This window comes from Dromiciops gliroides, chromosome 3 (assembly GCF_019393635.1).
Source record: "Dromiciops gliroides isolate mDroGli1 chromosome 3, mDroGli1.pri, whole genome shotgun sequence".
Taxonomy (NCBI): Eukaryota; Metazoa; Chordata; class Mammalia; order Microbiotheria; family Microbiotheriidae; genus Dromiciops; species Dromiciops gliroides.
The window spans coordinates 275,224,107-275,368,285 of NC_057863.1; the positions used below are offsets into that span (position 1 = coordinate 275,224,107).

Genomic DNA, 144,179 nt, shown 5'->3' on the forward strand with positions numbered 1-144,179 from the left:
TTCTTTCCCTTCTTGTGAGACTACATATTGGATTTAATTTTTCTAAACCATTGAGTCTTAAAATCTTTATGTCAAAAGTTCTAAATTCTGACTTATAGACATTTCAATCTTTCCTTTTTAAAAATAGATTTTGTTTTTTGAACTGTTTTTGAGTTGTTCCATGCTCTCTTTGGATTTCATTAAGCATAGGTTCATTTTCCTTTGCCTTATATTTTTTGAGAGCTTTGCGTTCTCTCTCTCTCTCTCTCTCTCTCTGAGGCAATTGGAGTTAAGTGACTTGCCCAGGGTCACATAGCTAGTGTCAAGTGTCTGAGGTCGCATTTGAACTTAGGTCCTCCTGATTCCAGGGCTGGTGCTTTATCCACTGCACCACCTAGCTGCTCTACTTTGCATTCTCTTTGGGTATTTAATGTCCATTCTTCTTTTTGGTTTTAGGATCCTCTTTGTTAATTTGTTTGATTGCACACTAGGTTTTAATTCAGAAATTTTCCACTTAAAATCTTTGGTATTTCACTTTAAAAAAAAAAAATCTCTTTAACTTTTCAACTCCTTCCCCTTTTCTGGTATGTATACCCATGGAAGGCTACCTCAGCCATTCAAGTTGGGAGAATATGGGGTTCAGCAGATTTAGGAATCTTTTCTACATATGGGTTAAGGGAAGAGTAAGGATAGCCCTGAGGCTGAAATCTGGGTAATTAGAAAAATAGGAAGGAAATAGGAAGGAGATGATTTGGATGATTTGGGGAGGAGAGATGGTTTGTTTTGGATAAGTTGAACTTGAGGAACAGGACATCCAGTTCTAAATTTCCAATAGATAGTTGTTGGTTTTTGTTTTTGTTTTGTTTTGTTTTTTATTTGTCTTTGTGGGGCATTGAGGGTCACACAGTAAGTGTCAAGTGTCTGGGGTCAAATTTGAACTCAGGTCCTTTTGAATCCAGGGCCGGTGCTTTATCTATTGCGCCACCTAGCTGCCCTAGTTCTTTTGTTTTTGTGAGGCAATTGGGGTTAAGTGACTTGCCCAGGGTCATATAGCTAGTAAGTGTTAAGTGTCTGGGGCTGGATTTGAACTCAGGTCCTCCTGAATTCAGGGCTGGTGCTTTTATCCACTGCACCACCTAGCTGCCCTATTTTTTTTTTAAAAGAGGCAATGAGGGTTAAGTGACTTGCCCAGGGTCACACTGCTAGTAAGTGTCAAGTGTCTGAGGCCAGATTTGAACTCAGGTCCTCCTGAATCCAGGACCAGTGCTCTATCCACTGCACCACCTAGCTGCCCCACTGCCCTAGTTTTTGATGTGGGACATACCTTATTTCTGCATCTGAATCTTTAATCACATCACATCCTCTGCCACCTCTTTTCCTGGCTCTTCCTGTCTATACAAATCTTAGCTACTCTTCAAGGCTCACCTCAAGTCCTATCTACTCAATGAAGCCCCCAGCTGACTTCTCCAAACTTTCACACCACGTGTATATGTATGTTAGTTTTCTTTCTTCAAAAAGGGTCCACCCTTTTTTGCATTGTATTTGCCCTATGGGCTTATTTTGGGGGAAGGCGTTACTGAACTATGATTTGGATGACTTCAAGTTCTGACTCTTCCCCTAACTTATTATCTTTGAGTTTGGGCGAGTCCACTCTCCTTGGACCTCTATTTTCTCATCTCTAAAATGATTTTGAGTTAAGTGTTTTCTAGGGTTCTTTTTAAGATTTGTATACCAGGAAATATTTAGAAATATAATCTAAAAAGGGTTTGGATGACCTAATAAGTCTGTGAATATTGTCAGATTCTCCCTCAGGTTAATAAGTCAAGTCTGTCCGTGCCTGCCTGTCACCTTTTTAATGCACAGGTCTGTTCATGCCATTCTGCTATTCAAAAATCTTCAGCAGCTCTCAGGTGCCTAATATATAGTCATGCTTCTTAATATTTAAAGACTTTCACAAACTGAATCCATCCTGCCTTTCTAGCTTTATCTCATACCACTCCCAAAAAGTAATTCAGTGTTCCAGGCAGACTAGACCAGCCCACTCCCAATTCTCATTTTTATGTTAATGTCTGGAATGGGTCTCATCCCTTTGCTGTGTTCTTCTCATACTTCATTTTATATCTATTTGTGTACATGTGATTCCCATTCATGTCTCCATACCCATCCTCCAACCATGGCAATCTCTTTAAAAGCAAAGTTTCATATTTTTGTATCTCTACAAACTAGCAAGTACCTTCTATATATTTGACACAATGCATATTTGTTCAAATGAGTTGGTATCTCTCAGGTTGGAAGTATTATACTTTTTATAGAGTAAGTCAAAGCACAGAAATACAAAGCAATCTGTCCATTGTCAAATATGTAGAATAAAGGGAATTTAAGTATCACAGATAGGGCCAGAGGATGTCGAAGATGGAAAGGACCTTAGTGATTATCCATCTGAAACTTTTCCTTTTATAGGTGTGGAAACCAAGTATCAGATTATAGTGATTTGACCAGTCATAGTGCCTAATCTAGAATTAAAATGTGGGTCTTCTGACTCCCAATTCAGTGTTTCTAACTCCTTTATTATACTGGAATCTCTCTTACAGTTAACTCAGACCATTTTAGTAACAGATGAGTGTCTATGACTTCAATAGGAGACAGACCATTGAGCTGGCGCTTATGAGCATATGTAGTACCCTGATCCAACAACCAACCCACCTCCCCTACATGGAAGATACCAGGGAGCCGCCTTCTTCTGAAAAAAATAATAATGTTATGTGATGGTAAATAGCTAGGAGAGATTTAGAGGATGTGCAGACATTCTGTAAGTGGTTCACCTCTGCTAACTAACCATGTGGTGAGGATAAGCCTCTGACTGGCTATGGCTGTATAACTGGGAGCAGGATCAGAGGACATTAACCTTGGCTCCCTCTTCAGCTGACTTCTTCCTGCTTTAGAAAGACAATGCCATGAAAGACATATGAAGCCAACATGTAGCCTGTGAATATGGGCTTCAGTTTTTTTGCCTCAGTGTTTCTTCTTTCATTTTAGGTGAAATTGGAGCTATGACTTTTTTAAGTTTCAGAGGGTCAGGTCCGAGGCACCTGATGTTCAGGAGGTCAAAGTCGTGCCAGGTTTTACAGCCAGCCTGGTCTCCACTCTAAGGAGTGACTTTCAAGAGCCAACTGGAGGGAACTGAGATGATCTGGCAGAGCTGCATATGGAAGCCCATTCTCCCCAGAAACCAATATAGTATAGGGTAAAGTGTGCTCTTGAGGCGATGGAAGGGAGATATTTATACTTTTGTGCTTTATATCTTCAGTGTCTCTGAAGTAAGTAACCCTTTGAAAAAAATTAACATTAGTTAAATGAAATGCAGACACTAGTTACCGGTTGGTTAAGAATAGGGGGTTCAGGGGGCAGCTAGGTGGTGTAGTGGATAAAGCACTGGCCCTGGATTCAGGAGGCCCTGAGTTCAAATCCGGCCTCAGACACTTGACACTTACTAGCTGTGTGACCCTGGGCAAGTAACTTAACCCTCATTGCCCTGCAAAAAAACCAACAAAAACCCAAAAATCCAAAACAAAACCAAAAAAAAAAAGAATAGGGGGTTCACACTGAAAGGGGGATTTCAATCCAGTGGCATTAGACAGACAATCCAATCCCTCAGAAGTATCCCTAAATCCCTAAGAGAAATAGTGGGCTGTGCTCTCTCACTATATCAGTTTTTCCAATCAGATTTTATGAATCCACATATGGAGTTCAAACCAAGTAACTCTAGGGTTTAATGCTAATTCCAGTCATATACTTGTGGCTTATGCTTTACTGTTGGCCTCCTGCCATAAAAAGTCTTACAGAGCTCTGTCCACAAATCCAAATATATGTTCTAAGAAAGGAAGCAAGATTAACTCAGAAGTGATATTCATTCTACTTTATTAACAAACAAAACAGTAAAGGCAAAAATCTTACTTTATAGCCAAAGAACATACACATACTTCCACAGATGCAGCTTTGAGGCAAACTTGAGGCACAAAACATCAGACACTAAACTGACAAATTGAACACATTCCCCAATCCTTCAAAGTTTTCCCATAATACAGTATGTTAAAATTTTTCATAACACAGTTAAAAACCACCAAGGGTTAACTGCTATCCCTTTCTAGGGATCTTACCATGGGACTCCTATTTTAATCTGAAATTCTAAAGTAGATGGCCTAATAAGCCTATACCCTATCAGATTTCACAAAGTGACTTCATTCATTTGGTTCAAAAAAGATTATTACAGTCTCTGTTCAGCCAGGCAACATGATCTATAAATCCTAGCTGATTCCATGAAAATGTCTGGATTGGCACTTATTTTGTGATTGATTTAATTTCTAGTTTAAGACAACTGGACTGACTAGAACAGATTGGCTAAGAACAAGAGGGAATAAGGTTTCTCTTGTTTTTTCAGAGGAGGAAACTGAGGCCCCAGGGAGGGCAAGTGACTTGTTCAAAGTCACTGAACTCATCAGTCTTCTGAATCCTGGTCAAAGCTATTTCCATCCTCTATACCACAGATGCATATAAACCTTGGGAGTCAGATGCTAATAACACCCCTTAGCTATTATTAAATCTGACCCTCATGCCATATCCAAAGAAACCTAAATCAATGGTTCTCCACTGAAGAGCTAGGGCTGATGTGACTGACTAGATTACAGCAATCTCATCTACCCAGGGAATAGAGCAGAAAACCTGAAAGCAACCAGCCAAGGGTTTAAAGCTACAAGGTATACAGGTATGCAAGGTATGTCTCAAAGGCTACTTTTCATTGAGAAGTCTTCCAGGCTTCCTGCTACCTCAGAGCAGTGCTCTTTAAGAAGGTGGGGATTTGATAAATCAACTTTATCTAGTTTCCTTTGGCAACCAATAGTTCTTAAGAGTCTATAAGCAGTGGTAGACTGAGAAAGAAGGGCAAAGCTGGCCCTGACAAATGACAATAGTAGTGAAGGAGGATCCAGGAGAGGCTGAAGAATCACTTAATGTAAGTTTCTGGATGGGAAAAGTAGCTTCTGAGGGCACTGAGCAGGTGTATAATTGGTGTTTACAATGAGAGCCCTGAGAAATCAAGAAAAAGCTAAATTTTTGTTTAATAAGAATATGAAAGTAGATGGCCTAATACACCTTAAGAGAGCTCAATAAAAAGTTAACATTTTTAAAGTTTTGGCACCTGAAGGGTTAAGCTTCAGTTATCTGGAAAATTCATTTAAGCGAAACACCCTGGTCCCTGGACTGATATTGGACAAATTATTACACGCAGATACTCAATGCATTGCCAAGATTGACTTTGCCAGATCTTCTAAATTACTTTCTATTATTATTATCTGAATGGGCTGTCTCTTCTTCTTCTTCTTCTTCTTTTTTTTTTTTTTTTTTGCTATCTCACATTACCATTAACAAGACATTCCTTCTGTTTGTTTAGAAGTGCTACCTTGGATTTAATAAAGTTTTCAAAAGTGTGACAGCAAAATGGCATCATGAGAAAGAAACATGTACATGTACTGACCAATATGTCTTCTAGAATAAAGGACATTTATAATCCACTTGGTTTCCTGCCTTTTATTTAAAGCAAAATAAATGTAAAAGGTCAGATCATTTTCACTGATTTCTACTTTCTTTTTGATGAGTGATTTATAAGATTACATTTGATATCCTTCAGAATTATTTTTCAAAATATATAGTAGTCTGAAATCTAAAAATTTGTTACTGTATTTGAGTACAATTTCAATCTTTAGCAACAATATTTCATCAAAATATTTGGTCTGATTGCCATCTAATCATAATACAGAAAAAAGTGGTGCTAGGAAAACAGAAGTAGCATCAAAGTTGTAGACCCTCTTGTCTAAGTGTAAAACAGCCACAATCAGAAAACGAAAGAAGCTTCTGAGAGCCTCCCCCACCCCCAGCTTAGATTCTGGCCCCAAACTCACATTTCAGGTTTTACTGATGATGATTAAATTGATTTTCTCCCCAATGTCACAGAGTAACTAGAGGTGGGGGTGGGGGTGGGGGTGGAGGGGGAAGGCATACTGGTTTTATCTGTAAGAATACAGTAATTATAATCCTTTAGAAAAACGCTTTGTTTGGATTAATATAAGATTCTATTTATAGACTTTATCCTAACCAACTGGCACAACACTTTAAGCTGTATACATCAGTAAATACATTCTCCTCAGGTTTAGAATACATCTATAGCAGCAAAGGAAAACACACACAGACATACGCATGTACATACACATGTATGTACACACACGCACACGTGCACACACACGCACACACACGGCAACAGAAAAGACCAGATCATAAGACAATTCGTGGAAATCAGAAATGAAACGCATTCTCCACAGCAGATGTACACAAGATATGCTTCTAAACACTCACTGCAATCCAATGTTTTTATTTCTAGTACCACATTAAAACGATTTAGAGAAAGGCCCACTCACCCCAGGAAACTCTGTGAACAGTGGGCCCTTTATAAACACCCCCATCCCCAAGGGTGGAAAGAGGGCCCCAAGAATATACTTTAGTCACCACTACCATGTGGCCCTCAGGCTGGCCTCCTTGCTGTGATGATTATTTCATGGGATTGATGCTTAACTTATGGAGCCACTATGGAGAGGTTAAAAAGAAATTTATTTATGAAATCATAAGGTGTTCCCATTTTTAAAGGAGGAAATCAGGATATAGAAGTGATTGTTTCTTATGAGCATCTGACCTTTAAATGCTTTCCCTTGAGAGTTTTAATTTCCTGAAATTTAAAATCTGACAATATGGTTTTATTCTATCAATGAACACAAGTTAATTTGCACATACAAGTGATGGGATAAACCTTGCTCTTATTGAAACTGATTGAGTGGGATTTGCTTTGTTTTGTTTTGTTTTGGGGGGATGACTTTAACACTGACAGGGAAAAGAATTGGCTTGTAAAATCCAGTGCACAAAAATAGGGTCCAACGTTACCGCATTTAATTTTTCCAGATTTTCCTTTTGATGCTGCTGGGAAGGAAGAAGCAGAAAGCATGAAAATGAAATTTTAGAATCTATCGTATGAAGCTCCTGCATTTGCAAATCATCACACAGAGGGCAATTATAGAAGAGGACATTCCGAGAGCCATCAGCAGGCCTGGGACTGACGGTAAGTTTCTCTCCCAGAAGGTGGTGGTGATTGTCAGGGCTGGAACTTCCTGGGTGAAGGAACACAAGAGTATACCTGTCAGGCTGTCGCAAGAAGAAGCTGGGCTAGGCTTATATATCCAAGAAAGAGGAGGCATTAAACTATCCCACTGATGTACAATTAACCCAGAGGCTCAGAGGGAAATTACGTATGGATAGAGAAATGAAAAAAGAAATTGAAGAAAAAAAAGAAACTTACCTTTGACTCTGGTTCTGGTACCCAAATGTCTTTTTTTGCCACCTTCCCCAAGGCATTCAACACCTGAAAGGAAATATTATTATTACTGAATTTATTCATTCATGATAAAAAAAGAGGCTAGACATCATATTTCAAGAAATTAATAAGGGACATTGTCCTGATATCCTAGAACCAGAGGGTAAAATAGAAAGTGAAAGAGATCGCATAATGATAACTTCCAAGAATGTTACAGCCAGATTCCTGAGCTCCCAGGTCCAGGAGAAAATACTGCAATTAGCCAGAAAGAAATAATTCAAATATCATGGCCACAGTCAGGACAAAACAAGATTTAGCAGTTTCTATATTGTAAGATCAGAGAGCTTGGAATATGATATTCCAGAGGAAGTAGGATTATAACCAAGAATTACCTACGCAGCAAAACTAAGTATAATCCTTCAGGGGAAAATGGATTTTTAATGAAACAGAAGACTTTCAAGCACTCCTGATGAAAAAATCAGAGCTGAATAGAAAATCTGATTTTCAAATATAAGACTTGAAAAGCATAAAAAGGTAAACAGGAAATCATAAGGGTATTTAATAAAGTTAAAATGTTTCCATTCTCGGGGCAGCTAGATGGCGCAGTAGATAAATAAAGCACTGGCCCTGGATTCAAGAGGATCTGTGTTCAAATGTGGCCTCGGACACTTGACACTCATTAGCTGTGTGACCCTAGGCAAGTCATTTAACCCTCATTGCCCTGCAAAAGAAAAAAAAAAGTGTCTACATTCTACATGGATATGTATAACTCCTAAGAACCTTATCATTATTTAGGACAGTTAAAAGTATACATAGAGAATACAGGTGTGAGTTAATTGTAATGAAATGATATTTTAAAAAAACAAATAAAATTAAGGGTAATAATAAAGAGGGATGCACTGGGAGAAAGGGGAAGAGAAAGGTAGAATGGGATAAATTATCTCACAAAAAAGTGGTACAAAACAGTTTTTACAATTGAGAAGAAGATGGGCAGTGACATGCAATCCTTGAACTTTACTTTCATCAGAACTGGTTATAAGAAGAAATACCATACACAATTGGTTGGGTTCAGAAATCTATTGTATCCTGAAGGGGAAAAGGTGGGCTGAGAGACTGATAGGAGGGAGGGCAAACTGAGGGAGGTGGTAGTCAGAAGCAAAACACTGTTGAGGAATATTTTGGAGTATTTCAGGGAGAGAGAGAGAGAAGAGAAACAAGGGAAAAATGGGATGGAGAAAAATACACAGTGATTGTAACTGTGAATGAGAATGGGATGAACTCACCCATAAAACAGAAGCAGTAGAACCCAGAATTCTACAATATGTTATTTACAGGAAACATATTTGAAGCAGAGACACACACACACAGAGTTAAGTTAAGGGGCTGAAGCATGAAGGAGGGATAGAGCAATTATGATATCAGACAAAGCAAAAGCAAAAATGGATCTGGTTAAAAAAGATAAGGAAGGAAACTACATCTTATTAAAGGATACTTTAATATGAAGTAATATGAATACTAAATACATAGGCACCAAATGGGTACGGTATCCAAATTCTTAAAGGAAAAGTTAAATGAGAATAAAAGAAACTGAAGGAATTAGACTAGCAACAAGGAAACAAAACTATCACTCTTGGCAGATGATATGATGGTATACATAAAGAATCCTATAGAATCAGCTAAAAATCTAGTTGGAATAATGAACAACTATAGCAAAATTGCAGAATATAAACTAAACCCACATAAATCATCAGCATTTCTATATATTATCAACAAAGTACAGCAACAGAAATTTCAGAAACAAAAATTCTATTTTAAGTAATAGTAGACAATATAAAATACTTGGGAGTCTACCTGCCAAGACAATTCCAGGAACTATATGAACACGATTACAAAATGCTTTTCAAATAAATAAAGTCCTATCTAAACAAATGGAAAAATATTAATTATTCATGGGTAGGCAAAGCCAATATAATAAAATTTCAATTCTATCTAAATTAATTTGCTTATTCAGTTCCATCCCAAATTATCAAAAATATTTTATAGAGCTAAAAAAATCATAACAAAATTAATCTGGAAGAACAAAAGGTCAAGAATGTCAAGGGAATCAAAGAAAAAATGTGAAGGAAGGTAGTTTAAGTAGAACCAGACCTCAAACTGTATATAAAGTGGTAATTGTCAAAATAATCTGGTACTGGCTAAGCAATAGAGTGGTGGATCAGTGGAAAAGTTTAGGTATATAATACATAGTAGTAAATGCTCACAGTAATCTTGTGCTTATATGTGCAAAGATCCAAGCTTTGGGGATAAGAACTGTGAGTGAGATTTTCCCCATCCCTTAGATATATGTGATTTAACTATGATAGTAATCAGTATAATAGACTACAAATTGTGATTTCTTAATTTTAAGTGTTTTCTAGTCTCTTGGAACTTAATAATCTAGCACAGAGCATAGATATTGTGTAACTTGTTCTTTTTTTTTTTTTTTTTTAGTGAGGCAATTGGGATTAAGTGACTTGCCCAGGGTCACACATCTAGTAAGTGTTAAGTGTCTGAGGCCAGATTTGAACTCAGGTACTCCTGACTCCAGGGCCGGTGCTCTATCCATTGCGCCACCTAGCTGCCCCAACCTGTTCTTAATGTATTATGAATATTCTCTAGTGGCTCAAGCCAATGCAGTACTTGTAAACTTGTAAACTCATGACCATTGTCCTTCTTCATTTTGTGGTTACATATTCAGTTAAGGACCATCTATCAGCTTTGTAGTGATGTCCCTTTTCAAAAGGTGCATTGTGGTTAACCACAACACTGAAAATAGTATCTATTAAGCTGAAGGAACCAATCAGAATCGAGATTTATGACCTGTTGCTTTAGATGTTTGCTTCAGGATGAAAGACCTAACCATGTTGCTTTAGAAATATCCTTCAAGACTGACTGTTTCCCTCTTGTGATTAGTTGGCTAGATGGCCTTTGTCACTAAAGATAACGTTCAAGTTTCAATGTATCCTTTTCTGTACCATTTGCAATTCTCTGAGGGTGAAATAGGAGGAGTCTATGGGGTATAAATACCATCTCCTTGTACTGCTCGGGGTCTTTGGGTCCCAGACCTAAGACCCGCTTTATTGAGAGACAGGTACCCTCTCTCAAAAAATCTATTTTCTAAGGCTTGGAGACTTCATTGTTTCTTGTTCTTCATCTGCCTTAGAAATTTTCATGAAAGAACTCACTATTTATAGCTCTTTTTGTGGTGGCTAAGAATTGGAAATCAAAGGGATGCCCAACAATTGGGGAATGGCTAAATAAATTGTGGTATATTATGGTGATAGAATATTATTGTGTTATAAGAAATAACAAGCAGGATGACTTCAGAAAGGCCTGGAAAGACATGTATGAAATGATGTATAGTGAAGTAAGCAGAACCAAGAGAACATTGTACAGAGATAGCAATACTGTTTGATGAAGAACTGTGAAAGACTTGACTATTCTCAACAATACAATGATCCAAGACAATCCCAAAGGACTACTGATGAAGCATACTGTCTACCTCTAAAGAAAGAACTGATATTGATGGAAGAGACTGAAGCATGCTATTTTTCATTTTCTTTCATTTTTTTCTTTTAATCATTAAGTTTTCTTGTACAAAATGACAAATACAGTGATATTTTACATAATCATACATGCATAACCCATATCTGAATGTTTGCTGCCTCAGTAAGTGGGGAGAGAGGGTGGGAAAGAGGAATAAAAATTGGAACCCCAAACTATAAATAAAAATGTTTATTCTTTAAAAAAAAGAACTCATTATTTGACAAAACTGTCACGAAAACGTGAAAGCAGTGTGGCAGAAACTAGGTATAGAACAACATCTCATACCATATAGCAAGATAAGGTCAAAATGGGTACATGACTTAGACATCAAGGGTGATACCATAAGCAAATGAGAGAAGTATGGAATACTTTACTTGTCAGATTTATGGATAAGGGAAGAATTTCTTACCAAACAAGAAATAGAGGACATTACAACATTTAAAATAGATAATTTTGATCACATTAAACTAAAAAGTTTTTGCACAAACAAAACCAATGCAGCCAAGAAAGCAGAGAACATGGGAAAAAATTTTACAGCAAGTTTCTCTGATAAAGTTTGCATTTTTCTAACATATAGAGAACATATAAGAATAAGTCATTCCCCAACTGATTAATCATCAAAGGATATGAATAGGCTATTTTCAGATGAAGAAATCAAACCTATCTATAGTCATATGAAAAAATGCTCTAAATCACTACTGATGACAGAAATGCAAATTAAAACAACTCTGAGGTACCACCTCACAAATATCAGATTGGCTAATATGATGTGTGGGAAAATTGGAACATTAATGCACTGTTGGTGGAGTTGTGAACTGATCCTGGAGAGCAATTTGGAACTATGCCCAAAAGGTTATAAAACTGTGCATACCTTTTGACCCAGCAATTCCACCACTAGGTCTGTATCCCAAAGAGACTTAAAAAAGGAAAAGGATAATATATAAAAAATATAGCAGTGCTTTCTTTTGGTGGCAAAGAATTGGAAATTGAGGGGATGCTTATCAATTGGGGAATGGCTGAACAAACTGTGGTATATGATTGTGATGGAATACAATTGTACTTACTATAAGAAATGATGAGCAAGGATGCTTTCAGAAAAAACTGGAAAGACTTACATGAACTGATGCAAAGTGAAGTGAGCAGAACCAGGAGGACATTGTACATAGTAACAGTAATATTAAATGATGATCAACTGTGAATGACTTAGCTTTTCTAAGCAATTCAGTGATCCAAGTCAATTCCAAAGGACTTGTGATGAAAAATGCTATGTTCCTCCAGAGAAAGAACTGATGGGGTCTGACTGTAGATTGGAGCATACTTTTCTACTTTATTTTAGGTCTGTGTTTTCTTTCACAACATGGCTAATATGGAAATATGTTTTGTATGAGTGCATATGCATAACCTATATCAAATTGCCTGTCTTCTCAAGGAACAGGGGAAGAGAAGGAAAAAAGAGAGAATTTGTAATGCAAAAAAAAATAAATGAATGTTAAACAATATTTTTACATGTAAATGGAAAAAAAACAAAATATTTTTAAAAATTTACTGCCTTGAAGACTAATCTTCTGGTGGTGAATCTCTTTAATTAGACTGAACCTTGGATGCCATTATATTGTCCATGGCCAGCCACAGCCAGCTACTAACTTGAAATCTTGATTTCTAGCTTGTTAGGACTTGTCAGAATATGTTCCCCCAGCATATATCTCTCAAAAACCCAGGGTTGCCTCCAAACACCACATATGAAGCAGTAGCATATGCCAGGTTTATTAATATAAACTAGACAAATAACTATAGTAGATAAAGCAACATCATCTTAATATACCATCATACATTACTGATATTGCATTGCAACCATATATTAATGCAGTCTACTTTGTTTAGCCATTCTGCTAAGTTTGGACACCTGGGATGATTCTGATTTTATGTTTTAAAAATAACAGAAGTTCTTAACCTGAGATCCTGAGATGCATGAACTTTTTTTTTTAAGTGTTAATAACAATTTTGATATCACTGGTTTCTTTTATAATTCTACATATTTATTTTATGCATCTAAAATATTCTGAGAGTAAACCCATTATATATCATCAGTTCTTAATATGTGTATGTTTTAAATTTCTATTGCAGATGTTCTAAAAATTTTACATCTCTCTCAAATCAACATCCACATTTTAAATCCACTCCGTTTCAGTAGGTAGCTTTTATCTCCTACTTCACTGGGAAGATTGAGGCCATGCAACAGAAAGCTTTCACTCTCAACTACTTCCTCTCTGTGCTATAACCCATCTCCCTTTCCCTTTTGGGCTCTGGAAAAAAGAGGTTCCTCTTTCTTTCCAATGATAATTCACCCCACCCATGTCCTTTCCTTACTCATAAAACACATATGTGTAATGTGGTATAGTGAAATGCAGAAATGGGGACCTGAGTTTGAATCTCATTTCTTTGACTTAAGTATTTCTGAGACTTTGGGCTAGTCACAAACTCTCTGTGCCTCAGTTTCCTCATTTGGAAAATAGAGATAATACAACCTGCTCTTACAGACTGTTGTAAGGAAAGCATCTTGTAAATGATTGAGTGCTATAGAAATCTAAACTAAGATCAGAATTATTTATAGTGTATTATTCTACTTTCTCCTGTACATACCTCTCTAGCTGCTCTTTCTCCAGCTTCCACTGCTCCCTCCATGTATCCACTCCAATAGGTTGCTGTCTCTGTCCCAGCAAAATAAACCTTGTCAACCGGCTGGCGGATAACCCTTCAAAGTGAATATGAGAAGTCAGAACAGAGTTCCTGGGAAGATGACAAGAGCTAAATAATGCATTCACAATGGAGAGAGGGGGACATGCTCAATTATTTAAAAAACAAACCACCTTCCCTGGTTTTCAGCTAAAGATGAAAGCACCACATCAAGCACAAAATCAAATACTTAAGTAGCTGGAAACAAACCTCACTCTACCATAGTCAGAAATGCATTACAGGAATCTTAAAAAAGGAACTAATTTATTTTCAAACAAACATCATTATTTTAGTGAAATGAATTTCCTGTTAACTCTCTCATTCCTTAGGCTATATCATGGATGTTTATGCCAATAATGAACTGCTAATAACAATCAAGTAGGATTTCCCCCCTCTTTAATGTGATAGCCTCTTTAAAATGCCTCCTTGTCAAGGTTTGGGGTAAGGAGGGGAAGAGCAATAAGCACGATGGGGAGAATATAGCACAGAAGTGGGAGAGGGAAGACAAGATGACCCTTTTGGCAAAGGAGGGGCCTGCTGGTGTTCTATTGAGTTAAAGGCCATCACAGGGTAACTGAAGGCAGGGGGAATATTTCACATAGGAAAAAGTTTCTTGGCAAAGAGAATAAGGAAGAAGGATGTGCAAAGTAGGAATCTAATTACTTTCTTTTCATCTTTAAGTAGCTATTCATATTATGCTACAACTCTGAAAAATACTTTGATTCTAGCAGCTTTCCCTTTTTCCTTTAAGAAAATTTCTCTTTTCCTAAGGCTATCCATCCACTTTCCTGTTTTATAACCTTGTATTCCTTGGCTTCAATTGTGTCTCACCCAGTTCTTTTGCTGGCTGGTTGCCCTTGCTGAAGATAATATATCCTATCATCTTGAGTTATTTCTTTTGTTGTCTAGGTCCTGTTAACAACAGCTATTTCATTGAATTTGATTTTATTTTTAAGGAAAAAAAACACCCTAGTTTCATCTTCAAATACCAAGGCCTCCCATTAGTTAGTTACCTACTTCCCAATAAAAAACAAGCAAACTACTGTTAGACTGTTCTTTCACTGTTTTACAATACCAGACAAAAACTGAAATCCACGCTCCTACAGATTTACATATTGTACAGATTTACTAAAACCCATAAGATCTTTGATTACCTTTCTACTTTTATTTGTCTTTTGCTTATCTTCTCAGCCCTTAACCCTATTGCTTTTTTTAAAAGAAATAGTAGTTTACTTGTACCTTCCATACTGAGTCATGGTCCCTGGAGGGAAGTAGGCCGTGTAGCAGCCTCCAGAGTACTGATCTTCACACCAGTTCTTCTCCTCATAATGGACTGGCTACAACATTCATAGGAAATGATACAAAGAGAAAACAAAACTGAAATGCTGAAATGAAGGAAAACAAAGAATCTATTCCCAATACTAAGAATAACAAAACCCATTACAATGCTCCATAGAATCCAACGATAAGGGTCTGGACCTACTTTACACCAAAAGATGGAATGATGAATGTTCAAGTTTTACCCATACTCTGGCCTTAAGGGAGTAGCTGGGTGGTATTAAAAGAGCTGTGGACTCAGTGTTGGAAAACCTGGCTTTATATACAGATGCCGATCAATTTAATCTTATAGGTATTTCTGAGTGTGTGTGTGTGTGTGTGTGTGTGTGTGTGTGTGTGTTAGGAATGACTAGAAGAATACTGTCTAGAAGGGCATACGTTATTCAAAAGGAATAACAGGTAAAAGCCATGTGTGTGGGAGGGACAGGGGATTGGAGTACAGGATTAAGATTTCATGACATGGGGAAATCAAAGCAAGCATGCATCTGGAGGGGGGAATAGTTGGGTCAACAGACTTGATAGTGTCATTGTAATATAGACCACAAAAAAATCTAGGCAGAAGGACTGAACAGCTTAGGAGTTCCAGAAACAAATCAAAATACTGACAACACAGAAATATGATTATAGTAGTGAGAAGGGATTTTAATTATCTGGGCATCTCTCTGCCAAAAGTAGAAAAGCTAATGATTTTTTGGCTTGCCTTAATGATAATTTCATCTTTCAAACAGCAGAGGAAACAATAAAGGAAATTGCTATTCTGGATCTGCTTCTCACTATTAAAGGAGGAACTGATTGCTAGGGTAGTCATGAATGGAATTTTGGAGGGGAGTAATCATCCCATATTTAAATTGGTGATAAAAGAAAGTCAGGGATTATCTGGTGTATTTTTTAGATTGTTGGAGGTCAGGATTTTATAAGGATTTAATGAAAGAATGGTAGGTAAGATCCTGTAAATTTCTATAGGGAAAATCATGTGAAGAGGGATGGGGAGCTCTGAAGAACTCAATTACAAAGACATAGAAAGAATCAGTATGAGGAAGGATAAAAGGGGAAGAAAGCACTATGTGAATAGTCAGGGAATGAATAAACCGATTTTTAAAAATACAAAGAAGAGGGGACAGTTAGGTGGTGCATTGGACAAAGCACCAGTCCTGGATTCAGGAGGACCTGAGTTCAAATCTGGCCTCAGACACTTGACACTAGCTGTGTGAGCCTGGGCAAGTCACTTAACCCTCATTGCCCCGCAAAATATAAATAAATAAATAGAATTTTTTAAAAGATGCAAAGAAGATAGAAGCAAGGGCAGGAAGGAAAGGATGAATAATAACATCAATAGTTAACTGTGATCTTCACAACTCATCCCAGTTTTATAGATGAGGAAATCAAGGCTGAGAGAGGTTAATTACTTGCCTAGACTCAGCAGTTAGTAAGTGCATGAGATGGGATTCAAACTTGGGTATTCTGAACACCAAATTCTTTAAGCATTATGTTACATGGAAGATGTAGTATACCCTAAAGAAGAGCGTCAGGAGAACCATAGCTCAGAATGAGCTGGCTAAAAAACAAAAACTTATTTTAAGAAAGCTATATTGGGGAGAAGCTAGGTGGTGCAGTAGATAGAGTACCTGTCCTGGAGTCAGGAAGACTTGAGTTCAAATCTGGCCTCAGACACTTGAAACTTACCAGCTGTGTGTTCCTGGACAACTCACTTAAGCCTGACTGGGGGTGAGGGGGGAGGAGGAGAGAGAGAGAGAAAGAGAGAGAGGGAAAGGGAGAGAGGGAGGGAGGGAGGGGAAAAGGGAGGGAGGGAGAACATGAATGAGCTATATTGGAAAAAAAGAAAGGGTAAGGGCAATAGTCTGAGATGAATGCAATGATGATAACTGACAATGGAAAAACATAGCTGATTCTTTTTGTTTTGTTGTTTTCTCTGGTAAGAATAATGATCTTTAGAACATAAAGGATAAATGCTGGCTAATAAAAACTGAAAACCAAGATAAATAAGGAATTTTTTTTTTTGTGGGGCAATGGGGGTTAAGTGACTTGCCCAGGGTGACACACCTAGTAAGTGTCAAGTGTCTGAGGCTGGATTTGAACTCAGGTACTCCTGAATCCAGGGCCAGTGCTTTATTCACTGCACCACCTAGCCGCCCTGATAAATAAGGAAATATTAAGAAGGTCTGGATGACATTCTCCAATGAACTAGGAGATATAATTACTGGATCATAGTCAATGGTCTTGGACAGGAGAGGTGATGAAGAACTAAAGAAGGACAAATGTTTTCCTATTCTTCAAAAAAAGATAAACAAATAGACTCTTCAACCTATACAGCAATGATTTTGACTTAGATTGCTAGCAAAATTCTAAAGTGATGGTGAGTGAACATCTGTAAAATAAAAGTTAATAACAACAGACTCCATATCAAGAATAGGTCATACAATTCCAAGGGACTTATGATGAAAGATGCTGTCCACCTCCAGAGAAGGAACTGATGGGGTCTGAATGCAGATTGAAGTATACTATTTTTCACTTGATTTTTTCATTTTTTTTTATTTGTGTTTTCTTTCACAACATTAGTAAGAAGGAAATATGTTCTTCATGACTGCATATGTACAACTTAAAAGAAATTGCGCTCTCAGGGAAGGAGGAAGAGAATTTGGAACTAAAACTTTATAAAAAAAAGAATGCAAAAATTGTTTTTACACATAAGTGGGAAAAATAAATTATTATTTAAAAAAAAGAACAGGTCATGACAGACTAACATCATTTTTTTTGATAGAGGGTTATTCGATTGGAGTATTCTATAGATAGAGATTATCTAAATTTCAGCAAAGTACTACCCTCTGTGTGATATTAATATTAAATTTTTCAGAAATTACATCCCATATTTTGAAACCAAATAACATTAGTAGAAGACAGGTATGAAAAAGATGAGTCTGTGTTTCTATTTGAAATTTCAGGTCATTAAAGGTGCTCTGCAATATTCTGAAAGCAATTCAGTCTGCTCCCCTCTTCCTTTTCTGTTCTGGGCCTAATTCATTATCTATTCTTACTGTCTATTCCAGATATGCATATTGATTGTCAATCTCTATGGATAGTCCATCTAAATGCGCATAATAATCTGAGCAAATCAAGTCAGGAAACATTTATTAAGTATTATGGGCCAGGCTCGGTTACAAAGAAAGGAAAAAGCAGTCCTGCCCTTAAGCAGCTCACATTCAAATGTGGTAGACAACTTGCAAGCAACTGCAAACAAACTAGAAGTACATAAGAGATCATTTGTGGGTGATCCTGGAGGGAAGGCATTATTGGCAATTAAGAGGAAGCAGGGTTTCTTGCAGAAGGTGGGATTTTAGTTGAGATGTGAAGGAAACCAGAGGGTGAGCAGGAAGAAACTTCCAGGCATAAGAGACAGGCAGTATAAATGCTGAGTTAGGAGATGAGGGTCCTGTGGGAGGGAGGAGAATATGGAGGCCAGAGTTACTGATCAGAGTAGGTGGAGTAGAGCAAGGTGTAAGAAGACTGAAAACGTAGGAAAGAGACAAAGTTATCAAGAGCTTTAAAATCTCAACAAAAGACTGTAATGGAGTTTACTAAATATGGGAGTGACGTGGTCAGGCCCAATCTGACAGCTAAGTAGATGAGGGGCTGGAGTAGGGAGAGACTTGATGCAGAGAGACCAACCAGAAGCCTATAAAAGGCTACAGGTGTGAGGTGACAAGGAGCACACCAGGGTGGTGGCAGTGTCATAGGATAGGACAGGGCATATATGAGAGATGTTGCAAAGGTAGAATCAAGTAGACTTGACAACAGATTAGACATGGAGGTGACAGAGTTCGAGTTGAGGATGACACCTGGGCTATAAGTCTGGGTAAGTGGGAAAACAACAGTGCCATTTCCAGTAACCAGAAAGTCAGGAAGAGAAGAAGGTTTGAAGGAGGAAATAAGGAAGAAAGGTAGAGTCCAGTCTAAGATAAGGAGTTTAAGATATCTACAGGAAATACAGAGTTCATGATTTCTAATGGGCAGTTGAAATGTGAGACTGGAGGTCAGCAGCAAGTTTAGGGCTGGATAAACAGACCTAAGAATTATCTTCATGGAGATGATAACCCAATGAGATGGTATAGAGGGAGAAGGGAGGAGGGCCCGGGACAGAGCCTTGAAGAATCTTCAGTGATTAGCAGGATCAACCTGAATGAATATCCAGCAAACGAGACTTTGCAACTGGACCTGAAGGAGCGGTCTGATGGGTAAGAGGAAAACCAGGAGAGGAAAAATACCAAGGAGAAGAGGGTGACCAGTGGGGTTAAAGGCAGCAGAGAAGGAGGTAAGCACTTATAAGACACCCGCTATGTGCCAGGCACTGTGTGAAGCACTTTTTACAAACATTACCTCATGTGAGCCTCACAACAACCCCATCAGGTTATCATTACCGCTATCTTACAGCTGATGAAACTGGGGCAAAGAGAGGTTTAAATAACTTACTCAGGGGCATACAGATAGTAAGAGTCTGAAGCTGAATTTGAACTTAGGTCTTCCTTTCTATCCAATGAGCCACCTAGCTGCCTATACAGGATGAAAACTGGGAAAAGTCCAGTGAATACAGATGGGACTACTGAAATCTTTTCTAACTGAGACTCTGGGAGAGGGGTTTCACCTTTGCAAGCTGCACTTCCCTATCTGTAAAATGGTGCTAACATTAGGAGTATTTTTGTGGGGAAAGTGCTTTGCAAAACTCAAAATGCTTTATAAATATGAGTTATTATTATTCATGCTTAGCATAATGGTAGGAAGAAAGGAATGTGAGATAAGTAGGGAAATCTGAAAAAGATTAACTTCAGAAAAGCTGTTCTAAGTTTGAGGACATGTTGGGCAGAATCCTAGTTGAATGAGGGCAGTTATGATTGAAAACGCTTGCTGAAGATGACAGGGCTTTCCCTTCTAGTTTCTCCAATGCTTATTGAAAAATGTGTGTCATTGGAATGGTAGAAGACATGCTCCTAAAGTAAAGCTTTCTTTTTTAACTTAATGAATAATTTTGTTCTTTAGATTCATGTTCTTGTTGGACAGAGGCTGTAGGACGTAGAAGCTAGTTATTAACTCCTTAAAAAGAAGTTAACCTGTAAGGACAAGATCCAAGTTTGCACGGCACAACAGTGCTTCATATTGGCTGGAAACTGCTGTTGTTGTTTAGTTGTTTTTTCAATTACATCCAACTCTTTGTGATCCCATTCAGAATTTTCCTGGCAAAGGCACTGGAGTGGTTTGCCATTTCCTTCTCCAGCTCATTTTAAAGATGAGGAACTGAGGCCAACAGGGTGAAGTGACTTGCCAAGGATCACACAGCTAGTAAGTGTCTGAGGCCAGATTTGAACTCAGGAAAATGAGTCTTCCCGATTCAAAGCCTAGTGCTCTATCTACTGTGCCACCTAGCTGTTCTTACTGGCTGGTAATAGTTTTAGCTTATTTTCTTCAGGTTCTTGTTGTGATTATTTTTCAGGATGAAGGATGTGGCTCATGATTCTGATTCTTGGTCATTGGATTCTACTAACAAGGAAAGATGCCATATTGTCTCCTCTTAGAAAACAATTCTTAAAGTCTCTGGTACTTTGATCAATGGTTAATTATGGGAACAGGGAACTAAGAACAAAAATGTAACCAACCTCCTGTTACAGGTGAAAGAATTAGAATTAAAATCCAGAAAGACTCATACATGTTTGGATATGGTCAATGTAGAAATTTGTTCTACTAGACTACATGTATTTGTTGAAAGGTCTTTTTTTAAAATTAAATTGGAAGGGAGAGATAATAAAGGGCATGTAAGAAAATACTGTAAAACTAAAACAACATTCTCCTCTTGGAACCACTAAACTAATCTGTCCCTTGAGACAACAACTGAAGATGGTGAGTTTTAATGAGATTACTGGTCAGCTACCTAATTAAACCTTTAATGAAGAACCTTGTGACCCTATCAATAAGATACTATTTGCACTTGAGAATGTTAAGGATTTTTTAACTTCCCTTAATTACTAACATGAATTTCCAGAACTAAACAAACCCCTTTTATATAATTATCATAAACTACTGGGAAATTATAATTTACATTGCTTCACCACCTAAATCAAACAGAAGAACATATCCATAGTCTAAAGATAACTGCTTACTTGCAAAGCTTCTTGTGATCCCAACACTTTTGCATAAAGTTCACAGATTTTCCTCTTCCTACAAGAAATTTAAAAAATGGCAAGAACAAAAAGACAAACTTTAAGCTTCAATAACAGGTCACAGAATAGAATCAGTAATTCCAATTTGTGTTCTCTAAATACTCAATCACCCAAATTTGCATTTAGTGGACAGTTAGTCAATAAATTACATATAAATTATTCCAATTAAATTTACTGTATGATAATGCCAATTCTTATTCAATTTGATGATGCCTGGATCTTGAGTTTCTTCTTTCTGCAGTGCCTACTTCAATATCACCCTGCAAAGCATGATAGACAGGAGGGGGAACCAGAAAAAAAAATTCACTTCTCTGGACAATGAGTTATACTTCCTACAAGTTTTTGAGGTACTACATATTATAATGAGATTATCTCCCAACATTCTATTCTGTTTGAAATAATAAATAGAGACAACTTAATTAGTATTTGAAAGAGAACATAAGAAATACCAGACTCAGGCATACCAATGCTCCAACCCATAGCCTAGAATTCTGTTTCTGACACTGAGGTACATACCAAGGAAAAGTTTGTCCAGGATCATGGCCATTTGCTATGATGTCACTTCAAGATATTAAAGATTATACTTCCATTTTCTCTAAATTCTCTTTAGAATCCATTATGCATCTATCACAAATTAGTTTAATTATTCTTAAACCTATTTGTATTTTCAAAATAGACTACATGTCCCAGTTTCCATAATTTTAAAAGCTGCTAAATAAAGCAGAATATTATATTATTTGTCTTATAAATATGTTAAAATTTCTAGGACTATCACTCACTTTGAGAACCTTAATGCTATGGGAAGAAGGCCATGTATTCTCTTAAGGGATTTTGCAGACTTTGATCATATATCTTTGGTTTTTGTTTTAATAAAGACTGCAAATTAGTATCTAAATTTTATACCACAGCTTAACTATAGCTTGGTGTACTGCATGTCAAATGCGGAATCCTTTAGTAGCCTCAATAACAAAGAATTGTTCTTTCTTTGGCTCTGTATGCTATCACAGCTTGGCTTATTTTAGATTCCTGGGTCACACGTCTATTGTGAATTTCTGTTGTTCCCTTGGGGTTCAATCAGCATGGAGGAACACCTGGGACATAAATTTGTATGTACCAAAAGAGAATGGATTCTTTGAGTTCCTCTGGTTTTGACTGTCTGGGGCTGTGGGACTATTAGAGTGATGAATGGAGATAGTATTATGTCTGATGAAGTAATAGTTGCCCTCTATTCCCAAAACTTTGGCTTGACCATAATGTACAGAAAATACCCTAATGATGTTTCCTTTCCCTTAAGGTGGGAACTAAAACAAAACAAAAAAATCTGTCTTTGACAAGGGGATGTTTTGTGGGAGATGATGAGTACAATTCAAGACATCAAGTTCAAAAGGATGGTGATATACCCCACTTTCAAATATTCCCAAGTTACAGTAACTTATTGATAGACATATCATCCATGGGTTAATTTACCCAATTCTTGGTTCATGTGGTACTGCTTCTATTTGAAAGGAAAAGAATGTTCAGCTAGAAGTAGGGTTTAGAATTATGGTGTACCAATGTACAAAGTGGTTCTGATAGTTTATTTATTTTTTTTAATTTATTTTTTAATTTTTTAAAAATTTTTTTTAGTGAGGCAATTGGGGTTAAGTGACTTGCCCAGGGTCACACAGCTAGTAAGTGTTAAGTCTGATAGTTTATTATTCAAGGTTGGGGCAGGGGAGGGGAGAGAGAGAGAGAGAGAGAGAGAGAGAGAGAGAGAGAGAGAGAGAGAGAGAGAGAGAGAGAGAGAGAGAGAGAGAATGAATATGCCTGAGAAATGTCATACCTGAGAAATGTCATACTTCAGGTAGGGAATTTGAAATCACAGAAGAGTGAAGATTGTTCCTTCAGGGAACTAGGTATTTAATGACTAATTTCACAAGTCAAAAAGAATGAGGCTACAGTACCAATTCTGTTCCTACTGTCTTTTCATAATGAAGAGAAGAGAAGGAAGCTCTCAGAATAATTCCCTCAAACATTAATCACAGCATTTTATAAAAGTATTCCCAGGATAAAATATTTGTAGTGCTCAGAAAAGTCAGGATTGTAAGATAATTTAGCACAAGACTAGAATAACCCCATCATTTTTCCTTTTTTATTTTTTTAAATAGATGAGAAAAATAAGGGAGAGAGAGATTAAATGATCTGGACAAAAATTTATTATGGAATTATTATTTGAAGACTGATAAGTCAGGTGATAGGGCAGATAGAGAAATTAATAATATGTCTACCTTCATGAAGTTATATACTAAAAATTCTCATATGAATACACAAGTAAATTATTATGCCTGGCACATTAATAAATATTTGTTTATTGGCTGATGACTAAATTTGAAGTCAAGGAAGGAAAAAAAAGTTTGTTTGCAGGGGAGATATGCCTGCAAAAATAATACAAAATATTTTAGACACTGAGCATAGATATCTTTGTGATATTCAACCTTCTTTAGTCAGTGAAGTTTAAGTTTTGAGGGTTATATACTAGCATCCTAGGTGTCTTATAAACACCTGAAAAGTATAGGCATTTTGTGAAAATTTAACCAAAAGTCTACCACAGCCTTTGAATAAAGTACACAGTTCATCTTATTCCAAGGGATACAGGTAAATAATAATAGATGTCTCCTCAATGTAACATTCCATTTTCTAGCCCTGTGCAAGTCTATTCTCCCATAACCAAAGTGCTCTCTTTTTTCATCTTTTCCACTGAAAATCCCTGTTATCCTCAGCTCAGCTATCACTTCCTCTGGGAAGCCTGTCCTGATAAGTCAGGGGCTTACACTGGTTCCTTTTCCAAAACAATGTTCTTGATCACTAAATTTGGAGCTACTTCTTAAAAGTGGCAACAGTGAAGGCTCACACATGATTCTGAAGAAAGTTATGAGACTGTAGTCTTCTCCGTGAATCTCCCTCATCTTGCTTCTCGTCACTCCCCTCTCCAATACATCCTCTACACAGTTGCAAGACAATGTCATGCCTCAGGTTAAAAACCTTCAGTGGCTCCCCAGTGTCTCCAGGATAAAATACAAAATACATATTGCCCTCCCTTCTCAATGTTCCATGTTCCATGCCCAGTGGACTCCAAGTTACTTTCCAAACTTAGCGCTTCATTTCTCACCTTTTGTTTATTCACACTGGCATTCCCTCTTCATTTCTGCCCCTCAGAATCTTGTCTCCTTTCAAGGCTCAACTTAGGCAGTATTTGCTCCAGCAAGTTTTTTGAGCTAATAGCTGTCTCCCTCTCCCTCCTCAAATTATTTTGCATTACACCAGTTTGTCTGTATGTCGTCTCTGCCATGGTAGAATGTAAGCTTTATGAAGATGGGGACTATCGTTTTTGTCTCTGCATCCTCTGAAATGATGCTTTGCATATGGTAAGACCTTAATGAGTATTTGTTGAATTGAATGTTTTTTGTTTTTTTTTTGCAGGGCAATGAGGGTTAAATGACTTGTCCAGGGTCACACAGCTAATAAGTGTCAAGTGTCTGAGGCTGGATTTGAACTCAGGTCCTCCAGAATCCAGGGCTGGTGCTTTATCCACTGCGCCACCTAGCTGCCCCCTGTTGAATTGAATTTTTACCCTGAATTCTACATTTTTAAAGCCCAAATAGTTTTCATGATATAAAATCTACATCTTGGAGAAGGTATTCAATTGATATTCAATCAATCAATAAGCATTTATCAAGTACCTACAATATGCTGGGTGAACACTGTGCTAGCGCTGAGGATAAAATGATAAAAATGCAGCAGATTTAGCCCTTCTAGAGAAGCTTATGTTCCATTGGAGAGGACAACATGACAATGGATAGGTATATAAAGAGATGATAGGCAATCACTGGTAGCTTCCTGTAGAAGGTGATGTTTGAGCTGAGCACCAAAGGAAACAAGATTCTGCAAGGTCATGGTGACGAGGCACAGAGGAAAGTCAGTACCAAAACAGAGCTTGGAAAAGCAGACCCATCTGTACAGAACAGTTGAGAAGGCCAAGTTCACTAAACTGACATGTGCATGAAGGGGAGTAACGTATAATAAGGCCAGAATGGTTGTTTTGGGCCAGGCTGGGAGGCAGCCATTCAGATCCTAGAGGTAATAGGGAGATACTGGAGATTCTGAATAGGGGAGTGACACGGTCAGACGTGTGCTTCAGGAAACTGTTAGATACCCTGATTTCTTTTTCAAAAGTTATCTGCAGATTGAAGTTTTAAAGTCCATTGTTTTTACTTTATAAAGAAAAGCACTGAGAATGTTTTGTCTTATGATATTCAAGACTTTTTGTAAGAAAAGATCAACTTTCTAACTGAAAACATCTTTGGATTTAATTAATTATTAGATATAGTTTGGCTTACATTTGCAAAAATTATTTGCAAATGGGCTAATCTTCTAGAAACTGCTTAAGTTCTGAGAATCACTTGTATTAGAGCCATTTACATCATCATAGCTATAACTTGAGCTAAGTAAAATAAACAACTTGCTGCCTAAAAGGAAACTACTACAGGTTTTCATTGTTTTCCAATCTTATCAAAGCAATCTTCTTAAAGCCTATACCTCTTGCAAGTACTTTCCAAAGCGTCTTCTAGAACTGTGTTTATTATGATAATTTCAAGTCAAAATCTAACTAGAGGGGCAGCTAGATGGCACAGTGGTAAAGCACCGGTCCTGGATTCAGGAGTACCTGAGTTCAAATCTGGCCTCAGACACTTGACACTTACTAGCTGTGTGACCCTGGGCAAGTCACTTAACCCTCATTGCCCTGCAAAAAACCCAAAACAAAACAAAACAAAAAAATCTAACTAGATACTTTCATTCATTCAGTTCTCTTCAAAATTATGCTATTATCATTTTGAAATTTTCAAAATCAGTTTTTTCCCTTACTTGGACAAATCTTATCTACTTTTTCAACATTAACACATAGCTTTAGATATAAAGGTTATAGTTGATGCATGATAATCAATTGTAACTCGGCAGGGAGGTGGCACAGTGGATAGAGCTGGGCCTGGAGTCTGGAAGATATCTTCCTGAGTTAAAATCTGGCCTCAGATGCTTACTAATGTGTGACCCTGGGTAAGTCACTTAACTCTGTATGTCTCCGTTTCCTCATTTATAAAATGAGCTGGAAAAGGAAATAGCAAGTCATTACAATATCTTTGCAAAGAAAATCCAAATGGGTCAAGAAGAGTGGGACACAACTGAAATGAATGAACAATGATGACAACAATCAGATGTAACATTTATGGCTAGATATCCATTAAGGCTGGAATGCCTAGGGGTGCACTTGCTTTCAAAAATACACTTTACTACAAAGCATCTTTCTGTAGTGTATAAGTAAGTGGTTACAAAATACTTTTCTCACAACTCTTTGAGGTAAGCAGTATAAGTATTACTATTGCCATTTTATAGATGAGAAAATTGAGGCTAAGAGAAATGAGACATTTTTTCCACAGATATTGAGTATCTGGAAGAGATAAGAATCCAAGTCTTTCCATTCTAAGTTCCCCTATATTACTATGCCTCTCAACCTTATTACCGTAGAAGAGAATTATGTAATGAGAAGAAGTTTGCATTAGATGATTTCTAAGGTATCCTTCTCCAACTTAAGGGTCAGTCCAATCCATAGGAACTAACCTATTAAAAACAAAGCTGACATTTTAATAGATGACTTGCTTAAGGTTACACAGACAGTATTTGTCAGAGGCAGGCCATGCACCTAGTTCTTCCTTACTTAATGAGTGCCACAGTGCTTCTCACTACTTGAAATCAGAAGAATTGCTGATTTGTGTGATTAGAGGGAGTTATCTGAATGGGGATAACCTAGTATATTGAAATCACATATCTGAACAATAACAAAAAATAACCAATACTCGATTTTAATAGATTTTTTTTCAAATTCGACTCTTACCTTAGCTCCTTACTAATGGTGGCAAGTTGATGAGCCTTCCTGGCAAGGATAAACCTGATGAGAAAAAATAAAATTTAAACATTTATCTTATGTGCCATGATATGGAGATTTATCCCTTCTATATCAGGTAGGAAAAGAGCAAGCAAGAAAGTCATATCTGATTGTATGGAAAGGAATTGAGTATAACTCAGCCACAATACACATCTGCTTCCTCCACTTCAGGCAAAAATATTGTATTGATACTTAGAGAGTGCCTAATCTGGAGTGGCTGTATGCTGAGCTATGCTACATATACTTAGTGTGGAGAGGAAGGAGAGATATTCCCTACCCCCTCTACTGGGCTACTAGTCAAGAATCAATATCAGTATAAGAAGTTTCATTTTTTTCTGGAAATTGCACACAGGTGCAATAATGAATAGAAGACAGGAAAACCATAACAAGGTTCAATTTCCCTTTGTTTTTATCTAGAAATCCCCAAGATTCAATACTTTATGTGAAAAGTTTCTCTACTCTGATTCTTGAATGATCAAACGTCCAATATCTTAGTGTTTTTACTTCCCCTCTTTTTCTTCTCTTTGAAGTCCTCTGTAAGGTAGCTTCTGACCCTGACACTCAACTAAAGTGCCCTCTGCAGGTGACCAGTGACCAATCCCTTCATTGCCAAATAGCCTTTTCTCAATCTTTATCCTTCTTGACCTTCTCTGAAGCCTCTGAAGGGTCATCTTAAACTTCTCAACACTCTCTTCTCCCTGGGTGTTTGTGGTGCTGTTATCTCTTGGTTCTTCCTCTTGCTTGTCTGATGACTCCTTTTCAATGTCTTCCCCTTGATTAACATCCATGTCATGCTCACAAATGGGCACTTCCCAAAGCTCTATCCTGGGCATACTCTTTTTCTTCCTACACTCTCCCACTTCATGAACTCATTAGCTCCCATGGTGGGTTCAGTTAGCACCTCTATTCAGATGACTCTCAGATCTACATACTCAGTCTTAGCCTGCCACTCAAGAACCAGTTCCATATTACTGACTACCTAGTAGATGTTTAGAATAGGATGTCCCATAAGCATTTCAAGCTCAGCACCATCTAAAATAGAACTCATTATCTTTCCCCACTAAACCCATCCCTCTTAACTTCTCTATAACTGTAAAGCGCAGTTATAGTTACTCTGGTCTGCAACCTCAGTAGGACCCTTAACTCTTCCCTCTCACTCATGCCACATATCTACTTAGCTGTCAATCTTGTACTTTCTATCTACAAAATGTCTTTCCCCCCCTTCTTTCTACTCACACAACCACTATCATATTTCAAGCACCTCATCACCACTCACCTGGACTACTGTAATAGCTTAATTGCTTTCCCTGCTTCTTGTTACTGCTCCAATTCATTTTCCCCATAGCTAACACTAAGTGAAATTTTCTAATTCCTAAGTGAGTTTCTGACCATGTTACCTGCCCCCACTCTGTAAGCTCTAGTGGATCCTAGTTTCTTTGAAGATCCCTTACTGCTCAAATCCAATCAGTTACCAAGTCTTGTTACTTCCACAACACATATTCTGTTCTACTCATACAGTCACTAGCCTTGTTCAGGACCTCAATATCTAGCCTCCAAACTGGCCATTTTCTTCTAGTCCACTCCAATCCATTTCCCACAAACATAGTTGTAAAACCGATATTGCTTAAGATATGGGTCTATGTAACTTCCCCGAACAATAAACCCCAGGGCCTCCTTTTTACTTCCAGGATCAAAGAGAAATTCCTCTGTTTGGGATTTAAGGCCCTTTATAATTTAGCTCTAACTTATCTTTTCTGACTGATTCTACAGTGCTCCCCTTTATGCACTCTGTAGTCGTCCTGCCAAACCAACCTATTTGATCTTCCCCACATGTGACATTCCATCTTCTGCCTTCATTTCTAAGATCCTTTCAACTCCTCTGCCTCTCTAGGAATCTCTAGCTCCACTCAAGATTCGTCTCAAATTCCACCTCTTAAAATGTATAAGACCTTTTCTTATCCACTTCCCACCTCCAGTTGTTGGTGTTCTCCCTCAACAAGTTACTTTGTATGAATCTAATTAGAATATACTTCAGTTTTGGCTTTGTGCCCCCAGGGTCTAGCATGGTGCCTTGCTTGTGGGATGCACTTAATAATTATTTACTGAATTAAAATGAAATAATTCTGAAGTTGTAAGTTTTCACTTACAAATTGAGCTTTGTATTAGTTATGCTTTGAAACAAATAAAAATTCCCAACAAAGTTTTCTAATTCTAAAAATAAAGCATTCTTAAATTTTCTCTCACCCCATGATGGCAGGTATAGATCCATCTGGCTTACTGTCATCTAAGGTGATTGAAATTGGAGCATCATCATCTTCAATGAGTATGCAGCCACAGTAATCTTATTGTAAAGAAAAGTAAAACAAGATGATGACAAATTAGTAACAATGGACAGTGTTGTACTGCAAGATTGTACACAAACACAATTTGCTAAAGATATGGCAAATTCTGAACATATGTATTCTTAAACCTGCAACTTAGTCTCTCTTATGTACAAACACTCGACTTCATGGGGAAGTTCTGTTTCATTTCCTTGCTCAGAAAGATTCCTGTCCAATATATGCCATGAATAATCTCATGATTCTAGATTACTAGCGCATTCTCCCTGTTGATCCCAAACTGGTAAAAGTATGAGAAGAAAACTGTATCAGGAAGACTGACAACTTGTCAGGAGTGGGATAACAGAAGTACTGCTATTAATTTAGTCTCACTTTTATATTACATATATACAAATATACCTAGATACATATATATGTATACACACACACATATATATATATGATACCTTTATATTACATATATATCATACTATCTTTTATATTATAATTCAATTCACTTCAGTTTATTCAACAAGCATTTACTGAGTAACTCCCGTGTGCACATAGGGCGCTGTAGCTATTAAATGGGATCACTTCATGAACTCAAGGGGTATAAAATCAACCTGATTCTTTATTTGAATTATTTGGGGTTTCTCTTTTTTTAAAAATGATGTCCAATGTATACACTGATTCTTGGAACAATGTGGTCATTCAGTTTAATACGAGTTGTATACAAATAAAAAGAGCAACCTACTCTTCTTCTTCCAAAAGGCTTCCTTGTAATACGTCACACATTTAATGATGGCCCCCATTGGAAGCCGCTGGATTAACTGGTTTCTCTCTGATGGAAGTTCTGGTCGGAAGTGGATCTTGCAAGTCAAGATTGGAGGGATCGCACTAATTACATATCTGCACTAAAACACACATATGACATCAGCGTGACTATGACTGCAGCCTTTTGAGAAAGGTGGGAACACAATCCTTTACATTTCCATTGACACTGAACAATAAGTACCGACATCTTAAATAAGACCACCGGGGAAAACAAAACATAAAGAAGAAAGAGTGACCACAGGTACTAATTGAAATGATGAAAAAGGTACAAACCAGTAGTAAGCAAACAGTAATGAGAGTTATAAAGATGTTTAAATAAGCAAAGGAAAGCAAACCTATAGAACTTGTTATACATGTTTAAAAGCTGCATTAGGCATATCATCTAATGAATATGTTTCCTTTGATTGGATGAAATTACCTCATATCTCTCATGGTTTGCAGTCTCCACAAGGACACCATCACCTGACTGATCAATATAGGATACAGGCCTCTCCAGCTTTACTCGTTCTCCAAGAAGTTCCATGATCTTTTCACTAACTTGACCAGAACCTCCAATAAACTTCCTTTCCTAAGAGAGGAGAGAGGAATGGGAAAGAAAAAGGAAGAAAAAAGCCAAAAATACATATAAAGCCCTGTTTAATGATATCAATAATGGATATAACAGAGGAAGAGCACGTAGCATATACCTAAATCATAAGAAAGTCAATGATCGTACTTTGGTTTGTGTGGCTACTTCCCAGAGCTCCTGTTCCATTGGTGTAACCTCTACAACTTATGGCTTTTTCAAAGAAGTATATCACAAGTAAGATGGAGGAATTTATTTAGCCACAATTGTTCAGAAGGACCATCTACTGAGGCATAGGTACAAGGGAATGCCCATGTCAATGAAATGCATTGTTTGTTGTTGTATGTCTTTAATCACAATATCATGTCTGAGTGACTAATCTGGATGAGTCACAACAGATATATGTCCCAAAAGATACCCGAATTAAAATTCTTTGCAGGGAAGCAAGGGCTAAGTGGTACACGGACACAGGAAGACTGAGTTCAAATCTGACCTCAGAAATGTACTAGCTGTGTGTCCTTGGGCAAGTCACTTAACCTTTGTCTGCCTCAGTTTCCTCAACTGTAAATGGGGACAATAGTGGCTACCTCGCTAGAGTTGTGAGATCAAATCAGATTTGTCAAGCACTTTGGCACGATGACTGGCACACAGCAAGCACTTAAGGTATTTCTGTTCCCTCCCTCATACTTGAATTAACATTATTTACATAACTTAAAAGAATGAAAAAAAATTAATAGTTTATAGGGAGAACCCTTTCAGGACACTATTGTTCAAAAATTTTTTAAAAATGTAAAGAAAAATATCATTATTGGTCCCATTTTTAGATGAGGAAATAATTTTTAATAATTATTTTCTCACAAAACTGAGGCTGAGAAATTAAGTGACTTGCCCTAGGTCCCACAGCTACTAAGTAGCTAAGGTAGGACCAGAACCCAGGTCTTCCTGTCTAGAGTTGCAGTCCTCTGTCTACAACACTAAAGTGAAGTTGAAGTTTTATTGATGTAGTACCCTAAAGGTGACTGCTTTTGATTTCTCTTATTTCTTGGGTAGCATATTGATGAAATTGTCTGAATTAAAAGTTCTCAACCTTTTTTGACTGATTTACTCCTTTAACATGGCCAAAGACCTCATGGTTCTATTTTAATCATCACCTCTTACTATCATAAAAAACAAAAACAAAAAAACCCAGCCCTGGTGTTTAAGATATTGAGTTGCTGGTTAAAAAAAGGATAATTTTGACCACATAAGTATGAAATAATTTCATGTGGGTTCATCTTGCTTTCCAACTAGTTGTAAACTTCTTGAAGTCAGGGACCACTTGTAATTCTATACACATAGTGTAGGAAAGACTTATAGAGCAAATACTTGTATCTTAGTACCCACACTAATCTATATAGTTCATAGAAAATGCCTCCAGAGTAAGGAATGACCACACTCTGATCTACTACTTTGGAGAAGTACCTGAATATTTAACTTCAAACAGACACAACCTGAAAATAGGCTCATGACACTAAAAGGCTTAAAAATATTTTGGATGAATATCAGATGCATATTTACTGGCTATGCCAAGAATTGTAGAGGCTGGAAATATAAGTACATACCCAAACAGTTTAATAAACATTAATGCATGGCTAAGAAATTAAAGACCATTTAGTTCAATTCTTTCCTTTAAGTTACTAAGAAAAGAGGCATAGCAGGCTGTAAAGGAGATAAGGATATTATTTGGGACATGGGACTTCCAGGTGGGGAAAGTCCCTGTACCAGTGAGGTTGACACCTTCTTTCCACTTTATAGTCTTAGAAAGTTGACTTGAGTACTGAGAGGTTAAACAATTTGCCCAGGTTCACACAGCTAAGATGTGCCTAAGGCAAGATTTAAATTCAGGTTCCCCTGTCCATGTTTCTCACAGTACTGCCTCTTTATAAAGCATAGAGAAAAAACACATTACAGAATTAAGCAAAACTAGGCTGACTGAGGCTCATCCCTCTACTCTTCAAGAAGTTGATCTTAAAAGGAAAAATGAGATCTTCCATCCTTTAAATCTTTCTTTTCAGAAATGAGGAGAATGAAAATAAGAAATTATTTATAGCCCCCCACTCCCAAAGAGCTCACACTAGAATCTTCAACCTGCCATTAACTTATTCCTCGAACTACTAAGCCAGTTAGTAAGACTCCACTGTCTGTCATAAAGCTAGACATAAGTATGGTTAAAAGAGAGACATTGCATACCTGGCCCCCATTGCTGACAGAAAATATTCTAGTTGTGCCCCCACACTGCTTCACATACCACAGGAACCAGAGGGCAGAAACTTCATGAGGTTCAGACGTAACGTTGATATTCACAAAAAGAAAAGCAAATTGCCTGGCAGTTCTGCCAAAGAAACAACAACAAAGACCAAACACATGTTCACACCCATACAATAGTCTATGATCCTTTCTATGTCATTAATCATCTATTCTTGTTTATTTTGGTGAATTTTTCAGTCACCACTAAAACACGTGTCTTCTTATTTTCCCTAACATCTTTGTTGGGGGGTTGTTGGTGGAGAGCTGTAACAAAGTCTGACCCACTTTCAGAAAACCTTTGGCTTTGCCTCATATGCTATAGTCTTACAGTAGCCTAAACATTCAACATTCTTGCTGACAGGCTACATGGCTTATAAGGAGGAAAATGCCCATTACGAATATATTTGCAACTGAATTTTCCCCCCAAGTCCTTGAACTTACACAATAAAGTTTATTATGATCTCTATTAGGCCTCCACCAGTCTCGGACGACCATGGATCAGCGCCTTGAAAAGCCACAGGCCACAGTGTGACTGTGCAGTCCGATACAGGAGCCGCAGCTCCTGAGTGACTTGTAACTGGTAACTGCCACATCCCGTGTTGTATCCACCCCATGAGGAGTAGCTGGAGTGTCCTCTCCAGGGCGCTGGAGATCTCTATTTATGATGTCTATTTGCTTACAAAGCTAAAAGTCTGGGTATCCCATTGCTACATGTTTCTGGACAAAAGGCAAGTTCATGGGTCATGTTATCCTATGGATTAGGTGGAGACTTCAAATAAAATCTCATAATTCATACATCCCAGCATCACAGTTTTGTGACATGAACATTACACTGGGGATCTTTAGAGTTCTTCAGGGTAAAAGGGGGCCCCAATATGCAAATATGAGTTAAAGTCAGAAGCCAGCTAATTACAAATGGAATGGCAACCCCAAACTTAATATAATCATGAGCAGTTTAAGCACTGTCTGGCTCATTAACCAGCTTAAAGAGTGACCTGCTCACACAGAATTTTGCTGTTTCCTTGATGGTTACCACTCCTGGGACCTCTTAAATCAAGTTTATGTCTTCTTCACTTCCTCCCCTGCCCTACTTTATCACTGCCTGGCGAAATGGCACTGCTTACTCTTGGGAGTTTCCTGTTCTCTCTAAATCTGTTTATTTGATGTCTGTACTTTTAAGATGGGTTTTATCTCCAAACAAAGATAAGCTGATTTTCACTGCATTTCGTCCAAGCATTTCCTATAAAGAGGTAGAGTTAATATTTGGGGAAGGACAAAAGAGAACCCAGGGACCACTAACCTTAGATAACCCCAAGCCTACAATGAAGCACCTTCTCTCTGGACATATAAAGAGGGCCTTTAAAAGTAGAACCTCCTTCAGAGAACAATAACAACTCATATTTCTATAGTGACTTAAAGTTTACAAAGTAATTCCTTTACAGCAACCCTGTGAGGTAGAAACTATTTCTAAGCAGTAAGCAGCAACTATCTGTACACCTTGCAAAATGAGCTGCTAAGAAGTGATCTCTATGAATCCATTAAAGCCAAATGATCTTCACTTGGAAATACCACCTTGGCCCTTAGTTTGTTTTACTGCATAGCAGTATGAGTCATAAAACCACATTTCTTTGAAAATATGCTATACAGTTCAGATGTGTCACTAATTTAGCCTGAATTTCCCTCAAGTCAATCTAAATTGGTCAATTTTACTGTAATTTTGACCTATAATTATTTAATTCCTTCTAGGAAAGTCAGGATGTTATTTAAGCCATGGATTTTTGTCCAGCACCTTTTAGGTTCAAAGGAGAGTTGTATGGGCAGAATAGGCTCATGTGTACTTTATAATTTTATTTAAAAATAGAGAAAGAATGCCAGATCTCTTTAAGGCTGAATATCTAATGAGTGATAATGATGATGATAATACACATTCATAACTTTTTCGAATTTGAGCATCAGAGTCCTTGTCTAAGGCATAAACACTTACCTTATTAAGTGGCACTTTAAAGCAAATGGCATTTAAAATTTTTTATTTCAATTGTGGCCCCAATGCATTACTGATCAAAGATGGACAACTCCTATTGTAGCCAGGGATAACAGCACACAGAACCCATATAGGACCTGGACGCTGTTTGGATTTGGTGATCTAATTGATTTTTCTTTACTTTTGATGCCTGGCTCTTTGTTCTCACTCCAGTGAAACCAGAATGTCAGGGTGAGTTTGGTTTATCCTTAGACTGAGGTGACAGGATAATAAAGAAAATCACAATCTTCTGTATAAGCCATTTCCAATAGATTTAAAGGGATTGAAGATAAAATGTAAAAGGAAGAATTATACAGGGATGTGTCTATGAGGTCACAACTGTATCCCATGTTGGACTCATAATAATAATAGTTGACATCTAGTACATTCATAGCTAGGTGGCACAGTGGTTAGAGTGCCAGCCCTGGAGTCAGGAAGATCTGAATTCAATTCCAGCCTCAGACATTTAATAGCTGTGCGATCTTGGGCAAGTCACTTAACCCTGCTTGTCTCGATTTTCTCATATGTAAAATGAGCTGGAGCCTTAAAACGGCAAATCACTCCATTATCTTTCCTAATGAAATGCTCTCCCTGCTTTGTATACACACTCAAGGATACAATAATGCAGCCCAATAGCAAACACCCTTCTGTTTAATAACAATATGGCATATATTTCTTTTTTTCTTTTTTTGGTGAGGCAACTGGGGTTAAGTGACTTGCCCAGGGTCACACAGCTAGTAAGTGCCAAGTGTCTGAGGCCGGATTTGAACTCAGGTCCTCCTGAATCCAAGGCCAGTGCTTTATTCACTGTGCCACCTAGCTGCCCCATGGCATATATTTCTTAGCTACTCCCATACTGCTTGTGCAGCTGTTCTGTATTTTCCTGAGAGAGGGAAGACCTTTTTCATACTATTGGACAACTATGCCTTATTTTTAAAAATAAGTTCTATATTCATCATTAGGGGATCTTAACCTTAGATTTAGGAACTTTGGTATATAACTATATTTCAACATTAATTGTTTTCCTTATAATCCTGAATATTTAATTTTATACATTCAGAAATATTTTTCTGAGAAGGGGCTCTTAAGTCTCATTAGAATTCCAAAGGGGTCCATAACTTAGAAAAAGATAAGGATCCCTGTTCTAAGTGTGAGAAGAGTTTCCATAAAGTTGCTATTATTCAGGGAAGTGGTTTTTTTTCTACTTTCTTCTAAATTATTAAGGAAATTACCAAAAGCAGTGGCTAAAAGGAGGTGGGGAATATAAAAGGAATTCCAAAATTAAATGAAGCCTACTTAGTCCAGCAGATCTTTTCAATGAGATCCTTCATGGTCATCCTGTCCCATTCTTCAGCATGAGGTGCCTGCCAGGGAGCTTCAGAAGGAATCTGAAAAGAAAACATATCCACTATTTAGGGACTATGCCCACGCTCCTTTACAGAGCAGTGCTGAAGCCTAAATGTAGAGCCTTTCTTAAACCCCCAGTTACACATGAGATTTTACCTCACAGTAAGTAAACATGCTGAATGTGTGAATGTGAATTTTGATTCTCTCATTATCTGTGGTTAACTCACAAAAGAAAAAAAAAATTATACACCTTTTTGCTAGTTCATAGAGGAGAAATATGGATCTATCTAGTCCAACCCCTTTTCACTGTATAGATGGGGAAATAAGGTGCAGAAAGGTTAATACTGCCTTGCAAAAAGTCACAGAGGTAGGATTTGAACACAGGTCCTCTGAACCAGTACCTTTCCATTACGTGCTGGAGCCAAAGGTCATAATAGGAAGTGATTACTCAAAGCTATTTAATATAGCTAGAGGGGATACAAAGATAACAAAGTATAATTACTTGATAAGCCTCCCATGGAAATTTCATACCCATCATACCTCCTTGCCCATGTGATCTATTGTCCTCCACAGATTGTTATAATCCAGATATGCTATGGGATTCCACACTGGAGGAAAGGTACCCCTGAAAGCTGTAGATTTTCCCTTTAACATAAAAAAATTAGGAAAATCAATTATATTATACAGTGCTCTGACTAAAGACTTGGTAATTATAACAACAACAACAATAAACCAAAAGGAACCAAAAAACAATTGTTTTCAAATAAACTGTAACTGCCAGCAGTCAATAAGTAGGTAATTTATTGAGAACCACCATATACATCGCCACATGTATCGTGAAAATTTTCAATAAGAGAAATAACATTTTATTAGATTAATAACATGATATCAAGTTATTCATGTCCCTTCAGAAAAGAATATTTTAATATAGTCTTACCTACATATAAATAAAAGGTCTATTATTACCTGGTAAATTAATACTTATCTTGATTATAAAACAAAAAACAAAACTTCAAATTTCCTTCCAGATCTAATTCAGGTCAGAGTGAAATGATCTACAGAGGAGAAGGCAGCCTCCAGAAAGGACACAAAATACAGTAAGTTAATATCTAATACTGTGATTTCAGCCTTCATTCTGTAGCCAGACTAGGAATGGTAAGGTATCAATATATTAAAAATGTAGAAAAATAAATCAGCAATTATTTATGAAGTAGCTACTATGTACTGAATACTCAAGTTAGTGCCAGGATATAAAGGGAGGTGAGGTTACCTATAGGCTGTTTTTTTAACCTATTTTTTCTCAGAAAATAGTTTTGGTTCTTCAACATACTTTCTACCAACCAATATTCATTCCCCAGGCCTATAGTGTACTATAAGGTATATCAAGCAGTAAACTTCTGACTTTGAGGAGTTTATGATCTAATTGGGGGGGAAAAACCCCACACATAAAATTTTAAAAACCATATTCAGTGGTGGCACTCTTCCCCAGAAAATTCACAATTGGAATCAAAGTCATGCAATAGATTAGTATTTCATAAATTGAAGATAATAAACATTGGGGAAGAGTGTCACCATTGAATAAAGTTGATGTGACAATCAAATAGCAGAAAAATGAGATTAAGTCCATATTTAACATAATATACAGTAAATAAACCGAACAGATCAATGACCATATGATAAAAATTTAATAAAAATTATATCTAATTAAACTTGAAAGAGGAGAAAAATTATTATCTTTTCAATGAATTGAATAAAGTATTGGGGACAAAAATAATTGTATTATAACAGTTAAAACTAAAGAGTTGTATATAACAGAAAGCAATATATTAGAAAGGAAAGAAACATACTAGGGGAAAATGCTTACTATTAAGATTTTTGATAAAAATCTGACATCTAAAATTTAAAAGATTAAGGAATTAAGAGTATGATCCACTTTCCAAAGAGAAAATGGCTGAGATATGAATAAATACAAGATAGAATTATGTCACAGAATGACAAGAATAGAACCAAGAGATGCTACAGAGGTCATCTAAGGCAACCTCCTCAATTTCCTCAGATTTAACAGTCCCAAAGAAGCGATTTGACCAAGGTCACACAGTTAATGAGAGAGTTAGAATTTGAACTCAAGTTCTCTGATTCCAAAGATCCTGAAAAGAATAAAACAAATTCTAAAAAATAACATGAAAAACTGTTCAAAAACTCTTTAATAAATAGAACAATATAAGTGAAAATATCTCTGAGCTATCATCTCATACACATTAATTGTTTCCAAAGTGAGTTGGGAACAACACATTCAGTGTTGTTGAGAAACAGGTGGTACTAGTGGAACTATAATGTTACTGAAAGAAAAAACTCTCTGTACAAAGTATTGATAACATGATTATTTGTAATTGTAAAGCCACTGTTCCATGACTGAGATAGCTGAGGACTTCCTGAAAAAATCATAGTAAGAATATAATAAAATATTATACAATGAGAAATGGCAAACATCAAGGATGATAGCTACCGTGGAAAATTTTAAATGGAATAATATAATGAAGATAAGTAAAATTATATACATATAATAAAGACTACTGGTGACAAAATCTACCCCCTCCCCCCCAAAAATACCCAAAAGAGTAAGGAGACAAAGATGTAAATGGGACATTTTTGTTATAGCTTTGTTTAAATTAATCGTTACATTTTAAAAGCAAACTTTAGATAATAAGAGTTCACGATTACAGATATATGTGAATTTCTGTTTTCATTGTTAGTTACTACTGTCTAGCAGAAAAAATATTAAAATGTTTTATAAACAACTGGGCAAGTCAATTCTATTGTGAGAGAATAAAACAAATAAACAGAAACATCAGGATAATATTTGTACATCTTTAGCAAACAACTCCTGTGTTTTTATTTTTGTTTTTTTTTGGTGAGGCAATTGGGATTAAGTGACTTGCCCAGGGTCACACAGCCAGTAAGTGTCAAGTGTCTGAGGATGCATTTGAACTCAGGTCCTCCTGACTCCAGGGCCGGTGCTCTATCCACTGCACCACCTAGCTGCCCCAACTCCTATGTTTTTAAAAATCGAAAGCTGACTCAGAAGAACAGTAGAAAATGTATTTGGACTATTTCAAACAATGACCCAGCAAAATACTCCACGTACTCTGAAAGGACAATGATGGAGAATCTTTTTTACAAAACACAAACATGATAGGGGGAAAAGAGATACTTAGAAGGCTAGATTTGGGTAAAGAATTTAAATGGTAGCTCTCTGAACAGCTAGTTCTTTTTTTTTTAAATTATAAAAGTATTTTATTATTTTCCAGTTACATGTAGAGATAGTTTTCAACATTTGTTTTCATAAGATTTCCAGTTTCAAATTTTTCTTCCTCCCTCCCCTGCCTCCTCCCTCCCCAAGACAGCAAGTAATCTGATATAGGTTATATATGTACAATCACATTAAACATATTTCTCCATTAGTTTTGCTGTGAAAGAAGAATCAGAGCAAAAAGGAAAAACCTCAAAAAAGAAAAACAACAGCACCAAAAACAAAAGAAATAGTATGGTTCAATCTGCATCCATATTCCACAGTTCTATTCTTTCTGGATTTGGAGAGCCTTTTCCATCATGAGTCCTTTGGAACTATCTTGTACCGTTGTATTTCTAAGAAGTATCAAGTCTATCACAGTTGATCAACACATAATGTTGATGATACTGTGTACAATGTTCTCCTGGTTCTGCTCATCTCACTCAGCATGAGTTCATGCAAGTCCTTCCAGGTTTCTCTGAAATCTGCCTGCTCATCATTTCTTACAGCAGAAGAGTATTCCATTACATTCATATAGCACAGCTTATTCAGCCATGCCCCAATTCATGGGCAACCCCTCAATTTCTTTTTTTTTTTTTAGTGAGGCAATTGGGGTTAAGTGACTTGCCCAGGGTCACACAGCCAGTAAGTGTTAAGTGTTTGAGGCCAGATTTGAACTCAGGTACTCCTGAATCCAGGGCTGGTGCTCTATCCACTGTGCCACCTAGCTGCCCCAACCCCTCAATTTCTAATTCCATGACACCACAAAAAGAGAAGCTATAAATATTTTTGTACATGTGGGTCCTTTTCCCTTTTCTATGATATCTTTGGGGAAAAGACCTAATAGTGGTATTGCTGGGTCAAAGGGTATCAAAGCTTTATAGTCCTTTGGGCATAATTCCAAATTGCTCTCCAGAATGGTTGGATCAGTTAACAGCTCCACCAACAATGCATTAGTGTTCCAATTTTTCCACACCTTCTCCAACATTTATCATTTTCCTTTTTTGTCATATTAGCCAATCTCATAAGTGTCAGGTGGTACCTCAGAGTTGTTTTAATTTGCATTTCTCTAATCACTAGTGATTTAGAGCATTTTTTCATATGGCAATAGATAGATAGCTTTGATTTCTTCATCAGAAGAACAGCTAGTTCTTATTACAGTTTTCTGTCTTAACTAGGACTTAATTCACATTTTCTCACAAAAATAGTTGTTTGTACGTACCACTGGAAAAAAATCAAAGAAAAACAATTATGCGCTTGCAGAACTATTTTATAGCTTCATTTGACTCTTTTCAATTTCCCATAGATAGCACATGCGTCTGGACACATTTAGAATGTGTTACATGAAATTAAACAAAATTTTCCCCATATGCCCTAAGTTGAAACTCCATGCCACAATGAATAACTGTATTTTGCATACTGCTCTGAAGATCAAAGAATTTGCATTCTGGAAAATAAGTAAGAGAGTCAAGATGTAGGTGGCTAAGTATGTAAAGAGATGAACATCTATTTTACAAGTGGAAACAGATAAAAAGAGAGTGCAGCTACTTTAGAGAAAATAGATCAATTAAGCGCTTCAAAGACCATAGGAAAAAATTTCTGATGTTAAACTTTTTTATCAAATGAGTAAAAATTGTCATATTTGATTGTTGCAAAGGTAAACAGGTGTTCCTGTTAGCCCTGCCTGATTCTGCAAGTTCTAAGAGAAACAGATCAATGAGAAAATGGGGGAGTAGGAGGTAATAATAATCATAACTAACATTTATATAAAGTGTTAATAAGGTTTTGCAAAGTGTTTTACGTATATATTATGTCATTTGATCCTCACAATAGCCATATAAGGTTGGTACTATTATTATTTCCATTTTACAGATGAGGAAACTAAGACAAAAGGTTAATTAACTTGCCAAGGATCAAAGCTACTAAATGCCCGAGGCATAATTCAAATGTAGCTCTTGATTCCAAGTCTAGCACTCTATCCATTACACCAAACTGTTTTATCAGAACAGGTAGTAAGGCAGGAGACTATGCCAATAGACATACATTTCCACATATTCTCAAGATTCTTCTTTCTTTACCTTCAGAGACCTGCTGCCAAGAGATTCCTTACTCTGTGCTTTCTGTCTGATTGACAGCTCTTTAAGTGGTTTTCATGTATGCCCCATTCCAATCCATTCTCTACTCAGCTGACAACTGAAGTATAAGTCTGACCATGTCACTTTTCTATTCGGTAAATTCCAGTGGCTCCCAATTATCTCCAAGGTCAAATATAAAGTCCTATGTTTGGCATTTAAAGCCCTGGCTCCTTCCTACCTTTCCAGTATTCTTACACTTTATTATCTTCCATACACTCCATTATATAGCCAAGCCAGTCTACCTGCTGTTCTTTACTCAACTCCTCATTTCTAAACCTGTGCCACTGCATAAATTGTCTTCACAGACTATTATCACTTCTGTCTCTTAGCTTCACTGGCTTCCTTCAAAACTCACAAAATCCACCTTCTGTAGTAATCTTCTCCCGGTCAAGTAGAAAATTCTAGGCCTCTCCTTTTCCACCTTTTCATAGAAGGGAAAATAACATGGAGGACAGAGGAAAAGCAAACATGGTTTGCTAAGAAAAGCCCTAAGTGGTGACTGGTTGCATTCTCTAGAATTTCTAGTGCTCCCAGATGTGATAATATGATAAGGATTTCAAAGACTTCTTGATCATCACACAATTTTCATAAAGAAGGATTTTGGTGAATTTAGCATTGGAGAATTAGACACCTAAGGAGGCAGCACATTAACTCCCCAAGTCCTAGGTTTCTGAGATCCCAATTACTTTCCCTGTGACCAATACTCCCATCTCAAGAGAAAAACTGCCCCGTAAAGCAATAAGAATTATCGTTCTAAGTAGAACACAACGTCCCTGGAAGTGTACCAAAGCTTCTTGGGCCCTGTTTACAGTAAGTATTGTTTAAACCGACCCATATTTGTGATAAGAGGGGAACACTGTTCAAGAGATAATCATTTATTGAACCTATGACATTACTGTGTTGGCCCTTTCAAGATGAGCCAAGTGTTGGCACACCACTAAAGAACTGCAGGCATTTACTGTTTGACATTGTTAGAAATTTCTACTGTTGTTCATCTTTATTTTTAATATATTTTTAAAAGTTTTTTTTTAAGTACTAGCTTTGTAAGTCTGGCATATTAGTAAAGTTTAGTGGATATCTATGGAATGTTGGGGGCTACCTAAAAATTGTATGGAGCTTCAATTTTCTTTGCTTTGTAAAACAACCAAAGAGGAAAATTCACTTTAGATAGAGCAGAAGATCTGGGTTCCAGCCTCAGCTCTACACTATCCCGCTTGGTAATCTCAGACAGACCCTAACTGAACTGGGCATCAGATTCCTCAAGCTCAGAATGAGAATATTATGGTACATTATTTCTAAGGTCACTCCTGTTTGCTATCATTTCTAGGCTTTCTGTGATAAGATCACCTGTCAGGCTATGCCAGTCAGTTTTCCTTATCAAGCCTGCTGGCAAAGTAAGATACTTAAAGGCACTCTGATGCTGAAGTGCAAATCAGATATTTGCAGCAATTTATTGCCTCATAATCTTAACGAAGTGATTCAACCAGTCTTTTCCTTGAACTATAAACAACCTACGCCTGTGAATGCAGCATGAGGAATAATTTGTGATATAAAATGTCAGAGTACTTTATAAACCACCTTCCTTATTATTATCCACAGAAAATAGATCAGGAGCTCTTTAGATCTTCAACTACAAGAGGAAGACTTCTAGTTAGAAATAATGAAATGAGAGTTACAAAACAATACAAAGGATTACTGAGGAGTGTTGCAAAGCATTCTTCCCTTGAGGTTCTAAAATTAGAAATAACTTTAGGGAAGTCCAGTTTTGAGTTGGATAATATAACATTTTTAAGAAAATATATTATTTTTATTCTTAACTTTTTCCAAATCACCTCCATTTCCTAATATATTCCTTCCTTCCCATCCCACAACTGGTGTGCCAGCTCTTATTATAACAATTTTAAAAGAGAATGGCAGCAGCAGCTGGTGGCGCAGTGGACAAAGCACCGGTCCTGGATTCAGGAGGACCTGAGTTCAAATCCAGATTCAGACACTTGACACTTACTAGCTGTGTGACCCTGGGAAAGTCACTTAACCCTCATTGCCTTATTCCTGCCCCCCCCAAAAGAGACTTGCAGCTCACTAAAACCAGGTAACATAACAATCATGTCTACTAGCACATACAATATTCCACACCCAAAGTCTTCCTCTTTTGCTAAGAAGAAAGGGAGGTGCATTTTCTTAACTCTCATCTGGGTCAAAGCTCTGTACTTTAATTACAGTGTTCAGCTTTTTTCTAAAAAAAAAATTATTTTCATTTACATTCTTGTACTCATTATGTATGATATTTTCCTTGCCTTGCATAGCATACTTCCCTATCCATCAATAATGTCTTTTTTCTCTGCTTCTCTGAATTCTCCATATTCTCATTTCTTATGGAATAGTAATATTCCATTACATTTCATGTGTTACAATTTGTTAAGCTATTTTCCAATTTCCAGTTTTTTGCTACCAGAAAAAGTGATGTTATGAATATTTTGGAGTTTATGGGACTTCTGCCTTTGGTCTTCTTTGGTTTTACATTTAGCAGCAGAATTACTGGATTCAAATGGTATGAAGATATTAGTTACTTCTTCTTAGCCTAATTCCAAACTGCTTCACTATCAACAGTGTATTGGCGGGGCAGCTAGATAGCGCAGTGGTAAAGCACCGGCCCTGGATTCAGGAGTACCTGAGTTCAAATCCGGCCTCAGACACTTGACACTTACTAGCTGTGTGACCCTGGGCAAGTCACTTAACCCTCACTGCCCTGCAAAAAACAAAACAAAACAAAACAAAACAGTGTATTGGTGTGGGCAATAATATCCTACCTATTTGTGCACATGTCATCTCTCAGATTGTAAAATGTGATCATGTCTTTTTTTGTGATCATGTCTTAACTTTGCATTTCTATAATTAAATATTTGAGAGCATAGTATATAAAAGACAACCTATTAAATGCTAGAAATACAAAGACAAAAATCAGGCAGTCACACCTTTCAATGGGCTTCTGTTGTATGGAGAGAATGTCCTTACTTTGGTGCTAAGCAAACAGCAGATGCATAATAATTATTTCTGAATATAGTACTTCCGGTACTATAATTCTGAGATAGAGAGACAAGAACTGAAATTTCTCTGGAATATAGAACTTCTGGTAAGGAAATTCCCTTCTGCAATATAGGTGGGCACCTTCTCTGCAATTTGTGGTTACAGAGAGTTACCTAGAGCACAGTGAGACTTGCCTGGGGTCACACAGCCTGTATGTGTCAGAGGCGGCATTAGATCTTAGGTCTTTTTCACTCTGATGCTTTCTGGTTATCTTCTATGCTTTACTTCCTCTCAATTATGAGATAAGTAAAAGTATTTTTGCTTTATTTTTATTTTATTTTATTTTTTTGCAGGGCAATGAGGGTTAAGTGACTTGCCCAGGGTCATACAGCTAGTAAGTGTCAAGGATCTGAGGCCTGATTTGAACTCAGGTACTCCTGAATCCAGGGCCGGTGCTTTACCACTGCGCCATCTAGCTGCCCCCTATTTTTGCTTTATTTATGATAGTGCAGAAGTATATTATAAAATTGTGGGTACTAGAAAATACTTAGACACCCATTAAAGTGAAGGTCACCTTGGATGGCATTTGTTCCTAAAAGGATGATGGATTAACCATTCTGGAGAGCAATCTGGAACTATGCCCAAAGGACAATCAAACTGTGCATAACCTTTGATCCAGCAATACCACTACTATTTCTATATCCCAAACATCATAAAAAATGGAAAAGGACCCATATGAACAAAAATATTTATAGCAGCTCTTTTTGTGGTGGCAAAGAATTGAAAATTGAGAAGATGCACATCAAATGGGGAATGATTGAACAAGTTGTATCATATGAATGTAATGAAATACTATTTTGCTGTGAGAAATGATGAATAGGATGCTTTAGAAAAATCTTACATGAAATAATGCAAAATAAAGTGACCAGAACTAGGAGAACATTGTATACAGTATCAACAACATTGTGAAATTATCAACTATAAAAAAAACTTAGCTCTTCTCTGCAATACAATGATCCAAGACAATATCAAAAGACTCATTCCAAAGGCCATCCACATCCAGAACAAGAACTGATGGAGTCTGAATGCAGAACAAAACATACTATTTTCACTTTATTTTTTCATGGTTCTTTTCTTCTGGCCTGTTTCTTCTTTTGCAATATGACTAATATGGAAATATGTTTTACATGACTGCACATATACAATCTCTATTAAACTGTTTACTGTCTTAGAAAGGGGGTGATGAGGCAGGAAGGGAGAAAATCTAGAACTCAATTTTTTAAAAAAATGAATATTTAAAATTATCTTTACATATAATTGGGAAAAATAAAATATTATTTTTGTGGGGTTTTTTTTGTGGGGGGGGGCAATGGGGGTTAAGTGACTTGCCCAGGGTCACACAGCTAGTAAGTGTCAAGTGTCTGAGGCTGGATTTGAACTCAGGTACTCCTGAATCCAGGGCCAGTGCTTTATCCACTGTGCCACCTAGCTGCCCCTGCCCCAAAATATTATTTTTACAAAGGGGGTGGATTTTCTTTCTTCTTCCGAAATTGAAGACAGACTTAACGTAGACACTTTCACTTTATTTTTGCTTCCCTTTTCAATCATGATCATATTCCTCTATTTCCTTTTGAGCCATGCTTGATAAATGAGGGATCCACTTGCTGTTTCCATTGTTTTACCATTTGCCTTCTCCTTGAAGTCCTGAAAAATCTGTTTTCTTACATCCTTAATACAGTCCACTAAAACCCTGTTAGGTTGGCAATGGAACCTTTCTAAGTCAAATCCAATTATTTTGTATCACTATATAGCCTATTAGAGCATATTATGTGTGTGTGTATATGTACACACACACACACACACACACACACACACACACACACGGCTCTGTCTCCCAAAGTCCTCCAAATCGGGCCCCTCTATTGACTTACTTCCAAGACTTCAAAACCATGCCTCAATTGCTGTCTCACCTTGGAACTTTTCTCTCAGTAGCAAGAGCCTGTCTACCTGGGAGTATTTTACTATTTCTATAGCCATCTCACCCTGGACCAGCTTCCTCCTCCCCTTAGTGAGTTCCTTCTGATTCCTTCATCTTCTAGAGAGGCACAGGCCATCTAACCTTAACTCCCCTCCCAGCCCTACTCCTGATTTTAGGACTTCAAAACTATGCCCCAGGAAGGTGTGTGTGTGGGGGGGTGTTGCGAAGCCAAGACGGCAGAAGAAAAGCAGTAACTTGCCTGAGCTCTCCCCAAGACCCCTCCAAATACCTTCAAATAGCACCACAGGACAATTCCTACAGAAGAAGAACCCACAAAAGAACAGGGTGAAATAATTTTCCAGTCAAAGAGCTTAAAAGGTCGACTGTACCAGGGTGAGAGTGGAGTGCAGGGAAGGCTGCACCAGCACAGATCCAACCCCAGCGCAGCCCCAGCCCCAGCAAACCAGGAGCAGACCCTAGGAGCCTCTGAATGAGCAGCAGAATTCAGCCCACAGATGGTAAGGGGGTTGAAAAACTCCAAAGGGAGATTCAAGGGTCTGTTTGCTAGCACTGAGGCAGGACTCTGTTGTTTTGCCCATACTCTGATCCAGGTCACAATCTTGGGTGGCAGGGGAGGAGTACAAGCACACAAGAGCTTGCAGACATAGTAGAGCAGGATTCATAGTCCCAGGGCAGAAAAACAGGACTATGGCTGCTTACAGACCAGAGCACAGGCCAGCAGAGCAGTAAACATACCTCTCCTTAAATCATAACATCTTGGAAGGATTAAGGACTTACAAATTCCTAGAAGTATCTCAGAGAACAGCTGCTCAAATCCCCTGAAGCTTGGGACAGTGAGTGCACCCTCCACCCTGGAAGCAATGCCCACTTTACCAAAGAGTTAAAAATCAAGAAACAGGCCGGGAAAATGAGCAAACAGAAAAAAAAATGCTGACCATAGAAAGTTGATGAGGAAGATCAAAATAAACCCTCAGAAGAAGACACCAAAATCAAAGCTCCTACAGCCAAAGCTTCCAAGAAAAATATGAATTGGTCTCAGGCCACAGAAGGGCTCAAAAAGGACTCTGAAAATAAAGAAAGAGGTAGGGGAAAAAATGGAAAGAAAAATGAGAGTGATGCAAGAAAATAATGGGAAAAAGTCAACAGCTTGGTAAAGGAGACACAAAAAATATGGAAGGGAAAAAAAAAAACACCTTAAAAATCAGGACTGGGACAAATGGTAAAAGAGGTACAAAAAGCCAATGAAGAAAAGAATGCCCTGAAAAGCCAAATTAGCCTAATGGAAGAGGAGGTACAAAAGCTCTCTGAAGAAAATAACTACTTAAAAATTAGGATTGAACAAATGGAAACTAATGACTTTATGAGAAATCAAGAAACAAAACCCAAAAGAATGAAAAAACAAAAGGCAATGTACAATATCTCCTTGGAAAAACAATTGACCTGGAAAATAGAATCAGGAGAGATAATTTGAAAATTATTGGACTACCTGAAAGCCATGATCAAAAAAGATTACAGACATCATCTTCCAAGAAATTGTCAAGGAAAATTGCCCATATATTTTAAAACCAGAAGGTAAAATGAAAATTGAAAGAATCCACGAATCACTTCCTAAAAGAGATCCCAAAAGGAAAACTTCCAGGAATATTATAGCCAAATTCCAGAACTCCCAGGTCAAGGCGAAAATACTAAAAACATCCAGAAGGAAACAATTCAACTACTGTGAAGCTACAGTCAGGATAACACAAGATCTAGCAGCTTCTACATTAAAGGATCATAGGGCTTAGAATATGATATTCACGAGGGCAAAGGAACTGGGATAACAACCAAGAATCACCTACCCAGCAAAACTGATTATAATCCTTCAGGGGGAAAAATGGGAATTCAATGAAAGAAAGGACTATCAGGCATTCCTGATGAAAATACTTAAGCTGAATAGAAAATTTGACTTTGAAATATAAGACCCTAGAGAGGCACAAAAAGGTGAACAGGAAAAAGAAATCATAAGGGATATTAAAAGGTTAAACTGTTTACATTCCTACATGAGAAGATGATACTTGTAATTCATAAGAACTTTCTCATTATTAAGTCAGGTGGATGAAGTATATTTAGACAGAGGGTACAGGTGTGAGTTCAATATGAAGGGATGATAGTTTTAAGAAAATAAAATTAAGGAATAAGGGGAATGTACTGGGAGAAAAGGAAAGGGAAAGGTGGAATGGGGTAAAGTATCTTACATAAAAGAAGCAAGAAAAAATTTATACAGTGAAGGGGAAGATGGGGGAAGTGCTGAGGAGTGAGTGAACCTTACTCTCATCAGAATTGGTTCAAAGAGGTAATAACATACACATTAAATTGGGTTTAGTAATCTATCCTGCAGGAGAGTAGGAGGGGCAGGGAATAAGGCAGGGTGTGATAGAAGGGAGGGCAGATTGGGGGAGGGGGTAGTCAGAAGCAAAACACTTTTGAGAAGGGGCAGGGTGAAAGAAGAGTGAAAACAGTAAATATCATGGGGAAGGAATAGGATGGAGGGAAATACAGTTAGCAATAATAATTGTGAAAAAAAATTTGAGGCAAGTTTGTCTGACATCTCATTTCTCAAACACATACAGAACTGATTCAAATTTGTTAATATGAGTCATTCCCCAAATGATAGATGATCAAAAGATATGAAGTTTTCAGACGAAATAATCAAAGATACCTATAGCCATATGAAAAATTGTTCTAACTCACTATTGATTGCAGAGATTAAGGTCAAAACAATTCTGGGGTACTACCTCATACCTCTTGGATTAAATAATAGGACAGCAGAGGAAAATTACAAATGCTGTAGGGGATATGGGGAAAATGAGACATTATTGCACTCTTGGTAAAGTGGTAAACTGATTCAAACATTCTATAGAGCAATTTGGAACTATGGTCAAAGGGTTGAAAAACCATGCGTACTCTTTCACCTAGTAATACTACTACTATTTATATTGGAAGCTGAAGTGAAAACTTGTTATTAGTGTTGTAAAAACTCCTCATGTTCCTGAATTCAAATCTGGCCTCAGACACTTAATAGCTGGTTCATGTAACTCTTTGCCTCAGTTTTTTTCATATGTAAAATGAGCTGGAAAAGGAAATGGCAAACCATTCCAGTATCTTTGACAAGAAAACCCCAAAAAGAGTCATGAAGAGTTGGATATGACTGAAATGACTGGATGACAACAACAAATGGTATAGATCTTGAAGATAGCATTGTAGAGAGGCTACATCATGCATTTGTTTTGATATTCCTATGGAGGAATATAAGGTAATGATTTAGAAGGTGACAGCTTTTTCATTGTTAGGCCAGACGCTCTTGGTTAAACTGAAGGTGAAAACTGAATGGTAATCAAATAAATTAAGTCTGTCTAGACAACCAGCCTGGCCAATTTGGAGCAAAATTGAGCCAATTGTTAACTTTAATTATGGTGGGGTTTTTTAATCAACAATGATTTTTTAATCCAGAAAAAGAAATTCTAAGGTTTGGAATGTTTAAAAGTAGATATTCTTTCTCTGAAAGGAAGCACAGGATTTTATGTAAATAGTAGTTAGCTGAGTATGTTTTTGTAGGAGTTTTTATAAGACAGAAACAACACTAATAACAAGTTTTCACTTCAGCTTCCAGTATAAATAGTAGTAGTATTACTAGGTGAAAGATCCAACCAGTGGGTGGAGCACTGTGCTGTTTGCAAAGGTGCTGGTCTGAGCCCCGGGCCAGTGGGCGGGCCGGGGTTTTTTAAATTCTAGCCAAAAGATAGGGTCATAAAAACTTCAAATAACAATTAATTCTCTACATAATACATATTATGTGAATATGTTTGCCTAAAAATCATTCAGAACTCATGACAGCAGACAGACCCACAAAACAGGCTATTGCAATAATCTGGACATGAGGAGATGGGGACCTATACCAGGGGAGTTCAGTCGTTCTGTGACCAGAAGTACAAAGATACATGAAGTAAGCCCACATAACAGGCTATCTGGGGTATGCAGAAACACTCTGTATTTCTATGAGATACACTGTGGAAAATAGCCATCATGGGAATGAGTCACAAGGCTATGTCGATAGTACCTACCACAGATGCTACATCAAATCTACCTTGATTTCCAAATCTATTCCACATAGGAATGCTTATTCTAAAATGATTGCTCTCTTCCAAGACAATATTTTAAAACCAATCATAAAATAGCTTACATTTATGTATTACTGAATACAGGGTTAACAAAGCATTTTGTATGTATTACATATCATTTGGTCCTCGCAACAGCTCTGTGAGATAGGTAAGACAAGAATTATTATTCCCATTTTAAAGATGAAGACACAATTTCAGAGACTTTCTCAGTCACGCAGCTGAGCTAAAATTTAAAATCCAAATCCTACACTCTGTCTATCCCATCTACCCTGCTCTGCCTGGTTTCAAGTCCACAGAACAAGCTATCCCTGCTGCGTGTACCCTCTGTTGTCCCTTTCCGCACTCCACTCCCCAATTTCCTGCCTCCTTTTGTATTCTGTCTCTCCCCATCAGAGTGTAAGTTCTTTGAGGACAGGGAACATCTTTCTTTTTATTAATTGTATCCCTGTGCTTAGTACCGTGTCTGGCACATAGCAGAAGCTTAACGTTTATTGGATCAGATATCACAATTATACCTGTTATGTAGGTGAGAGGAAGAACTATAAGGCATGAGATAATGTGAGCTTATGCTCATGACAGTTCCTAAAAGGATAGCTCCTCCTCTCCTGGTGTGCCCTACCCTGATTAGACTATGTTTGGAATACTTTGTTTAGGTTGGGGCACTCCCATTTAAAAGAGGAAGGATTTGGCAAGCTAAAGGAAGGCAGCCAGGATGATGACATTCAAAACCATGACAGAGGATCTATTCAAGCATAATCGGAGACAATATCACCTCTCCTTTCTTCCTTGCCCCCTACCATCTTTAAATATTTTAAGTTTTGTGGAAAAAGAGATTATTCTTTTTTAAATATATTTTATTCATTTTGTGAAATATTTCCCAATTCCATGTACTTTTTTTATTTTGGTAAACAGTATTTTATTTTTTTCACAGTACATGTAAAGATAGTTTTCATCTTCCGCAGACAACTGTAGCTGTTACAACTTTGAGGCCCAAGACCATTGACTAGCAGCAAAAGAATCTACAAACTGGAAATATGTTTCAATTTTCTCATCCTAAAAGTTCCTTCTCAACCTCTTCCTACTATGAGAAAGCATGACTTGAGCAATGAAGAAGAGAAACATTTTTATGTCACCTCCATGACCCCTGTCACTTCAGGGGGTACTAGATTTTGAGGATCATCTAGATGGAAAGCTGTCTAGGGAGATGGCTTTCACTCAAGTGACCCAATGTCAGGCTGTCAATGGCTAGGCCAGGCCCATCCTTGTATGAAAATCCCTAGCTCTTCCTCCATTAAGACTATGGGAATCCTGGCCCTTGATAGTGTTACTGGAGTTGGAAGAAAATGTTGGTAGAAAATGTGTTTTGGTGGGTAACCGGCACTGTCTAGGTCATTGTGACCACACATTTTACAAAACATTCTTGTCTTCCCTTTGGACCCAGCCCTCCCATCATGTGCCACAGGAACAGAGTGCCTAACAATGATGTCCCTTGATGGAACTACTAGAGTTAGAAGAAGTTAGAAAACTTCTGGTGGAGAATTGGTATGGTCTTGTCTTCTCTATGCGCCTGGCCTTCCTCTCCTGAGAAGAAAGCTGCCTCAGGAGCAGACTGTCTAACAATGATGGCCCTTGATGGTACTACTACAGTTGGAGGAAAGTAGAAGTACTTATGGTCAAGACTCCTTGTTGCTCTGGACTTGATCATACATTATAGTGAACATCACCATCAGGCCTCCCCCTACTGACAACCTGACATGGGGCAGAGTATGGCAAGGCTGCCCCCTCTCCTCCTTCCCATAATGCTATCTGACCCAGAAGAAGCTTTTGTAAGCCTGTTTAGTCGAGCCTTTCTTCCACATTAAGGTAAGCCCATACAAAGGGGAGTAGAGCTTTGACTAGACTGAAATTCTGTGATGCTGCAATAATTTAATAAAATTGTTACAGAGAAAAAAAAAGATAGTTTTCAACATTCATTTTAATGAGATTTTTAATTTCAGATTTTTTTCTCCCTCCCTCCCGTTCCCCAACCCCCTGCCAAGACAGCAACCAATTTGATGTAGGTTATATGTGTGCAATCATGTAAACATATTTCCACATTAGTCATGTTGTGAAAGAAGAAACAGAATAAAAGTGAAAAGCCACAAAAACAAACAAACAAAAACAAACAAACAAGTGAAAATAGTATGTTTCGATCTGCATTCAGACTCCATAGTTCTTTCTCTGGATGTGGAGAGGATTTTCCATCATGAGTCTTTTGGCATTGTCTTGGATCATTGTAATGCTGAGAAGAGCTAAGTCTATCATAGTTGATCGTCACACTGTTGCTGTTACTGTGTCCAAGGTTATGAGATTATTTTTGATCTGCTTAGTCCGAGAAGACAGAACTAGTGTCAATATGTTAAGGTTATGTGGAGGTAGCTAGGTGGTCCTGAAGTCAGGAAAACTCAAATCTGGGTCTCAGACATTTACTAGTTGTTTGACCCTGGACAAGTCACTTAACCCTATTTACCTCAGCTTCTCATCAGTAAAAGGAGCTGGACAAGGAAATAGCAAACCACTCCAGTATCTTTGCCCACCCCCCAAAAAAATCCAAATGGGGTCACAAAAGGGTCTGAAATAACTGAAAAGACTGAACAACAACAAAAGATTCTGAAGAGATATAAGGGAAAACTTATTTTTTTTTAAAATAAGTGCTATCCAAAAAGAGTGCTATTCAAAGAGATACTCAAAAATAGAAAAAAAAACAGTAAGTGATGAGCTCCTCATCACTGGAGATCTTCAAGAGAAGCTTAGATGGATGCTTGTTAGAGACTCTATAGTCCCAGTTGCTTCACAAACTGGGGTTGGAATAGGACTAGATAAAACTATTTAAACTTACATTTTCTGATTCTTCCTTTGAATGACTAATAAAGATAAAATGGCAACACTACAAAAGTTTAGATGAAGGATGTATGATCATCTCTAGCCACCAGAAATCTGACAAAAGACAAAGTCCAAACTACCTTTCACTTTCTCCTAACTGGGTAACAAGAAGCAGCCCAACTCTCCAGGTTAGTCAACAATTCTGTAACCATAGAAGAGAAGGTAGGATACACTTTCAAATATGCATAGCTAAGACCTCAAAGTAGAAAATTTAAACAAGCATATGGATGTGGTATATTTCTTGGATCATAATTCCTTCTGTCCTGAGAGATTCACTGATATTAATAATTGGATAATGTGTCATCACCTATGAAAGGGACATGGAAGGAAGTTATGATAGGAATAAGTGGATACCATATGGCTTATAGATCTGAATTACTAGGGCAATTGATAATAACAATTGATAGTCATATTGTCTTCAAAGAGTAGAGACTCTAAAAAATAATTTGAAGGTAATGTGCTATATGTGCTTAGTTCAGTCCTGGACACAGAATGATTTCTAAAAACTACAGTTTGGGAAAGTTGATAGATAACTGTTATCTTCCAGATCTACATATTATATACTCGTGTATTATGGGGGATAAGGCTCCCAAGTTAGCATGTAAGGCAAACATTACCTAGTCAAAATTATCCCTTTCTCTCTCGAATCTCTTAAATTGCCAATAAAGTATAGTACTCATGATTTTACTCTTAGCTGACTAAAAGAGAGATCAGTTCAGATGTCTCAATACAGAGTGATGGAGGCTGATGATGTGAGTCAGCCAATGTAATCATACAACTGATCCTGGAGCGAAAGAAGTCCTTAGGAGCCTTGGAAAATTTTCTCTTTTTTGTGTGTGAAGGGCAGGGCTCCACAGAAATAGGAGTCATTTTATAAAATATCGTGGTTCCAGCATCTGATATGAAGTATTTTCAAGAGCTTGAAAATCCAGGGAAGCAGGTGTATCTCTTGCCAAGCAACATCCTTATTTGTTGTAGATCTCCAATATGAACAACTTCCAACATACTGGGAAAATGTAGGTGAGGGAATATAAAGATAAAAGATAGAAACTGGCTCAAAAGCCTGGATCGATCCTGCTGTATATAGTTCAATTTGTGTAAGTTACATGTGCATAGAATGCCACTTCACTGCATCCAGATTAGCAGCCACATACCTCTTTTTAACTGCAAAGCACAATTGCATCTTCCCCAAACTGTCAGATGGTATTGCCAAACATATATATTCTTTCTCCTCTTTTGCCTAGTGTATTTTCGAAGCATTTACCTGCTGAATATGGTTACAAAACTATTAAACACTTAAGCAAACATACCAAATTAAATCTCCTAGCCTGTGGTTCACTGTGGTTTTAGAATAAATCTGACAAATTGCAGAATGCCTATGAGAATGAAAGGAAATACAATACTCCAGTAATTTGTGGGGGTTTTTTGAGAAGCTTAACATGAGAGACATATAGTAAATGAAAAGGCCCTAACTCCAAATTCTTCAGACTGAAAATGCTTATGATTTATGACTTCTAACATTCAAATTTTTTCTTGAAGCTGCTATTCCTATATTCCATCTAAATTTTTTTTTCTCCTCTTCTTAGTGCATGAAGCTCAGACGCATAAAGCACATTTATCTTCTACAATTTTAAATTAATACTTCAGTAAAATGTAAGAGAGTTAAGGGCCCCACAGGCAGGCTTCTATTCCTGATCTTCCCATCTAACTATCATAGGCCCTTAAACTATTGTTTCTCTATATCTTGCAAATTTCCTCATTTCATAATAACACTGATACGTCATAAGATCTCCAATACAATATCACTAGCATGAAGACTTTAAACACTTGTGCAGAATGTAAGCTATCCATGACTTCTAATCCTGCATGATTCCTTCCCATGCCTTTCCATAAATACTGCAAAGAGGATCTGCCAATTGCTGGAGGCCTTCCTCTGGTTCTTTTAATACTCCTTGGGTACCTCAAAAAGACTGCATGGCAATGAAAACATTGGCATATAGATTAGGATTTATTGATGCTTTATTGAGAAATAGGCAGCATTACCATTATAAAATCTTATTCACTCTCTTCAATCTTTTCTTTTTAAGATAACTTGAAAATCACTCATTGTCTTAAGACTGTGAGGCAACAGTCAGTCTGTCAACAACATTTATTAAGCCCTTAACATGGCATACACAGTGTTAAGTGCTGGATATATAAAGGCAAAATAAAATATAAGTTCCTGCTTTCAAAACTGCTAACATTGTGTATATGGGTACATGTGTGCATCTGTGTGTTATAGATTACCATATGTTTACAAAATACATATACATGTGTAGTCATACAAAACATTTCCATATTTGTCAGGTTATGAAAGAAAGCATACAAAAAAACCTCAAGAAAAATAAAGTAAAAAAATTATGCTTAAATCTGTATTCAGACACCATCACTTTTTTCTCTGGGAATGGTTTAGCATTTTACATCCTAAGTCCTTCAGAGTTATCTTGGATCATTGTATTCCTGAGAATTGCCAAGTCATTCACAGCTGATCATCTTACAATATTGCTGTTACTTTGTATACAACACATTTCTCTTTGCATGAGCACATTTATTTTTCCAGGTTTTTCTGAGCATCCTGCCCATCACAATACAATAGTGTTCCACCATAATCACATACCACAATTTGTTCAGCTATCTCCTAATTGATGGGCATCCTCTCAATTTCAAATTTTTTGCCACATGAAAAGGGCTACCAAAAATTTTTCTTGTGCATATAGGTCCTTTAACCTTTTGGTTTTTATCTCTTTTTGGATACCAATCTAGTAGTGGTACTGCTAGGTCAAAGAGTATGCATGATTTATAGCCCGCTGGGTATAGTTCCAAGTTGTTCTACAGAATGCTTGAATCAGTTTACAACTCCACCAACAGTGAAGTAATGTCTCATTTTCCCCATATCCCCTACAATATTCGTCATTTTTCTCTTATGTCCTATTATCCAATCCAGTAGGTATGAAGTAGTACCGCAGAATTGTTTTGACTTGCATCTTTCTAATAAATAGTGAGTTAGAGCATTTTTTTTAATATGGCTATAGGTAGCTTTGAATAATTTCATTTGAAAACTGTTCATATCTTCCCTCATTATTAAAAAAGCTTTCATTTGTCCCTACCATTCTCTGAATCTATATTCTGCCTTTCACTGACAGGCTGTTGGAAATGTTTTGCATGACTATACATGTATAACTTATATTGAATTGCTTGCCTTCTTAAAGGGGGGGAAGGAGGAAAGAAGAGAATTTGGAACACAGTTTAAAAATCGATTTTAAAAGTTGGTTTACATGCAATTGGGGAAAAATAAAATTCTAAATTAAAAAAAATTAGGGAGAGATGTTCATGATTAGATAGAGGATAAAGATGACAAAGAAAAAGGAAGTGATAGAAGGGGCAAGCTCCTGGAACAAACAAAAGTGATTAGAATTAAGAGCACAAACAGATGGATTGGGTCTTGGCAAGAAGGAACACATTCCTCTGTTAGAAATTGGAGCAAATGATTCATTTCAATTCCATGTATATTTATTAATATGAATTGGTCACAGTTCTATTGTGCTTTGCCATTTACAAAGCATCTTCTTCATAACAAAACTAAGTAGTAACTAGAAAACGAATTGCCCGTGTTTTACCAAGGAGAAACTTGAAGGTGAGTGACTTGTCTAATGTCACATGGGTGACCAGTCCACCAGTGATAAAGTGAGGATTCCAACCAGGGTCTTCAGGCTGCATGTGTAGTGTTTTTCCTCCTTTCACTATGCTCTTTTAGCCTGCCTTGCTGGCTTTAGCTAAAGGATTCTGGGGTGGGCACCGTGAAAGATCATTAAGACCTACAATGCTGGATAATGTATACATTATCTTAATGAGATTGATCCTTTTCCAGGAGACTTTGTCAAACCCTGATAGACCCCACCAGGACCTGAGATTGTCCCTCTCTCATTCATTACCTAAAGGGGATGATGTTCCCTTTGGGCTATAGTTGATGTGGGTAATTGGGGGGAGGGTATGGATTAAAGCAATATTTGAATGCCCCCTATAAAAATGCTGGTATTTCAAATAATAAAATATCTAACTCTCAAAGAAAGAAAGAAATTGGAACAAATGAGAAAACAGAGAATTACTTTTTAGGGCTTTTGAGGTATAGAATTAGAAAAGAGGAAGCTTATTTAAGGCAGACTCAATGCTCTCTTTTCTATCTGTTTCTCTGCTTGCTAATGTGATTAAGTATTTGCTATATAAAACCATTTCAAGGATCTTTTGGCTTCTTTTTTAATAAGCAATGGTTTTATGTTGGTTAGATTCTTTTAAGAAATGATTTAACAGTTAATGTCTATACTTCATTCATTTCCCATTTTTCAGAGTTGACAGATTTGGCTGGAGTTGCTCAATGTCTTTTCATCTTTCTCTTCTAATTCAGCATTTTACATTTTACCTTTACTCTAACCAGTTAAACAATATGATTGCACAAAGACAAAGGATGCAATTAATCAAACAACAAAAAATTAGTAAGAACCTACTATGTGTGAGGCACTAAGGGTACAAATACAAAAGTATGGCCATGCCTGACCTCCAATAATTTATTATCTGGAGGTTAAAACATGTTCACAAAATAAATACAGAAGAATCAGTAAAGATCTTTTAAAGGAAGGAATATTTGAGATGAATGTTGAAGGAAGTTGATGCTTCTAAGAAGCAGAAATGAAGAGAAATGACATTAGAGGAATGAGGGAACAGCTATCTAAATACAAGGTAGTAAGGAGATGAGAATGTATGAAGAACAGCAAGTAGAGAGGCTGGAGTTTGGAGTGTTTAAGGGTATCTCCCTATCTCAAGTTTATCCTCACTTAACCTAAAGTGATATTCCTTAAGCACAGATGTAAACCATGTAACTCCCCTTCTCAATACACTCCAGTGAGTCTTTATTGAGTCTAGGATGAACTATGCACTCCTCTATTTAGCTTTTAAAGCCCTTTACAACTTTGTCTCAACCCATCTTTCCACCCTCATTGGACATCACTGGCCTTCTTACTGTTCCTCAGACGTTACCCTCTCTATGTCCTGTCTTCAGACCTTTGTCCTGGTTGTCCCACCTCATAGTGTTCTACTCTTCTTTTAAGTTTAATTAAGACACAAGAATTTTCTGCATGGAACCTTTTCTAATTTCCCCCAAACACTAATTCCCTTCCTCTCAAGTTATGCTGTTTTAAATACATTGTTTTTATTATATTTCTATTTATTCTGTTTATATTTATATATGTACTTGTCTCTTCTATTAGAATGTAAACTCTTTGAAAGTATTTATTCTTTCATTTATCCTATTGGTAACTCCAGCATCCAATGCTGTGTAATAAGTGGTTGCTGATGGACTGATTGAAGGATGGGCTAGAAGTTATAGTTTGAATTTCTTTAAGTGCCAAACCAAGAAGTTTATATTTAATAAACAATCATAAGTCACTGAAGCTTTTTGAAAAAGGCGTTGATCATTATACACAGTAACAACAAAATTGTGTGATAAAGTACTACTGTGAATGACTTTGCTATTCTCAGCAATATAATGATCCAAAACAATCCCAATGAACTAATGATAAAGCATACTATCTGCCTCCAGAGAAAGAACTGATATTGACAGAATATGCAGTGAAGCATGCTATTTTTCACTTTCTTTGTTTCATTTATTTTTCTTTTATTTGAGTCTTTTTGTACAAAATGACTTTTGTGGAAATGTTTTACATAATTGAATATGTATAACCTATATCTGATTGCCTATCATCTGGGGAGGGAGAAGGGCAGGGAGTAAGGGAGGGATAGAATTTGGAACTCAAAACTTTAAATAAGAATGTTAAAAAAAAGAAAAGGAAAGGGAAAAAGGAGTTGATGTGGTTAAAATTGGACTACCAATTCAACAATTGTGTCGAAGATGAATGGATGAAACAAGAACCTGAGTGCAGAGAAATAGATTAAGAGGCTATTATAATAGTTTGGGCAAGAGGAGAGGAGGCTCTGGACTATGGTATGTAGACAGTTGGTAGATATTGAGCATGTAGAATTAACACAACCTGGTTAATGGAATGAAAATGAAGGTGAGAGCCAGGAATCAAGAACAACTTCTAAGTTGTGAACTTGAGTGACAGGAAGAACAATAGTTTTCTTAACAAAAATAGGAAAGTTAAGCGTTTAGGTGGAAAGATAAGTTCTGTTTTAGACATGATGACTTTCAGGGTCACATAGGTGAAGGTTTTGAGCAATCAGTTAGAAATGTAGGCCTGGAATTCTGATGAGACATGAAGACTAGTTATAAAGTATGGGAAGCCATCTCCATGGTTGAATTCATGGAAGCTGATAAGATCACTGAAAGTGTAGAGACAGAAGAGAGCACACATGAGAGAGCCATAGCTCCACACATAAGGAGGAGGACATAGATGATAAACCTGTAAAAGAGACTGAGCAGGAATGCTATAATGCTGAAATGATTACATCAGGAGCCACTTTTCTTTTTTAAAAAATTCCTCTGCTTATTAAGAACAAAATAATTTTGTTTGTTGTGATAATCTGGTGCTCACTCTGTTTGGTAGCTTACATTGTTTCTTCACTCTTTTTTTTCTTTTCTTTTTCTTTAATAATAAACATTTTTATTTAGTTTTGAGTTCCAAATCTCATCCTTCTTTCCCTCCCTTCTCTCTGAGGCTGTAAGCAATCAGATGTGGATTATACATGTGCAATTATGTAAAACATTACCATGTTAGTCATGTTGTATGAGAAAACTTGAATAAAAGAAAAAAAGAAAGAAAGTGAAAAATAGCCTACTTCAGTCTGTGTTCAACCAATATCAGTTCTTTCTTTGGAGGTGAATAGTGTCCTTCACCATCAGTCCTTTAGGATTGTCTTGGATCATTGTATTACTGAGAATACTTAAGTCATTCACAGTTCTTCATCAAACAATATTGCTGTCACTGTGTACAAGGTTTTCCTGGATCGGCTTACTTCACTATACATCAGATTATACAAGTCTTTCCAGGCCTTTCTGAAATCCTTCTGCTTGTCATTCCTTATAGCACAATAATATTCCATCACAATCATATACCACAGCTTGTTTAGCCATTCCCTAATTAATGAGCATTCCTTTGATTTCTAATTCTTAGCCGCCACAAAAAGAGGTACCATAAATATTTTTGTACAAATAGGTCTTTTTCTTTTTGGGGGGATATCTTTGGGATATAAATGTAGCAGTGATATTGCTGGATCAAAAGGTATGCACAGTTCTATAAGCCTTTGGGCATAGTTCCAAATTGTTCTCCAGAATGGCTGGATCTTTTCACAACTCGACCAACAGTGGATTAGCATTCCAGTTTTCCTACATCCCCTCCAACATCCAATATTTTCTGTTTTTGTTATATTTTCCACTCTGATAGGTGTGAGGTGAGACCTCAGAGTTGTTTTAAATTGCTTTTCTCAAAAAAATTGCATTTCTCTAATCAATAGTGATCTAGTTCACTCCATTTAGTAGCTCGCATTTTTCTTTCTTGGCAAGGTATGAGATTTCTGAATAACCTGCAATATTTTGTCCTCTTTCATTTCTGAATCTTGAACCACGCTTTTCCACGCATTTTTAGCCATGCTCCTCTATGCGTACATTGACAGTGAAATGACTGAGTCCTAAGACATATACTGACTTGTTTTGGAAGATCTTCTAAAGTTCATAGAATTTCTTGGCTTTATGCACTAAAATCAAGGCTAGCTTTACTCAGAATGAATAATTGTTGATTTACTTTGATTTAGACATGCTGGAGGGATTTGGAACCTGAAATAGGGTAAATTCCTCCTCTTAGTTCATCTCAAATCTCAATTCCTTGTTCCTTCAGGAAATGAGCAATGGGACTGTCTCATGAGTCAAAGGAGTTATATGAGGGAGAGTAAGAAAACCCTCCTCAGCTATGACAGCATGGGTTCTCCTCATTTTTACACCTACTCACGGTGGGACTGTATATTCTTAATTCTTAAGAACTAGTAAGCAAAGGATACCAATGACCCAGAAGTAGACTTCATGGGTTGGTTAAGTGGTCCCTGATTCACATAATGAGAAGTTACAAAGGTTTATGAATTTTGAACTTATTACTGGTGATGCTATCTTGTTATTTTTGGAAAGGTAGAGAGTGGATACAGATATAGAAAAATGAAAAGAGGAGAAAATAATGGTGAGACAAGGGAAGGTTTTTAACATCAAATTGGTAAATGTTACTTCCCAAAGAGAAAAGTCATAAAAATATATTGGCTTGGATCCCCTGCTGATGATGACACTACTTAGGAAAACAATACATTTAATAGTAGCTTGTCTTTATGTAATTTTTAATAAAGTACTTTCACATACATTTTCTATGACAAAGTTTTCCTATGAAAATGACTTACTCTGCTCTTTCTGAAGCTTTGTTGACTTAAGAACTTCACTATTAAAATTTTTCTGAAAAAAGAGTCTTAAGTCTCATAATCCCTGTAGTCAAGAGACTGTCAAACCTGAACCTTTCTTACTGCAAGTGAAGACCAATGACAAACTACAAGGTAACTAAGATATTGCTGAAAGGAGAATGAAAATGGTATTTCTGCCATTTAATTTTTCCTTATTAAAAGGTCACCACAAACCAGTAAAAATAGAGCCTTTCTTATTTCACCTGCTTAACAACTCTATAACATGTATCTTTTATGTCATAAAATTCAATGAGTCAATTCAAATATCTGTTTTTCAATGTTTCTGATTTAAAATATAGATGCAGATACCTGTAATTAGAAAAAGAAATGATCTCCACTGCTTCTAAAAGTCAAATCAAAATCTCTAATCATGGACTTGAAGTCCTTGCCAGGATTCATCTGCTCTTATCTAACAGTTTTTATTATCTTCAATACCCTACTCATGCTCTGTGATCTAGGGAGCTAAGATATTTCCTTGTCACTCAGTTACAAAAGCTTTTCCCACCTCTGAGCCTACTAGAATGTACAATTGCTTGCCCAATTTATATCTTTCCCTTCCGGCTAAACTGTCAGAAGATAAGCAACACAAAATCCTTCCAGAGAAATTAAATATCCTTCTCACTTTCTTGATCCAATTCAGGTGAATAAATACACATAAAGAGAGAGAGAGGGAGAGAGAGAGAGAGAGAGTCTACATGTAGAATATGGCCTATGTGTTGGTGGAGATGCAGAACTTAGATTAAACTTCATCTTTGTCCTCATGGAGTTTAAAATATAGTACTTCTCCTGCATAAAGGAGAACTCCAAGATATATGAAGACCCATTCTACAAAGATCCCAAATTAAGAATAAGAAAAAAGGTGTCTCTGCTTCATTTCACACGGCAAGCCTCCTTATAAAAAATTAACTTCAGAGTCCTGGAATAGGGTTAGAATCATCACTGATCACTGAATTAAAGAAACATATTCAGTCTCCAGTGTGTTCAAACGTGCTAGGCATAGTGTTGGATTAAGAACCTCATGGTACAGTGGAAAAGAGCATTAGAAGAGAAGTAAAGTCAAAAGGTTTGGGATCATATCCTGGAAGGAAAACTCTGGCCATCCATGTGACCTTGGGCACTCAAACTCTATGAATTTCAGTATCCTCATCTGTAAAATAAGAAAGTTTGACTAGATAAACCCTAAGGTCCTTTTGAGTTCTGTATGATCTAGGATCCTTCTGCTTCTGTAGCACTCTGTTTCTCAGAATTTCAAGGTCAGTTAAACTGGAAACAAAACAATATCGAAATTAACCTTAAACTCCATGTTAGCTGCTGGATAGAATTTAAAAATTCATCATCTGGTGGCCAACCTTCTAGTGATGGACTTGACTAGCACTAGAAGCCTTTCCAGTTTAATGCCACCTGCTAGAGCTTGAACTTCACTGACTCAGTTTTTAAGAGGTCAGGGTCACCTCTATGAGACAATAAGACATGGGAGTCTAACTTCAGTAGAGATAAAAAGTCAAACTCTAATCAGGACATCATCGACAAAGTGATAAGATCCATTAACAGCCCTTACTCTATTTCTATGCATATTTCTATGGCATCTTCAAAAATACAACAGTTACTCAAAGTTCACGGCAGGATGAAGGTCAGCCATTTTGTATTTCATTCACACAAAGCTTACTTCCTAAACACAGACCAAGAAATATCTCCCTTAATTATGCTGGGGGAAAAAAACCAGATAAATTTATCTAAGCACATTCAAGGATCAATGGAACTAACTAAACTGAAATTAGGGGGTAGAGGAAATTAAGATTGTATTTGTTAGGAATTATTATCCTTAGCTTGACAAACCTGAACTTCCTTTTTTTAAAGAATGGAGCTGACTCTATGCCCTGGTCTGGTACATGATGAGGTTGTATAAATTTAGAGTACCACCCCCAGGGGGAAATCTCTCCCACTCCTGGAAAATCTGGCCCTACCAGAGCCCCTCCACATGAGCCAGAACACAGCTTGAGAGTAAACACTCTGTGCTATTAGGCATTCTTGCCAGCACTGCTTACTCCAAAATGTTCATGTCATTTGTAAAGTAGCGTAGTTTGAGGTCCACTAATGGCTATGGTGCAGCTGGTTGCTATGGAATGCTTCTCTGCTCTTCGGAAAGGAGAATATGGGAGGGATTCAAAGAGTTAATTTTACCCCCAGCATACTACATAATCAGAAGGAAAGAATAATGGCAATAAAATGAATATCAGATCTTTCAAGGCCTTAACATCTCAATTATCTAAAACTGCTTAGTCATGGTTGTGAAAGAAAAAAAATTAATAACTTCCAGTGAAGATAACAGAAGGATCTCCCTGTGAGTTAAAAGAGAAATGTCAGCTCAATCTGAAAAGGAACAAACACCTTATTTTACCAATCTATTTAACAACATTTACAACTAAGTCTGACTAATCAAAACAAAATCAAACAAAAATCCCTCCCCCAGCTTATTTCCCATAAATGCCCCATGGTTGAAACTAAGTGCACCTGTTCAGTACAAACGGTTTACTTAGGATTCCAGAACACATACACTCTGAAAAGTCTCTGATTTTAGTTGTTGGCATGGTAACCAGGCAGGATAAATGTCTGTGGGAAGAACAAAACAAATACTGAAAAGTCAGCTGTCAGCGATGGATTCCTACAAGATAACCTGTATTCTTCATAGAATAACCTGGGTTCTTAACAGAACAAAAAAATATAAATTCTCACTGCAAAGTTCTCTAAACATGGCATATGTGTAACATAATCCATTGAAATCCTTCTTAACACCTGACTCAATTGTGCTATCTGTGTCTCACAGGATTCTTAATGGAAATGACACCATATGCTCTGGCAGGTCCTACGTTTGTTCTCCATTCAATTCCACATCTCATTTTACTTTTAATCAAATTAACTGTGATACAGAATAGTCCAGAAACTGTAGACAATGAAAATTCTGAGTATTACCATCATGACTTGGTACTATAAAGATTAACAAAGTCTCCAAACTTGCTATTAAAAACAAAATAAAAAATTTAATTGTGTCCACACTGATCCTAGTACTAGAGAAGCAGGAATTTGAAATTTGTTCATTTCATGACAGAGAACAGCTTATTTTATTCATGTAGTTAAACCAGCAGCCTAATTAAGGTGGGGGAGAGGGGGCACGCAGGCGGTAGCAATCCACTGTAATCTTTCTAAATCTTGCCTTGTCACGGTACCTGTTTCTTAAATACTACCTCTTGGGGCAAACTGGAAGAGAGGAAAATTCATTAAGAGGCACAGAATAGATCAGATATCTTCCAGCTAAATAAAACGCAAATATTAATAAACTCTGCCAATGATACAAATTTGCAGAAAACCTATAAAAAAGATAAATCATACCACACAATTCTATTAACAAAATATGTGCAGCATGCAAGACAGATTTAATAAGGTCTAATTTAAATATTTTATAAGGTGATTTTAGTACATCAAGAACAAGCTAGAAAACTGAGTTTGCAATTGAGATACATAGCATAAGGCTTATGAAAGTACAACTTCCTGTGGGAGGATTATAGTAATATCACTAATGATAATAATATCAATAATAATCGCTAACATTTATATAACACCTCCTGTGTGTCAGACACTGTGCTAAGCATTTTGCAAACTCATCTTATTTCATCCTCCCAACAACTCTAGGAGGTAGGTACTGTCATTATAACTCATTTTACAGATAAGGTAACTGAGGCAAACAAGAGGTTAAATGACTTGCCCAGGATCACACAACTAAACAAGTGTCTGGATCAAGTTATCCTAACTCCAGGTTCTATACTCTATCTACTGTACTATCTAGCTGTTCCTATGATCAAGCACTTTCTTAAGCATGATGGGGGTTACTGGGGGCAGCTAGGTAGCACAGTGGATAAAGCACTGGCCCTGGATTCAGGAGGACCTGAGTTCAAATCGGGCCTCAAATACTTGACACTTACTAGCTGTGTGACCCTGGGCAAGTCACTTAACCCTCATTGCCCCACAAAATAAAATAAAATAAAACAATTAAAAAAAACTGGGGCAGCTAGGTGGCATAGTGGATAAAGCACCGACCCTGGATTCAGGAGTACCTGAGTTCAAATCTGGCCTCAGACACTTGACACTTACTAGCTGTGTGACGCAGGGAAAGTCACTTAACTCTCATTGCCCTGCAAAAAAAAAAAAAAAAAAACCCAAAACCATGACAGGGGCCCTTAAAACAGCTCAATCAGAATTGTAAACTTCTCTCAACACTGGCAATATAAACTCAATCTAGAAAAGGCTTCCAAATGTGGAAAACCGTCCCAAATTCATAGAGTATGGAATACAATATCTAAGCATATGTTGTTTTTGACCACTTACAGAACAAACTTAGCCAGTACTTAAGACTGGAAATTGGAAAAAGCTGACACAATTCTGGCTAAAAGCACTATTGTATGAAATAATCAGAAAATTGAGGGCAAAATATTTTGAATTATCTGGATAATGACTATATTCTGATTCATTTTATATTTATATTCATGGAATAAACAGCCATCTTGTCCATTTTTTTCTAGTTTTCATTGCAAGGAGAGGCAAATAATTGAATATTCATTAGATCCTGAGTCAAAGTTTTTCTTTTTTTCTTTTTTTTTTTGGGGGGGGGTGAGGCAATCGGGGTTAAGTGACTTGCCCAGGGTCACACAGCTAGTAAGTATCTGAGGCCGGATTTGAACTCAGGTCCTCCTATGAGTCAAAGTGTTTCAAACTGCAGTCCTATGAGATTTTTTTTTTAAATTAACACTGGATTTCATGATACAGCAAAGACAAGTGAATTATTAACTTGGAATACTCCTTATCTTACTTAGATATATAGTTCTTTTAAACATAGAGGTGAGGTGTTTTTTTAATTATGAAAGATAATATTTTATTTGGCTCTACTTATTAATCCTACCTGATATGCTTCTTTAACTCAATCATCTTTCTATTTTACCCTGCTCTGATCTCCCTATTCTATCCCTACCCTTTATTTATCACAAAAGCCACCAATGTTTTTAAATTACGGATGCTAAAAAGTTGCCATTCATCAAATAGTGGCAAAAGAAAATTAAATTACTGAGGTGGCATCCAGATATGTAAGCCAACAGTCAGTTTCCTTCCACTCTCAAACACATACAAACACAGCCATTAGAAGTGTCTTAAATTAGGTTTAGCTAAGGTGGGTCAGGTGTTAGGTCAAATCAAGTCAAGTCAAATCAAGTCAACAAGCATTTATTAGGCATTAACCATGTGCTAGGCACTGGGCTAAGTGTGGGGAATACAAATACAAAGAGAAGTAATATATTCTCTACCCTCAAGGATGTAACAATTGGAATGACGCCACCTGCTGGAGACTTACTGTAGAAGAGTTCCGCCCATGAAGCGAAGGTCTTTGAGGGCAAGACCAGGAATCTTTTCTTTGGCATCAGGAAGTGACATTGGCTAGTGGGAGGAAGAGGGAAGAGACTAGCACTCTGTCTCGCTCTTTCCTTTGGACTCTGATGGAGAACGGAGCTAGAAATGTGCTCTCCCTTTAATAGATAGCTTTTTCTCTCTCTCTTTACCAAATTCTTATTCTCCTTAATAAATGCTTAAAAGTCTAACTCTTGCTAAAGCTTATAATTTATTGGCAACCACTCATTAGATATTTTAGACAGTTTAGCTAGAATTTTAGCCCTTAACAAGGAGATTACATGGGGGAGTGACAGTGGGTGTATGTTGTTTAAAAGAAACATACTTGAAACATAAAATCCACAAAGAATTAAAATAATAGGCAGGAAAATAACTTATTATGCTTTGGTGAACTAAACAAAGCTGGGGTAGCAATCGTGACCTCAAATAAGGTAACAGCAAAAAAACGACTTGATTAAAAGAAATAAAAAGGGAAACTATACTATGCTTAAAAACAATACTGACAATGAAATAATACCAATGCTTAATATCTATGCACAAAATGGCATAGAAAATAAGTACTTAAAGGAAAATTTAATTGAATTACAAAGAATAAGACAGTAAAACTAAAAGAATTGGGAATCTCAATGTGCCACTTTTGGACCTAAACAAATCTAATGAAAAATAAGTAAGAAAGTAGTTGGGTACCTGAATAGAATTTCGGAAATGTTAATCTCTGGATATTACTCAATGAGAATAGTAAAGAATTTACATATTTCTCATCTGTCTATGGAACGTAGAAAAATTGACCATGTACTAGGGCATAAAATTCTCACTAACAAATGAAGAAAAATGGGGGCAGCTAGGTGGCGCAGTGGATAAAGCATCGGCCCTGGATTCAAGAGGACCTGAGTTCAAATCTGGCCTCAGACACTTGACACTTACTAGCTGTGTGACCCTGGGCAAGTCACTTAACCCTCATTGCCCCACAAAAAAAAATATAAAAAGAAACAAATGAAGAAAAACAAATATTGAAACATTCTAACAGCAACTCAAGAAAGATGCAAACTTAAAGTGATACTTATTTAATTTTAAAGTCAAGGAACAAGTACCAGAAATAATAGATCATTGCATTAAGGAAAATTAAAACAATGAGACAACATAACAAAATCGGGGTGGTGGAGGATGTAGGTAAAGCAGTCCATAGGGGATAATTTATATCTTTCATAAACAAAAGAAGGAACTAATCACTGAATTAGGCATTCAACTAAAACAATTAAAAAAGCAACATTTTTTTCACAAAGTTTTCAACAAATACGTGAGAGGTTTTGAACACAAGTACAATATAAAAAAGCATAGGGAGGGGAGGGAAGAAAGGGAGGGAGGGAGGGAGGGAGGGAGGAAAAGAGGAGGGGAGGGAGAGAAGAAGGAGCTAGTTTGACCCAAAAGGCAGAACGAACAACAATGAATAAAAGCTACGAAGAAGCAAATCTGGGTTTAAGAACTTCTAACAATTAAATCTATACCATAGTGGAATGGACTATTTCAGAAAGTGGTGGTCTCTCCCTTCACTGAAGGTCTTCAAGCAAAGGCTAGAGCCCTACTTTTTGGATATATTGTAGAAAAGACCTTTGTTCAGGTCCTCACTTTAGTCCATCCTCCACTCAGCTCTTAAAGTGATTTTCCTAGCAGATCCCACCATGTCACCACCACTGTCATTCAATAAATTCCCATGGCCCCCTATGACCTCTAGGATAAAATACAAAATCCTCTGCTTGGTGTTCAAAACCTCTCATGACCTAGCTCCGCCCCCGCCATTCCCTTTCCAGTCTTCTTATATCCTATTCCCCCCACACCAGCCTCGGCCCCCAGTCTTTGGTTCAGTCACACTGCCTCCTGGGCATTCCACCAACAAGACAACACACACCTTGGATCCAAGCATTTCCTCTGGTTGTTCTCCATGCTTGGAGTGCTCTCCCTCCTCATTTCTGTCTCCTGGCTTCCTTTAGGTCCCAGCTAAAATCCTACCTTCTGGAGGAAGCCTTTCCAAACCCATCTGAATTCTGCTGCCTCCCCTCTCCTACTTCCTATTTATCCTCCATATAGCTTGTTTATCCATGTTTGTTTACTAATTTTCTCCCCCATTGGACTGTGAGCTCCTTGAGGGCAGGGACTGTCTTTTGCCTTTCTTTGTATCTTCAGCACTTAGGTCAGTGCCTGGCACATAAAAGGGATTTAATACATGCTTATCAACTGACTGTTCCAAAGGTTTGTCATGCCGGGGTGGGATTGGAGATAAGCTTCCACTCTCTATAAAATGCTCTAATAGCATGCGTCTCAAATAGCCTCTGATAACTGAAGCCCAACTCCTGGCCTTCTCGTGGCAGAACTGTTTCCACTAACAGAAGGGGCGAAGGTGAGTCACTGGTGCCTTAAAACCAGTCACTTCGGGCAGGTGGGGCTTGTTAGCCTTGGCAGGCAACCCGCCTAGGGGAAGGAAACCCTGGATTTAAACCTCCGCTGCCTTGAGGCTATACCCATATATGGGAGAGGCTTCTGGAGTTAACCCTGAGGAAAAATCAGGAGTTGGAGTCCCTTAGGCAGTTGGATGTTGGACATCACATCCCTCTGGCAACTCCTGCAGTGGCACTGGTGCCAAACTGTATTGGCTCTGCCTCTCCTTTGGATCCACCAGTGTCACGGAGAGGGAAAACCTGCTGCATGGGCAACAGTTTGTTTTCCAATTGATCCACCCAGGCCAGTGCCCTGAAGAGGACAGTCCAGCTACTCCTCATGGGATAGATACAACCATGGGATGCGGCAGTTACCCATTATAAGTCACTCAGGAGCTGCGGCTCCCACATCAGACTGCACAGCCACACTGTGGTCTGTGGCTCTTTAAGGCACTGATCCAGGGTCATCGGTGACTGGTGGAGGCCTACTACTACTATCAACTGACTGACAAATATAGGTTGGATTAGATGGCCTTTTTAACTCTGAGATTCTATTATCCTGCCTATAAATCTATCAGCTAAGTTATCTCCAGCCCTAAAAACGTCCTTCCTTGACTCTTTTATCTCATTCATTTACTGTGACTCTTATACATTTACTGCCATCTTTCTCCTTTACTGATAAACTTCCTGAAAAACTTGTCTATGCCTGATAATTCTATTTCTCTTCAAGCCTTGTAATCCATTTTCTTCCCTCTATAACTAATGAAAGTGCTCTTCTACAGGTCACCAAAGATCTATAAATGAAGTATAAAACGTATAGAGATGGGAAAGCCAGGAAGTGCAGTCTCTCTGTCCATGTATGATTTCATACAGTGGCATATAACTACACAAGCCTGGAAATCATACCTCCAGGGGAACTGAACTGGCACATACTGAAGAACCAAAGATAGCCACAACTCACTTATTAAGACAACCAGCTGTGAAATGTGTATCCTTGCAGATACTGATAAATCAAAATGGAGCCAAGAACACATAACTGTGACTATAATGTCAATTCTGGGTTAAAGATAAGTGCAATCAATGTCTTTCTTTGAGTACATGTTGAAGGTAAAAGGGACCTGAGCGATCATCTAATCTAATCTCCTCATTTATTGATATCACAAATAGGTTGACCAAGGGTAAGTCAATCACTCAAGGACACATGGGTAGCATGTGGCAACAGACAGGATTCTATCCCAAGTTCTTGGCTCCAAGTCCAACATGTTTTTACTACTGTGTAACCTTTCCAGGCAACCATCCCAATCATTCAGATAAGAAAGACAATTGATTTGGAAGAGAATGAAATGACCCCTGCTTTCAATTCATAGAACCCTAGTAGACACTGGTTAAAAAGTGGGGATAAAACCTTAAGGGCTGCTAAAAAGCTGTTACTAGCACCAAGCCTTTCCATTCTCTGGAAGAGATACAGCATCTCAGATAACCAAGAAAACTTCTAAGTGGCCCACTGGGTTTTCCATGAGGGCTAGTGGTTATTAAGCCCATACCCCTTTCGTGCAGACAACTGGCGATATGGGAAGAACCATATACCTCTCAAAGGGAATGAGTATATGTGAAGAAAGGAGGTGAGAAAAACCTCAATGGCAATCAGTACAATGAAGAACTCCCCACCAGGACAGGAAGTGGGCAGATCATAGACAGAAAAACAGATTTAGAAGTAAAAGGGCTCTTTAAGGTGATCTAGTTCAACCCATTCAATTTTCATGTAAGGAAACTGAGGCTCATAAACATTAAGTGAATTACCCAAGGTCAGATTGGTAGAAAGTAGCAAGACTCAGGATATGAAATCAGATTCTTGGACACCAAAACTTGTATTTCTTCCAAATTCCTGCTTAGGAAATTTCCAGACACCCCTTGAGCACTAGGAGAAGTAGAATATTAACCAAGAAAAGTTAGGAAATCCTGGCACAGGTCATAGAAAATTAGCTTAATTTGGTCTTGTCTTATACAATGTCTGAGTGATTTGCCACAGTACCAAAGAGAAAAGAGCATTTTTAAGTTTTTATGCTATGGAGCTAAAAGAGTTTGAATCTACTTATATATGTTTGTGCATGTGTGTGTGTGTGTCTGAGACTCCTATTAAAATGAATATTTTCAAGTGACTTAGGAATTAATTTGGTTTACAATTTACTATTCCTTTCTCTGTCTAGCAAGCTGTCAAGTACAAAGAATCTTGGGGAAAAAATGATGAGGTTTCTCAATGAGTAGATGAGGAGTGAAGAGAAAGGAAAGATGAAAGTTAGCAGTTTCAATGACTTCAGAATATCTAAAGAACTGAAATTAGAGTCAGAGATTCTTTAAATTTAACATTTAAAAGGTTATGAAATTGGATTTGAAAAATTAAGTCAAATCATCTTCCTATGGCCATATTCCTATCTCTGGCTGGCCAATCTGAAATGATGTTTTAGCTGCTCTATTTATAAATTATGTAGGTCTATATAAATAATTTCCTTAATAAGGGAGGTCTGAAGTCATTATGCTTTTTAAACTTGTCGCATTAAAGCAAATTTAAATTCTGGTTTCTTTTATAGGCACAACTGTATTAAATGTTAATTTAGTGATTTGCACATTTTAATGTAATAGAATCACATCAAAGCCAGGTGTAACTAAAGCCATTTCCTCATTCTTTTGGAATTCAAGTTCATATCAGTGTTGCAATTAGATGAATTCCAATTTCTGGGATAGGATCCTGCAAGGGTAATACATATTAAATATAATGTTTTTCTGTATGTACCCTCCTTCCTCACAGCCTATTAAATTCAGAAATGAAGATTCCCCTGTGAATTATTTGGATAGCTGTATCTAGACTGCAACTGAACTTTGAAAAGAGGTAAAAGCAGTGGAAAAAATAGTATGTGCTCCTAAGGGCAAACTGAAGTTTGGAAGAAAAAAATTTTATTAATGCCCTTTGCTGTCCAATGATTTCTTTATAAACCCTGAAACACTATACTAATATCAGCTGTTATCCCTGTGATTTTTTAAATTAACATTTTTTCTTTTGTTTGTAGGAATATTTCCTTAATTGTTTCTGTGCTGGAATAGTTAACATTCATTCACATGACACTTCTGCTTACTGTATCCTGGCATAGCCTGTAATGATACTGTCTTACTTTTTTGAGCGGGGGAGGTCAGGGCAATAAGGGTTAAGTGACTTGCCCAGGGTCACACAGCTAGTAATTGTCAAGGGTCTGAGGCCGCATTTGAACTCAGGTCCTCCTGAATCTGGGGCCGGTGCTCTATCCACTGCACTACCTAGCTGCCCCCTTACTTTTTTTATTATATTTGTTCCACTGATGTTTGGTTTATTTATAATGATGCAGAGGATGTGTCTTCAAAGACAAGTATGATCAAAAAAGATAGGTTGGTCATATGGTTTGAGCATATATATTACTATACTTTTGACAAAGTGATCCATCTATCTATCCCCTCAAAATTCCATGTTTTGTTCATTCTTCCCTCTGCCTGGAATACTCTCCTCTTCCCACTTTGCCTATTATTCCTTTAATTCTTTCCTTTAATTAATTCTTGATATAATGTTTAAATCCAAGTGCTAATTTGTGGTCTTCCCTTACTGATCAAAAATATCCTTTCCTCTTAAGTCTCAGTGTTTTACAATTCTCAAATGCCCTTAACAAATAATAATCTATAATAAAGCTTCTTAAACTGTGGGTCACAACCCCATATGAGCTGCAAAAAATCTAGCAACAATATAAGGTTATGTATACCTATTTCATATGCCTACATACCCAGAGTTGTGTAAAAATTGCTCGGGTGAAAAGAGGCCGCGAGTGGAAAAAGTTTAAGGAAGCCCTGATCTATAGTATAGTTATCTCTATTTCTGTCTTACTTCCTTCCCGCCCCCCCCCACATCAGCTCTAGCTCCAGTGGGGGAAGGACCATGTCTTTATCCAAACTATTTTTAAAATCTTCCCTGCACTATGCTATGCATACAGCAAGTATTTAATTGATATTTACTTAATTCAACATTTATTAAGGAACTGAAGTATAAGACATTGCTAAGGACCCAATGAATTTTGATACAGAAATAGATATATTAATGTAATTTTCTTAGGATACAATAAGATGAAAGACAGTACCCGTACCACATTTGAGATATAATTATAGGAACAAATTTTCAAGAGCTATCTCTTTTTAAGTAAGTCTTTGAATGGCTAAATAACAAGAGAAGTAGAATAGTACAGTTCTGTTTAATTATACTTTCATAAACCAAAGGCAATGCGTTCTCTATGGTTGTGGTGATACACATGATGACTGAATGTCAATTTAGTAATGGTATATGAACCAAATAGGAACCAGGTTCCTATTAGATATCATATTTTCTGTAGTCTTCCTAGGGGTTCAGAAATGGGCTAAGGAAACATACTGTGCAGGAGAGAAGAGGTGAAAAAGAATTCCCTCAACATCTTGCTTTTCACAGAATTTTGTATCTCTCACTCCATATTGAACACTAAATTTCTCTAAAAAATAAGATTCCCCCCAGTATTGTCCCCAAAATATGAAATTTTTTAAAACTCCATGTTTTATTCATCCAAACATTAGGAAATGCAGAATAAATTATGTTTCAGTTCCATGACCACCAAATGACCATATATAGAATATAATTTAAAAAAAATAAAATTTTCATGAACATTTTTTATTTTTACATCACCTAGATTTCCCTATATATCTCCTTCCTCATCCCTGAGAGTCATGCCTTTTAACAAAGAATGTTTTTTAATAGGGATTAATATATCAAATCAGAAAAGTTGATTAGTATATTTTTAAAAACTGATACACTATACAATATTCCACATCTCTAGTCCCTCTTCTTATCTCAACAAAAGAGCAAGAAGTGGCATCTTCTCATATCTCTTCTTGTACAGAAAGGCTAGAAAGAACCAGCTACTCTGTTTGCCTCTCCCTTTCACAAATGAGGAAACTGAAGCACAGAGACTTGCCCCCCAATGTCCCAGAGCTAATTGTGACAGAGCCTGGAGGAAAAACGTAAGGTATTCTGACTTTCAGTCCATTGCTTTTCTCACTATAACTCATTCTGCACTGACTTTTTGGAAGGGGAACTATTATCAGCATTTGAAAGTTAAGTTGGATAAGTCAACACTTGTCCCACCATTCTTGAATAGCTGTTGATCTGTGCTCTCTAGAAACCTGTGCTCACATTGTCAAACTAAATTTATTTCTGCAGGCCTATTTCCAGACCTCAGCTATTGTACATTTATCCTCAGGGAGGAAAAATAACATTGGCTACAACTGTGGTTTCTTAGTAATATCCTTGTAGCTCAAGTTTAAATAGCTTCTTGCCTAAGCAGAAGGAAACAACACAAGGGACCAAGCATTTGTGATTTCAGGCAGTTATGATCCAAGTGAAGATGTTCCAGATCTTTCACTTAAATATAAACCATACTCGTTGAAATTGGCACAATACCTTACGTCTGATTTTTCAATGTTGCTGGATTTGTAAATGTCTGTAGTTGAAGTTTTAAAGAACTGGTTTTCTATTTAAAAAAAATAACAAAGGATAAGGAGGCTTCCTGGTTAGTTCTGTGAGGTAAAGGTGCCATTTACTGAGCTCCCATGGTATGCTTTAACTCCACATTCATCAGCAAAAAGAGTTAACAACAAAGCAAATAAAAAGTTGTGGGAAGAATGATGCGGGAGTATTTTACCTTCAAATTCTTACAGTTTGAAGGAATAAATAAGCATAAAGCAAAAAATAATTCAATCTCTTACTGCAGGAAAATAAAAACCAACACAAAAGAAGTCCATAAAGCAAACCAAGAGGATAAAGGCAGTGGTGTGCTGAACTGATTGGTGATATTGAAGGGTCCTGAAAAGTCAAAGGTGAAATAGGTGTTTTTGAAGAAAGGTGATTTGGAATATGGATATGTGGAAGTCAGTAGAAGTTCAAAGGAAGAATAAACCAGGGAATCAATATCTTTAAAGCCTCATTATTTAAGCAACGTCCAAAGAACTTTAAAAACAAAATACTTTTCTAAGCCAAATAACTAATGAGAATCATTTATTTTAAAAAAATAAAGCCTTACCTTTACATGATGAATAAGGCATTCCTTTATATTTACTTTATAAGTCTCTAAACCCAGCTCCTTAGATAATCGTAGGATTCTATTTTGAGTAGGTCCTACATAGGCTCCACCAATATCTACATAATCAACGAAGTCATTCTAAAAAAACAACAACAACAAAAATATGAGTTGAAAGATTTTCATTAAAAATTTTTTAAAGAATAATCTCAGTCATTACAAAGGATCTCTCCCAGTGATTGTGTGTCCCCACAATGGAGTGATAGACCTGGAGTCATGAAGTGCTCTCTCTGATACTCAGTTGCTAGATAATGATAGGTAAACCATTTACTCTCAACCTCCATTATCTCATTTGTAAAATGGAGATAATAATGCTTGTTACATTATTGGGGGAATAATTTTCATCAAAAGGAATAGCATGAGTAAATGCAAGAAACTTTAGGTCACAGTATGTAGTCACAGAATAGTAAATAGTTCAGTTTGGCTACAAGATAGAGTGTCTGAAGGAAGAGATAAGCTTAAAAATATTAGGTGGGGCTTAGTTGTCAGGAAGCTTGAATGTCAGGCTAAAGAGTTTATATTTTATTCAGTAGGCAATGGAAGTCATTTAATGTTTTGTAGCAAAGGGGTAACATGTTATGAGATATGCTTGTAAATGACTCATCTGGCAAAACACTGTAGGTTGACTCAATCAAGCAACTGTCAAGCATTTATTAAGCACCTACTATCTACAAAGAAAACCCCATGGACAATATAGTCCACGGAGTGACAAAGAGTCAGACATGACTAAATGACTAAACAGCGACAATGTGCTAGAAATCAAGAGACAGAAAAGTCTAGTGGATTCAGAGCCTGGCTGGCCTAAGAGAAAGAAGATCTGGATTCAAGTCCTTCCTCAGATACTTGACGAGCTTCTTCTTCTTGTTGTTCATCTTTCATTCTCAAGAAGGACCAGTGGCTAACTATATGACCCTGCCCTAGACAAATCGCTAAGACAATAAATTACAGAGAAAAGTGCCAACTTGTATTGGTAGAGTTTCCTCATTTGAAAGGTCCCAATATTAATAAAACCACAGATCCAATTCCTATCACTGTGTGCAAAACACCATAGTAGGATCTGAGAATATTAAGACAGAGAACGTCTATCCTGATGGGAAGATAAGTATATAAACTAGTACAAAATCAATACAAGGTAACTGGGACAAAACACTAGCACTGAGGTGATTAAGAAAGGCAAGAGTAAGGGCAGCTAGGTGGCGCAGTGAAAAAGAGCACTGGCCCTGAATTCAGGAGTACCTGAGTTCAAATCCTGCCTCAGACACTTGACACTTACTAGCTGTGTGACCCTGGGCAAGTCACTTAACCCCAATTGCCTCACTAGAAAAAGAAAGAAAGGCAAGAGTATAGAAGATGGCACTTAAAGGAAACCAGGAATCCCAACTGGCAGAGGTGAGGAAAGAGGGCAATCCATGAATAGGGGACAGAAGGAAATGAAGTATTTTGTGCAAGAAGAGCAAAGAGGCCAGTTTGGCTGACCTGTAGAGTATGAGAAGGGGGTACGGTATAATAATCTTAGAAGGGTGGCACCAGATAGTAAAGGGTTTTATGTGCCAAACAGACAAGTTTCTTTTTGATCCTAGAGGCAATAAGGAGCCACTAAAATTCACTGAATGGGAGAGTGGGATGGTCAGACCTGTGTTTTAAGAAAATCCTTCTGGCAGCTGGGGGGAGGTTGGGTTGAAATAAAGAAAGATGAGGCAGGGAAGCCATTCGAAGGTAATTACAATAATCCAATCAAAAGTTGGGAATGTGAGTAGAGAGGGATAGATGGAAGAGATGTTGTAGAAATAGACTCAACAAGATTTTACACCTTATTGAATATGTAGCAAGGGAGAATGAGGAGTTGAAAACTCAAAATAACCTCATCTGGGTTACACTCACAGGTTGGGTAATTGAGGGAAGACTTCATAAAATTCAAGATACTCTGTGGGTCCATACTCCTAAAACTATAGTTCAAAACCCTCAATCAGTGTATTCACCTTTAATGGCAGATCGGTTGGTTTACTAAATTAGATAAATTCCATAACTGGGACATTATCTTAGTTAATCTTTTTATCTCCCTAGTGTCTAACACAGAGCTCTTCACACACTGAATGTTTAATAAATCTTTACTGAAGGCTCAGGAAATTGAAAGACAAAGTCTCAAAGGATATAGGGAAGGGAAGGACCAAGGATATAAGTGGAAGGGTTAGACTAAGAAAAGTTTCTGAGATGAAGGAAAGACCAAATAGGTGAAGATAAAGAGATTTTGAAATGAAGAGAAAAAATGTGTCTCATGATTTCAGTCTTTTCAGTTTAGTAAGGTGGGAGAAATGATGACTAGGTGCTCTGAAGAATGGAAAAAAAATTAAAAAGATGAAGAAAAGAATTGCCAAGGAGCACTAAGCACCTCACTGAGATTTGACAGAGAATAATTTTTTAGTGCAGCCAATCAGCCCAATTTTATAACTTTCTCATCAAACACTTAGCAACCTAAGTGAAGTAGTAGCAAAAACAGGATAGGAAAGTTAATTCATGACTAAAGGTCAATGGGGAAGGAATAAAGTCAGAAGGCTGACAGAATGGGAGAGTCTTGGAAGGGGTTATGGATTAGTGATTGTGAGTAGGGTTCAAAAAAGCTTCAGTGGAAGTGATAGAATGGGAGAAGTTGTGGTAAGAAGGGGAATTCCAGGGCCAGATTCCACTATGCAACTATGATATATTGGATGTTCATAGTGATAACTATGAGTGATTAACAAAATGCTAAATGAGATTATATGCCATCTGCTTAAAATTGCAGAGAAATGCCCAATGCATATTTAGAAAGATTTCCATAAAATAGAATAAGACAAAAACGGTCTCGGTGCCCCCCATTTTCCAAAGCTAAGGCCCAGCAGGCAAGCTGTGCCCTGAGCTTAGCAAGACAACAATCCTTTGTGATCACCCTCTGGATGATCTCACCCTCTGGCAAAATCACATAATGCACCAGGTGTTCTCTGAACCAGGAAAGTACTGGACAAACTCAGAAAAGTCATGCAATGAATCAAACTTGTCACATTCCTGCTGTTAGCTCTCACTGTCAGGGCTATAGCTCACTGGGCAGCCACTAGCATAAGTACTGAGATCTCCAAGGGCAGGGCCCCAGCATATGTGTCCTTGCTTCCAAGCCATTTTCCTCACTTTGAAAATAAAACTTCTATTTAATTCCTGACTCTCCTGTCTCTAGCCTGTTCTGTTCGGCTCACAGCTTAAAGGCAGGTTCTGCCTGGTTGACAGTGCTTAAATACTAATTTTATGGAAAATATTTTAGATTTTCAAATTTCTAATCTGCTTATATGGAGGCAACAGTGTCTGAATGGTGAGGAGGTCCAATGTTGAGCCTCAGGTGTCAGAAGTGGAGTGGAAGTGAAGGTCAACTGGAATTACTTACGTTGTGACACTGGAAAGGCTAGAAATTAGAAAGACCACTCACTTGAAGGGTGGAATGACTAAAGAAGAAAGGGGGACAAAAGACTAAGTCAGGTTGATTCTAGAGCCTGTAATGTTAACTTTCTTTGGTACCCTTTTATCATTTAATTCAGCCCATCCTTCCTTAGAGTCCTAGTTAAAATTTTAAACTTAAATATACGCTTAGGCACAGAAAGATGTAACTGGAAAACTATCTTTCTAGGCGTTTGTGTTTTTTCTTTAGTTTCCTACCAAAATTCTTCTTTAAATCTTTTAAAAGATTCAAACCTTGTATTATTCGCTGAACACAATGCAAAAAGGGCTTTTCAGCACAGTTTAAGATGAAGAAGAAATCCAGGAAACCTCTCAAGCTGGAGTGAAGTAGTAATAGCAATAATCAACAGAAAAGCATTTATTAAGCATCTGCTATGTGTCAGGCACTAGGGAAACCAAAAAAAAAAAAAAAAGACAATTTCTGTCCTTCTGGATCTTACACTCTGCTAGGGGAGACATTAATTGCCAGATAAAAATGGCCTTTGACCCTTCACGCTTCTTCACATCTCAGCAGCATTTAACACTGTTGAACTCATTGCACCAATTCACTTCTTCGTTGGTCTCTCTTAAATCCCTTTTATCAGCCCTCAGTCATTCCCACCATTCATCATTTTTGTGATGAAGTTGGGAGAAAAAAGTACACAACCATGCTGACTGGGTCTACTGCCAATTTATATTACACAGCCTCTACTGGGCCCTCCCTTATCATCTCACCCCTCCACTCTCCACAGCAGCACTTCCAAACCTTTTCATTCTCCTCAAACTTCCCCTGGCTCCCTCCCCCCATTTTCTTAGCTCAGACCCTTGCCTCATATTTTACAGAAAACAAAACAAAACTGAGGCCATTCACCATAAGCTCCTTCTTCTTCCCTCTTCCCCATCTCCTATCACTCAGGTGCCTTTTGCCATTCTCTCTTTTTTGCCACTGTTTTCCTTTATTCCATCTCCAATGATGAAGAGGCCTTACTCCTTGTCAAGATTAACCTAACTTGTTCAAATGATCCTTATTCTATCCCATCTCCTCTAAGAGATGGCTCTCTCTTACTTTGAATCTCTCCCTCTCTGAAGGCTCCTTTCCTACGGCCTACAAAACATGCCCATGTCCTCCCCATCCTCAAAAAACTCTTGCTTGATCTTTCCATATGTGCTATCATCCTATTTCTCTTCTGCCCTTTGTAGCTCAACTCCTTGAAAAGGCCACCTATATAGGTGTCTCCACTTTCTCTGCTCACTCTCTTCCTACTCCCTTACAATCTGGTTTTTGAACTTATCATTTCACCAAAACTGCTCTCTCTGAAGTCATTAATGATCTCTTAGCTGCCAAATTCAATGGCCTTTTTCTCCATACTCATTCTTCTTGACCTCTCTGAAGCCTGACATTGCTGATCACTTTCTCCTTGATACTCTCTTGTCTAGGTTTTCATGATACCACTCTCTCCTGGCTTTCCTCTTACCTATCTGATTGTCCTTCCTGTCTCCTTTGCTGGATCCTCCTCCAGATCACTCACTCTTACTCAGGTGCCCCTCTCAGTTCTGTCTTGCGTCCCCTTCTCTTCTCCCTCTATATTACTTCACTTGGTGATCTCATCACCTCCAATGGATTTAATTCAATCGTTATGCTGATATTTAAAAAAATCTACCTTTCTTGCCCCAACTTCTCTACTGATCCCTCCAATTTCTGTTTGTCTTTCAGACATCTGATGTCCAGTAGGCATCTTAAACTCAATATATCCAAAACAGAACTCATTATCTTTCCCCCAAACCCTCCTCATCTTCTACCTGTCCTATTAATATATAGAGGGTGATACCATGCTCTCAGTCACTCAGGCTCACAACCTAGGAGTCATCCTGGAGTCCTCATTATCTCCCACCCCCCATATCCAAGATGTTGCCACAGTCTCTTGATTTCACCTTTGCACCATCTCTCATATATCTCCTTCTCTGCTCTGACACCACCGGCACTCTGGTGCAGGCCCTTATCTCTTACCTTGATTACTGCTATAGTCTGCTGTGGGGTGGTGTCTGCTTGCCTCAAGTCTCTACTCACTCCAAACCATCCTTCATTCAGCCACTAAAGTAATTTTCCTAAAACACAATTTGATCATTCCCCACTCCTCCACCCCACTCAACAAACTTCAGTGGCTTTCCTATTGCCTCCAGGAGCAATTACAAAATGCTGTTAGGCTCCCACATCTTTACATATCTTGTTGTTTGTTCCTTTGTTCTCAAAGAGGACCAAAGACATCAGGTGGTGATGTCTTGACTTGCGTTGAATTGGATTTAAGTGAGGAAGGGCTGTGCAAGGTCACCAGCCTCACTCTCTCCCCCAGAGCCATCTGGGTCCAGGGGCAAGAAATAGATCAGGACGACTGGAGATGGCTCTGGATGTTTAAGGCAAGTGACTTACCTACACAGCTAGTAAGTGTTGGAGGTGAGATTTGAACTCAGGTCCTCCCAATTTCAAGGCCAGTGCTCTATCTACTGCACCACCTAGCTGTCCCAATCTTTTTACACCTTATACCCTCTACCCCAATCCCCTTCTATTTGCTTTTCCATGAACAAAACATTCCTTTTGGCTCTGATCTTTTTCTCTGGCTGTTCCCCATGCCTGAAATGCCCTTTCTCCTCTGCTCCAACTACTGACCTTTCCCTAGTTTCCTTTATTTTTGTTTTAGTCACTTTTCATTTTTCAAGTTTTCTTAATAAAGATACTAGAGTGATTTGCTATTTCCTTCTCTAGCTCATTTTAGAGATGAGGAAGTGAGGCCAACAGGGTTAAGTGATTCGCCCATAGTCACATAGTTACTTTCTGAGACTGGATTTGAACTCAGGAACAGAAGTCTTGTTGACTCCAGATCTAGCACTCTATCCACTGTGCCACCTAGCTGCTCTGGCTTCCTTTAAGTGCCAACTAAAATCACATCTCCTATCACACACACAAAGGAAGTTTTCCCTGATCCCCATCTTAACTCCAGTGCTTTCCCTCTGTTAATTATTTCCTATATATCCTGTATATAGCATGCTTTCTATATATTTGTTTATATGTTATCTTCTCCATTAGATTTGAATCTCTTCAAGGCAGGGACTATCTTTTGTCACTTTTTGAATCCCCGCTGGTAAGGAGATTGCCTAACACATAGTGGGTACTTAATAAAGGTTTACTGAATTGAATTGACGCTAGGACCTTCTACTATCTATCTGACTGCTCCTTCTTATTCTTCTTTGCTGGACCTTAACCACAATAAGCCTTCTATATGTGGGTATATCCCACGGCTCTGTCCTGGACACTCACTGCCCTTTCTCTCAGCCCCATCCATCTAAAACCTAATTCCTGAATTCCCTGCCCTTTCCAATTTGCCCTCTGGAATTTCCATTCCATAATTAACAAATTTTCATAAGCCTTTCTCTTTCTGCCACTCACAGAAAACTGGCTGTCTCTGGAAAAGACTGAAGATTAAAGAGAGTGATGGAATGATAGTGGGGGAAATCTGCTGAGAAAAAAAAAAAAACAGGAGGAATGGGATCATACACACATGTTGACGAGTTGCCCTTGATGAGATGAAGAGCTACTTCATTATATGAAACAGGAGGAAAGGAGGAGAGAAGAACATGGAAGGGGTTGCGTAATGTTGAACTGGTCTTTGGGGGTGGATAATAAATGAGAATCTATGGAGCAGAGAGACACCGCTTATCAGCTTTCTGCTTTGATCATCTCCTCACACAAATATATTCAGTCTTTGGGAATATTTTGTGCAGCTTCCAGGTGAAGGTTCTCTCAAACCATATCAAATTTTGCTATTTTAGTTGAATTACTTGTAGTATTTTAATAGGCTTAGTTAGCCTAATCAAAGACAAATTTCATAATAGCCTCCTCGCAAAATGATTTTATTTGGTCCTCTATTGCAAAGAAGTTGATTCATATTTAATCTCAATCTACTAATATTTTAAATATACTGTAGATCCTTAATTTTCATCTGCCTTTCTCTCATATAACTGAAGATGTATAGGTTTTAAGTCCTACATGCTGAGCATTTAGCAAAGGCTGATTTGAAAATTGGAACACTTTGCTATAAATGGAACCATATTTTTATGTAACAATGATATCCATCGGGGGTTCTTAACATTTTGTGTCATGGACCTTTTCTCAGAATAATGTTTTTAAATGGTTGAAGGAAGTGTTAAATTTTAGAGATTACCCCATACACAGAAATGATACAGCATGGACACCTATGAAACTAGCCTGAAGCAGTGAATATGTATGGGGCAAATAATACTGACGCATAAATAATGCCTGAAGTAAAGAACCTTCTTTAATTATTTTTTTAAATTTTTATTTATTCATTTATTTGTTTGTTTGTTTGCTTATTTATTTATCTGGTGAGGCAATTGGGGTTAAGTGACTTGCCCAGGGTCACACAGCTATTAAGTGTTAAGTGTCTGAGACCGGATTTGGACTCAGGTCCTCCTGAATCAAGCACCAGTGCTCTATCCACTATGCTACCTAGCTGCCCCCAACCTTCTTTTTTTTTTTTTTTAAGATTTTTTTGTTGTTGTTGTTTTTGTTTTTGGGTGAGGCAATGGGGGTTAAGTGACTTGTCCAAGATCACACAGCTAGTTAAGTGTCAAGTTTCTGAGGCCGCATTTGAACTCAGGTCCTCCTGAATCCAGGGCTAGTGCTTTATCCACGCGCCACCTAGCTGTCCCCCAACCTTCTTTAATTTAAAGTCTTATTTTAATGACCCTTTTTAGTGACCTAAATCATAAGCAAATTAAGGATAAGAAGATACATATCTATTGAGAGCCATAAAGGAATCAACAATCCAGGCTTTCAAACACTATTAGGTATCTCTCATCAGAAATGGAGAATGTTATAAAAACCTTCTGGATCAACTACTCCAACTCCTTCTTTTGTAAAGAAGCAAGTGAGGGCATGCTTTACCTAAAGGTCACTCAGCTAATTAATAGAAAACCTGGGACATCCTCCTCCTGACTCTCAATCCAGTGTTCTTTCTACTCATACTATCCTATTTCATCATTTCAGTACCTATATCAATACTGATAAAGGAAAATTCAGTTTAATGCATGTTAATTTTTAAAGAAAGGTCTATCACTTAAGACTATTAGAAGTAGAGACCGTGGGAAGTAAAACATATAAAAGCAAATGATGGGGGATTAGAACTGGGAATCCTTGTACTAAAGATAGCAGGAGAGATTTCAAAGTCTCCTGATTAAAAAAGGATTATTGGATTATGGAAGGAACCTCTTCGATTCTTCTTAATCTGATGATGGAGCTGAGGTTCCAAGGTACTACAGACAAGCAACTGAACTTGATTTCGCAGGCTCTTCTCAGCTCTCTCAATCTCAAATGTATTTACAGCCTGTGTCAGATACTGCAAATGAAATATTAAGAAACTCTCACCCTCAGAGTGTAAGTCCTTCCTCCAACTCGGTTCCGTGCCTCTAAAACCACAACATCAATTTCATATTCTGCCAACAGTTTGGCAGCAGACAGACCTAAGAGAAAAAAAAAGAGAGGGAGAAAGTTATGCTTAAGTAAATGCTGAACCATTATTCTACCTGATATAAGGAGATTCCAAACTAGGTCTAGTCTCCATCTAGGTTTAGGTCTCTCTTCTCTCCCTCTCTCTACATAACACATACATATGTACATAGGTACATATACATAATTATGCATATATATGTACATATACATATAATATTAACATGTTTTAAAATTATTTCCTTTAGATATGTATCTGAATTTTTAAATCAATTCTACATCTACTTGTAAAAATATCTACCACAACTATATACATATCACTATTTTCCCACAAAAGGTATGTCCTTAGAAGTAGTCCTTAGTTACTCTAGGCCTTGTTGACATAAGGCACTTAGTGTCTACAGAATCTAATTTACCACCTACACACATAGTTTGTTATATTATCTGCTAAATGTTTAACACATTCATCTTTTTTCTAAGTATGTATTAGGTACTATAAGGATATGAACCATATATAACAGCCTTTCTTGATTCCCTCCGTTGCTAGTTTCTTCCCTCCTAAATTGTATTTAACTACTTTATATATATTTGTACTTAATGACTTTATTTTTATGCAGTTTAAATATATTATATATAGTATATATACATATATGTGTGTATACACACATATAATCTATTCCATTTTAAATATAAGCACATTGCAAGAAGGAATTGTTTCATTTTAGGGACTTGTATTCCCAGACTTTTGTATGCTAGCTAGAAGGCAGATAGTAGGGGCTTAACAGATCAGTTGATTTCTGTACTACCTATAGCACCAAGCAAATACTAGTCAATTAACTGCTTGAAAATCCTAATAAAAGAGATGAAATTTTACAGGCGATAGAATGATAGGCAGCATGGTGTATGGAGAGAGAACTGCTCTTAGAGGCAGGAAGAACTGGGTTCAGGTTCTACAGATAATGGCTTTGTGATCATGGGCAGGCATATCCAAGCAACAAATAATGAAAGTTACAAATGATTTTCTAATTTGCACCTTATGAAGGGTGTTTCTACATAAGGAATTTTCTGACACTGATTAAATCATAGGAACCCCACACACACACACACAAAAAAAAAGGCTATCAATTTAGGCAGCTAAGTAGTACAAGTGGGTAGAGCACTAGATCTGGAATTAGGAAAACTTGGGTTCAAATCTAACCTTGGCATTTATTATCTGTGTGATTCTCAGCAAGTTAAGAGACAAACTCTTCCTGCCTCAATTTCCTCATCTATAAAATGGGGATAATATATAACAGGGTAGTTTAAAGAATTAAATGGGATAATAATTGTAAATCACTTTGTAAACCTTAAGACGATATTTAAAAGATAATAAGCTGCTGCTGCTGCTGCTACTACTACTTTGAGTGAGAGAGAAACTGAAAGATAATTAAAAGAGATTAATGAACTGTATAAATCTAGGCCAAATAATGCCAAATACACTAGAAACTATAATAGGCTTTACTTTTTGGAGGTTTTTCTTTGCAGTGACTTGACTAGTCAAGACCCCCAGAGGGGCCAAACTCAACTCCAGAAAAACTCAGATTGTTTTGGCCAGAACCAGATTAAAATGTAAATTGGGAAATGTTTGACAGAACAAATCAAAATACAATAAAATAAAGACAATGTTAATTTATGGTTTTCCAATTCAATATGCTACCACAAGGATCCCTTCTATTTGAGTTTGACTCTACTGGCCTAGACTGTACTCCAGATGATGGATAAATAAGTTTGTTACTAGGGACATACTCAAAGTTTTGCTAGTTTGGAAGGACCAAACTTGTGAACTGGCTATAGCTGCTGATAACCCAGGGTCACCTCTACATGATGAAGTGGCACTGGAATAGGATTTTATATTTCATACTATTCAATGGCATAGAAAAGAGAGGCTTGGATTACCAAAAACGAAAGCTAATTAAAACTATGGTAGATGTTTGAACCTCAATTCACAATTCTTTAGGTCTCAGAAGAATACTACAGGTGTTATTCATTAGGTTCATCTGTATGCTATTGCATATAATACTCCATAACAGATTTATTAAGGCAGTACGTGCCCTATGCATTACATGTACCATGTTTATAAATGGTCTTCAGACTCCTACAAAATTGTGAGTTTTCTGTAAGAGCCCATCTAGATCAGATGTCCTGATATTTTACCAATAAGAGCTGAGATGACCCTGCTGCAGAGAGGCTGACCTCACTTTGGCATAATTTTAAAGATAAAGATGATGAAGAACAAAAAGTTTAAATTCTTTTTTCCTGGAAAGCTACCCCTGGGAGATGCAGCCTGCAAATGTTCCTGCAGGTGCAACAGCCACATCTACTGAAGACACAGAAAAGCAAATTCTTGTCACAATTGTCTGTCTTTAGTACTACTGAATGGTTCAACAGCAGACACTGATATGATTTGATCAGGACAAATGAAGAGGCATCACCAGCTACTTTACCTCTGCACCATAAGGACAACCAGATCTTTCCATCTGACTTGCAGATGAACTATTCCATGTTTTCCTTGAAAGTAGGGCTATTTTACTTTTCTATTTGTATCCCCAACATTAAGTGTTTAATCAATGCTTCATTCATTCATTCATTCATTCATTCATTCATTCTCTTACAGCAAGAGCCTTCAAACTATAGCCCAGGGTCAAATCCCATCTGCTGCCTGCTTTTATATGACCTGAAAGCTATGGTTTTTACATCTTTAAATAAAGTTGGGCATTTAAAAATGTGAAACATTTTCCTAGCTAGCAGTCCATATATACAAAAAGCAGGCAGTGGGCATTATTTGGTCCTCAGGACATGCTTTGCTCACCCTTTAGAGGAAAAATACCACTCAATGCTTAATATCACAGTCTCAGCAATCTTGGTGAACTGGTTTCCCATAATCAGCCAGTGGAAGTGGAGTAGGAGTCACAGCCATGTAGAAACCAGCTCTATGACATCTACCAAAGTGATAACAGATGACCTGACATAAAAGGAAGGTGAGGGAGAAAGAACTTACCGCTGGAAATTTAGTCCAACCCCTTCATTTCACAAATGAGGAAACTGAGGTCCAGAAAAGTCAAGAGACTTTCAATGTCACATGACTTGCAGAAAAAGATGGCAGAAAAAGAGAGTAACCTAAAACATGTTATCTACATGCTTACTGACAATACTGAACAATCAATAAATGTTAAGCTACATTCTGTGGCCTCTGCTTTAAAAAGGCAGAAGTATATAATTTTTTGAGAAATTTCCATTAAAACAACTCACTTTGCAGATGAGGAAACTGAGACAAATAGGGTTAAGTGACTTGCCCAGGGTTACACTGCTAGTAAATGTCTGAGGCCAGATTTGAACTCAGGTCTTCCTGTCTCCAGGCCCAGTCCTTTATCCACTGTGTCATCCAGCTACCCAGCTAACTGCAGGGCTCCCTAAATCTCATTTCTTAATTATAAGCCAAATTCTACAAAACACCAGGGAATGGCCTAGAATAAATAGGTTAGGAAAAAAATAATGTAACAAGTCAATAAGCATTCATGAAGTACCTTCTAAGTACCAGGCACTGTGCAAAGTGCTGGGAATACAAAGAAAGGCAAAAAATAGTACCTCCTTGCTTTCAAGGGGTTCATACATAGTCTAATGGAAGAGAGAGTATGTGAATAACTATGTATAAAGAAATTTATACAGGATAAACTAGGGTTGTCTTAGGGGTAAGGCACTAAGATTAAGGAAGACTGGGAAAGGCTTCTTTCAGAAGATGGGATTTTAGCTGAGATTTGAAGGGAGCCAGGGAGGCCAAGAAGCAGAGATGAGGAGGGAGCGAACATGAGGCATGAGGGACAGCCCAGTAAAAATGCAATCAGGAGATGGAGTGTCCTGTGTGAGGAATAGCAAGGCAGCCAGTATCACTGAATCATAAGAGAACATGGAGAGGAAAAAGGTGTAACAAGGCTGAAAGGTAGGAGAAGGACAACTGATGAAGGGATTTAAAAGCCCTATAGAGGATTTTATATTTGGTCCTGAAAGCAACAGGGACTTTACTGAATAGGTAGTGACGTGGTCAGACCTATGCTTTAGGAAGATCAAAGTTGACAGCTGAGCAAAGGATGGGCTAAAAAGAGAAGAGACTTGAGGCAGGGAGAGCAAGCAGAAGGCTATTACAATACTCTAGGCATAGGGTGATAAGAGACTGAACCAGGGTGGTAGCAGTGTCAAGAGGACAGAAAGGGGTGTACAACAGCAGGATGTGGCAATTGATTGGAAATATGGAGTGGGAGAGTGAGGAACTCTGTTTGATAGCTAAATGGTGAGCCCTGACAATAGGGAAGTTAGAAAGAAGAGATGTTTGGGGAGAAAGATAATGAGTTCAGTTTTGTACATTTCAAGTTTGAGCTATGCATGGGATATACAATTCAAGATGTTGATTAGGTAGTTGGAGTCACCATACAGGTCAGGAGATAGGTTGGGGATGAAGAAATAGAGATTTATCTTCATAGACATGACAATTTAACCTATGGGAGCTGTTGAGATTGCCAAGTGAAATCCAGGATATCCCAAGTCTTCACACACTAAAACTGCACTAAGAACTCTGGAACAGCCTGTAATATAAAGAAAGATGAGAAAAGAACCAAGGGAAGAGCTTTTGTGAACACCCAAAGTCAGTGGGTATGACTTAGATGAAGAGTCAGAAAAGGAGGCTGAGAAGAGTAGCTAGGTTCTAAGAAACCCAGCATAGAATATCAAGAAGAGGAGATATCAACCCTGGTAAAGCCTGCAGAGAAGAAGAGGATCATTATGGGTGACAGCAAGCTCAATGGTATGATATTTGGATTTTTAAAAAAACTCTTCCTGTTATAATTGCCCACATCCTCAGGAAGAACTTTTGAAAGTAATTTTCATTCATTTGGATTTTCTTTCCCATCATATCGTCAGCCCAGTTTAGAGTCAGATGACCTGAGTATTAATTCTAGCCTGGCCCCATACTACTTGTGGGATATTGGAAAAGTCCCTTTACCTCCATGGGCTCCAGTTCCCTCATCATAAAATGAGCAGTTTGGAATGGATAACCTCTAAGAGCCCTTCTAACCCCAAAATTACTGCTAATCTAGTACTTTAGAGTTTACAAATAAAGGTATTTTTTTAAACTCTAAAACATCAGGATCACAGATTTAAAGGAAAGGAGCACAACAAGCTATCTGATGAAGAGTGCAAATATTATTTTGCAGATGATGAAAATAGTAATAATAGTTCATTTATTTATTTATGTATTTGTGTGATTCTTCAGGGTCTGTAAAGTGCTTTACAAATATTTCATTTGATCCTCATAACTACCCAGAGAAGTAGGTGCTATTATTATCCCCATTTTACAGAGGAGAAGGCTGAGGCAAATAGAGGTTAAGTGATTCACCTATGGTCAAATTAAGTGTCTGTGGCTGAAATTGAACTCAGGTTTTCCTGACACCAGGTCCAGTACTCTAAACACTATACCACCTAACTGCCTACGATAAGCCTCAATGAAGAAAGGAGACTTGCCCAGCTTCACACACTGTAGTAAATGTCAATTCTGGGACTAGAACTTTGGTTTTCTGAATCCCAGATCAATACTCTTACCACTGTTTCCTCTTTTGCAATGAAAACATCTCAGGAATGAATACATCCATTTGAGACACCACATTTTAAAAATGCAACCAAACACTGTGTCATAAACCATTTATTCATAAGATCAACAACATGCCTGAATTTCAGTTTTCTTGTAATCACACTTTAACCATTATTCAAGCAATTTTTGCATGCCACAAGATTGTCTAAACCATTTCTAAAATTCCACAGAATTCCTTGGCATCACACATAAATATTTATGTAAATATAGGGGGTTTCAAGAAGTCATAATTCAGCTTAAACTATTAAAATTTAAAACCAAACTAAGACTTTTTAGACAGCCTGTTTAAATGTGTATACATATATATATATATACACACACACACACACACACAAATACATATACATACATGCATACACACACACACACACACACACACACACACACACACACACACACACACACACACACACATATATATTACAAAGTTCTGTGTGTGACAGCAGCTTGGTAAAATGGCTAGAGAAATGACTCTAGTCCCAGATATGGGAAGATCTGGGTTCAATTTCTACCTTTGACCCACATTAGATGTTAAGACATTCAATAACTTTGTGCTCTAGGCAACTCTCTAAGACTCTAACTTGCAGAGAATATGCAGATCTCCACTGACAGAGGGGATTTCTCTACCTGAGAATTCCCTAAGAATTCAATAAAATCTGGGGCAGCTAGATGGCATAGTGGATAAAGCACTGGCCCTGGATTCAGGAGGACCTGAGTTCAAATCTAGCCTCAGACAATTGATACTAGCTGTGTGACCCTTGGCAAGTCACTTAACCCTCATTGCCCCACCAAAAAACAAACAAAAAGAATTCAGTAAAATCACAAGTCTAGTTCCTATTCCCATATAGACATGTATATATGTACACATACATACATACACACAATAGATTTTTTTCAGTATGTTGTTAGGCAATAATATTGAATTCCCAAGAAATTTCTAGAATGACTTAAAATTAAAGCTTTGCATTTATTATATGTATCCTTTTAGGCCAATGGCTGACCTATGAGATAGCTCTTTATTAAAAAAATAAAAAAGAAGCCCAGACTATTCCTGCTATAACTGCAGGTTTCTATAAGTATGTTTCAGATGCAAACACCGACAATAGGTTGAGAGAGGCCTCCAAGAAACATGAGCCTACCTTCAAATAGCAATAATTTTAAGAATAAAATTCTCTCCTTTGGACTTTTTATTTAATTTTGTGGTTTTCACAGTAGGGGGGAGGAAGGGAAGGACAATATTTTAGTTAATGTAACAAAATAAAGTCTATTTTTAAAATACTTGTTTGAGATTTCAGACAAGTCTATTTGTTATTGCAGCAGCATAATCAGGGCAAGATGATTAATATAGGTGACATAGAAGTTGCCATGGTAACTGCAAACAAAGCTCTAGCTACAGACACTGTTTAAGAAAACTGTATCCCAATTGATTTTGCGTTGTTTAAACCTAAAAATTGTTGTTGTCACATAAGCAAGTGATATATAATTATTAAATGCACAAAACCAGAGCAGCATAAGGATTAAGTGAATAAACAGTATAGTCTCTGAGGCAGAGATGGTCCTTTACTTTCTAAATAAGTCATTCACTTGTGATCTAAAGCTCATCATTTCTTCTTGGGACTCAGGGTCCCACACATCTTTTCCCTGTCTCTGGTGCCTTCAAGTCTCTCTTTCACTCAACTCTAAATCATTGATAAGCCTGTTGATTCCACTGTCATTACTCACATATTAACCCCTAGACATCTGGCTTCAACACACAAAAAGTCCATTGTGCTTGTTTCTAAGGTTACCCATCACATTCTTTTAAACCAGGAGTCTCCAAAATTGGGGTTTATGGAAAGAAAACATTAGAATTTCTATTTATATTCATTTTTAATCTAAAAAAAGAATTTAAAGTTTTCTAATATTTAATATAAATTGATATTCGATCCACATGTCAGATAGTCATGTGTCACATTCAGTACACAAGATATCCTAAGGAAAGAATGTGAGTTCTATAATGGAGAGGTTGACAGGCCATAATACTGATTCATTTTCATTGTCTTGTGACATACTTTAATTTACATATGCCCAGTTAAGTGGATTTGTGGATAATATTATCTATTTTAACTTAACTTACTAACCTTCACAATAAAAAAGACACAACTTTAAAATTCCTTCAAAGAAAATATGGATTCAAGATGCTTAACTAAAATAATTCTTACAAAAAGTGCAATCATTTTAAGAGTCCTGCAAAGAAATCATGAATTTAAGATGTCAAGTGATATAAGCACAAACAAGAAAATGACAGAAATGACACTTCTATTCCTATTCCTCATTCATTATCCATATTTATGAGGTCATCAAACTATGATGACCTCATCACATCTAAGTTGGGGAAAAAGTCAAAGATTATTTTAATATTTATATTCATTATTAACAATAAACTTCCCTCCAAGTATACATAGAGTCTTAAAATGTTGTTCAGTTGTTTTTCAGTTTGTGTCCAGCTCTCCAGGACCCCATTTGCATTTTTCTTGGCTTAATTGAGTGGTTTGCCATTTACATCTCCAACTCATTTTACAGATGAGAAAACTAAGGCAAATAGGGTTAAGTGACTTTGCCCAGGGTCACATAGTTATTAAGTGTCTGAGGCCAGATTTGAATTTAGGAATATGAGTCTTCCTGACTCCAAGCCCAGCATTCTATCCACAGTGCCACCTAGTTCCCCTTTTAACTGTACAAGATTTTAAAAATCTGGAAGCCAATAAATACAAATGCCCTCTCTTTCTAATTTCATCTTTGTATTTTTTGCAGATTTGTCTTCCTTCTTTCACCCAGTGGCTTCCGAAACTCTGGTTTCTGCACCTTTTCTCCCCTTGACATTCAATCTCTCAGAGAACTCATCATTATCACTCATATTCTAGAAAAATAAAAACTATATTGTGAAGGACCTTACAGATGACTCATTAGGAATTTATAATTCACCCTAGCAACCACTGGGAGTCACTGAAGATTCTGAAGAGAGTAGTAATCTGGTTAAACAAGTTCATTTTGAATACTTGGCATCTGTGGAAGAGATTAAAGAGAAGACAAACAGGAAACAGGGAAATCAATTAGGAACCTTATAGCGTAATCTAGGCAAGAGATGATGGGATACTCATCTAGGGAAGTGATAAGAAAGATACAAGAGGTATCAGGAAATAGAATTATTAGGACTTAACAAGTGACTTGGTTTTGGAAGCAAGTGGGAGTGAAGAGTCATGGAGTACTCAAAAGTTACAGGGTTGGGTGACTAGGACAATCCTGATTCCTCAAAAAGAAATGGAGAAGTTTGGAGAAAGGGCAGGTTTATTTTTAGGGTAGAGGATATAAAAAGTTCTATTCTGGACATATTAAGTTTGATTTGCCTGAAGGATATCTGAGTTTACAGAAGTGAGCTAACAACGTGAGAATAGAAATCAAGAGAAAAATTAAGGCTGGATATATGTTTAAAGGACCATCCCATGGGGCATAGGCAGAGTTTCTCTGCCTGATTCCACAGGTCATATATAAATCAGAACTGAAGTACTAAGGTACTTTAGAGATAATAAAGCAATCCTCTTACCAGCCACTGAGCAGGATGTGCCAATGACTCAGTGGACTTTTATAAGAAAGAAGCACCTTATTGATTGACTGATTGAACTGCCCTCAGTTTTTTTTTTATCTTCTTAGTTCCAGAATAGTACTAAGACTACTGCAATCTATCAATAGGTGGGCAAGGGAAAGAATATTGGTACCCTTCCTCCCAAACTGGCATAAATGTGACCATTTAGCATTTAGAATAGACCATAAGACAGAAGATCTGACCCTGGCACTGAGGCCCCAGCTGCCTCTTTTACTTTGCATTTCTTTATATGGTTAGAGGTGACTGAACAGCAACCCAGAAATGAACACACACATACAGTCTTGTAACAACGTCATTGTGTCCACAGACCAAAGTTGCTTAGTGCCAAGAGATCTTTCTATTTATACTCTTGAAGAAAAAAATATTACCAGCTGAAAAATGACACAAATCTTTGGCCAGAAGATATCTACCTTATGGGGGGAGTGGAGAGCCAAAGTGAAATAAAATTCAGCAATCCTGCAAACTTCTTCATTTAGAGGTTTAAGTCTCAACCCTCCGAAGAGAATATGAATAGTTATTACTAACACTAGGTTTAACTCCTTATTAAATATAAACCTGTGAGAGTTTTTTTTATATTTAAGTATTTCTTTGTAGGAAATCTGTTACATATCTGACTTATACTATACACTGAGTGCCTTCCTATTCACGTTAAGTGAATAGAAATTGTATTCCTTGAGAATACAAGAATAGGGGATATAATCAGCCAAAGTACAAGAAAAGGAGTCTGACCTTTCTTCTAGGTGGTCTGAACCCTGTCTAGACCACATACCTGGGTCCAAAGCAGATAGGCCCCTTAAGGGAGAGGAAAAGGGTGTTCCTGGTTATAAGAATGATTCTAATTTTTATATCTGAATTAGAGAATCATTTGCATAGAGATATTATTTGAACCAATGGAAGTGGATGAGGTCGAGATAGAGTGCAGAGAGAAAAGAAAAGAGGACCCAAGCCAAAGCAATGAAGAACACTCACATTAAGGAAGGTGATTCAGTAAAGATGACTAGGAAAGAATGATCACATAGGAGAAAGCAAACCAGGAGAGTCAAAGGAAGAAATAGAAAAACAATGATGAGATAGAAAACATTTGTCACTTTGATTTTTTAAAAAGTGCTATTCATCTTTCACAAAACTAGGATAATCTAGCTAAGAGTAATAGGGGTATTTACATAAGACAATAACAATCCCAGAAAAAAACAAAATTGAAGTATGAAGAGAGCATCAACTAGTTGCAACCAATTATGATGTACATATGTCTCAACTAATTAGGACAAGATGCAAGGCATGGGGACCAAACCATGTGAAACTTCATGTTAACTTAAAATTGGCAGCTAGTCAGCTGATTTACCTTTTCTGTAATGAGAACCAAAAATGTGCCAATAATTCGAGTGCTTCTATACTGTAATATCTACCTGTGCATAGGAAGCTCACATACACCAAGATAAACCTATATGTATATGCTTTATTTCTTTTCACAGGCACAACATCCCTTTTTTAAAACATTCCAATGACAATCTAGGCTCAGGATTCATTTTTACTTCAAATAATACCAAGAAGAAAGTTAATGATTGGCTTTATTTTGCATGAATTACACACTGGTTGTTTAGACAGGCCCAACTGATTTCATTACTATTTAGTCCTCATCTTCACTTAATCTGAGGAATTGGTCTAAGAATGGTCATCACTCTATAATTCATTGTTTCGCCCCATTTTACAAAAATGTCACAGTAGGAGCCCATTGGTTCTTTCTACAATGCTATTTTCAACATCTATACCACGGAATTGTTATAGATTTTCAAAGTATTATATTGACTTCATTAATAAATTCTACCATTCTCCTAGTCACTCATGCTGAAAACTACTAGTCATACTTGACTTTTCCCTTTCCCTCAAAGGCCATATGTGGGCAATGTCCAAATCCAAAATACCTTGCCTTTGCATCTTTCTCAAATCCGTTCTTTTCTCACTCAGTTTATACCTTTTTTCCCTCCCTAGTTTTGTCACATTATGTCTTATTATTACTGTAATAGCCTCCTAACTGTGCATCCTATCTATAGTCATCCATTACACAGCTGCCAATATAATCTTTTTTAACACAGAGATCTGACTCTACTCTCCTGCTCAAAAAACCCCTCATTTTTCTTTGAATACTTTATAGAGAATAAAATTAAATTTCTCAAATATATACCTCCTCTTCTTCCCCTGTCAAAATCCTTCTCTTTCTAAGGTCATGTCTGGTTTTACCTTTTTCAGGATGCACACCTTTATCTGTCACACTGAAATGTTCTCTATCTCCTCAAATTTTCACTTTTGCTGAATATCTCTCCTTTTCTCCCATTACACCCTACTTTGTGCTATACTTGTCTATCTGCCATGTTCTCCCCCACATATTGCAAGTTCTTTAAGAGCTGGGACTGTAATTTTTCATCTTGTCATATCTAGTTCCTAACATAGTATCTTACACATAGTATGTATTTGATAAATATATGCTGAATTGACTAGAATTAAGAGTATAGGGTTCAGGCCGGATTCAGATTGAATTCCATACCACCACAGGGATGTTACAGCAAAATTCCAGGAAAGCCTCCTCTCTCAGTATTATTATCAATCTCTCAAGTGGCATTTCTTTTAGTTTTTAAGATTTCACAATACTCAATGAAATGTATAAAATATATTCCTTATACCCAAGTGTTTGAAATTATTTAACTATAAATATATACGTGTATATGTACATATTGTATGTGTGTATATTCAAAAGCATAATGGAGTCAAAAGATCTAGTTTTGGATTTCAGAAAGGTAACTGTTATTATAAATAGAGGATAATTTAAATCATATTTATTTTTGAAATCCCATATATCATCCTAACCATTTAAGGATACATTTGAGAAAAGGAATATTAATTCTACTTGTGTAAATGAAGTTTTTTCTAATATCATATATTGTTTCATCAAAAAATTCAAAAAGCAGCATCATTCCATGTTATAATTTCTCCACATTTAATATTTTATCCCAAGAGATATAGTGAAAAATAAATAGGACTGAACTGAGTTCAAACACAAATTCTACAACTTACTATTATTGTGGTCTTGAACACATAATCTTTCTGGGCTTTGGTTTCCTACAAGGTTTCTTGTCGTTATAATAACATAATAGTAACTAATATTTATATAGAACTTACTATGTGGCAGGCACTGTGCTAAGCATTTTACAGCTATTATCTCATTTGATCCTCACAACAACCCTGGCAGGTAGGTACTATTATTATCCCCACTTTACAGTTGAGGCAAGTACGGCAAACAGAGGACAGGTGACTTGTCCAGGGCCACACAGTTAATAAGTCCATAAGGCTTCATCTGAACTCAAGTCTTCTTGATTCCAGGTTCAGCATTCTATTGACTGCAACACCTAGTTATGCCTAAATCTTATGATCCCATTAATTCCTTCAAGAAGTACTTACAAACTTGCTGCATCTATGTATAGTTCCCAAGTCAGAGAACAGAAAAAAGAACCATTCAGGCTCAAGGTATAAATCCATATAGAGCACACCAACAGTCTACACAGTCATTTATAAGGACAGGGACCAGATCTGGGACTCCAGTGATACAGGGATATCCCCAGAAAGGAAAACTGCTCTACAAAATACACATCAGCTCCTTTTCTAAAACTTAAGAGTGTCAGGGAATTGTCTAGAGCAATCAGGGATGAAAGCCCAGCTCCAGAACAACGAGCATGAAGCAGGAGGAGAATTTGATCCCAGGTCCTCATAGCTTCAAGATCTGTTTTCTATGATCCACTATGCTTTTCTGTCTCCATCAGAGTCAAAGAAGCAATATAATTGAAAAATATTTAACTGGGAATCATAACAGTGACTCTGGCCTCAGCTCTGGGATCTGGTTCAAGTCATTTCACTTTTCTGAGGATCTCAATCTCTTCATCTATTTAAAAAAAAGGGGGGAGGGAGTGAGGAGAATTGTAAGTGGCTTAAATGATCTCTAGGTCCCTTCTAGCCTTCAAATTCTCTGTGGTCTCATGGACAATGTAATTTCAATTCTCAAAGATTGTCATCTTGCTTTAAAATGTATATTAACTCCATTTATCTCTGCTTATCAATTTGAAATGATATAAACAAATCTTTGTTTACTTTAGCTCAGCAAAAACAAAAAATGGAGACTTTTCATATCAAAATAATTCCATGTGATCCTGGGAAGATGAAAACAGAAAAGTGAACTGAGAGCCTAAGATTTCCTTAGAGTTGACTATTAGCATCATTCTGAAAGATCCAAAAGAAGAGCCTTGCATAATCTGACAGCTTGGGCTTCAGGAATGATCTAGCCCCAAAATATAGTTAGAATATCCTCAGGCTTGAAATATGTAACTGTTAAATGCTGGCAAGAGAAGGAAATTAGATTCTAGGGGGGGAAAGGCACAGGTTTTCTTTGACTCTTTTGTGTTTAGAGAAATAGAGAATTCCTAATTAAGTTACCCTGTGTGTTGACTATGCCTATAGTATTTCTTAAAACTATCCCCTCCTTTCTATTTAACACTGCTACTCTAACAGTTTGGGCCTGTAACACCTGCCACCTAAATTATTTTAATAGCCTCTAAATAGTCTTCCTGCTTCCGCTTTCCTCTTCTCTCTGATTCATCCTTCTCAAACTGCCAAATTAATTTGCCTTTAGCATACATATGTTCAATTACCTATTAGATATTTCAAACTAAATGTCTTAGTGGCATATCAAACACCACATATCCAAAGGAGAACTCATTCTCTTGCTTCCCATAATAATCTACCTTCGAAACTTCCCTATTTCTGTAAAAGCCGTCAATATTGTTCCCATCTCCCAGGTCCATAGCTTTGGAATTAACTCCTCCCTTTTCCTCACCCAACATACACAACAGAAGTCACTGGTCCTCTTCAAAAAATGAAGAATGAACAACAAAACATTAAGTTGCAAAATCTTGCTATTTCTGCTGCCCTTTGTTCATTCATTCAGTTGTGTCTGACATCACTTTTCACCTAGTCTCTCTCCAGTCCATCCTCTACAATGCTGCTAAAATGGTTTCCCTTATGTTCAGATCTGACCATGTCACTCTCTACCCAATAAGAGTGTATCCATATTGCCTCTAGGATAAAATATGAAACTCTCCTATTTAGTTTTTAATGTTCTTTACAACCCGGTTCCAGAACTTCCTACTTCAGCCTCACTTAGCAATATACCCCTAGGAATCCTACATGCTCTGATCACCCAGACTAGCCTCCTATTCTTTCCACTTGGCACCTCAGTTCATGTATTTATCCTTTTCCACAGGCAAAGGCATTCTTGCAATCTCTTTGTTCCCATCCAACCCCTCTCTTTCTTCTAGAGGCAGCTCAAGCAAAACATATACTGCACAAAGCCTTCCTCGATCCCTTCAACTACCAGCACCCACCTGTCCTTTGTATACATACTTGTATTCATCACTTTTATATTTATTTCATTTAACCTAAAAGGTACCTATTGCCTCCTGTTAAAATGTAAGCTCCCTGAGAGTAGTAATTTTTTCATTCTTTGCATCTCCAGCATGGAGCTCAACGACAGAACACACGGTAGGCATTTAATAAATACAAGCCTTGCTGTTGTTCCCCTGTCACTCCTCTGCTTTAAAATTTTCAATGGCTTCCTGAGGCTTACAGGATTAAAAACACAGCCTCCTTAGCCTAGCACCTAAGGTGCCATAATTTGGTTTCTACCTAATACTTTTTTGTTTCACATATTCCCTTTTGTACACTTGATGTTCCATGCTAAACTATTACCTACTATTCTATCATATTCTCTATTCCTCTGCTTCAGTTCCAAGATCAGACAGAGAGGAAATTTAAAGGAGAAAATCCAACTTTTTGGTGGATAAAACAAAATTATCCCATACATTTAGTTATAGCTCTTTTTTTTTTTTTGCAGGCAATGAGGGTTAAGTGACTTGCCCAGGGTCACACAGCTAGTAAGTGTCAAGTGTCTGAGGCTGTATTTGAACTCAGGTACTCCTGAATCCAGGGCCGTTGCTCTATCCACTGTGCCATCTAGCTGCCCCCAGTTATAGCTCTTAATCACCTCATCTGAAGTTACTTGCAGCATCTGAAAAATGTGGCTTGTTTGCTGTTTCTCTGACTTTATTTCTTCCAAGTACTATTTTATTAATATGAAATTCATGCAACAAACATTTAGGGACAGTGGGGTTAGTTTCACAATCCTAGACAAGCTTGTGGCATGTATCCTCAATTACTTAAACACCACATTTGCCTGCAGGATACAAACTACAGATTCACTAAGCTGAACTGAAATATTCATGGTAAGTGGATATACAAGCTCCTATTTGAAGACCTCCAGTGGAGGGCAACCCACCATACCTCCTGAGGAAACCCATTCCTCTCTGCGTAATTCTAATTTCCATTCACTACTACAAGTTCTGCCCTCTTAAAGGGGTCAAAAAGAACAAATCTAATTCCCTTCTGACTGGTAATGTGGTTATAAGACTACGATACTTATAACTTTTTTTCTTTATCATTATCCATCTAATATATGGTACTTGAGACTTCTAATTAAACTCAAATTTGTATTTGAATATGTGTGTACACACACACACACACACACACACACACACACACACACTCCAATCCAAATACATCTACCCTCCAATCCAAATTTTAATTTAGTTTTCATATATGTGTATATACACATATATACAAAAGGTGATCCACTGGTGGCAAACCACTCCAGCATCTTTGCCAAGAAAACCCCATGGATGGCATTAAAATGCTAAAAGATATGATATCAGAAAATGAGCCCGGCAGGTAGGAAGGGCCTGGCATGCCATGACCATGGGGGTCATAAAAAGTCAGACATGAATGAAGACTGAATAACAACTTCATACACACATATAATATTCATATATGTGTATCCACACATATACACTTGTACATATGTGAATATATAAATGTATGTATATATCTATTCCACAAACTAAAACTGAAATTTATATAAGCTCTGGGGGAAGTAATCCTAATAAAAGGGTCTTCACAAACATAATCAAGCATATATGAAATATGGGGATTTTTTTTTTAATTTAAACAGAGTGATATAAGAATTTTTTTAAAAAAATGTGTGTTGAAATGCTCAAGAATGCCAAACTAGCACAAAATGTCACTGCTAGATTTCCTATTCCTGAAGTTAGCTTTGTTATGAAAGTTTATGCAAACTACAGAGCTACTTTACTGGGCAGGAATGTTACTGGGTTGTTTTGTGCTCCACTTTAGAAAACATAAAAACAACTGATCAAAAAAAATCCAGGCCTATTTAATTTTACCAGGTCTGTAAATTAAAATTTTCACAGTCTAAGACATGCATAGAAATGAAAACACAAAATAGCAATAAAACACTGAAGACCCCTATATAATAATATGCCTATTATTCCTTCTACTCTACCCTCTCTTCCATTGCCTCATTAGAAATGTATGTGAAGTCCTTGTATTGCTCAGAGACCCAAGGAGAAGGGAAAAAGAAAGGAGATCCTTCTCTGGAGATCTGCTTTCTTTTACAACTGATAATGGATACAAGTGGGGATCCTTCTAAAATTCTTGCTTGTGGGTTCAGAATTTAAAATCTCCAGTTACTGGTTCTTATTCATTGGTCATGTCTGTGCTAGTCCAGGTAGCTGTTAAGGTAGAATGTGAATCCTGGCTCTCTGACTGCAGAGACAGTGTTCTTTTCTCTATAATGTATGTCACCAAAAGCAAAACAAGTAGTAGAGAAAGTAAACAGCCATCTGGGGAGAGACAGTTTTAATATTCACTTTAAAATGGAACTAGGTCTGAATCCTAGTTCTGTTACTTTTTTAGATGTGTGTTCTTGGTCTCATCCTGTAAAATGAGGGTGTTGAACTAAAGTCCCTTCCAACTCTAATCTAAATCTATGATCCTGTGAATAGAAAAGGCAGGGTAGTGATCAAGGTATTTCTCTGGAATTATCCAAAAATGTACGGATTTAACTGGTTCACAATTTAAAGAGAGTAAGAGACAAATAAATTTTCAATAAATTAACTATTGTTAATTAATTATTAATTAATTGTTGTTAAGGATGACAGAAAGCAACACACAAAATAAAAAACAATTGTAAAGAGTTTAGTAGTTTTGTAGGAATTGGAATCCAAAATTATAACAAATCTGGTTATATTCCATAGGATCTTTCAAATGAAAGTTCTCAATTCCATTTTTAATCAGGAAAGATACTGCTGCTACAGGAGAGAAGATCAGTAAACAATCCCTCCTACAGGAGAACTTGGTTAGAGAACATGCAGGGTGAAGGCCAAAAAAAAGACCCCCTTCCAGTTACAATCTCATTCTACTTTCTTCCTTTAGTGTATTCTCTACCCGTTTTTTGAATTCTTTTACATCTGGTCACAGAATGTACAGCTAGAAGGCACCTTAGCGAATGAGGTGATCTAGTCTAGCCCCTTCATTATACACATGAAAAAACTGAGGTCCTGATAGGGAGTAATTTGTCGAGTCATACAAATAACAAGTAGCAAAATCAGCAATTGCCCTACATTACAGTTTTTGTGTTTTTGTGTTTTTTTGTTTTTCAGGGAAATGAGGGTTAAGTGACTTGCCCAGGGTCACACAGCCAGTAAGTGTCAAATGTCTGAGTGTATATTTGAACTCTGGTCCTCCTGAATCCAGGGCCAGTGCTTTATCATTGCGCCACCTAGCTGCCCCCCTACATCACAGTTTAAAGCCCAACTTGAATGTCTCCATCAGAAAGCCTTCCCTGATCCTTTATCAGTTAGGACTTTTCCCTCTACAAATTTCATATAGCACTTTATTTGCATCTCTGTTATGCACTTATCATTTATTATGGTTGGCTGTTTATTTGTCCTATCTTCCAGTTAAATTGAACATTCCAAGAGGGTGGAGCCTTTATATCTTTACCAGTATCTAAAACAAAGCACATAGTAAGCATTTTAAAAATGTAGTTTGAGGGGGCAGCTAGGTGGCGAAGTAGATAAAGCACCGGCCCTGGATTCAGGAGGACCTGAGTTCAAATCCGACCTCAGACATTTGACACTTATTAGCTGTGTGACCCTGGGCAAGTCACTTAACCTTCATTGCCCCACAAAACAAAACAAAAAAATGTAGTTTGAGTTCAATTATTCTCATGTGATTTTTAATCTAATTAAGATCACAATGCTACTCAAGAGCATGCTAAGGATAGTTCTACACAAAACAACAACAAATGATCTAGCATTAAGCATTCAATCACTGAAGTACTTTAAATCTAAGAAGAAAAAATAATTTAGAAAGATATTCTCCACAGAGAATGATGTCAAATTCAACAAAGAAATGGAGATACTGCAATACATATAATTCAGGGAGACTATTATTCAACGGAAAATAGACTCCTAAATATCTAATTTTCTCCTTCAGTTTCTTTCATTTCCCTATCCAGATCTCCCGAATATAAAAAGCATGAAAATATTAATTACAAATATAAAAAATTCTCCCTCTCATAGGTTATTATGTCTTTTCCTGTTTGCATAGAAGCTATGAGTTTAATATATTCAACTCCTAGAATACCAGGACTCAAACTTTTACACTTTCTATAATATATATTATCTAATAAATATCACATACACAGAAATACAAAATAAATCCTGTTAGACCATAAAGATTTTATTAATTTTAAGACACAAATTACATTTGCAGTATATTCAGAGTTTTTTGAGAAAGGATTTTATTATTGAGAAAACGGTTCCCTGGAAATTTCTGTCACCCTGATATGATCTGTTGAAATAGGGATAGGGAAAGGAAGAAGAAGAAAGAGTTACATGCATATATGTCTAAATGCATTCTCAATATTGCCAACTATGTGCAATCAACAGTTATTTACTGATATAAATGAGAATATGAAATCATGTTCCCAAATCATTAATATTAAAAGAAATATAGACTAAAACAACTGTGAAGTTTTACCTCAGACTCAACAAATCAACAATGATGACAAAAAATGGAAATGATCAGTATTAGAGAGACTGTGGGAAGATAAGCAAGCTAACACACCAACTAGAAGAGACACCATTGGGTACAGCCATTCTGAATTTCAATTTAGAATTATACAAGAAACCCAGCAATCCCAGTATTGGGCATATACTCCCAAGGCACTCAAAGACAGAAACAAAAATTGTCTGGAACAGTCATAGCTGCACTTCATTGGAAACAAGGCACTGGAAATAAATTGATTACCCATCAACTGGAGAATGAATGAAAAAAGTGGTATATTAATTCAGTGGAATGTTAATTGTCCACTAAGAAATGACAAGTAAAAGGAATTAAAAAATTGGGGAAGATCTGTAACAAGGGATGAAAGAAGCAGAACCTAACAAACAATAGAGCAATGACAATATAACAGCTTAAATGGGATCACTAAAAGGAAAATAAGTTCTGAAGAACTGAAAAAACCCAGTGATGGGCCCTTAAAAAAAAAAGTCTTTGCCACCTACGACCTATAAGAGGCACAAATAAGATGACATATGTGCACCATTTTAAAAACCATAAATAAATGGTAAAATGTCAGCTATTATTTGATTTTTAGGTAAAGGAAAAAGAGCATTCCAGGGCAAGGGAAATGTGAGTGAAGGCATGGAGGTGGGAGTAAGCATGGTGGATTTTTGAAGGAATAAACAGATTAGACAGAGCAAAGTGTGCCATGGAGATAAGCACTGAGAAACAAGGTTGAATTAATTAAATTTTTATAATGGAGCCAAACTGTGGATGGCCTTGAAAACCTCAAGTGTCTAGAGCTGACACTAGGAGTGACATAATGAAGGAAAGGTTTAAAAACAAATTTCTCTGGGAACAACAGGTAGGATGAGTTGTAATGGGATGAGGCTGCATGCAGTCACAGAGTTCAGCTAGGAGATTCTGAAATAATAAGAGATTGGCTTAAGGTGAGAGCTTTGAGAAAAAAAATGCAATAATATGAGACATTTTAAAGGAAGAAATGACAGAATTCCATGACTCATTAAATACTGGGCTTAAGAAGGAAATTAGCTGACTTTAAGGTATTAAGCCTGTGAAAATGGTTATCTTGTTTTGCTTGCCCTCCCCTCTCCCCCCCCCCCCTTATGCAGGTAACTAGAAGAACTGTATGAGAACTGGCTTCATTGACTGACATACCAACAATCCTTTGCAGTGACTGAGAGTAAATCTAACTGAATGTACAGAAAATCAGCATCTCTAAAGCCAATTAAGCTCATACAGCTTTGCAGCAGACCCTGAGCCATTTGGTGGTTTATGGACCTTCAAGAGACATTTCTATCTTCAAAGATTTACCTGACTGCAGGTTATGCAACTATGGATATATCCTGTTTGTGGTCTTTTTGGAGACCTTATCTCCAACTACTCCTTTAACTTTGATTATGGGGCTTTAGAATTACCCTGTTACCCTTAATCAAGCCCTGAACTATATAAACTGATTATCACCAAAGATGCCTTCTGATTTGTGTATCAAAGGCCACATCCTTGACACCTGGAATTTCTCACTCTCCCTCTACTTGGGAACAGAGTCCACTACCTCATTCCTTTCTAAGCCCCCCCCCCCATTCCTTACCTTCCTTTGTTTAAAAGGTATACATTTTCCCCATCCATTACCTGGCATACTATTCATACCTATACCCAACTGCATGTTAATTTTTTTTCTTCCCTGCTTAATAAAACCTTTCTTTAATTTCACAGGCATCATCTTCCTCTCATTTCCTTCCCTTTAAGGAAAGAGGGATTTAAGCCTCAAGAACTGGCCTTTGCATTCTGCAGTTGTCCTCCCCTTTTGAGGAGAGAGAGATCTAAATTCCCACAAGAGAACATTTGCTTTGTTTTACAAGTCTATGTGACTAATAGCCACAGCAATGTCACTGACAAAAACAAAAATAATGGGAACTTGGGTGGAGGGACTGCTCCTTTTCGGTGAGGAAGAGATGTGTTTTGTCTTCTAACATAAATTTGAGGTGCTCCAGAAAGATGCAAGTAGATATGCCTCCAAGGCAGCTGTATACACAAGACAGGACCAGAGATATTGATTTGAGTGTCATCAACAGAAGCTAAAGCCATGAAAAGGCATATCTTCTTGGAAAGAGGATATAGAATGAGAAACAAAGACCACGGATCAGAGTCTTGGGAATGCCTAAAATTAGGCTGTGGGAAGAATAGGAGTGGCTAACTACTGTTTCTGTTTCCAACCAAAGAAACAGAAAAGGCCCAGCTGTAGAGTTGGAGAAAAACAGAACCAAAAGAGGAGCTTCAAAAAAGAAGTGTGAACAGTGATGTTATAGCTTCAACAGAGTTCAAAAGTTCAAAGTTGAGAGAGTATGTTTTGAACTATTATTATTCAACTTGGAAAAAAATTAAAAAAAGGAAATTAGGCTCAGCCCACTCCCCTCAAAAAAATGCCTTCACCCACTTCCTTTGGGAAATTTTTTCCCCCACTCAATTCAGAATAAAACTATTTAATTAGTGGGAAGGAAGGGGAATGTTTATGATACATATCTCATCTCTGCTACTTATACCTGTGTGACCTTGAACAAGTCATTAAGCTTGTCTGAGTCTCAGTTTCCTTATCTGTAAAAGTTCTAGTTTACAATGACAAAAAATAAAGATAAGGATATCACTGCTGGATATATTTTGTATAGCCAAAAAGTATTTCAAAATAATTTAAAATCCCATAGGTTAAATCCATTTATTTATCAAAATATACAAACTGTCAAACTGACAATTTGTAAAAGCATCCATCTGTTAATGCTTCTAAGTGATGTCTCAGGGACTTAAATTAATTGCATTTCGGGTAATGCATAAAACTCATGGGATACTGCTTAGCAATGAAAAGATTTGTTCTTGAATTAACAGGTGTGATGGATTCGATGCCAATAAAACCCAGTTTATCCTCATGGATTATTAGTGAAATACCTTACAAAAGATATTCTAGTTCCACTCTGGAAGAGTTTTCCACCTTCGATATCTCCACTTCAAGTCACATAATGCAGATCAGAAAAGATAAAATGCCCAAGCCTTTGGTCTACCCAGCATCACTGTTGGCAAGAAACCCATCCCTTGGGGGAACATAAAATGGCTATGCAGAAAAAAAAAAAACTTTCCAGTTCCTCTGTATTTTTAAATTTAATAATAGCTTGGTGTCAGGGAGGAAAATGAGGAGAAATAAAGAAAAGTTATCAAACAATTAGAGGCAAGATCCTTAGAGATGGTACAGGAACTCCCAAAGAAATATCAAATCCAAGGACCAAAGCTTGAATTATGAAGAACTGGCTGGTGGTAAGTAAAGGGTACAAATTCTTATAGGTGCCATTCCACATCTTTTTACAAAAATCTACAAGTATTCTTTTTTTTTGTGGAGACTACACTAAAAGGCCTATTTCCCTAATTTCCCAGATGAAAGGATATAGATGCTATACTACTTGCTACTTTTTTTTCTCCAAATACAGGAGCCAATATTCACCTTCCCCTAAAGCCAAACCCTCTGAAGTCTTTGACAAAGCATCAACACTATACCATGTCCATTAATATCATGTTAGTTCAGCCCTGATGATGTAAGGTGATCTCCAATTTGAGTAAAAAAGGCTATTTTTATCTGTGATTAATTTGGGAGTATGTACAGGGATTCTCCCCAAAGGATTACAAAGAATGATGGCTTGTCTAGGCCTCCGCCATTTAAAAAAAATAGATCCTATACAGGTAAATCAAGGAAGGCATATACCAAGTTCTGCAGATGGGGCTGTGGGCCTTGGAAGGCATGGATGAGTATCTATCCACACCTTCGCACTGACCAACCAACAAAGAGATTAAGGACCCATTTCGTATTTTTGAGTACAGGTATTTCATCATGGATTGACAGTCCAATTAGGATAATGGGGCCAAAAAACCAGCTTTTGAGGTTATGTTCATCTTTGAGATGAAAAGCATTTTGATTTCTTCTACTGAAAACACTATAAGTAAATTCAGAGGTCATACTGAAAACACCCTGTAACAGTGCTGAGTGCTTTCTCATTTGAACAAGTTATCCAAATTAAGAAAAGTCCAAGTCTAAATACCTGTTGATATCATGACCTTTGCTAGCTCTTCTACAGGGTTTCCATAATAAATAATCTCCTTTCCTGAGGCCGCTTAAATTAAGGGGGGATAAGTAAAGAAAGGAGCTGCAACAGAAGCTAGACAATAGCGGCCCCTTAAAAATGGGGGACCAGATTCTCCCTGCTTCTTGTTCTTAAAGGTTTGAACCTCCTCCTAGGGCGAGATCTAAAAAGAGATTCAGACCAGAAGATAGCCATGCTGTTGAGCCCTTCCTAACAATATCACTTCCCTTCTCCTTTCCCATCCTCATATTTACTCTTGCCACAGAAGAGGAGGGAGAAGTGAATGCAAGGAAGCCTTTTAAAACAGGAATAAAACGATAAAGGGGAGAGAGGAGGGCAACTGTAAGACTCCCCATCTCTAAGCCTAAGCAGTTGCATAACTTGACACCCTTTGGGGCTCCTTTTCATATAAACTGCAGGATTCCCAGGCCCAAGATGTGGCCAACTGTTGCTGCTCACATACACACGTGTTATACACACGTAAATATGCCGTTGCACACATCTAACTAGGCTGCTGCAGGTCTCTAAGTGACAGGGCACACACAAAGGGACACTTCCAACAGCTCTATGTGGAGCAAGGACGGCTGGAGTCAGAACAACTGGGTTCAAATCCCAGTTCTGCAGCTTACTAGGTCATTTAGTGTGTGACCAAGACTCGCTCTCTCGGAGCCTCAGTTTCTTCATCTGTAAAATGAGTGGGTTGGCCTAAAATGATGATCTGTGATCTCTAAGACCCTTTGCCAGCCCCAAACTGTGACCCCTAGATCTTGTTATTGTAGGGTCCACAACGTGCTACCCCTGTGTAGGGCTACCCTGCCTCAGTTTCCTCATCTGTAAAATGAGTGGGGTTGGCCTCAGGAGATACAGAACCTTTCCAAGGCCTCCTCTAGCCCTGAATCTATGACTCCTAGATCTCCTTGGTGTGGGGTCCACAACCTGCATGCCCCCAGATGGTGCCTGAGCACTGTGCTGGGCTGTCTGCCTTAGTTTCCCCCTCCGTAAAGTGGGGAGTAAAGGCCTCTGCGCACACAGACAGGCGGGGATACGCGGAGGTCCACCCTCCGACCCCCGCCGCCAAGCCCCGGCCCCACTGACCTGAGATGCCTCCCCCTACGACGACCACGTCGCACTTGCTGGTCGGGAGGTTGATGTCGTCCCGAATCCTCCTGGAGGTCGGGGGAGTGGACCTCGCCGAGGACGCCATGCTCACGCTTGTGTGGGTTCCTCAGAGAGATTCGGTCTAGGGATAGAAGGGGAGAAAGAGGTTGGGGCCGGTGGCCAGGGGTCCGGGATGCGCTCGGCTCCGCTCGGCTCGGCTCGGGCTCGCCCGCTCGGCTCTGCGCTGCACTGCGCTGGCCGGCTGCCTGCCTGAGCCACCCGGCGCGCCAGGGGGTGCTCGAGCTCGCCCGCTCGGCTCTCCCGCCCCGCCTCCTCGTCCTCTGGGTTATGTGGTTGACGCTCCCGCCCTCCCTAGCCACAGACCGAGCTTCAGCCTACCTCGCTCGCCTCGCCCCCTCGCGGTTTCCCCGGGACGTCGCGCGCGCCTCGATCTTATAGCCTGAGCCGGGCGGCGCCCGCGCTGAGCTCCTCCCGCTCACCACTGGCCAAGAGGGGACGGAGGAGGAAGGGAGGGGCGTGGCGGGCTGAGGGGGAACAGGGTGTCAGGTAAAGCCTGCCCTCGCACAGCGCGGCGGCGGAGCCCCGGACCTGGCACGCGTGTCATAGGGAGGGGGGCGGCGGGACGGGCTCACTCAGGCCCCTAAAACGCCTGACGGGCGCTGCTTCTGCTGCTGCGAGCCCCGTGGAAGACCCATGGGGGAAGGCGCGGAGGAGAGGCTGGGGCTGTGGGCCGGAGCCGCGCGAAGCTTCCTCCTGGCACGCACCACCTTGCCCTGGTTACTGAGCATGCCCAGCGTTCAAGGCCAGAGCCTGGCGAAACCTGGCCAGAGGCTGCTGGGGCCGGGGCTTCAAGGCAACGGCTTAAGGAAAGGGCAGGAGGGGGTCCCGGCGGGCCATGCCGGGGAGCCCGAACGAGAAAAGGGCAGGGGGCAAGGCCGAAAAGGGGAGAGACTCCTAAACAAGCGTAACCAACCTTGATCTTGGCTTGACCTCTTGTCTACACAAAGAGCGGGTTCCCTTTGTGATGTCACCAGCCTGAGCCCCCCACCCCCCGCCGGGGACACCGCAGGGGGAAGCTGATGCAGGGAGGAGGCAGCGCTCCCCTCCCCAATCTCAGTAGCTGGGCATAACCAAGAACCCTAGGCTGACAAAATGGGCTTCTCCACCATGATCCTAGAGGTCATTTGCTTTTATAGGTCAGTTAGGTTTTCAAGCCCAAGAGTTCAACCCAAACTGAATAAAAGCTAGAAGACATCCTGGAATTGAACAACAACAACAACAACAAAAGCCACCTGGAAGATGGAGTTGAGGGTTTAAAACGAGGATAAAGGGTAAAATAAGGAACACAAAAGGCATAGCCAGAGATTTCTATTAAAGTTAAAAAAAAAAAAGCCCTATTGAGAGCAAGTGCCCTTAGAAGCTGTATGTGCCAGAGATAAATAGTAGAGAGGCAGTATCAACACTTCCACTGTCAGAGAACCTAGGTGCAAATCCCACCTCTTCCACTTTACCTTTGTGATCTTGAAGAAGTCACAACTTCTCCAGAACCAAATTTTGTCAACTGTGAAATGAAAGGATTGGACTCCAAAATTACTCCCAGCCCTAATCTCATAGAAAGTTTGTGTAGCAATGTGGATAGAGAGGTGGCCTTGGAGCCTGTCAAGCCCCACCTATGGCAGATACTCATGTGACCCTAACTTCTCTGCACCCCAGACAACCCTCCAGCACTATAAATATAAGTGGCAGAAATGGTGCTCATGTGTGTTGCTGGAGGATGCTGGGCAACTCCTTGCTCTGATGAAATAAAAATTCTCATTTAAAAAAAGATGATCTGAAAAAATGATTGGTTTGTGATCTCATCAAATTGGATATTTCCTTTAATAATTCAGAGCACAACTTGTACAACCTTTTCATGTTCTTCCATAAATCTGCCAATGTGGTGGGGCCTTCTTCCATCCTTTGGAATTGAGAAGACACCAATGGACCTCAGTATCCATCCTCAGCTGTTTATGGCTTATCACTCAACTACCCATGAAACCAAATTAAAACTATCAATAGAACCCCTTAGAAATTTGCTTCCAATCAAAGGAATGCCCTTCAATTGGGGAATAGCTAAACAAGCTGTGGTATTTGATTGTAATGGAATATTATTGTGCTATAAGAAATGACAAGCAGGATGATTTCAGAAAGGCCTGGAAAGACTTACATGAACTGATGCAGAGTGAAATGAGCAGAACCAGGGCAAAGTTGTACAAAGCAACAGCAATATTGAATGGTGAATATCTGCTAATGACTTAACTATTCTCAGCAATACAATGCTCCAACACAATCCCAAAGGACTAATGATGAAGCATACTATCCACCTCCAAAGAAAGAATTGACATTGATCGAACACAAGCATGCTATTTTTCACTTTCATTATTTTCTTTTATTTGAGTTTTCTTATACAAAATGACTAATATGGTAATGTTTTCCATAATTGCACATGTAAAACCTATATCTGATTGCTTACTGCCTTAGGGAGAGGGGACAGAAGGAAGGAGGGATAGTATTTGGAACTCAAATTTTTAAATAAAAATGTTTATTAAAATGAAAAAAGAAGAAATTTGTTTCCAGTGATAACAACACTTCCCTCTTGAAGTTGAATTTCTTCATGCTCAGAAACCTCGTTGTTACACATCATGGTTCTGAAACAATAGTTTAGTGAGTGAAGGAAGGAACTCTGTAGAATCAGTCAATAAATATTAAGCACCTACTGTGTTCCAGGCACTGTGCTAAGCATAGAGGATACAAAGAAAGGTAAAAGAATGCCTCTTCTTGAGGAATTAATAATCTGTGTTTCCTCAAACACCACGCCTAATCTAGAGTAAAGTCTATACTTGCCGCCCTCTCTCCAAAGAGGAGAGAAAATAAAATTTAAAAATGGTTAATCTCACCATGTTTAGCCCTGCCCAAATACTTCTTGTAAAAAGTTTGATAAAAACATTTTGATAGAATTAAAAAAAAAAACAAACCCAATGCTGTAGCTTTATTTAATGGCTCTGCTTACTAATCACTCACATTGGTCCTATGATAATTGTGTTGTATTGTTCTGGTGTCTGGTGTCCAGTAATAATCATTGTGAAGGATCCTACATAATGCACATATAACTTGCTTTATGTGGTGGCTTATGTACCTTTAAAATCTATTCAGAAACGGAATCATTCTTTAAATAAATGAGAGCTTGCTTTTTAATAAAATATTTTGGTGATTCATTAAATGGTTTCTAGCTCATAATATGGAGAATTACTCCCTAATTTTTAACATCTCTAAGTCTGAGATGTTATGTGTTAGTTTCATGTTAAGTGAAATACACCTATACATTATTTTGGTTTGTTTTAAAATGAAACAGATTCTAAAATACTAAACTATCCCCCAGTGATTGAAAAAAACTAAAATCTTGGGGGCAGGACAGTTAAGGAACCATAGGTAGCAGGCAATATGCCTGATAGAAAGACTTGGATTTAAGATGTGATTTGAATGAGCAGAATCAGGAGAATATTGTATAATGATCAACTTCAAATGGTCTATCTGTTGTCAGCAATACAATGATCCAAGACAATTCTGAAGGACTTATGATGAAAAATTCTATATACCTCCAGAGAAAGAGCTGATGGAATCTGAATGTAGATTGAAACATACTGTCATTTTACCTTATTTTTTTGTATATTCTTCTCTTACAACATGACAAACATGGAATATGGTTTTTGTTTGTTTCCATTTTTGTTTTTGTTTTTGTTTTTGTGGGGCACTGGGGGTTAAGTGACCTGCCCAAGGCCACACAGCTAGGAAGTGTCAAGTGTCTGAGGCCAGATTTGAACTCAGGTCCTCCTGAATCCAGGGCTGGTGCTTTATCCACTGTGCCATCTAGCTGCCCCCATGGAATGTTTTGAATGACTCCACATGTATAACTTTTATCAAATTGCTTGCCTTCTCAATTATGGGGGAGGAGAAGGAGGATGGGAGATAATTTGGAAATCAAAATTGTTTTTAAAAAGGTTGAAATTTTTTTACACACTTGGGAAAAATAAAATATTTTTTAAAAAAATTAATTTAAATGTGGGTTTTTATCCCAGTTCTGGTATTTTATTCTCCATATGGCCATGAGAAAGTAATTTACTTCCTTTGAATCTGTTTCTTTATCTGCAAAATGGGAATAATATGCATGCATTACCCATACATACTCCATTTTTCAAGGGGAAAGAATAAGTAACATAGGATGAACAGGCATATATAGGCTTTGATTATATTATCTTTAGGGCAGCTTAGTGGTACAGTGGATAGCATACGGGACTTAGAATCAGGAAAAAAATATCTTCCCGAGTTCAAATCCTGCCTCACACTTACTAGTTGTGTGACCCTGCACAAGTCACTTAACCCTGTCTGTTTCAGTTTCCTAATCTATGAAATGAGTTGAAGAAGGAAAAGGCAAAGCACTCAAGTCAGACAGAACTGAAATGACTCAATAATAACATAATCTCTGCCCCCCCCCCCATCCTTCTTCTGCACTTCCCTGTTTTCATGGAAAGGAACATATCCTTGTTGTCTTCCTGGTCCTCACCCTCCGTTATCTTTGACTCCTCATATCCAATTGAATCTCCTCATTTAAAAGTCACCAATGGTCATGTATTTATTGTTAAATCTGATAGGCTTTCCTCAATTTTCATCCTTTTGGGGGGGGGATGGGCTGGGGCAATGAGGGTTAAGTAACTTCCCCAGGGTCACACAACTAGTAAATGTCAAGTGTCTGAGGCCAGATTTGAACTCAGGTCCTCCTGAATCCAGGGCTGGCACTTTATCCACTGCACCACCTAGCGGCCCCCAATTTTCATCCTTCTTGACCTCTCTAAGGAAATTGATACTGTTGATTACCGTCTCCTGGATATTTACTCTTTCTTCTCTGGGTTGTCTTGACCTTTAAAAAAATTAATTCTTTCCCTCCAAGCTTCCTCCTTCCAAACTTCCCTGTTACTGCTGAGGACACCATAATCCTTCCAGTCGCATGCAACTTCAGTGTCACTCTTGAATCCTCATTTGAACTTACCCCACGTATTTGATTCATTGCAAAAGTTTGTGGTTTCTGTCTTCAAAACATCTCTCCTATATATGTTTTCTCTCCACTCAGCTACCACAGGGGTTCAAGTGCTTATCACCTATCCCTATACTATAGTCTTTTAATTGATGTCTCTACCTCAAGTCTATCCCTACTCCAATCCATCATCCACTCAGCTGCCAAGGTGATTGGGGGGGAGAGGCAGGTCAATGAGGGTTAAGTGACTTGCCCAGGGTCACACAGCTAGTAAGTATCAAGTGTCTGAGGCCAGATTTGAACACTGGTCCTCCTGAATCCAAGGCCAGTGCTATACCCACTGTGCCACCTAGCTGCCCAGTGATTTTTCTAAAATGTGGGTCAGTCCATGTCAACTCCTTTCTCAGTGAGCTCCAGTGGATTTCTGTTATATCCAGGATCAAATATAACTCCTCTATTTAAGATTTAAAGTTTTTCCAAATCTGACCCCTTTCTGCCTTTTCAGTTTTCTTACATTTTTTCACTTCCACACAAACTACAATCTAGTTGTACTGACCTGCTAGCTGCTCCTCACACAGGACACTCTCTCCATGCCTTGGACCCCCATGCCTTGAATGCTTCCCCCCCCCCATCTCTACTTAAATTCCCTGGATACAGGGGGAAAATGTTTCCCTGATTCTCAGCTCAAATCCCACTTTCTGCAAGAAGTTGTTTTTAGTACCCTCAAATGTAAGCTCTTCTGTTCAGAAATTACCCCATCTACTCTTGAATGTACCTGTTTACATGTTGTCTCCCTTTAGAATGTTACCTTCCTGAGGGCAAGCCATGTGTTGTTCCCCCCCCCCAGTGCTTAGGACAGTGCCTGGCACATAGACATTTAAATCAATGCTTGTTGACTGAATGAATGAATGAATGACTTTTGATTAACTAGAGATCTCTAAAGCTCAGATATTCTCTATTGATGATGTCATTATGATGTTTAGAACTCATTACATAAACAATGCATTTTTTGGTAAATATAGGCTATATCAAGAACTTTAGGGATGCAATACAGTTATAAAGTACTACAAATTGAATTACAGGATTCAAAATTTGCTAAATTGAGTTGAAAATTATTATCATTTGTAAATCCAAACTTTCATTTGGGACTTGACCTTTTACTTAAACATCTAGCCCAAATGCCTTTCCTTTCCCCTTTACCAGTATATAAAAACCTACTTACTTAAAATAGTTCTCTATGCCATCCTTGGGTTTAGCAAGGATTTAGAGAGATATTACTCTAGAAACTGGGGAAAAGCCTTCTCTCTTCTTCAATTCTTGCAATTCAACTTTTACCCTCAATAGCTTGCCTGCCTACCTGCCTGGCCTCTCCAACCCCACCCAGAAAAAATAATGGCATTTGGAAAAGTTACTTTCCCCTAAATATTTGACCTTTGGGCGTAATACGTTTCCAGTTTGTCTAGATTTACAAAAAAGGTCCAACCTGTTTAAGGCTCTTAAACTTGCACTTCATCTTTGTGTTTCCATGACAAGGAGTCAGTCTAGGTGCTTGGGGCTCTCTCTTTTCCCAATTAGATTATAGCTGTTAGTTAGAGGGAAAGGAACATGTCATCTAATCTTTTATAATTCCCTGAAGTGAAATACCATACTGCCTGATTTATATGTGCCTTGTAATCAATCCCCCTTTCCAAAGTAAACCCTAGCTAAATTCTTAATAGCCAAAGGATTAAATTAGGGAAAGGACAAAGATGGTGAGATATGTTATTCAGAAAAAAAGGAAACCTGGAAGGAGAGTTTGTTGAAAAGAAGATTATCAGATTAGAGTTATAAGCAGGGTTTCAAGAAAGATAAACCATTATCTAGTGTGAATATAGTTCCCCTTAAGGTTAAAAAGAAGGCTGGCAGAGTGGGGGTGAGGTGGGAGTTTAGAACCAGTAAGAAGCAGGCTTATATGTTGTGACTGAAAAATCATTCAATTGTATGTATCTTATCCTAGTTTTCATCATACTTCCTTATTGCACAAGTGTCCCTATTCTTTTTTTTTTTTTTTTAGTGAGGCAATTGGGGTTAAGTGACTTGCCCAGGGTCACACAGCTAGTAAGTGTTCAGTGTCTGAGGCCGGATTTGCACTCAGGTACTCCTGACTCCAGGGCTGTTGCTCTATCCACTGCGCCACCTAGCTGCCCCAAGTGTCCCTATTCTTAAAAAACAACTTTACTAGATTCCATTATTCTCCCAAGTTATTGTCAGATCTTTCCTCCATTTCTTATGCAAATTGCTTGAAAACACTGTCAACACCTTCAGCCTTCACTTCCTCTCCTCACATTCACTCCTCAACCCTTTTCAATCAGTTTTCTCATATAGAGAAATATATATGTTATAGCTATAACCTTATTCTCTAACCTGAACTTCAGTCCTATATTCCCTGTTGCTTGTTAGGCATTTTATTTTATTTAAAAAAATATGCAACAGAACACCTATCACTTTCCAACTTCCACCTAGAATGCCCAATTCTCCTCCCCCAAACCTAGAAACCCCCACACTGCCCCAGCCAATGGGATGGCCGCTCTGACAGTCACATGACTGCCCTCACTAGGCTTCCAATCATTATAATTTTGCCAGGCCCATGTAGGCGTTGGCGAGTGGTGATGATGTGAAGTGCCAGAGCCCTGGCAATGGCTACAACCAGTGGGTGGAGCACAGTGAGGTTTGCAGAGCCCCAGGCCAGTGCACACACAGGCATAAAAACCTCAAATAACAATTAATTCTTTATACCACCTTGGAAAGTAGTTGTTATTATTATCCCATTTTATGGTTGAGTAAACCCATTTAAATAGGGGTTAAGTGGCTTGCCTGAGATCAAACAGCTAGTGAGTGTCTAAGACTGGATTTGAACTCAGGTCTTCCTGAGTGTTCTATCTACTTTACCACCTAGCTGTTCCTAAATCTTATAATCTCAATTATAAACACTGGGAAGCATTCCCTCCCTGTTTTCCTGTCACAACTGATAGAATAGAAAGTTAAGAACTTTTATTAAATAAAGTGTAAACCATTAACCTTAAAACCTGGAAGCTAGACTGCTTCTCACTTAGTATAAATATATTTTATTATACTTTGGTGAGTAACTATTTGTGCTTTGTGCCATAGTTTATATAATGCAATGAAATTTATGAAGACTTGTTAGGTTCCAACTTCTATTCAACTTCTCTGACACTCAGTCACGGAGCCAGGATGACCCTGGGTTTTTGCAAACTCTATTGACAACTTTCAGACTCCAGCAGAGACCACCAAGCTGGAAAGGAATAATAATAATTATTGTTAATAATACAATAACAACAATAATAACATTGACAATAATATCAATGACAATGACAAAAACAATAATAACTAGTTGTCATATAGACCTTTAAGATTTGCGAAATATTTTACATATATAACCTTATTTGATTTTCAAAACAGTGAAGGAGGTGCTATGATTATCCCTATTATATAAATAAGGAAACTGGAGCTAAGAGCATTTAAGTGACTCTATGTCACATGAAATGAGGCAAAATTAAAATTCACATCTTCCTGATTCCAACTCTATCTGCTACATCATCTAGCTGCTTTAAGGAGGGCTAATGATGCATTTGTGTTTGTCACCTGAGCACCTGCCTAGGTAGAAGTGGAAGATCATCTCAAAAGGACACAGTCAGCAGGTGTTTAAGTTTTATGGCCACAGCAATTCATGAAGATCATTTACTAAGAGAGAGAAGGGATTGTGTTTAAGGAGAAAGCATGGATCGATAGGAGGAAGCCATACCTGAATAACAATTTTTTCTTCAGCATAAACAGTCATGGGTCAAGTGAATTCATCTAGCCTTTGAATGAAGGTTGCTACTAACTACAGAGGCATTCAGTTCCACTTTAGACTAGATCTAATTAAAAGAAAGTGTTTCTTTGTATCAGGTCTAAATTTGCCTCTTTGTAACTTCTCCCCATAGGGATACAGAGAGTATGGGACCGTGCACACCAGGATCATGTTCCATGTACATATGTGCTTCTCCCCATTACCCTGTGCAAACAAACTATCAATTTTTTTCCTTTCCACAAGATAGTCCTGCAGCTACCATATTCTGTCTTCCAAGTTTTTTCTTCTTTAACTGAGGGTTATAACAGCTATTTTTTTATACAGCACTTCAAGGTTTACAAAGTACTTATACATAAACATAAAAAAGTACATAAAAAGTACATATACATAAACACACATATAAAATCTAGTCCTTATATGGCATCATCTCAAGATACTTCACCATCTGGGTGTCTTCTGAAATTAAAATCAGCACCTCATTATTTAGAGGAAGTAAAAGATGTACTAAATTTTTTTAAGGAATTAATGACAGATTCCCTTTCTGGATTATTGCCATGGGAAATGGCTCCTTATTAAAAACAGTTAGCAATTAGAATTCAAATCAATGGCATTGCTACTATTGGGGCTAGTAGATTGAGCAAGAACTCAGACATTATCATGCTCAGTAAATGCTATCTTTTCATTTGTAAGTCCATAAACATTTATTAAGCATTTACTCTTTGTGCATGGTACTGTGCTAAGCACTGGGATTACCAAAAAAATAAAAATAAAAAGGCAAAAACACAGTCTCTAACCTCAGAGGACATATTTTAATGGGTGGGACAACATGCAAATAACTATAACTATAAATGACTATTAACTAGATAACTATAGTGTGAAAATAACTATAACATGCAGATAACTATAGCTATATAACCATAACATGCAAATAACTATAATATTCAAATAACTATAACATATAACTATATAATTATAACATACAAATAACTATAAAAAACTATAGCTATAACATGCAAATGACTATAAACTATGAAAGTATAAATGGAAGGAAATTCCAGGGGGAAGGTACTAGCAGTTAATAGGGGATAGAGATTGGCGGGGCAGGAGGTGGGGGGGACTGCAAAAGGCCTCCTCCAGTAGGTGAGATCTGAGCTGAGTCTGGAAGGAAGACAGGGAAACAGGTGGTAGAACTATGGAAGGAGAGTGTTCTTGGCATAGGGGATGGCCAATGAAAAACTACAGAATCGGGAAACAGCAAGTCATCTGCAAGGAGCAGCAAGAAGGCCAATGTGGCCGATGATGGAGCATAGGGAAAAGAGTAAAGGGAAGGAGGTCCAAGTTGTGAAGGCTTTTACTTGGTATACAAAGGACTTTATATTTGATCTTGGGATAATAGGGAACCACTATGGTTTATTGAGGGCGATGATGAGGTGAGGAGCTATTGTCAGACTTGAGCTTTAGGAAAATCAAGTTGGCAGCTGAGGGGAGAATGGATTAGAGAAGTGAGATTATGTGATGAGGCCTGTGTGGAAATAGAGAGAAAGAGTTAGATGAAATACAAACTCATTGCTTTCCTCTCCTCACTCATTCTCTCATCTCGAATGTTGCTCTCTGATCCCTTCATGGACTTCACCTGTTTCCATTCTCTTTCATCTCTCCTTTGACCTCAAAAAAAGTGAAACTTTTAAAGGACCATAGCATTATCTCCTCCTTGCAACTTAAAAACATTGAGTTTTAGCTTAGCTTTTTCATTGAATTTTTTTAGTTTCTTTTGTTTTTATTAGTTTCTCTATCAAATGTCCATTAGGTCTCCAAGTTCTTAATAATCATGACCATAATTATAATAATAGGTAGTATTTATACAGTGCCTATTATGTGCCAGGAATTATACAGCATTTTACAAATTACATATATCCTCACAATAACTCTAGGAGGTAGCTGCTATTAATATCCTCATTTTACAGTTGAGCTTAAAAAGTGACTAAATGAATTCAGTCACTAAAATGAATTTCCGAAAGCACAGGTCTGATCAAGTCACTTCTTTACTCAATATAAACTCTAGTGGATCTCTATCCCCTCTAGGATGAAATACGAAATGCTCTATCTGGCATTCAAAGCCATTTATCCTTACTCCCTTTCTACCTTTCCTGTCTTTTTACACCTTACTCTCTATATGTACTCTTTGATACAGTGATACTGGCCTCCTACACAACAAAAATGCCTAGAACATAGGAGGCACTTAATAAATGTTAATTGATAGATTATCTACTGAGCCATTTTTATTGACAGATTATTCACTGAGCCATGTTTATTGATAGATTATCCACTGAGCCACCTAGCTGCTATTTGTTCTTTAAAAAAGAGTCAAATTACTTAATTATGCAGGCAATCCATCTTTTTAATAAACTATTATACTCAATTGTATAAATGGTATTATTTTGAAAGTCTGAAAATTATTTTCTTTTGCTTTTTAGAATATATTCCAGACATTTTTCTTCCATTTCTTGGTGACTATATTTCTGGGTCAGTGAAACTTTGGGTTGGTCTCTGGTGGTATCCTGCTCAAGCTATCAATCTATACTTAATCATGTTTTAAATAATTCTGGATTATTTTCTTGTATGGTTTTCTGAAATGAGATACTTACACTGTTTCATTGTTGTCATCATCATGTTTCAGTGAGACCAATGCTTCTCAGATTGTTACCTGAGATAATGTCTTTAAGATCACTTACTTTGATTTGAAGAGATTTTAAGCATGTTTTTAGTCTTCCTCTTTTGATTTTGTTCTGATAATCTTTGTCCTCACTCTCTCTCTCTTTGAGTTCCAAATATGCTAATATCTCATTCAGTGGCTTTGTTCTTACTGAAGTTACAGTCATTCCACAAAATTTTCTTGAGCTTCTGCTCCATACAGAGTACTGTGCTAGGTGCTGGCAAGTCACTCTAGCATACTGAGACTAAGGTAGGACTATAAATTAGAGGGGCTACTTCTTTTGCAGTTTTAAAAAATTATTAATATCTTTTTAAAAAATAATAAACATTTCTATTTATAATTTAGAGTTCCAAATTTTATCCCTTCTTCCCTCCTTCCCCTCCCCCCTCGCTGAGGTGGTAAGCAATCAGATATTGGTTATACATGTGTTTGCAGTTTTGGGGGATGTTTTCCAATTATTAATATACCTATTCCTTCTTCAATTGTTCTAAACAATTGTTTTTACTGTTTTTTAGGGGAAATAGGGAACAGGACCTATAGAGAATAATTGTCTATTTGTGTTCCCAGAGGCTGAGGTTCAGGGGTGAAGGCTGAGTTGCTTGGGAATTACTTTTAAGGGATCATAAAGTTTGAGCCCATCCCATGTGTGACCTTGGATCTGAGATCCTGAGCCAAGGTGACAACTGTAATATGTAATAATACATGATAATTTTTCTTCTAAGAACAAAGCACAGTTCTGTATGAAATCTGAGGGAAAAGGTCATTCCTATTAGGGAAGGGTTTTTAAAACAGTGACATTTTATTTGGGCTTTAAAGATTTCACTTCCTTGCTCAAAAACCTTCAGTGACACTCTATGGCCTCTAAAACAAAATTCAAACTCTACTGTTTGGCATTTGCAGCTTTTCATAATGTGGCTTCAGATTATCCTTCCAGACATTTCACAATAATCTGAATCCCTATTCCAACCAACATGTCCCCTGTACATAATATACCCTCTCATTCTGCCATACAATTGCACAAACTCTCTTCTCTCTACAGCTCAGCTGTTACTTCCTACACAAGACATTTGCTGTTAGTTAGTTAGTTGTTAGTTGTTAGTGCTCTCCCTTCAACCCACCTGCTTTGCATTTACTTATGTGTGTAAACTGTATCCAAACCCCGACCTCCAGTAGAATATAAGCTCCTTGAGGGCAGGAACTATTTCATTTTTTGTTGTTGTCATTGGGTTTTGTTCTGTTTTTTGTTTCATTTTTTTCCTTTATATCCCCTCTAGCAAAGTGCCATAGTCACAGAAAATGCTAAAATATTTGTTGCTGAACAAAAGAATTCAAGATAGGATGGGGAGGGTGAGAGATGTATCCCATGGCTAGGAAACAACTTAACCAAAGACAAGGAAGTGAAAGAACAGACAGAGCAGTCCACCTGACAGAAATTTGATATTTGAGCTGAGAATATAATACCAAAGAGGGTTCAAGCTAGAACACCCAGACAAAAGTTGCATAGAGTTCAAACAGGTTGAAGACCATTGGTTGGATTTGAACTTTAAAAAGAAAATGAGAATGGGAAAAGCACTGCCTATGTTTATTCATCAAATTAGATACCTCAGAGAACAGGTACAATGAAATTAATAGGACATAAAATTCAAGAAAGGAGCCAGTAATAAAACTCAGGGTCACAAATTTGCATACACACATGTCTAAAGTTTCATTAATAAATAAGATAAATTAGAGAGCTTAATGAATAAAAAAGACAAATTTGTCCTCGCAGGTGTCACTGAGACTTTGTGGAAGGAAACCAATAACTAGAATATGCCTTTGAATGGGAATTTTTGTTGTTGTTCAGTCATTTTTTAGTTGTGTCTGACTCTTCATGACCCCATTTGGGGTTTTCTTGACAAAGATACTAAAGTGGCTTGCCATTTCCTTTTTAAGCTCATTTTACAAATGTAGAAACTAAGGCAAACAGGGATAAGTGACTCGTTCAGGGTCAAACAACTAGTAAGTATCTGTTAGGCTGGATTAGAACTCACAAAGATGAGTCTTCCTGACTCCAGGTCTGGCATTTTGTCCACTGTACACCTACCTTCTCTTTGCATGGGAATATTTTATTTAAAAGAAACAGGATATATCCAAGGAGAGACAAGAAACTCTTCTCTCCTGAATTCCAATCCCACATCACCAGCTCCTACTGAATATCTCAAAGTGAATGATCCATAAACATTTCAAACTCAACATGTTCAAAATGTAACTCATTAACTTCCCTCAAAAAACATCCAATGTTCTGAACTTCCCTGTCCACAATATCAAGGATTTCCATGGACTCCTCCATCCTCCCATTTATTCAGACTCAGACTCTCAATGACATCTCACATCCCTATTCTCATGCCAATCCACTGTCAAATATTGTTATATCTACCCTTGTAACATTTTTTGTATATATCTCTATCTCTCCACTTTATATCGCCACTACCCTAATTCAGGTTTATATAACTGCTTACCTGGGCCACCATTAGAGAGAGAATTTAACTAGGAATCAAAGGAGGTAGAAACAAACTATTTAGATGGTTTTGTAGCCTTAAATCTCTTTCCATTCCAATGCATCTCCCACTCAACTGCCAAAGTCATCTTCCTAAAGCAGAAATTGACCATGTCACCTCCTTATCAATAAGCTCCAGTGGATTCCAGCATCTAATATAATCTCCTCTGTTTGGCATTTCAAGTCCCTTCCTCCCTTTCCAGTTTTCTTACAGTTAATACCCTTCTAAACACACTATGATTCAACTGCACTGACTTATTTGGTGTTCCAATACACAAGACATTCCATCTCCTGTATTCACAGTTAATGTCTGGAAGGTCTGCCCCTCTCACCTCATCCTCTCAGAATCTTTGGCTTCCTTCAAGATTTAGCTCAAATGCTATTTTTTGCAAAGACCTTTTACCTAGTTCCTTTTTTCTAGTACCACCAGGTGGTAGAGCCTTCCTCTCTAAGGTTATTGTGCATTTGGTATGAATCTCGTATGTATCTATTTATTTACATGTTGTACCCCCCCAATTAAAATGTGAGCTTTTTGAGATGTCACTTTTAAAAAAATTTTCTCTTTTTTAAAAATTTTTTTCTCTCTTCCCCAGTGCTTAACACAGGGTCTGGCACATAGTAGATGCTTAATAAATGCTTATGGACTTAGTGACTGTCTATATTATGAAAAGTATAATTACACGAGGAAAATGAACAATCACAGAGGAAACCATTAGAGAGAGAATTTAAGTAAGAATCAAAGGAGGTGGAAACAAATGGAACTGAATAAAATGCAAACTGGTATTCACGAAGACTTGCCACAATCTGCTACCACTCACCCTTTATAACTTTATTCTTCTAGCTCCTTACCTCTGTGCTCCAGCCAAATCAGAGAGCCTTCATTGGAGGATGGAGTTGTACACTGTGATCCAAAGTCCTGTGGAAACTTATTTTGATTTGGGGACCCTACCTTTAGGCTGAGATTAGAAAGCCTTAGGCCCTCAGGGTCTCTCCCCCTCCTCCTCAGCTTCAGCTGAGGAGAAAAAGCCCCATGGGCTATACAAGACGCAAGGTCAGACAGCTGGGGGGAACAAAAAAAAGCCCCCAAGCTCCCTCCGACCTGAGCGGAGCTATCTGAAAGATAGCCTGTGCTGAGGCATGAGGCTCCAGAGCACACCCCGCCCCCTACCAGCTGCAGCTCTGGCTGGCTGATTAGCTTGGTCTGTGGGGGCCAAGGAAGCCCGGAGATTTGAGTGGAGAGAAGAAAAGGTGTATATATAGACCTGGAAGTTAGATAGGAGGGAAGGAAGGAGACTAGGGGAGACGGACTAGATAGAAAAGGAGCAAGGACGGACTAGAAAGAAGGGGGGCTGACTAGAAGAGGACAGACTAGGGGAGAAGGATGGACTAGGAGAGGGGCTGACTAGAGGGGAGCGCGGACAAGGACGGAGGAGAGTTCGGTTCGGAAAAGGAGAGACCAGGCTGACAAGGTTACAGGCCTTAATACAAACCAGGGAAAGTGTAACGTGCCCTGAGGCCGGAGGCGGCTAAGGCCCTTATTGTATTCAAGAAGTTCAAGGCGCAGCAGGTGGGAAAGAGACCTAGTGGAAAGACCGCAGGAAAGCAGTCAGGTTGTACACTTTATTTCCCTGTATTCTTAATTTTAAATAGTATCTCATAAATAAACTCTGCTTTGATTATTTAGTTAAGAGGCCTCTTAATCTTTAGTCTATCAATTTGGAAGCAGTGTGGTGGAACTTTACAAACGGCCCACATTAAATTAACAAAGTCAGATAGCCAAAGTCAAAAGTCCCCAGATTAGTCATCCATAGTTTAGTCCCCCCAAAATAAGCTCTATTCATCAAAAATATCTAACAGTCCCTTGAAATTTCTGTGATTCTGTCTCACATTTATATGGCTATTTCTTAGAAGCAAATACACTTTCTTCACTATCAATTGGGTTTTTAATTTTTATTTTTCCTACAAAAGGGCAGAACATTTCTCTGTACATATCCCAGTAAAGAACAGCACATTTCCTACACCTTTGAACATTTGCTTTACTTCTTTAATTTCTGCATTATACAGAAAAAATATCATTGAACTTGGAATCAGGATACCCAGTATTAAATCCTCAGCTCTTCCACTTGCTACCTATATGAAAATGGGTTTTTATCATCTATAAAAATTACAGAGTTGGATAGAATGATTTCTAATTCCTATTCCAATTCTGAATTCTCTTGTTTCTCCACTGATGCAAATCATTGCCTCTCTATACCTCAATATATGGTCTTTATGAGTTTCTGTGACTGAGAAATTTGTAGTACTGCAGGCAATCTGGTGATGAGTCAGTCTAAACTAAACTAGGCTGGTCCATAAATGTCAGATATGCATATATCTGTTGCCAAGCCACTACTTAAAATTGTCAGAAAGTTCTTATAAACGATCATATAGGCTTTATGTTCTATAGCTCTGTGTTCATTCTCTTTCCTTCACCACACTCAAGACATTTTCCAACCTCCAAGTCTACTAACACTCCCAATATCCTTGAATAGGCCCACAAAACCAGAAACAGCTCTCTATCTCACAGCCTCAGGCATGAAGCTCTTCCTTCCATCCTGGCATTTCTAATGAATGACATCATCCTTTCTTGCAGGTTTATAATTTCTTACTGCTCCTTGTGGAAAAATGGGACAAGAGCTATGTTAATCACATTGCACTGGAGGAAGAATGACCTACAGTTTAAATACTGGAAAGGGAAAGATGATCAGCCTCTTTGAGAGTTTTTTGGGGCAGCACTTTCCATGTTATTGGTCCTTCATGCCTCCCTTCTCACAGAAAGTTGAATGCTACAGGTTACCAGGTCAAGTCTTTCACCAATCCTCCATTTCTAGAAGGGGGCTGAAATCTATTCAGTCTTCCTGCTAATATTCACATGTGAATGCAATCCTTTTTCAGAAGTAGAAGGACTTTACATTTGGGATACCATCAAATAGATACTTCCTCTTTACAGGTCTTCTAACAAAAGCTGGATAACTACTTCTCAGGCATCTTGTAGAGCAAGGTATAGCTTAGATTTAGTTGATCTTTTAGAATCCATCTAGTTCTGAGATGGTTTTTTCCTGGTCCATTCTAGAGGATGGCCATTGCTCAGATCATCAATTGAGGTGAATGTATTACTAGCTGCACAAATAGTACGCAGTGCCCTGAGGATTTGATAACATTGTCTGAACCATAGTGGAATTTTCATTCCTGCCTTTCTACAGGCCCCCTTTTGCCATCCAAACTCAAGTCCTCCAAACCCTGGAAAGGTGAGATGACCAAGATTTCCACAGTGAAAATACAAATTACCATTTGCTTCATATTGTCAACACTGGTGTACCTGTTTGTGCCATGTGTTCCCAGCTGCATGGGCCCTGCCTGTCTCTTTCTTCCTCAAAGGTCCAGATGTTCCATTAAGGTTCTGCCTAATGCTCAGCAGGTGGTACCACAACCTTCCATACCCTATGAGGATGCATAAAGAATCAGCATTCTATAGTGAAAAGAGCACAGAATTCTGATTCAGAGGACTGGGTTTGAATTCCAGCTCTACTTACTACCTCTATGATACTGGGCAAGTCCTTTAACACTTCTAGGCCCCAGTTTCATCTATTTAAAGATGAGGAGATTGGAATAGATGATCTTTATGGTCTCTTCTAGCTCCAGTTCTGTGGTCCCATGATCATCTCATGAAACTCCAATTGAAATCCCTGGTAGTTCTCTACCAGGGGACTCCACTGCTCCTAATGCCAGGACTGTACAATTACCTATAAGGTAAGTCACCCAGGTGCTTTCAATTCCAAGCATGCAGGGCTGCAGCTTAAGCACTGTATGGTTTTGTATCCCAAACAACAGTCTTAGAGGAGCATAGATGTAGAACAGATAACAGCCTTCAATGCCCCAATACCTAAAGGATATTGTTGAACAATGTGGGCGGCTAGGTGGCTCAGTGGATAGAGTGCTGAGCCTGGAGGCAGGAATATTCACCTTCCTGAGTTCAAATCCAGCCTCAGACAGTAGCTGTGGGAACCTGGGCAGGTCACTTAACCCAGTTTGCCTTAGTTTCCTCATCTGTAAAATGATCTATAAAAGGAAATGGCAAACTAGTATCTTTGCCAAGAAAACCCCAAATGGAGTCATAAAGAGTTGGACATGACTGAATAACAATACTTAACTCTGGGCAGCTAGGTGGCACAGTAGATAGAGCACAGATCTGGAGTCAGGAGAACATGAGTTTAAATCTGGTCTTAAACACTCACTAGCTGGGTGACCCTGGGCAAGTCACTGAACCTAAGTTTGCTTCAGCATCCTCATCTGTAAAATGGGGATGATACTAGCAACCTACCAATTTTTGGACCTGCCTAGTTCACCCCCTTGTAACTTGGCCAGCAACTTGCTAGGTACATTTTTGGTCATTTTTATGGCTAAGACCTCAGCCCCCTGCCACCAGACATAACTCTTGAAGCCTCAAGCTTCATGGAAAACATATTAACTAATCATTTTTGGAAAGTGGGTATCCTGGGAGACATACGGAAACCTAGGCACAATTGAGCATGATTTTGACAGTTATGCCAGCATCACCATGGGGGCAGCTCCCCTTCTATCACTTGTGAGGGGGGTACTTGGGAGAACAACTCTTCAAACTCTAAGCTCTTGGACAACAAAACTGTCTGTTGAATAACCCATTGCTGGATTCTCTAATGCCTGTGGTTCTGCAAGAAAAAATTATACCCCCCTTTGTTTTCCAATGAGGGGAGGAAGCAACGTGGTTTTCTGGAAAAGAGAGCACTAAGGAGATTTTGATTTGATTTTGATATTTTATTTGAATCCCAGCTCTGTCACTTCAATAAAATTAATCAACAAGTATTTAATTAAGGTCCTGAGTACCAGGCCTTGTACTAGGCACTGGGGATAGAAATATAATGAATAAATCAATCTCCATTCACAAAGAATTTATATTTTAATAGGAAAGATAAATACGTATAATAATAACAAATATTTATATAGCCCTTACTATGTTTCTGGCACTACACTAAGCAGTAGAAATATAAGAAAAATACTAAAACATGATCCTGGCTGTCAAGGAACTCACATTCCAATGGTGGAGACAATGTGAAAACTACCATGTACTTATAAAACATGTATATAGTGTAAATGGGAGGTAATCTCAGAGGGAAGGCAGGGCAGTAGGGATGGGTTGGGAGGGGGAAGTTGGTGAATAAGAGTACCAGGAAAGGCATCTTTTAGAAGGTGGGATTAGTCTTTTTTTTTCCATTTCAATTTATTTATTCAGAATTTCCCCACATTACATTTAAAACCAAATTTTCACATTGTTTTTTTAAATTTTGTGTTCCAAATTCTCTTCCTTCCTCCCACCCCCCCCTTCCCCTCCCTAAGAACTCAAGCAATTGACTACGAGTTATATATGTGCAGTCATGCAAAACATCCCCACATTAGTCAGGTTGTAAAAGAAAACAGACAAAATAGCTTTAGAAAGAGGAACTAACAACAAAATATACTTCAGCTTGCATTCAAATATCATCAGTTCTTTCTCTGTAGATTGCATTTTTCATAAGTCCTTCTGATAGTATCTTGCTCATAATTTTTTCACAGTTACTATTGCTAACTGTATTACCCTCCATCCTAATCACTCCCCTTGATATTTATTTTATTTTCTATCTTCTTTCACCCTATACCTCCTCAAAAGTGTTTTGCTTTTACTGCCCCTTCCCCCAATCTGCCCTCCCTTCCTTCACCCCTTCCTTCTTAACCCCTTCTCCTCCTACTTTCCCACAAGGCAAGATATATTACTATACCCAATTGAATGTGTATGTTATTTCTTCTTTGAGCCAATTCTGATGAGAGTAAGGCTCACTCACTCCCCTGCTCCCTCCCCATCTTCCCCTCCACTCCATAAGCTTTTTCTTGCTTCTTTTATGTGAATTTCTTTCCCCTAGTCCACCTCTCCCTTTCCATTTCTTCCAGTGCATTCCTCTCACCCCTTAATTTTATTTTAAAGATGTCATCATGGGGTAGCTAGGTGACACAGTAGACAGAACACCAGCGCTGGACCCAGGAGGCCCCGAGCCCAAATCCAGTCCCAGATATAAGCCACCCCACCCTGACTGCTCAACAACAACAAAAAAAGGATAAACAAGAAATAAAAGCTTTACAGATATCATCCTTTCATATTCAATTCATAGCTATGCCCTCTGTTTAAGTATATTCCTTTCAGCTGCCCTAATACTGAGAAAGTTCTTATGAGTTAGAAGTATCATCTTCCCAAGTGGGAATGTAAACAGTTTAACCTTTTAACATTCCTCATGATTTCTTTTTCCTATTTACCTTTTTATGGTTCTCTAGGATCTACAATTTGAGAGTCAAATTTTTGACTCAGCTTAAGTCTTTTCGTCAAGAATGCCTGAAAGTCCTCTCTTTCATTGAATTCTCATTTTTTTACCCTGAAAGATTATATTCAGTTTTGTTGGTTAGCTGATTCTTGGTTGTACAAGTTCCTTTGCCTTCTGGAATATCATATTCCACGCCCTCTGATCCTTTAATGTAGAAGCTGCTAGATCTTGTGCTATCCTGACTGTGGCTCCACAGTACTTGAATTCTTTTCTTTCTGGCTGCTTGCAGTATTTTCTCCTTGACCTGGGAGCTCTGAAATTTTGTTTAAATATTCCTGGAAGTTTTCATTTTGGAATCTCTTTCAGGGGGTGATCAGTGGATTCTTTAAATTTCTATTTTAGCTTCTGGTTTTAGAATATCAGGGCAATTTTCCATGACAATCTCTTAGAAATTCTTAAGCAATGATTTTCTTCACAGTTTTAAAAAATTTTAATTTTTTCCAGAGAGCTTTTGTACCTCCTTTTCCATTTGGCCAATTTGGCTTTTCAAGCTGTTGACTTTTTTTTTCATGATTGTCCTGCATCACTCTCATTTTTCTTCACAATTTTTCCTCTCCCTCTCTTACTTTTCCCTCTCCCTCTCTTACTTTATCTTGAAAGTCCTTTTTAAATGCTTGTATGGCCCGAGACCAATTCATCTTTTTCCTGGAAGCTTTGGGTGTAGGAGCTTTGACTTTGTTATCTTCTTCTGAGGGTATATTTTGATCTATCTTGTCACCAAAGAAACTTTCTATGGTTTGCCACTTTTTCTGTCTTCTCATTTTGCTAGCCTATTTCTTGTCTCTTAACTCCTTCTTAAAGACAGGCACTGCTTCCAGGGCACACTGTGCCAAGCTTCAGGGGGTCCCAGGTGGTATGATATAAGGAGAGGCAAGTTCTCATTTTGCCTGGCCTGTGTTCTTGTCTGTAAGTGACCACGGGCCTGCTTACCCTTTAACCCAGAAGTAGACATCTGATTCACTGTGGTTACAAGTTTCACAAGCCTATTCCCCTCCCCTACTGGGCCGCTGCCACTCAAGTTGGCTTCCTGGTTCCAAACATGTGCAACACAACAACGCTCAGCCTCAGCTCCAGGAGAGACCCCTGCTATCTCCCCCTGGCCAACTGCTGTACCTCCTCACTGGTTCATGAGCTGAGGTCCAGAATTAGCTGCTGATGCTGATGATTCTGAGGCTCTGGAGGTGCGACCTTCCTGGGGCATGGATCTGGAGGTGTGATCTGTGTGGCATGGCTGTGCTTCCCTCTTACCCAGGTACAGTAGACCATCGCTGCTGACCTTTTGAGCCATCTTTGGATGGAAAATGATCTCACTCTGTTCTTTTGTTGGTTCTGCTGCTCCAGGAATTATCTTATGGCATTATTTGGAGGTATGTGGATGAATGGTGTCAGGTGCTCTGGAAAGTTACTGCCTTTCCTCCTCTGTCTTGGCTCTGCCTTCCTTGGGATTAGTCTTAAAGAAAGAAAAGGAAACCAGAAGGTGGAGATGTGGAGATTGAGAATGTTTCAGGGATGGGGGACAGCCAATGAAAAAGTATGAAGTCCCTTGCCATATTTGTGTTCTTTCAGAAATAAGTGAATAAAAATATATACTGGTATACAAAGTGCTTGTGTTGGTTGATATACACATTGCTATCATTGATGGGCATAGTGTTCCTGATGGTGATGTCACTACATTTTGTAAGGGAATAGATGTAGCCATGGTTCCCAGAACTGATGATATGCATATTCAATTATCTTCTGAATTTGAGTTATCTTTTTCCAGCCTCTGCAAGAACATAATTCCCTCTGGCAGTGGTAACTCTGGCCAGGTTTCATACTCAGAATCATCTTTTCCCTCTATCAAGCATTATGCACTATGGGATCTTGAGGTCTCCAAGGTATTAATTTTTCTCATTTGTTGGCAGAGGTCTAGATAAGACAATCCAGAGAACCTTCCTCTTTAGACTATGTTGGGGAAAAGGAGAGTGAACATATATTTATATGGAGAATGCTTGTTGAGAACAATTCTAATATTTGCTTTGTATGGTTTTTCACCATTTCCTTTTCTGAGATGGAAAAGTTCACAAAAAGGGCCATATTGTACATATATTATACTATTAAGGAAAATGCACACTCACCAGAGAATATTAAACAATAATAAGAAAGCCCAGAATGACTCAAAGGAAAAAAAAAAACTTTTAAAAGAAAATAATTGGAGGAAATTAAATTGGAAATGCAAATTTAGTGTGTAGAATTAATGAAGACAAATATTAGAGTATTCAGTTTAGAATGCAGTATGGTGGATCTTGCCAAACAGAGGTTCCCAAAAAAATGGAATGAAAAATTTGGCACTCAGAAATAAAGGAATGGAGGAAAATTTGGCAGAAGAGAAGAAAAAGACAATCATTTGATCACCTTCCCTATTCTAGTCCATCCTATATACAGTTGTCAAATCATCCTAAAGATCAAATCTGACCTTGTCACTACTCAATAAATGTTAGTGCCTTACTTCTGTTGATTATTCCTAATTTATTTAGAGTATTCATACAGGTGTTCCTAGAGGACTAGCACCTCTGATATGAGGAATTGTCAAGCCTTTTCCAGGGCTTGTCCACCTATCGCCCAACTCTAACCTGTGATCCCAAGAAGCTGCTACACCCCAATAAAATGATCTGCCAGACTGGTTAAACTAGATTGAGGGTAACTGACAGGCTTCAAATATGTTGATGAGTTAGGGCGATATCTACCCTAAGCACATGAACACTTCACCTGACAGAATGGGCAGATGAGTTCCAATGGCCATGAAGGTGATTGAAGCCAGTGCTATGCAGCACTTAGAGCTTTGTCAGACATTGAAGACATTTCTCAGGCCATCACTAATCTTGATTTTTGTCTTTTCACTGGATTTTGATCACTCTGTAAGAGAGAGCGAAGTTGACAACTCTACCTCACTTAAATCCAATTCATATGCATGTCGACATCACCCATCATTCACTATTTTACCCCAACATTGTGATGTCATTGGTCCTCTTCAATAAGAAGGAAGAGGAACAAAAATATCCCTAATTTATACTGTACATAGTTGCTTGCATGTTATCTCTCCCATTAGACTGTGAGCTCCTTGAAAACAGGGAACTCTTTCTTTCTTTTCTTTTTTTTGGTGAGGCAATTGGGGTTAACTGACTTGCCCAGGGTCACACAGCTAGTAAGTGTTAAGTGTCTGAGGCCAGATTTGAACTCAGGTCCTCCTGACTCCAGGGCCAGTGCTCTATCCACTGCGTCAGCTAGTGTCCTGAGAGCAGGGAACTCTTTCCAAACAATTACACTGTGGCCTTTCTTTGTATCACCAATGTATCACCAGTGCTTAGTATAGTGCCCAACATGGAGTAAGCAATTAATAAATGCTTTTTGACGGCCTCTCTCCTTTTTAAAGTAATAGATTAAAAAGATAAGAGAATTGATTTTATAACTTGATCTTCCAATAGATAATACTATTTATCCAGCATTTTTTTGTTTTTTGGCAGTTCTCACAAGTAGAATAATTTGCTTACTTTTTTGGAATGCCTTAATAACTTTCTTTTATTGAAAGTTCATGGTTTTCTACAATTTTTTGACTCAATTTATACATATGCATTTTGGGATTGTAATTTGTGCTCTTTTACTTTTTTTTAAATTCAACTATAAATATTTATGAGAAATAAGATTAGATTGTTAGATGCAGCCATTAAGAGAATTAAAGAATACACCTAGGAAATTGGTAACAGTAGCACCTCCCTCCTCAATCTTCCCTATGGAATCAAGCAATTCAATACAAGTCATACATGTGCAGTTATGCAAAACATCTTCCCATTAGTCAAGTTGTGAAATAAAACAAAATAACTTTAGAAAGAGGAAATAACAAATAAAATTATACTTCAGTCTCTATTCAAATACCATCAGTTCTTCCTCTGTTGATGGTTTGCATTTTTCATACATCCTTGTGATAGCATCCTGCTCATATTTTTTTACAGTTACTATTGCTAACTGTATTACCCTCCATCCTAATCCCTCTACTTGACATTTACTCTATTTTCTATCCTTCTCAAAAGTGCTTTTCTTTTTACTGCCCCTCCCCCAATCTGCCCTCCCTTCCTTCACCCCCTTTTCCCCTTCCCTTCCACTTTCCCACAGGGTAAGATATATTACTATACCCAATTGAATGTGTATGTTATTTCCTCTTTGAGCAAATTTTGATGAGAGTAAGGCTCATTCACTCCCCTGCTCCTTCCCCATCTTCCCCTCCACTCCATAAGCTTTTTCTTGCTTCTTTTATGTGAGCTTCTTTCCCCCAGTCCACCTCTCCCCAGTGCATTCCTCTTACCCCTTAACTTTATTTTAAAGATGTCATTATGGGATAACTAGGTGACACAGTGGACAAAGCAGCAGCCCTGGACCCAGGAGGCCCCAAGCCCAAATCCAGCCCCAGACATAAGCCACCCCATTCTGCCTGCTCCCCCCCAAAATAAGGATAAATTCTTTACAGATGTCATCCCTTCATATTGTTCTTTTGCTTTTTAAAAATTTATAATTCCATTTTCTCCAATGATTTCTCATAACAATGAGAAACATATTATTTCAATTTCCTTTTCTTCTTATTTAAATGTCTTTCTCCTAGCTGCTTGCAAAGGTGCTGGCCATAGTTGTTGAAATTGGCAAATTTATCAAATATATATCTTGGAATTAGAAATGTCTAGTATTTGGTGGCAATTACTAGATTTGGTACTTTGTTGACTATTATTAAAAGTTCTAGATAGTTTCAATTCTTTCCCTACATTATAGTATTCAGATTTCTTTTAAACTTATCCATAAGTTCTCTTTCATCTTGTCTTTCAAGTTACTACTTTTGATTTGTATAGAATTCATGTATTCCTTTGAAGTATTTCCTTTGCCTTCTCTTCCAGCAAATTTCTTTCCATTTAAGTATATCTATGTTCCAAATTTGTTATTTTTTCTTCCAAATCTGATAAGATAGAATTTTATTGGGATAAATGTAAAGTCTTATGTTCAAGTACAAAAAACATCAGCTTCACAAGTATAAAATGGTGAAGCAGCAGTTCTTAAAATACATATATTTTTAAAAGCAAGCTGCAATAAGTAGTATCTATGTAAAACCATCAGCAAGCATTATCTGTAATGTTAATAAGATAGGAGCTTTCCCAATAAGATCAGAGGTGAAGCAAAGATTCCCAATTCAATAGTGTACTAGAAATGCTAGCTATAACAATAAGAGAAGGAAAAGAAATTGAAGGAATTAGAATAGACAATGAGGAAACAAAACAATCACACTTTGCAGATGATATGATGGTATATACTTAGAGAATCCTAGATAATAAAGTAAAAAAAACTAGTTGAAATAATAAACAACTTTAGGAAAGTTGTAGTATATAAGATAAACCTACATAAATCATCAGCATTTCTATATATTACTAACAAAGTCCAGGAGTAAGAAAGAGAAAGAGAAATTATATTTAAAATAACTGTAGACAATATAAAACACTTGGGAGTCTACCTGTCAGGATAAACCATCAATGATTGTATAAATACAATTACAAAATACTTTTTACATAAATAAGGTCATCTATAAACAATTTAAAAAAATACTATTTGATCATGGATATGACAAGTCAATATAATAAAAATTACAATTCTACCTAAATTAATTTACTTATGCAATGCAATATCAAGCTACCAAAAAAAATAGTTTATAGAACTAGAAAAAAGAGTAACAAAATCCATCTGGGAGAACAAAAGTTGAAAAAAAAAATCAAGGGAATCAATGAAAAAAACTGAAGAAAAATGGCCTAGCCATACCGGATCTCAAACTATTACAAAGAAGTAATCATCAAAACAATCTGGTTCTGGCTGATATGGAGTGGTAGATCAGCAGAATAAATTAGGTACATGATACACACTAGTAAATGACTGTAGTAATCTAGTTTTCAATAAACCCAAAGATCCAAGCCCTTGGGACAAAAACTCAGTATCTTACAAAAACTTCTAGGAAACTAGAAAACAGTTTGGCAGAAAATAAGTATAGACCAACATCCCATATCATATACCAAGATAAGGTCAAAATGGATTCATGATTTAGACATTAATCATGATACCACACACAAATTAGGAGAACAAGGAATAGTTTACCTGTCAGATCTATGGAAAAGAGAAGAATTTATAACTAAGCATGAGATAGAGACATTACAACTTGTAAAATGGATAATTTTGATTGTATTAAAATAAAAAGGTTTTGCACAAATAAAACCAATGCAGCCAACATTAGAAGGAAAGTAAAAAGCTGGGGGAAATTTTTACAGCTATTTTCCCTGATAAAGGCCCTATTTCTCAAACATATAGAGAACCAAGGCAAATTTATAAGAATACAAGTCATTTCCCAATTGATAAATGGCCAAAGGATATGAATAGGTAGTTTTCAGATGAAGAAATTAAAGCTATCTATAGTCATATGAAAAATTGCTCTAAATCACTATTCATTAGAGAAGTGCAAACTAAAACAACTCTGAGGTACCACCTCACATTCATCCTATTGGCTAATATGACAGAAAAGAAAATGATAAATGTTGGAGGGGATGTAGGTAAATCAGGACATTAATACATTGTTAGTGGAATTGTGACCTCATCCAGACAATCTGGAAAGCAATTTGAAACTATGCCCAAAGGGCTATAAAACTGTTCATCCCCTTTGACCCATCAATAACACCACTAGGTAAAATCCCCATAAGATAAAAAAAATTGTGTGGGGGGGAAGGACCTATTTGTACAAAAATATTTATAGGAATTCTTTTTGTAGTGGCAAAGAATTAGAAAATGAGGAAATGTCCATCAATTGGGGAATGGCTGAACAAGTTGTAGTATGTGATTGTGATGGAATACTATTGTGCAGGATGTTTGTTTCAGCAAAGCCTGGAAAGACATTAACTGATATAAAAAAAAGTAAACAGAACCAGGAGAACTTTGTACATAGTAACAGCAATATTGCACAATGATCAACTGGGAATGACTCAGCTATTCTCAGCAATACAATGATCCAAGATAATTCCAAAGGACTAATGAAAGTGATGTCTACCTCCAGAGAGAACTGATAGCATCTGAATGCAGATTGAAGCATACTATTTTTTCACTTTATTCTTTTTTTCTGTCTTCTTTTACACCATGACTAACAGGAAAATACATTTTACATAATTACATATCTATGACCTATACAAAATTTCTTACCAGCTCAGGGCAGGGAAGGTATAGGAAAAAAGGAGAAAATTTGGAACTCAAAACTTTTTTAAAAAATTGTTAAAAATTGATTTTATGTGCAATTGGAAAAAATTTAAAAGCAAGCTGCAAGCTGAATATGGGTTAGGATTGTGAGGTGATTGTAACAAAAGAAAAACTAAAACAAAACTAATGTAGCCTTAAGCTTGTTTTTAAAAGGGCATAACTTCTAGGAATAGGGAAGTAAGGATCTCATTGTACTCTGCTCTTGTTAGACTTCATCTGGAATATGGCATTCAGTCCGAGGCAATAGAGTTTCTGAAGGACACTGATAATTTGGTTAAGTAGGATGGTGAAGGACCTTGTGTTCATGATATATGAGGATAACTTGAAGGAAATAGGAGAGTTTAACCTAGAAAAAGAAGGCTCAGGGAAAACAAGATAGCTATCTTCAAATCTTTGAAGGATTGTCATGGGGAGAAGAGATTAGGTTTCTTTTGTTTGGACCCACCAGACAGAAACAGGAGGTGGAAGTTATAAAGAAATAAAATTGATGTCAGAAAAAACAAAAGAAAACAAAGCAAACAAAAGCATACAAAAAAAAACAACTTCCTAGCAATTAGAGTTCTCCAGAAGTAGAATGAGCTGCCTTGAGAGGTGATGGGCTCCCACTCCTACTGTTTCTTCATTACTGGTTGTGTATGTTTCAATGGGGCTTGGATAAAAGGGTTTCTTTGCTATTGGCTCTGTGTGTTCATTGTGAAGCTGGTGTCTGGTGAAAAGGGAGCCAAGCCTTGGATATAAATTTTGGGGTCCTTCTTCCCCCCAATAATAAATGTCACAGTGACCAGAAGTTATATGGAGCCTAAGCATATTCCCTAAACTAATAATATTTAAGGGAACAGTTGATCTAATTCAGTCTCATCCCCCCTCTAAAGAGAACAGAGTGGCCTGCTTCCCCTACTGAGAAGAATGAAAGTCTCCCATGGAGAAGGGTAGTGGGGAGAAAAGACCAGAGATGTCTATGCTGCCTCCCTTAAAGTTAGCCTTCCAGACACCTGCATCCTTTATGCCTGGAGATGGCCTCACCACACATGGGGCTCACTCCCTACACTTTCATTACTCTGAATAACGATTTTTGTTTTGTTTTGTTTTTTTGCTGTGCCTATTGGGGTTAAGTGACTTGCCCAGGGTCACACAGCCAGTAAGTGTCAAGTGTTTGGGGGCAGATTCGAACTCAGGTCCTCCTAAATTCAGGGTCAGTGCTTTATCCACTGTGCCACCTAGCTGTCCCTCTGAATAACTTTTAGTACCAAATTTGCTACTGCCTGTAGGAGACAAAGAGGAAGATATAGAGAGAGATGAAAGATATAGGAATAGAAATAGATGACTTGATATAGATAATGGTGATGGAAATGGAGATAGAAATGGAGGTAGAAGTAGAGATAGAGGAATAGATAAAGACAGACAGCACTTACTATGTACCAGGCAATGTACTAAGCAAAGGAATACAAATGTAATCAATCAATACCATCCCTTCACTCAAGGAACTTTCATTTTAATGAGAAAAGAGACAGCAAATAAAGGGGAACTGGAAAGTTGGATGACATGGTGTGGATATAAGCCAGGAAGTATTGTAGAGTTCTAACTCATTACAAAATGAGGCCAAAGTTAGTCAATCATTTCCTAAAAGTATAACCCAAAGTTCAGGTGGGAGCTTAGGTTGATGACCAAAATATTGGCAGCATGCTCGGAAAGTGGTGGAGAGGCCTCATTGGGACAAGAAGTGTTTATCAGAAAACTAGTTCTTTTAAAATACATGGTCTTTTCCTTCTGTTTTCAATAAGTGAAACAAATTACAAATTAAGTTTTCCCCCTTCCCCCAACCATTTTCACTGTGTGCACCCTAAAGCTATTTACCAAATGAATCAAGAGAAATTTCTGAGTGGAGTAGCAGCTGGTAGCTAAAGGTCCACACTGGGATGATAGTCTGTAAATAGGATTACCTACTTAGCCCCAGGGACCAAAGCAGATCCAATATTCCTGATTTAATTAGAATATCTGTCTCTGTGATGTGCTGACTCACAGACAGACAGCTATCTTGCACTGGAGGGCTTCCACTTTTTTTTTGTCTTTAGTAAACTGTCTTTCAATTCCATATGATCCATGTAAAGTCTTTTGGGCAGCTATAGCTTTAATCCTGGTATGCCATGGGGGACTTTGATACAGTTGAGGATTAAGTCAAAGGGATACTATTGCATCCTATGATTATTTTAGGATATCTCACTCCCACTTCTTATCCCTGGACCCCTAGGAAACCTGGCCTTTTCCAAATGAATCACTTCTGTGTTTGCCAAGTTCCTGATCCCTCCACTAAAAATGAACACTCTCTGGGATGGGGGCTCTTAGAGTCCACTTTGTCTATCAGTTTAAGCTGCCCTCCTACAGAAAATGTATGTCTCTTTAGAGCCCTTCCTTCAAATTTTGATTGCTTTGTGAATAATTTGATTAGACATAATATCATTTCATGAATACCCTTTCTCACAACTATTCTTTAATAAGTTCTCAGGCATTGTTTTTGCTTGTTTTATTTTAAAGTGAATCAGTAAACATGACTAGTAAAGAATTTTGTTTTGTATACATATTTGTAATAAATGTTTATGTACATATTTGTAATGAAACACCCCTGCTGTGGGATGGAATTTAGGGTAAAATTGATGGTGAGTCATCCCAAAAGAATTACATGACTCAGTGACTCAGTTTACCAAGTTTTATTACAATACTGTGAGTGAACTCAGGGAGAGAACCAGAAAAGTGGAAAGGTATCTCTTGAATAAGGAAACAAAGTTATATTTATAGTACGGATAAATTGATTATCAGTCTCATTATAATAATCTCCACCTTGGGGAGGTACAAGGGAGGGCCCATCCTAATTTGGAGTTCCTGGGGTCCTAAGCCAACCCCCAAGGTTGAGGCAGGTACCTTTTTCCGTGGAGGTGTGTTTTGGGGATTTACATGTCATAATGTGAATCTGGGGACAAATTTAGCCTTTTCTGGGCATGTCTCTTTCTGATTCCCATGGCTAGTTTCAAAATATCTTCATTTTTCATTTATTTCTAGTTTGATTTTCTATAGTCTGTCAGTATATCATTGTTATTGTTATGGTCTCTCTGAACTACCTCTTTATATTCTTATTATGTTCTTGTTATGGGTAGTGATTAATGTGGGTACTCAAGAAGCTAGGCCCTGACATATTAATGAAGAAGTTATCCATTAACTGGGGTCTGAATCCCTTTTAGGGCTCATATCTGAATTAGAGCTTGGGTCTTAGGTTTTTTTCTGTTAACCCCTTTGTTGCCTCCTACATCATTCCCACTCATCTACTCCCTAAAATTTGCATTCATGTTCATAGGTTGATTCACCAGAGGGGTGACCTATCTCAGGTTCTGGGGGTAAAATTGTTGGTGGAGTGATTACTCCTTTTTTTTTTTTTTTGGAAAAAATAGACATTTATTGAAATAGAGGACTTCTAAGCATTCCTGGGGTGGGGGGGGGAAGCTAGGTGGTATGGTAGATAAAGCAAAGACCTGAGTTCAAATCTAACCTCAGACAACTTAACTAGCTATGTGACCCTGAGCAAGTCACCTAACCCTGTTTGCCTCAGTTTCTTCATGTGTAAAATGATCTGGAAAAGGAAATGTCATACCATTCCAGTATCTTTCAAGAAAACCCCAAATGAAGTAGGACATGATTGAAAAATGACTGAACAAGAAGAAGAAGTATTCTTGATAAAATGACAAGAGTGTCAAAACTCTGAAGTTCAAACACAGGAGTGAAGAAAAACATAAAAAGGTAAACCTGAATGAACAATGCTGAAATGACTAAATAAGGATAAAGTACTTACATTCAAATATGAGGAGATGATCCATGTATCTCCTTTGAACCCTATCATAATCAGAAGTTACAGAGGGTGCTAAATTAGACAAGGCCCTGGAAGTAGCTCTGTTATATCTTGAAATTCATAGAAAAAGAATGGAAAGAGAGGAGAAGAGGAATATATGGGGAGACCTGGATAGTTTGGATTTGGGCTATGATATTCCTGGGCATTTTCATTTGGGTGTTTCTTTTAGGAGGTAACAATGGGTTCTTTCTTTATCTACTTTTCTCTCTGGCTCTAAGACATCTTGGCAGGGCACTTCTAGTTTTAAATGCTATAACTAAATGATTTCTAACTAAGCATTACATTTAAAGCGCAAAAACTTCCCCGTACTTAAGGTATTCATCATGATTACTTTCACAAAGTATGGCAGAGGAGACAGAAAGCCTTTTTATGCCTCACATATACCATCACATCTAAGCAGCTGCCTCTCCTGAGTCTTGGATTCCAGTGGAAATTTCTCCAGCTCCCTTCAACTTGGGAGCCTTTGGAGCAGGTGGAGCAGCCCCCAAATGGTAGGAAACCTTCTGTTCTGCAATTCAGGAAGGGAAGGCTCAAGAAAAGAAAGGATGGCCTATTGTCAAGGCCTGTTGTCGGATGAGCATGTCCTCTACTACTACCACAGCTAGCTCAGTGGACTCTGTCTTTCAACTAGTCCTATCAGATTCATTAAAGCCACAATGGATTTTTCTTTCCATTTCTTGGTTCCTTGGGAATGATTATGATTCACCTCTAATAGAGGCAGCTAGGTGGTGCAGTGAATAGAGCACCAGTCCTGGAATCAGAAGGACCCAAGTTCAAATCCAGATTCAGACACTTGACACTAACAAGCTGTGTGACCCTGGGAAAGTCACCTCACCCCCCCAACAAATTAGAAAAGCCAGTGTCATATAGGATTCCACCTCAGGCTGTGTTCTACTGCACTGCGGTTTCTCTTTCAGGATCCTTGACTACATTGACTGTCCCTCTTGACACAATCAATATATAGTAGATCACCTAGAGGCTGGCATAGGAGTCTGGTGTTGCAGATAGTCATTAATACCCTGGATGACAGGGTCTCTGCTATGCTAACAAAGCACCCTGCATCTATTTTATTTAAAATCAAGACCAAATGTGAGTAGTTCAGAAATACACAGAAAGAAGAGACAATCTTCATTCAGCACCAGAGTCTGATTTAAATAGAATAGGATCTATGGTAGTTCAGCTCATGTGTTGACACGATTTTTGCCCCCATTTAAAGATTATAAACTATCTTGGCAACTAGGTGGTTCAGTGGATAGAGTGCTGGACCTGAAGCTAGGAAGACTGATCTTCCTGAGTTCAAATCTTGTTAAACATTTATTATAACACTATCTTGAAGTGACATTATTTTGTAATGATCACAATAATTCAAGCTTTTTCAGAGCAGAAATGAGAGTCACTAAACCCTGAGTTTCATTCCACATCAAAGAGTATGGTTGTATGACAAGGTTCCAGAGATTCATCGATAGTCCTGTAATTCCTGGGAACCAATAAACCATGGGACATTAAACCTAGGCATATACACAGAGTCTACCAGGTGTTCCCAGGCACACCTTCATGCACCTGCAGCATTCTTATCAGGATCTACAACCCAATAGAGACAGGTTTCCTGGGGTGTGGGAACCCATAATTGCTACCTCCCAACTCCTTTTCCCTCCACTTCCCATTCACCTCCCTTTTACCATTTCCATGAGGTTCTAATGTGCAAGAAAGAAGGAATAATATCTCAGGGATTCACAGCCTCATCATCTGAGGCCCCTTTAAAATGTTCTCATTTTTTGCAGCAGAGACTGCCCTATTCTGCTTGCCAGAGCCCAGATGTTTTTGTGGCCAGGAAGGCTGTCGGTCTTTTTCCTTCCTGTTTCTCAAGATGCATCCCCTACCCTCTCCTACCAAGGAGACTCCAGACAGTTGCAGCTGAATCAGGGAAAAGTTAACTAGATTTTTTTAACCCCTTTGATTCCACTTGCTACTGTTATCTGTGGCTTAGCTCATAGTGAGAAGTTCGGTACAAGGGTTGATGGGGGTAAAGAAGACCAAAAAAAGTAACAATTTAACATTTTAAAAGTACAGCACTCTTTAAAGTCCCTTTCTCCTTCCAGGAGCCAATGAGGTTGGGATGT

General features: G+C 37.8%; 1 protein-coding gene across 2 annotated transcripts; it reads right to left on the reverse strand.

Moving 5' to 3' along the window:
* Positions 1-3,880: 3,880 nt before the first annotated feature.
* Positions 3,881-111,013, reverse strand: LOC122748571 (amine oxidase [flavin-containing] A-like). 2 transcript variants are annotated; one of them, XM_043994261.1, is made up of 16 exons: positions 110,649-111,013; positions 110,247-110,391; positions 85,586-85,680; positions 76,630-76,767; positions 37,158-37,262; positions 36,567-36,658; positions 33,194-33,335; positions 30,818-30,967; positions 30,320-30,479; positions 29,492-29,588; positions 27,197-27,250; positions 21,211-21,268; positions 14,948-15,045; positions 13,616-13,727; positions 7,376-7,438; positions 3,881-7,187 (listed from the first exon to the last, which is right to left on the reverse strand). In XM_043994261.1, the coding sequence occupies exons 2-16, from the start codon at positions 110,353-110,355 to the stop codon at positions 7,044-7,046; spliced, it is 1,617 nt and encodes a 538-aa protein (XP_043850196.1). In that variant the 5' UTR covers positions 110,356-110,391; positions 110,649-111,013; the 3' UTR covers positions 3,881-7,043. The 2 variants fall into 2 exon arrangements, with proteins under 2 accessions (XP_043850196.1, XP_043850195.1); XM_043994260.1 differs by lacking the exon at positions 110,649-111,013 and having other exon boundaries at positions 110,247-110,527.
* Between the last annotated feature and the right edge of the window lie 33,166 nt (positions 111,014-144,179).

Coding starts and splice junctions, on each gene's coding strand:
- LOC122748571 (XM_043994261.1), bottom strand. CDS start 110,355: ATGGCGTCCTCGGCGAGGTCCACTCCCCCGACCTCCAGGAGGATTCGG. Junction 36,659..37,157: donor TAGATCACATGGGCAAGGAG/GTATGATGGGTA, acceptor TTTTCTTTTCAG/ATTCCTTCTGAAGCTCCCTG. Junction 15,046..21,210: donor GATCACAAGAAGCTTTGCAA/GTAAGCAGTTAT, acceptor TGAATGTTGTAG/CCAGTCCATTATGAGGAGAA.